The sequence below is a fragment of the Anolis sagrei genome, chromosome 5 (assembly GCF_037176765.1).
Source record: "Anolis sagrei isolate rAnoSag1 chromosome 5, rAnoSag1.mat, whole genome shotgun sequence".
NCBI classification, from domain to species: domain Eukaryota; kingdom Metazoa; phylum Chordata; class Lepidosauria; order Squamata; family Dactyloidae; genus Anolis; species Anolis sagrei.
The window spans coordinates 75,467,080-75,575,782 of NC_090025.1; the positions used below are offsets into that span (position 1 = coordinate 75,467,080).

At 40.6% G+C, this 108,703-nt stretch overlaps 3 protein-coding genes across 8 annotated transcripts; 1 reads left to right on the top strand and 2 right to left on the bottom strand.

Moving 5' to 3' along the window:
* Positions 1-7,351: 7,351 nt before the first annotated feature.
* Positions 7,352-33,412, bottom strand: SPATA18 (spermatogenesis associated 18). Of its 3 annotated transcripts, XM_060778512.2 has the most exons (13): positions 33,100-33,412; positions 25,979-26,084; positions 25,710-25,825; positions 23,585-23,703; positions 21,741-21,836; positions 17,980-18,114; positions 17,537-17,774; positions 16,981-17,139; positions 15,174-15,349; positions 13,164-13,287; positions 11,901-11,987; positions 10,175-10,220; positions 7,352-7,684 (listed from the first exon to the last, which is right to left on the bottom strand). In XM_060778512.2, exons 1-13 carry the CDS (start codon positions 33,184-33,186, stop codon positions 7,677-7,679), a joined length of 1,497 nt encoding a protein of 498 aa, XP_060634495.2. In that variant the 5' UTR covers positions 33,187-33,412; the 3' UTR covers positions 7,352-7,676. The 3 variants fall into 3 exon arrangements, with proteins under 3 accessions (XP_060634495.2, XP_060634494.2, XP_060634497.2); XM_060778511.2 differs by lacking the exon at positions 7,352-7,684 and having other exon boundaries at positions 9,659-10,220; XM_060778514.2 differs by lacking the exons at positions 7,352-7,684; positions 21,741-21,836 and having other exon boundaries at positions 9,659-10,220.
* Positions 33,413-42,728: 9,316 nt separating this feature from the next.
* SGCB (sarcoglycan beta) lies at positions 42,729-58,808 on the top strand. The gene is made up of 6 exons (XM_060778500.2): positions 42,729-42,874; positions 44,956-45,165; positions 48,004-48,189; positions 49,881-50,072; positions 54,097-54,228; positions 56,153-58,808. Exons 1-6 carry the CDS (start codon positions 42,830-42,832, stop codon positions 56,354-56,356), a joined length of 969 nt encoding a protein of 322 aa, XP_060634483.2. The 5' UTR covers positions 42,729-42,829; the 3' UTR covers positions 56,357-58,808.
* A 6,455-nt stretch (positions 58,809-65,263) lies between these two features.
* Positions 65,264-97,465, bottom strand: DCUN1D4 (defective in cullin neddylation 1 domain containing 4). 4 transcript variants are annotated; one of them, XM_060778515.2, is made up of 11 exons: positions 97,348-97,465; positions 81,123-81,193; positions 78,606-78,645; positions 74,987-75,101; positions 73,354-73,445; positions 70,948-71,018; positions 70,550-70,641; positions 70,050-70,158; positions 68,676-68,780; positions 66,667-66,769; positions 65,264-66,559 (listed from the first exon to the last, which is right to left on the bottom strand). In XM_060778515.2, the coding sequence occupies exons 1-11, from the start codon at positions 97,370-97,372 to the stop codon at positions 66,504-66,506; spliced, it is 879 nt and encodes a 292-aa protein (XP_060634498.1). In that variant the 5' UTR covers positions 97,373-97,465; the 3' UTR covers positions 65,264-66,503. The 4 variants fall into 4 exon arrangements, with proteins under 4 accessions (XP_060634498.1, XP_067324871.1, XP_060634499.1 ...); XM_067468770.1 differs by lacking the exon at positions 97,348-97,465 and adding an exon at positions 77,101-77,219 and having other exon boundaries at positions 81,127-81,193; XM_060778516.2 differs by lacking the exon at positions 97,348-97,465 and adding an exon at positions 77,101-77,219 and having other exon boundaries at positions 81,123-81,165.
* Between the last annotated feature and the right edge of the window lie 11,238 nt (positions 97,466-108,703).

Here is a 108,703-nt window from a genome sequence, read left to right on the forward strand (position 1 = left end):
TGGCTTGACCTTGAAGGAGCTGGGGTGGTGATGGCCGACAGGTCACAAAGCGTCAAAAAGTCAGAAAGGTCACAAAGAGTCAGAAACGACTGAATGAATGAACAACAACAAGCTATGGTGTTGTAGATCAGCCAGAGGCTGGTGGTTTAAATGATGATTTAGAGAGGATTGTGGGCTTTCCTGTGACACAAAGTGATGGCCCTCAAATCTGGGAAATTCAAGCCTGAGAAATAATGGTTCTCTCTGCGAAAAAACTGTCTTGAAAAGTGCAAGGCTTCAAGACCAGTCAGAGGAGCCAAAAGAAGCAAAAGCAGATAAGGAATCGAGTGAAGAGAGTGATAAGAAGGGTTCCCAGGAGAAACCACCTGTAGCTATGGAGATCAACAAAAGTCTTTGTTTACAAATCAGAGCTAAATAGAGATTATGTGGGAAAGTTGTGGAGAAAATTCACAGGAGATGTAATGCTTTCATTCAACAAGTTGTTTACCTTAAGAGCAGTTCAGGCAACTATGTGTTAGAGTGAGAAGCTAAGCCTGAGTTCTTTGGTTCCTAGTTCAAGTCAAGCCTTGGTTTTAGATTTAATATATCCTGGAAGTTTTCTATGTTCTTGTTTCATGTACTCCTGTTCAAGTTTTTACTAGTTATACCTGCTTGCTTGTGGACTTATGCAGTACCTATGTTTTCTGGCTGTTCCTGGACATTGTCACTTGTGGAACCTTATGAGACATTTGGATTGTTGTTTGGTTAACACCTGTTGCTAATCTTTTTTGGATTATGTTTCTTATTACTGCTTTTTTATATGTTTTTATGTGTTTTTACAATAAACTGTTTGTTTATATTCCTGAATCCTTATGTGGTACAGTGGTCATGGGTGTTTCCACGTCTGGAATGCAAGGCATGGATTTCAATAGAAGGACTGTACTCCCTGCGTAAGCACCCAGCTATCCCTTTGCATCAAATAACATAGTAAATGTAAATATATGAAAGATAAGAGTATGCTGTTCTAATAATTTGAGGTAAGATACACTATGCAACACAACTTTTGTTTCTGAGTTATAAATGTCATTTTCTAATTGGTTCTATCAAAAACATTGGAAAAATTTAATGAACTGCACACAAAAAAAAATCCGGCAGCTCATTTTGCTATAGTTTTGCAATGAATATCTCATAGAGTCTCAACCAATTCAACATAGTTTGTGGCAGCCACAAAAATGAAGTTTCTGGAGTATAACAAGTGCGACACAATTAAACAGGAATTAACACTTTCAGACCTTCTTATAGTAACACCAGAGGCACTCCAAGTGGCCAGCTACTGGTCAAAGGACATTTAATCAACTACCAAGCTTGCAAACTTTGTGTTTTGTTTGTTTGTTTGTTTGTTTGTTTGTTTGTTAAAAATGCAATACAACTGTTTGGTTTGCTCCTGACACGATAAATAAAAAACACTTTCAGAGCAGAAACAGATTTTTTTTTAATTGTTACATAGTGATATCTGCAAATATCTTTTATCTCGGTGTTCTTTACGAAATCAAAACATTTACGAACAAGCTAAGAAAACAATTTCATGGTCAAAACCACAAACTAAAGCCTATGACTAAAAAAACCCAATGCTAATGAATAGGATTATAGCTGCTATACATTTACAGATATATAATGCTGGTGGATACCTAAATGTATCCAAATCTATTTGATTTGGTGTGAGATTTTTTTCAATTGATGGCAAAAAGAAATCAGAGATCAATTTGGCTTTGAGTCTCTCTATAAAGACCCAACATTTCCAAATCAATACTGTAGCTGTATTGTAATAATCTACTTCCAATTACACTATATAACAAAATTTGAAAAAATTTCTGTTCCTGGTTTTAAAGTGTTATTTCCTGTTTAATTGTGTGGCACTTAGTTAGAAAGTAGTTGTTATATTCCAGAAACTTTGTTTCTGTGACTGCCACAAACTATGTTGAATTGGTTGAGACTCAATGAGATATTCACTGAAAAACTATAGAACCACATTTTCCCACATTTTTATGATAGAACCAATTAAGAGATGATATTTATAAGACAGGAACAAAATTGTGTTACATAGTGTTATTTGTAGTATTGATGGTACTTTAATTGTTCCTGACAATTAAGGAAAACATGTAAAGTGTGACAACCTGAGAACTTTATCCAAAATTTTGCAAAGATCTCAATGGCTGGCTGAGCAAAAATATGAACCGAGACACATGTAATACAGTCTTTTCCTTTGTTGCTCCAAGCTTTTTAGGAAAAAAAATGACCCTGGCAACTCCACCCTGTGATTAAGAAGAAACCCTTACATCTGTTTCAAATCTAGATCTCTGACAAGGCTAATTTGTACTTTTCCACAGAGGCATGTGGGCCACTACCCTAGGGCCCTTTCACACAACACAAATAGAGGGCTTTTATTCCACTCAGTTTCAACTTAAGAAATATTAGTATTTACATTTTAAAGAGGATTGCAAAGGCCCCATTTGCATTGCAATATAATGCAGTTTGAAACTGTGTTATATGGTCAGTGTAGACGCATATAAAGCTGCATTATATGAGTCTACAGTCCTGGTTCCCAAAGTAGAGCATATGCAATTTGATTTTTAAAGAAGGCAGTTAGAGAATGAGTCATTAATAGGGCTGGGCAACCACGGAAAAAAATGTTTCTAAAATCGATTCGTTTTTGGGGGGGTTTTGCGTTTCGATTTTTAAAAGAATTCCGAAATTTTTCTTTTAAAAAGTTCGATATTTACAAAATTTCGTAAATTACAAAACAATTACGAAACAATTACGAAACAATTACGAAACAATTACGAATCGATTCATTAATGGCGGACGCGACCGCGCAATACGCTAAAAAACCTCCAAATGGGACAGGGGGAACTTCTGAAGCTTCCCTCTCCCTCTGTTGTTGACTGTTGGTGTGATATTTATATATTTTTTTCACTGATTAAACAAACAACAACTATAAAACTTGCCCCAGACATGCGGAAATAATAACGAAACGATTTCGAAACGATAACGAAACGAATACAAAACGAATTCGAAACAATTACGAAACGAATTTAAAAATTCGTTTCGTTTTTAGTTGCTCCTGAATGGTTCGTTATCGCTTTGTTATCAAAAAAATAACGAATTTTTAACGAATTACGAAATTACGAAACGAAACCGCCCAGCCCTATTTTTGGCCTTCCTTATGGTTCTAGGGGCCTCATATACAATATATATATTGTGGCACATGTTTAAAATTAAAATCAGAATGTATACAGTGGGAAGGGGGAAAGCCCCCTCATAGAGAAGAGTGGGAAGAGCATGAGCAGCATGGAAAAGTGAGTCACTTTCATTCCAAACTCCTCTTATTCTTCTTTTGACATTACAAGCTATACAAAATAAATAAAAAATGTATTTTTCTGCATATGAATATAGCAAGAAATTTGTGGAAAAAAATCCAAAGCACAATTACTATTTTGATAAGTCTATATTTTTGTATTTTATATACACACACACACACACACAAGCTGTCCCCTGCCATGTGTTGCTGTGGCCCAGTCTGTGTATATGTGCTGTGTATATATATATTTGTGTATATGTGTATATATGTGTGTTTGCGTATATATAAGTGGTTTTGCGCATGCGTTATAATGTAATTTTATTTTTGGCTTTTTAAGTCTCTTCTGCTGTGTTTTTCAGTGTTTTTATGAGTGATGGTCATTCGTTGGCCTGATCTGTGTATTGTGTCCAAATTTGGTGTCAATCCGTCCAGTGGTTTTTGAGTTATGTTAATCCCACAAACAAACATTACATTGGGTTCTTGTGGGTTTTTTCAGGCTATATGGCCATGTTCTAGAGGCATTTTCTCCTGACGTTTCGCCTGCATCTCAGAGGTAGTGAGGTCTGTTGGAATTAGGAAAATGGGTTAATATATCTGTGGAATGACTGGGGTGGGGCAAAGAGCTCTTCTCTGCTAGAGCTGGGTGTGAATGTTTTAACTGACCACCTTCATTAGCATTTGAAGCCTGGCTGAGCCTGGGGGAATCTTTTGTTGAGAGGTGTTAAGATGTGCCTGGTTGTTTCCTCTCTGCTGTTTTGCTGTTGTAATTTGAGAGTTTTTTAATACTGGCAGCCAGATTTTGTTCATTTTCAAGGTCTCCTCCTTTCTGTTTTAATTGTCCATATGCTTGTGGATTTCAATGGCTTCTCTGTGTAGTCCATTTTACAGGGGGAAATTGCACCCCCTAGTGGCCTCTACCTGGATTATAGAACAGTACCCATTCTACTATAATTTGAGCAAGTTATTTGTGTTATTGAAATGTTTGTTAAATGTCTTTTCATCTTGCAGTCTGTTACAAGAAATATATTGTTTTCTGTAGAGCTCAGGTATATACTAATTGGAATTACAAGTGTAATTTTTTTCTATGTAGCTGAGGTCTATTTCCATGGATGGCTAAGCAACTCACACTAGAGGAAAAAGTCCACTTAAAATCTGGTTTCTGTCTTCTGCAGAATTCTGGGGTTTGTAGTTTAGTGAGGCTGTTAAAGGCTCCTCCCTAAACTACAAACCCCAGAATTTTGCAAGAGGCAGAAACTGTATTTAAGTGATTTTTTTTCTCTAGTGTGATGAGGTTATTGGTATAGGCAAATTTGGCAAATGGGGCGAGAACAAATTCTTATCTACTCCAAATTTGGCAAGAGCAGTAAACACATCTGCCATTTTTCACTGTGATTAACAAAAAATATCTCTTTCACTTCAAAACAATATAATGTGGGCTTTGTGCTTTGTTTTAATGGAGAATTGTTCATTCTTCTGTGACGCTTCAGGGATTGCAAATATTTTTTAAAACAATGCTATCCTAGGTTGCTATGAGTTTTCCTGGCTGTATGGTCATGTTCCAGAAGCATTCTCTCCTGACATTTCACCCGCATCTAAGGCAGGCATCCTCAGAGGTTGCGAAGTCTGTTGGAAACTAGGCAAGTGAGGTTTATATAACAGGGAAATGTCCAGAGTGGGAGAAAGGACTCTTGTCTGCTTGAGGCAAGTGTGAATGTCGCAACTGGCCACCTTGATTAGCATTGAATAGTCTTGCAGCTCCAAAGCCTGGCTGCTTCCTGTCTGGGGGAATCCTTTGTTGGGAGGTGTTAGCTGGTCCTGATTTTTCCTGTAGTGTTCTTTATTTACTGTCCTGACTTTAGAGGGTTTTTAAAATACTGGTAGCCAGATTTTGTTCATTTTCATGGTTTTCTCCTTTCTGTTGAAATTGTCCATATGCTTTTGGATTTCAATGGCTTCTTTGTGTATTCTGACAGTGGTTGCTAGAGAGGTCCAGCATTTCTGTGTTCTCAAATAATATGCTGTGTCCAGGTTGGTTTATCAGGTGCTCTGCTGAACCTGATGGGTTTGAACCTGATGGGTTTGAGGCTTTGAAGCTGCAAGGCCATTCAATGCTAATCAATGAAATATTCACACTTGCTCCAAGCAGACAAGAGTTCTTTCTCCCACCCTGGACTTTCCACAGATATATAAACCTCACTTACAAAGTTTCCAACAGAACTCACAACCTCTGAGGATGCCTGCCATAGATGTGGATGAAACGTCAGGAGAGAATGCACTCTGGAAAACTCCCAGTGTCTTCCCCCCTTTGTTGGTTATTATAATGTTACAGCTGATTTTAGCACACAAAAAAATATTAAAAGCTCTGGGCTGCTCATCATCCAAACCATTGCGAATCAATGCTGAAACAACAATTTAATTAATCCCACATTTTAATTGTTTGATTTTGGATCCAAGGTGATCTGATTCACACGACACATGCATAAATCTAATCCAATCATTTATTTCAAGTAGATGCATACATTTTCCAAAATAGATGCAACTTTGTTGTAAACAGCACCTCACCTAGCTATAAAATCTGCAGACATAAACAAAAAATCTCAAAGCACCATCACACTGCTTTAAAAAAAAAGTAAACAGGTTTAGCAAGTTGTACATAAATGAAGCCAGTAAAATAAATCATGGGATTCCCCCTCCCCCACTCAAATAATTATTTGACAAAAATCAATAATTTCCATCTTGGTTTGTATTACTGAATCAAGGCATTTCCACACTCTACTGAAGCACCGGATTCAGGATCAGAACTGAGACTAGTAACTAGACTAAATATTTGACCAATCTTAAATCCCTATGTAATAAATCCACAAAAGGTTGTATCACTTGTACTGATAAAGTATGTATGGAAAATATATGGAAAAAAATTCTCAGAAAAGCATACTGATGTCAGCACCAAGGGTTATAATAAAATAATGGCCAAGAGACAAATTTAAGTCATGCTCAATCTACTGAAATCAATAGAGTGACTAATGTAAGGCCCCTTCTGCACTGTCATATAATCCAGATTATCAATTCAGATAATCCACATTATCTGCTCTGAACCGGATTATATGACTCTACACTGACATATAATCCAGTTCAAAGCAGATAATCTGGATTTTTATGCAGTCTAGAAGAGGTCTAAATCACATGGATTTGCACTGGTCTACTCTATGACTAAATGAGGATCCAACCCAATAGATCAACAGGTATACAGGAAATCTATATGCTATTTTTATTGCAATCCAATCTAAGAACTGTAAAAACTATAATCCGTGCTTTTGTGAGCACTTTTACGGTGAGCTATCCAATGTCAAACATTTTGGAATCCCACTGATTTCATGGGATTTTATTGTATTTAATTTTGCACTGATTGTGCCTATAAGAAGCACCAGAAAATGACCTCTATTTTTTTCCCCCAAAAAGCTAGTCTTATAGCAAAATCCTGAGCATGTCATGGAGACAAGTTCCTGGCTCCCATGTTAGTGAAGTAGCAAATCCATTCTAGGTTTTGGCAAGCTTTCAATGAGCTGTCCAATGTGCTCAACCTATTTTGAAGATCGATTTCAGGCCATTGGATAGGTCTTCAAAGCCTGGATGAAAATCTGTAGTGGATTCCCTGCTCCACTGACATTGGAGCAACCAGTCACCACAAACTCAGAGTTTCAGTACATTGTAATGCTCAAGACATAACTGATCTCGTAAGTGAACGATCATGAAATCCAAACTATTCTCTGTGCCTATATATTTGTGAAAAAAACTTGCTCTTTGCTCAAAAGACTTATGTAAACATTTTTAAAAATCAAATTAACATTGGGTTGTGGTAGGTTTTTTCGGGCTATATGGCCATGTTCTAGAAGCATTCTCTCCTGACGTTTCGCCTGCTTCTATGGCAAGCATCTTCGGAGGTAGTGAGACCTCACTACCTCTGAAGATGCTTGCAATAGATGCAGGCGAAACGTCAGGAGAAAATGCCTCTAGAACATGGCCATATAGCCCAAAAAAACCTACAACAACCCAGTGATTCCGGCCATGAAAGCCTTCGACAATACATCAAATTAACATATTATATTAAAATACATATGTAATTTCTGATTAAATCTCTTACATTCATTTCTTTTTTTAAAAAAATCCTAATATTATTTTTAAAAACTTCATTAAAAATCAATCCCAATTCACTCTACATTTGGAATGGTTCAAAACTGCTGTTCGCAATATTTGAGGTATTCTCGGAACAGGAGAAGGCACCACAGAAGCCGACTGATCCAGAAGTATACGAGAACCAACAAACTCATATCCAGTTAAGCTAAATTCCTATTGGAGAAAAATAAACATTTCAGTTTGGAACTTTAAAAATGTAATGATGACTTTAAAGCTCTGTGTGCTCCCAGGAAGATGAAAGACTATACTTACACGGTTGAGTAGACCTGTATAGAATTGCACTACGAATCATTTCAGGATCCAGTATAAAGTGTAATGATGGTCATAGAACTGACTTTTTCCAGAAAGATAGGACCATTTATGCTCAATGGCTATTATAAAGGTATTTTGGGTGGGGGGGGGGTTGCCATGTTAGGAGCGACTTGAGAAACTGCATGTTGCTTTTGGTGTGAGAGAATTGGTCGTCTGCAAGGACGTTGCCCAGGGGATGCCCAGATGTTTTTGTTTTTTTGAAATTTTATTTATTGTTATTATACATACATCAGAGTAAGGATAAAATAATATAGTATGAGAAATTTTATAGTGACACCTGGATGTTTTGATGTTTTATTATCCTTGTGGGAGGCTTCTCTCATGTCCCCACACGAGGAGCTGGAGCTGATAGAGGGTGCTCATCTGCGCTCTCCCCGGATTCGAACCTGCAACCTGTCGGTCTTCAGTCATGCCAGCACAGGGGTTTAACCCACTGCACCACCAGGGGCTTCTATTATAAAGTGAGTATCCCTTATCCAAAATGCTTGGGACAAGATATGTTTTGGGTTTTGGGACACCTGTATTTACATGTAGATACATAATGAGATATCTTGGAGATGGGACCCAAGTCTAAAAATAAAATTCATTTGTGATTCATAAGCACCTTATTCACATAGCCTGAAGATAAGTTTATACAATATTTTAATAATTCTCTGCCTGAAACAACATTTGTGTACACGGAGCCATCAGAGATGAAAGGTGTCACTATCTCCGCCATCCATGCAGACAATTTTGGAGTATTTCAGAGTCAGAATTCTGGATAAGAGTTGCTCAACCTGTATCAATCGTAGAATCATATTACTTAGCATAACAAGATCTTCTTCTCTTCCCTTAAACCAGTGGTTCTCAACCTGTGGGTCCCCAGATGTTTTGGCTTTCAACTCCCAGAAATCCTAACAGCTGGTTAGTTAGTTGGGATTTCTGTGAGTTGTAGGCCAAAACACCTGGGGATCCACAGGTTGAGAAACACTGCCTTAAACCTATCCCAAACATTGAATATAGCAAGTTTCTCAGCTCTTTGGAGAAGATTCATAGTATGCAGTGGGGGTATCCAAGGAAATAAGAATTACTCGCCTCCCATTCAATTGATGAAAATAGTTTCACATGTCAGAACTGGCCAAAGGTTTCATGGATATAATCAATCTACCCCGGATTTTATTCCAGATTTTAAAATAGTGAATTGCTGAATTGATTCAGAGCAGTGATTCTCAACTTGTGATGTTTTGGCCTTCAACTCTCAGAAATCCTAACAGCTGGTAAACTGGTTGGGATTTCTGGGAGTTGTAGGACAAAACACATGGAGACCCACAGGTTGAGATCCACTGATTTAGAGGACAGGATTCAACCCTTGGGAGGGCTCCTTTAAATAAAACCCAGAGCAGATTCATCCCATTTCAAAGCTACTGGTCACCACAGGCAGTGTCAAAACAAAAGCTGTGGGTTCCATATGTTAATTTCAATATGCTTAGTTCTATGTTGGATGCTGGGGATTAGGCATTATATCCCCAAAAAGAGCTCTCAGTCCCCTTCTATACTGCCATATAATCCAGATTGTCAAAACAGATAATCTACATCAGGGGTCCTCAAACTAAGTCCCCAGGGCCGAATACAACCCTCCAAGATCATTTACCCAGCCCTCACTCAGGGTCAATCTAAGTCTGAAATGACTTGAAAGCACAACAGTCCTATTTCATCAGCCAAAGGCAGGCCCACACTTCCCACTGAAATACTAATAAGTTTATATTTGTTAAAATTGTTCTTCATTTTAATTATTGTATTGTTTTTAAATGTTTTTGGACTACAAATAAGATATGTGCAGTGTGCATTGGAATTCATTCATGCTTTTTTCAAATTATAATCCGGCCTTCCAACAGTTTGAGGGACTGTGACCTGGCCCTCTGTTTAAAAGAAATTGAGGACCCCTGATCTATATTATATCTGCTTTGAACTGGATTATATGAGTCTACACTGCCATAAATCCAGTTCAAAGCAGATAATGTGGACTTTATTTGGCAGTGTAGAAGGGGCCTCAGAGGAACCACTGCTAGATGTCATTGCATAGTTGTCTACCTACAGCAGATATTGGAATAGGAGCCATCTGGATGACCTGAGACCTGGGGACCAAAGAATTGGAGACCAAGCATAGACCCATAGCAGAAGCCTATTGAAGATACTAAAAGAACAATACGTCCTTACGTTCATGGAGAGTCGCTAAGGAACAGTGCTGTTTTGAAGAAAAATAACACTGAATAATCATTAGATTTTCTGTTTACTTGATTATTCGAGCATTTTAAAGCCATGATCGTCTAAGTTCTGAATGTGCCCACTTACTTGGGCTTCCGCTCCTTAGCGGTGAAGGGCTGCGGTGTCGAGGTGGCTAGAAGATAAAGAACAAAAGGGAGATGAGATAACATGACTGACCCATCCCAACACATTTTGATCTAGAACAGTGGTTCTCAACCTGGAGTCCCCAGATGCTTTTGGCCTTCAACTCTCAGGAATCCTAACAGCTGGTAAACTGGCTGGGATTTCTGGGAGTTGTAGGCCAAAAACATATGGGGACCCCAGGTTGAGAACCACTGATCTAGAAAGATCTCCACTTATACATTTGAATTTATACATTCTCTTACATTCATCCACCAACCCAAACACGATAAGAAAAGGAGGAGAAGGGGGAGAACTGGATGTTTTCAGGTGAGATACTCAACTATACAGTTAGTCCTCTACATTCACTGGGCTTTAGGGTGCAGGAGAGCCAAGGAAGATTTTTTATAATCTTTTTTTTACCGGAGAGAACAGCTCTTTAGGAATCTCTAGATCAGTGGTTCTCAACCTGTGGGTCCCCAGATGTTTTGGCCTTCAACTCTCAGAGATCCTAACAACTGGTAAATTGGCTGGGATTTCTGGGAGTTGTAGGCCAAAATACCTGAGGACCCCACAGGTTGAGAACCACTGCTCTAGATCCTCCAGCACAATTCTATAGGCAACTTCAAACACTGATGAACTTATAAATGCTTAGTGTTCTCTCATTGAGTCCCTACATCCTTATTGCACAAGTTGGAAGTCCTAGAGATTCCTAGAGACCATATTACCATTATCTAATGCTCATTGTTTGGCTAAATCAATGGCACATTATACTCAAGTAAATATGGTGATTAAATCAATATATAATCAAATGTGCAAAAGTGAAGCCCGCAAACACAGAAGGTCTTTTCTCAATGTCCTCTCTAACACTTCATTTAACACATCCAAAGAAGCTTTTAGGCCAAATTTTAAGAGAGCCTTAAAACAGCTTCTCCAATGTCTCCTTTAAAGTACAAACTAATGGATGGATCCACTGCTCTACTGACATGGGAACCACCAGTTACCACTGTCCACTTCTTTACTAAGTTGATTCTGTTCAGGGACTGTGGCGCAGCTGGCTAGGAGTCAGCTGCATTAAGAACACTACTGACAAAAGGTCATGAGTTCTAAGCCAGCCCGGGTTGGAGTGAGCTTCCAATCAATTTGTGTAGCTTGCTGTCGACCTTTGCAGCCCGAAAGACAATTGCATCTGTCAAGTACGAAATTTAGGTACCGCTTATGCAGGGAGGCTAATTTACAGCACCATAAAAATCTCCAGCAAGCATGCAAAGAATGAGAAAGTTCTTCATCAATGTCACAAATAAACAGTGAAGTGACAGCTCCCCTGGTGGCCAGAATACCCTCATGAAAAAGCTGGAATGTTAAATAGCCTCTGTGTGTCTGTCTATATATGTTGTGTGTCTATGGCATTGAATGTCTGCCATGTATATATACATTGTAATCCTCCCTGAGTCTCCTGCAGGGTGAGAAGGGCGGAATATAAATACTGTAAATAAATAAATAAATAAATAAGTTGACAGTTTAGATCAAGTTGGAGGGAGACAGGGGGTATGGCTTGAAGATATCATTAAAATCTGGCTCCCCGCTTCCATGCATGCATCTCTTACTCATCTTAAATGTTAAATGCTGCTTTCAATGTATGGGTTTGCATCCAATCTTGGATCATATTGCGAGTCAGGACATTCTACTTTACCAAGTGTCGGGTGTAGCCAGCATTGCGAGACAGAGGGCTCAGGCTGCGACTGCGGCATCTGCTCCGGCTTCTACTTCTGTGAGACCACTAAAAATATACATAGAATATGAGACATGACATTCTTAAACAGAGAGTAATTACTTCAGTAATGTTATCAGAAGACAAGAATGCAATGTGCAAGGGAAGAATACACGAGCCTTAACATGTCCCTATGTTAAGGTCATTGCCCCAAATGCTGAGTGGAAGTTCTTGGAAATGCTAACTCCCATTTGAAATCCCAATGTAAAACCAAGGTTATCAAGATAGTAGAATAGTCCTCAATCCAATTTGGACAAAATGACAAGCCACAAATTTGGAGGAACTCTGGCTCACAGTAGGTTAGCGCACTCAGCCTCACCACTATCACTTGCAGAAGGAGCATAGTGTTGGGGCTCCAGCAGCAAGATGCTGGGGATTCTGCCTTGGAGGATGAGGGGAATAATGGATTTTTCACTGAGTCTGTGTATAATCAGGCTGAAACACAGACAGAAATGCTGGCTGTAGATCAGAGAGAAGGACCAACAGCTGCAGATGAGGATGTTTGGGATTCCATTTCTCTTGAGAATCTGCCTTCTTGGACTTCACAAGATGGGGAGTTACCCCATGATATGAGATTAGGCCTCCGCTTGGAGAGAGCAAAGAAAAGGTTAATTAGAAAGTCAGAGAGACTCTGTGAGAAGCAGCCCTTGAAACCCAGGTGGCGTAGGGTGGGAGGGATGACTTCATGGCTTCTTGGTCAGATTTGAGCTTAAATTAAGTGATGTTTTCCTGGTCTCTTCAGAGCAGACAACTTTGCCATAAAATCAAGTTCATGTTCAGCTCTCAAGTTTGCCTTTGTTCTGAAAGAGTTTTGTCTTGGAAAATTGATAACTATACTCTTCACTTCATGGATTTCATGTTCCTTGCTATCTTGGACTATTGATCTTTGTATATTTGGACTACTGCTATTTCATATCACCTTTTCTACTGCTTTTTTAGAAATGCCCATTTTTCCTTTTGTATATCCTTTTTGTAAATAAACAGCTCTAGTTAGCTACCACTTGACTCTGTATGGTGCAAGGTGAAAAGGTATTCCTGGGCTGAAGTGCAACACATATTCAAGTAATGGGCCTCTACCACCATTAATAAGGTTCTTAGGATGTAATGTGAGTTGTTTGCTCTTGGAAGCGATTTAAAATATGACCCAAAATGCTGACATCCTTTGCATCTGAGTAAAGCACTTACTAGAGCACCTCTTCTTGTGACTACTTCTCCCTTCACGATGATAGAATCTTCTTCCATGAGAGCAGGCCACACATGGTAGGCCACCAGCGGAGCAGAGAATTCAGAGTCGTAGCTGCGGCGGTATCTGGACACACATAAGGAGATTTCATTTGCACCTTAGTTGGCAGTCTATGTGACACTAATTACACCCATTAAACCAGAGCCTTTCAGTACTATTTCATAGGCATGGGCAGTCCATGGTTCTAAATGGTTCTAAAGTACTTACAAAATTAGGGGGCACTGGTGCTTTGCATCTACTGTGTTGCTAAAGTTCTGGTGGTGAAGATTTCAAAACTCTAACAAAACTTTCAAAATTTCATTATTAGTTCATTATTGGCATTTTTTATGACAGAACCCATTAGGAACTGCCATTTATAATGAAATGTTGAAAGTTTTGTTACAGTTCTGAAATTTTCACCACAAGAACTTTAGCAACACTGTAGAAGTAAGGCACCAGCGCCCCCTAGTTTTGTAAATACTTCAGAACCATTTAGAACCATGGATTGCCCATGCCTTCTATTTCAGGGGAAAAGAAGAGTGGGTCTTCTTTTCCCCTTTCTTTCTTTTCTCCCCACCCCTTTCCTCTGATGTGCTATACAACAACAAGACATCCCTACTCTTCTTCCCTTTTAAAACACACTCCTGCATACTGTCAGGAAGACAAGTTTCCAAATGTATGAGAAGAATCACATATTATAAGTCTATGCCCCCATCTACACTACCATATAAAATCCAGATTATCTGCTTTGAAATGGACTATATGGCAGTGTAGACTCAGGGCCCTTCCACACAGCCATATAACCAGAATATCAAGGCAGAAAATCCCACAATATCTGCTTTGAACTGGTTTATCTGCGTCCACACTGCCATATATTCCAGTCCAAATCAGATAATATGGGATTTTATTCAGTTGTGTGGAAGAGGCCCCATATAATTCAGTTTAAAGCAGATAATGTGGATTATCTGCTTTGATAACCTAGATTATATGGCAGTGTAGATCCAGCCTATGATTCTGCAAACACAAGCAACAGGCCCAAAGTCATCCACTGAGCTTCATACGTGATTGAGAATTTTAAAATCTGATTTATCTAGTCACACTAAACTAATATAGTGCTATGATTCCACCTTTAACTACTGCAGCAATAACTTATGGAATCTGGGAGTTGTAGATTTTGTGAGGCATTCTGCCTGGAAATTCTTAATACCCTTCCCTAAACTTTAAATTCCAGGAATCTATGGGATGTTGCCATTGTGACAAAATGGTATCAAAATGCTCTAATTGTGTAGTGTGTATGGTAATCAAAGTGATGGTCCCAAGACAGTGTTCGTCTCTGGGCAACTGCCCGCTTTCCCTTTGGGAATTTCCAGAGGAAAAAAGCAACATTTGTATTCAATGACTACTAACAATAGTAATGATGGAATTAAAAACCACTTTGAGTCCCCCCAGCGGTGAGAAAGGCAGTATATAAATACTGTAAATAAATAAATAATATAGTCCTATTTCCAGGAACATGGGGGGGGGGATCTTATTGGACTCCAAACATCAGATAGTTTAGAAAGCAATGTGTTATATCATATTTAATTCATGTAGCCCCCTTCTGAACTGCCATATAATCCAGATTAATCCACATTATCTGCTTTGAATGGAATTATATGAATGTACACTACTATATAATCCAGTTCTAAACAGGTAATCGGGATTTTATATGGCCGTGTAGAAAGGGCCTTAACCAACTGAAGAATGCTTCAAAATAAACGGATAAAAATAAAGCAGAAAATAATAGTAATAATGGAATTAATAACAAGCATTATTAACAAGTTCACTGTATCTACTGCAGTTGATAATGCCATTTCTCAATATATTTCAATAGAGTTCACAGCCCTGTGTAGTTGCCCACCACCGAATGGAGGGAAGAGAATAACAGCCATGTCATTCACATTTACAAGTCTATATGCTTGAACTTCTCTTACTTGTACTCGCTAAAAAGTTCTCCATCTGTACCAAATGAAACATCGAGTGGAGGGTCCAAAGTCTGCATGGAAAAGGCCACCCTGCACAACTCCCGTATTAAACTACTGATCATGATAAAATCAACTTCTGGAGGGAAGGAAATCTGAGGATTGGTGTTCATTGCACGGATGACATCCTGAAAGCAAATGCAACATAAAGTGTCATTTAGCACACTAAAGTTATAAGTGTGCTTTAAATAAGAGAGGAGATAAAATTCAAAATTCAGGAAAGCACACACACACCTGCATGTGTACATGCAGACACACAAACATAGACACAAACAAGAAAAAGAGCACAAAGGAGAGAGAAGTATTATGTCAACACAAGGTAGTGTCTCTTTTCCTACAAGTTTTGAGTAGCTGGCCTAAAATAATGTTAGCGTTTGTGAGATGAAGTTATATATTATGGCCTTTCCTGGTAATTATTTTATCACCAGATTTGCATAGTTTTCGGTCTATGGAGTATGATATAATTTATCTAGATTATACATCTTGGACAGAAGAGTCATATTTTCCTAACACAATCAAAAACATTTTATAACTGGGAAAATAATGCAATGTAGAATGCAATGTTCACATCACTGTTGTTTCAAGATGCTGCCAGGTTGATTTATCGGCTTGTTTTCTAAAAGCCTAGATAAACTTTTTGACAGTTTTATTCTACTAACTTGTTCATACATATTAATTTCTGATATGACTTGACTTTTATTTTAATTGGGTTTTATGCTGCTATTGTTTAGGTTGCTGCTTTCTGTATTTTCTGCTCATTGTTGCATTAATTTATATGTAGTCAAGCAGTTTCAGCAGAGAGATGTCATAAACATTAGTAGTATACAGTAGATCATCCACAATCAGTTGCAGAGGGTTTCTCAGCTGCTTTTGGGGCACCTGTTGTAGTCTGGCAAGAATCAGAGGATTTTTCTGAATGTTCAGAGGATGAGGGGGATGATGGGTTTCAAAGTGAAGAGTCTGTGAGTGATTGGAGGGAATTGTGGGCAGATGAGACTGATGTTTGGGATTATTCAGCCCAGGCAACAGGAGGAAATGAAAGTACCAGTTCCATTGGAACGAAGGTGTTAAAAGTCGGCACATGAGATTTTCTCAGAGGCTCAGAGTTAAGGCTGAGAGGAGATCCAGGTGCATGAGGAATGATGTCATGGGTGGTTTAGCAGGATTAAGTTAGTGGGTTGTTTTCAGGCCTATTAGAGGAGACAATGTTGCTATAGGAGATTGTTCTCCCGTCTCTGCAGTCAAGTTCTTGGTTCAAGTATTCTCAAGTTTCCTGTTCTTGTTTATGGCTTTGTTTCCTTAGAGGGTTTATCTCGGGAAAGTTCCTGCTTTCCTGTTCATGGATGTATGTTTGGAGTACTGCTGTGGATTTTGGTTTCCTTGGATTTATGTTCCTTGTCATTTTTGGATTACTGCTATTTTGCATTTTCTATTCTACTGACCCTTTTGGAATTCCCCCTTTCCCCTTTTTATCTACTTTCTTTAATAAACATTTTTAGATTGAATTACTGAACTCTGATGTGATGCTGGGTGAAAGGGTGTTCCAGTGCTAGTGTGCAACAACACCCTAGTGTTAAAGAGCAATCCTCTTCTACCAATTCTGTTAGAATAGATAATGCCAATCTAAAGGTTATCCTCCATTTGGATGCTGCATAAATCTACTGCTGTTTAAAGAAATGACAGAGTAGCAAAGCTCCATTAATACACTGAATGTGTGTGCACTGAGTACAGATACTGCTCCATTCACATTAAAACTTACATTGACACTGGACTGAACATCATAGAGATCCTCCTGGCGAATGATATAGTCCATCACCATGTCTTCAAGTGATTCAGAACCAGAGTAACTCAGGGACAGAGTCTTTCTAACACGCATTTTGAACTGTCTGTATGCCCTCTTTGCAGCTTGGAAAGATTCCTACAAACAATAAAAAAGCTTATTAAAGATAGAAATCTGGGACAAAAACAAACAAACACCAGGTCATTTAATTACACTATGTAACATGACTTTTGTTCCTGGGTTATAAAAGTCATTTGGATACTTACTTCAACCTTTATATGTCACCAGAAAATTTACCTGTCTGCTTTTATAATAACAACAACTATCATTATCATCATCACCATTATTATGACTATCGCTATGTCCACCTAAAAGTCAAAGCCAAATTCACATCACTCACACAAAATTATTATTATTATTACTATTATTATTATTACGCATGTGACTGATTCTTATTGAGGTATGAGAGATTTACAAATGGCTATATTACAAGCATGAGTGATATTGGAAAGAAAAGGTTATATTTCACCCTTACCACAGCTGCAATGTAGATTATTCTCTGCACAATCTCCAGATCATCAATGTAACTCCTCAAGAGGCTTTGAGCATCCAAGCGTTCCTGAGTATAAATATCACTGAAGCGTTCCACAAGGTTAGCGTGACGGGAAGCATTTGTGAGTCTTGAACAGCCAGGTGAGAAACTCTTCATTGGAGATGGGCTGGGAGATCTACTTCGGGCAGATATTGGGGAAGGTGACCGACTCCGTGCAAGTCTGGAAGAGAATTGCCAAATGGTAATAATGACAGAACTTTTTCTTTACTAGACAGTACTCTTGAATACCTAGAGCACCTAGACAATACCTAGAGGGGATATATTTTGTCAGATGCAAGTAACCAGTCCCATAGATATGAGGGATGTACTGCATCTGCTTTTATAGAAAAAGGAGCTTCTTAACTTAGATAGGGCAAGAGTCTTACTTGCTTTGCAGAACCGATTTCTGAGCAGCGAGGACAGCAATCTCATCCTTCAGTGTTAGAATCTGCTGCTCATACTCATTCAGTCGCTCCAAGTTGATCAGAGCACACTCTTCTTTTGCTCGAGAAGCCTTTAGACTTAACCACAAAGAATAAATTCAGTGAAATGGGGTGTTTCTACCAAAGTAAGGACATTGCTTAACACTATATTAACAAATTTGTACAAAATTGTTAAAAGCTGATCATTAGAAACCATGTCAAAGTTACCCATGCACACCAAAAAGAAATATGAAATGACATTTATCCTTCATGTACATTTTATCTGCATTACACTTAAATCCTTGCATGTCTGGTGTTGAACTGCCAAAAAATCACATCTCGTGAAAGAGGAGGATTTCTCCGCATAATGTATCTGCTATTTATAAAGTATTACATTCATTTCACTCTGCATTGGATATTTTGTCCTAATTTTTGTTGTTGTTGTCTTTACTTCTCAGCCAGAAAAAAAGTGGTTCACAATATATATTTTCTGTAATTTTGAGTGCTTCACAAATCTAACATGACATCTTCAGGAAGCACTAAAAGTACAGTTTCTGGAGCACTCACGCCTAGAAATATACCACCAGAGCTCCCTAATCCTAATATTAGAATAGATCAAATCATTAATTACAATTCTGAGACACACTACATAAGGCATGGCTAGTTGTTGGCTATGGCTGATCTGAGATGGTTTTAAACAATTGATTTTAGAGATAACTGATTTTAGTGTTTGTGTATATTTATAGCTTATTTTATGTTCCAGCATTGATTGTTTGCCATATATATGTTGTGTTCCACCCTGAGTCCCCCTCTGGGTGAGAAGGGCAGAATATAAATGCTTTAAATAAATAAATAATAGTTGTTGATGCGCTACCCTAATCACACATGCTATTGTGGCACACTTTTGGATTCAAAATGTCTCTAATTTCTTAGACAAAAGCATTCACACTCTAAAAACAGCAAAAAAACCCCACACAAAACAGGTGAGATAAAAAATGGGCAGCCTCCACACGTTTTTGACTACAGCGCAGCTTTCATTCATCACAGTTAATGTAGCTACTAATGTAGAATCATGTGAGCTGAAGTTTGAAGCATCTGCAGAATCCACAAAAAATTGAGAATACTTTCTGGAGTCTGCAGGACAATCAAAAAACACATCACAAGATGTCAAAAGATAACAGAAAAGCCAAACCCTTTGTGACCAATGTGTGCTCTAGAGGACATGCTACACATGATGTACCAATGAGGACATGCTACAGATAATGTACCTCATTTTAGTTGGCCTACAAAAATGAGACTGAAGGGTTTGAATCTCTGTTCGGCTATGGAAAGCCACTGGATGACTTCAGGAAAGTCACACTCTCTCAGAGAAATACAACAGCAAACCCTCTCTGAACAAATTCTGCCAATACAGCCCAGTGACAAATTCATTACTGTTGGAAATCAACCTGAGACCCCTGAGGCTTATCAGTTCATTGATGATTTAGAGAGGATTGTGGGATTTCCTGTGGGATTTCCTGTGGGATTGAAATGATGATGATTCCAGTCAGGGGAATGTTGCTTCTCTCTGTAGAAATCTGACTTGGAAAGTGCAGGACTTCAAGGTCAGTCAGAGAAGCCAGAAACTGCAACATTAGATAAGGAGTCAGGCAAAGAGATAAGTGATACAGAAGGCTCTCAGAAGAAAAACCTAGTGTTACGGAGATCAACAAAGCTCATCATTTATAGATCAGAGCAGAAAATAGGCATCATAGGTCCGAGCGATTACATGGGAAAGTTGGGGAGAAATTTTGTGGGGGAAAAACATGATTTCATGGGTGCCTATTAATTAGCAAGTTGTTTATCTAAGAGTTAGTTCAGGCAATGCAGCATTCAAGTGTGAAGCTAGGCCTGAGTTCTCTGGTTCTTGTCTCAAGTCAAGCCTTGGTTTTGGATTTAAGTTTCCTGGAAGTTTTCTATGTTCTTGCCTTTATATTCCTGCTCAAGTTTTACTAAGTATACCTTTTGCTTGTGCACTTATGCTGTACCTGTAACTTTTTGGCTATTCCTAGACTGTGTTACCTTGGGATCTACATAAGACATTTGGATTATTGTTTGGTTATCACTTAAACCATTTTTTAAATTATACATCTTCTTTCTTTCATCCTGATTTTTCATATATTTTTATATATTTTTACAATAAACTCTTTGCTTATACTCTGGACTCTTGTGTGATGCTGTGGTCATAGGTGTTTCCAGGCCTGGGGTGCAACAGTCAGCAATCAGAAATGACTTGAAGGCAGACAACAGCAACACATTTTTCTCCTTTATGATTTGATGTTTAATAATTAAATTATTAAATTATTTGATAATTAAATTATTTAATTTATGGTAGTCTTTTTATTTGTTCTTTGCACCTTACGGCATTGAATGTTTGCTATTGTATGTTGTTAACTGCCCTGAGTCCCCATTGGGGAGATCGGGCATGATACAAATAAAAATGTATTATTATTATTATTATTATTATTATTATTATTATTATTATTGATATAACCACTGAAGAAGACTCCTAAAGCACACATAAGCCAGGACATGTCAACCTTTTCCACCAATGAACTGTCATCTTTTGAGCATCTTGAGACATATCCCAGATACCAAGTGCAGAACATCAGGTAAGGAAAGGATAATCTATGAGGGTTGAATGAAAAAGAATGCCTCCACCTTCATAACTCCTTAACAGATGGCAGTATGTGGCAGGTACTGGCTTGTTCAGTGGACTCTCCTCTACAGTTCCATTTTGGCGGGAAGCCTTATCATTGAACGATTGTGTTGTTAAAGTGTGAAGTATGAAACCCTGTGCAGATGGTCGGTCAATGCGACTTAAGCAACATGCAGTCATTGAATTTTTGACAGCAGAAGGTGTTGTCAACCCAAAGGAGATTCATCAGAGAATGCAAGCTGTTTATGATGATTGTGTTGATGTGAGTACTGTGTGTCATTGGGCGAGTAAGTTTAAAGATGTTGAGGTGGGCACATCTGACTTGCGTAACAAAGAGTTGGACGTCCTGTGACAGCAACCACCGAGTTTCACAGGCAAAAGGTTGACAGATTGATTCAGGATGATCATTATATCACTCAGAGTGAAACTTCAAGCATAATCAGCATTTCACAAGAATGTGTAGGTCACATTATTCCTTTGCTTGGCTATTGGAAGATCTGTGCACGATGGGTTGCGGAAGCAGAGTGTTGACTTCTGTGATGGCTTCAGGAAACTTGTTCATCGTTGGCAGAAATGTATCCAATTGTCTGATGATTATGTGGAAAAGTGAATAGTGATAGTTAAAGAGCACATTCTAAGGATTATTTCTGTGCTTGATATATTAAAATATTGCCATCCAAGCCCAAGTAACGAAGGTGAAGGCATTATTTTTCATTCAACCCTCGTAAATCCACAGGAAATAATAAATGATCAAGAATATGAACAGGACATAAAAAGAGTATTAAATCTGTGACTGACAAGTTTCACAGTCAGTCGCAGTTGGTGTGTTTATGTCAGTGAAGCAATGAATCCATGCTGAGTTTAAAGAAGCTGAAATGATTCGGGATAGAAATAGAGTTCAGTTCATTGGACAGCTTTTTAAAACTTTGAACTGAAATCCAAGCAGATTCAGAAGCTCAATAAAATGGAAACCAGCACATGCCACCAGTTTATCGTCATCAACAGCCCTGCACAATAGTTCTCTTACTCTGCTTTTAGCTGAACAATTTCATCCTCGGCTGCCAAAATGGTGGTGGCTGACTTGGCCTTTGTGTCCTCAAGAGCCAGTTGGGTGTCTGCAAGACTGCAAGAAAAGTCGACACCCAGATGCACACTTTTAATATAAAAAGCATACGTTCTGTTCAGAAATTTTAAAAAACCAAAAACCAATAAAATGAATCCTATTGTTAGCCCCAATTAGAGGAGAGCCATTGAGTCAAAGGGGTAGGGGCAACCTATGTAAACAAAAGGAAATGACACATCTATAGAAAAAAATGTGTGTGGGAAAACATGTGACTATATCTAAATACAATCAAAATACAATATCTATATAAATAAAAATGTAATGTTCGTTTGTGGGATTAACATAACTCAAAAACCACTGAATGAACTGACCCAAATTTAGACATAATACACCTACTACCCCAAGGAGTGACCATCACAAAAAAAATTGATTTTGTCATTTGGGAGTTGTAGTTGCTGGGATTTAAAGTTCACCTACAATCAAAGAGCATTCTGAAACCCACCAACGATGGAATTGAACCAAACTTGGCACATAGGACTCCCACCACCAACAGAAAATTCTGGAAGGGTTTGGTGGGCACTGACCTTGAGTTTGGGAGTTGTAGTTCACCTACATCCAGAGAGCACTGTGAACTCAAACAATGATGGATCTGGCCCAAACTTGGCACGAATACTCCATATGCCCAAATGTGAACACAGATAAAGTTTTGGGAAAATAGACTTTGACATCTGGGAGTTGTAGTTACTGGGATTTATAGTTCACCAACAACCAAAGAGCATTCTGAACCCCATCAACGATAGAATTGGGCCAAACCACCCACACAGAATCTCCATGACCAACAGAAAATACTGTTTTCTGGTGATTTTTGGCAACCCTTTGGACACCCCCTCTCAAGTCCGTCCAGGGGTCCCAACCCACAGGTTGAGAAATGCTGTCTTAAGGCCATCCAGTCCAACTCCCTTTAACCAGGGTAAGAAAACATAATCAAAGCCCTCCTGACAATGAGCTATCTAGCCATAGAAATATGATTCACACACACATATGCACACACACACACACACACACACACACATATATATGACAGAAATAATATCATAGTTTTGAAAGGGACCCCTAAAGAAGGACAATAATATATTCCATATTCCAGAGTAGGCAAACCAGACAATCTCTACATCAACACTAAAAAAACAAAAACAAAAAAATACAACAACAAGAAGAAGTACTGTTTACCCACAAGCATAAAGAAATTACATATATTAGAAATCAACACTTTCTCATTACTTTATTTTCCAGATCACCAGACTGGGCCACAGCAATGCATGGCACGGGATGGCTAGTTAAAATATAATACTACAGGGAGTCCCCAAGTTCCAATAGGTTCTGTAGGTTTGTTCTTAAACTGAATGTATATGTAAGTCAGAATCCAGCCACATATAAGCTGAACAAGCCTGTGGTATTTGTTTTGCTGTCTACGCCCCTGTTCAGAAGATATCACTTGACTTTCTGTCCCTGTGATAATTGGATTTTGAAAAATGTGGCTTGTTGTGGAAACAAAGGTTGGAGATAAAGCTTCAGTGGAGACCCCTCTTTCCCATGATTTCCAAGGGGTAGATATCTCTCACTTCCTGTTGTCTCATCCCCATTCTTAAGTGTGAGTCATGACTGCCTGTATACTCTCTTACCAGTCAATTTACAAATTTTAATGGTGGCATGTGCTTTTTTAAAACCAAATGAACAGAATTAAATAGTTTCGGAACTCTTACAGGAAAAATAGGGGAGAAAGAAAGTAAAATAGTGAATAATCCTACTCTTGCTGTACGAGATTGAGCTGCAAACGAGTGGCATTCAGTTCTTTCTCCAGCTGTTTTATTTCAAGGCTCTGAGAACTGGACAGTTCCCTCAGTGTCCTGTCTTTCTCCAGTGATTCCTGTTGTAAAGTATAAATACAGAATCAATGCTGGAAAGAAAATCATTGAGAAGGAGGAAAAGCATTAAAAGTTCTGTTACAATTATTTTTAAATGCTGTGGCAAATGTTGCAGGCACTTTACATTGTAACTACATGAAACTATTGCATTTCTTCAGAAAGAAGGAACCTACACACAATTTAATTTCTAATAGTTGTTCTGAACCTTTCTGCTAACTTTAGCTTTCCGTGTTAAGCTTCAGTGAACCTGTGGATAAATTTTATGAGGGTTAAGCACAACATTTTTTTTTCTCTTCAGCCTCCTTCCAGTTACTTTGAAAACTATATTTAAATGATAATAATAATTATTATTATTTATTTGACCAGTCATATGACCATTTCAAAATAGAACACGAGTAAAAAACAAGGCAAAAAGGTGAGGACAGCAGCTGGCCTTCTATTTATAGTCAGAATCTTATTTTCCTGGTTCTTCTTTCAGGAAATCTGCTCTTTTCTTGATAGCTTTCAGAATAAAAAGGCTTACTCTGATTATGTTCGATCTTTCCTGCCCTTCCTGCATCTATGGCAAGCATCCTCAGAGGTAATGAGGTGAACCTCACTACCTCTGAGGATGCTTGCCATAGATGCAGGCAAAATGTCAGGAGAGAATGCCTCTAGAACATGGCCATATAACCCAAAAAAACCTACAACAACCCACTGTCTTCATAACTGTCACTCTTTTCTTGTTAACATTGGATCTTTGGAATGGAAAACATGCTATGATGTAGCATATTCCCTGAACATACTCTGGGATCAATACAAATCTTTTTTATAATTTTTCAACTTGACTTTCACTTAACATAGGGGGGTCGCAGTTGGCGCAATGGGTTAAACCCTTGTGTTGCTGAACTGCTGACATGAAGTTCGGAAGTTTGAAGCCATAGGTCGGGGGAGCACCTGCTGTTAGCCCTAGCTGCTGCCAACCTAGCAGTTCAAAAACATGCAAATGTGAGTAAATCAATAGATACCGCTTCAGTGGGAATGTAATAATGGCACCCATGCAGCCATGCTAGCAACGCAACCAGGAGATGTCTACGGACAACAGGCTCTTCAGCTTGGAAATGGAAAAAAGAGCACCTCCCCATGGCCAGAGTTGAGTTCCACCTCCAGAAAACAAAGATGAAGGGGGAAGCCTTTACCTTTGTTATGTGTATTTGTGGGTCAAAATGGTTCGGGCCCCGCCTATCTCCGCGATCGCATCTCCCTCTATGAACCAGCGTGAACTTTAAGATCTTCTGGGGAGGCCCTCCTTTCACTCCCACCACCGTCACAAGCACGGTTGGTGGGGACGAGAGAGAGGGCCTCGGTGGTGGCCCCCCGCCTCTCGAACACCCTTCCTGGAGAAATAAGACAGGCCCCATCCCTCCCCTCCTTTCGTAAGAGCCTGAAGACCTAGTGGTTTAAACAAACCTTTGAGAACGACTAGTTCTAGCTCTGCCCCAGAGACTGTAGAAATTGGCCATATCTTTTTCTACCAATTACCCAGGTCACTTTCTTCTATTAGGCCCTGGAAATGTACAGCCATAGACTCTACCTAATTTCCTGAGTCCTCTAAAATCGCACTAGCCCGGCCCGGCCTTTTAAACTGCCTTGAACAGGCAGGATTGTTTTAAATATATGTGCTACTGTGGTTTTTAATGCTTATTTTGCCTTGTTAATTTTATGTTCATGCTGTTCTCTTTGTATGTATTGATTATGTCACTTGGAAACCGCTCTGAATCCCCTTGGGGAGATAGAACGGTATATAAATAAAGTTTTGTTGTTGTTGTTGTCGTCGTTATTACATTGTACTAAAGGCATTGAATGTTTACCTATCTATGTATGTTGTAATCCACTCTAAGTCTCCTCAGAGAGATAGAGCGGAATATAAATAAAGCGTTATTATTATATATCCCAATGCCAGTTTAATACTCTGGACAAAAATTCAAGAAAACAAAGGCAATATTTGAAAAGATAAAGTTCATTGTACCTGCAAGCGTGAAGAGCTTCCTTCAGGAGACCTTGCAGGAGGATGGCTAGAAAGACAAGACCCTAGCCATGGCAGGAGCCGAGATTTAATTATTTCCATGCCTGCATACTGTCCACCTAGATCATAAAGAAAAAAAAGCAGGGGGGGGGGGGAGGAGAGTGTTAAAATCTATACAATGATGTGACAATATAGGAGCTAACCATAATCTAGTCTATATTGTAGGGCCTATAAGCCATTGTCCATACATTCAGAACAGGGAACAACCTCACCTTGTTGACATGTTTGATTGAGGATTGTGAAAAGTTGCCCCTGGATCATGGAGTTCAATTCCATAATTTCACAGCATCGGGTCAGATTCTGATCACATGAGTTAATCTGGAAAAACAAGAAATGCTTCAATTACTCTATATCAGGGCTCCACAAACTTTTTAAACAGAGGGCCAGCTCATAGTCCCTCAAACTGTTGGAGGGCCAGATTATAATTTGGAAAAACATTAATGAATTCCTATGCACATGGCACATATCTTATTTGTAGAGAGAAAAACCACTTTAAAACAATACAATAATTAAAATGAAGAACAATTTTAATAAATATAAGCTTATTAGTATTTCAATGGGAAGTGTGGGCCTGCTTTTGGCTGATGAGATAGGATTGTTGTTGTTATTGTGTGGTTTCAAGTTGTTTCAGACTTAGGTTGACCCTGAGCGAGGGCTGGGTAAATGACTTTGGAGGGCCATATCCGGTGCCCGGGCCTTAGTTTGAGGACCCCTGCTCTATATAGTCATGTAGAAATCTAGGGGGGGATCAATCCCCCAAAATTGGATCAACACGCATGTTCATTGCTTCATTTGCTCCCCATCAGGTGATAACTTGCATGTATGAAAGGTGAATCATGGGAATAGCATCATTCAGAACTCAGTCACATTATAATATAATGTATTTCATCAAATTAGTTCCACATTTGGTTATCAGTGGCCCTTTCACAATACACAGTTATAGCACTGTGATTCTATTTGAATTTTGGTCCCTCTCTATGCAGCCCTATAAAATCCAAACTATCTGATTTAAACTGGATTATATGGCAGTGTAGACTCATATAATCCAGTTCAAGGCAGATAATGTGAATTATCTGCTTTGATAATCTGGATTATAAGGCAGTGTAGAAGGGGCCTTGGTTGCATCCTATGAAATATGGGTTTGTAATTTTGTGAAGTACTAGAGATCCCCAACAGAGAATTCTAAGTACCTTTCCATAAACTATAAATCCCAGCAATGTCATATGAAGGAAGCGTAGTAGTTGAAAAAGAATCATAGCACTATAGTGTATTATGAAAGGGTCTCCAACTGTAAGGAAATTCTGCTCACACATGTGTAAACCTATTTTAGAATTGAATGGGAAGAGGTACGTGCCAACAAATGAGATGATGCACCCAAAAGGCGCTCTTGATCTGTGAATTCAAGAAACATATCCAAAAGTTGGAGTTAGTCTCAGCATTACTGGATACTTTAATGGTATTAGAATGAGAGAGTAAATACGTTCTAGCAGAGAGGCACAAGCCAGTGGTTGCCACTGTTGAGAGAGCATGGGAACACACATTGTGATGTCAGGACATTGGTTAAGTTCTAATGGAAGTTACAAGGGTAACTAGAACAATTGCCATTTTTTACAGGAGCTGGATGAATACAATTCAGTTCCAGGATTGAATTGGAGAGACCAGGATTCAAATCTATACCTGGAAACTCACCTGGTCACCTTGAGAAGTAGCAATTCCTCAGTATACTTTACCCCACAAATCTCTTGTTACCATCAAATGTTGAGGGGGGGTGGGGAGTTGTAATTAGTTAGGTCCTAAATTACCATAAAGGCACCAAATCCTGTCTGATCTTAGAAGCTAAACAGGGTGAGCCCTGGTTACTACATGGTAAGAAGCAGGTAAGCAATAAAATGTATTATTATTATTACTTGGATGGGAGACCACCAAAGAATACCAGCTGCTGTAGGCACTATTTCAGAGAAAGTAACTGGCAAAACCTTCTCTGAGCATTCCTTGCCTATGAAAACCCTATGAAATCCATAGGGTTGCCTTAAGTTGACTAAAGACTGATACTAATAATAATAATAATAAATGATAATTAATAATAATTAATAATAATAATAAACCGATGCCATCAAAGCCAGAATTGAAAAGTCGACGATAGATCCCAAATGTAGACTCTGCAAGAAAGCAGATGAAACAATAAATCATATCCTCAGCTGCTGCAAATAGATCGTGCAGACAGACTACAAGCAGAGGCATAACACCGTTGCTCAGATAATTCATTGGAGCTTGTGCCACAAATACCATCTGCCTGCAACAAAGAACTGGTGGGATCACAAGCCGGAAAAAGTTACAGAGAATGAACACGTCAAGCTACTCTGGGACTTCTGGATTCAGACAGACAGAGTTTTGGAGCACAATACTCCGGACGTCACGATTGTGTTAAAAAACAAAGTATGGATTGTCGATGTTGCAATCCCAGGTGACAGCAGGATTGAAAAGAAACATCTGGAAAAGCTGACATCATATGAGGATGTAAAGATCGAACTGCAAAGACTCTGGGACAAGCCAGTCAAGGTGGTCCCAGTGATGATCGGCACATTGGGTGCAGTGCCTAAAGACCTTGGCCTGCACTTAAGCACAATTGGCACTGACAAAATTACCATCTGCCAGCTGCAGAAGGCCACCTTACTGGGATCTGTATGCATTATTCGCCGATACATCACATAGTCCTAGACACTCGGGAAGTGTCCAATATGTGATCCAATACAACAGCCAGCAGTGTCTGCTGCGGACTCATCTTGTTATGTTTCTAATCATCATCATCATCATCATCTTTATTTATATTCCCTTTCTCTCCCCGGAGAAATTACAGTATACAGATATAAGGCAAACATTAATGCCTTTTACACAGTGAACAACGACAACATACAATACACAGACAAAGGTAAAGGCCTTCCCCTTTTATCTCTGGCGTCTGGAGGCGATGCTCAGCTCCAGCCATGAGGAGGAGCTCTTGTTCCATTTTTCCATGCCAAGGAATACCAGGTGTTGTAGTGTAGACTATGACCTCTTCTACACTGCCAGATAAAACCCAGATGATCTGCTTTGAACTGGATTATATGACAGTGTAGACTCATATAATCCAGTTCAGGGCTGATAATGTGAATTATCTGCTTTGATAATTTGAATTATATGACAGTATAGATGGGGCCTATGTTCCAAGGAAAGAAATAGCAAGGCACCTATGACTATTTCTTGTCTAATAAAATTGTACTGAGATTCATGGGGTTACCATAAATTGACAGGTGACTTGAAGGCGCACACACGCATGTATATATTGTCTTCTGCTCCTTGGAGGCGCGAGAGGATCCCAATACAAGAAATGGGAATCCAAATGCAAGAAATGAAGACCAGGCACTGCAGATTTCTTAAACTGTGGTTTGCGATTTCCTTCCTTGGAAACATAGGCCCCTTCTACACTGCCATATAATTCCAATTGACTCCAAAAGCTCAATGTTGGAAACATGAAAAGATTGGCCACAGCAAAAGGTTTCTGAAGCCCACTCATTTCCACAAATCTGGTAGCAACAATGTGAAGGGTTTACTATGGACTCTGAAGAAGATGCTTCGACTGTACTCCACAAAAGTTAAAATCAGCCCGTTTAGCAGGCATTGCAAATGCTGATTGATTATCAGTAAATGTTTGATTTTTATACTCATTTTACATACCAATATATCCAAGTGAAAAACATTTAAGAAGCCCTGCTGCAGACTATATTTCTGAGGAAACAAATGGCAAGCCATCTATGAGTGTTTCCTATGAAAACCATATGAAATTCATGGAGTCGCCATTAAGTAGACTAGTGATTTGAAAGCACCTAGACATTTATTGTCCTGCGCTCATTGGAGATGCAAGAGGATCTAAATACAAGAAATGCAAGAGCAGTCTGTAGCCTATCAGGAGACTGCAAATCAAATGTGAATGGAAAAAGAGAAAAGCCAACAGAGTCCTGCTGTCACTTTGCTCCAACAGATTAACTCTTCAAAATAAGAAATTATGTTTTTTTTCCCAAGAGGTAGGCCTATTCTGATCACTGAGGTTGATCTTAATCTAAACAGTGTTTACAATGACATCCTGTCTGGCAAGAGGAGAGGAATGGAGGCAGGCTTTACAAATCGCTGCGGCCCACAACTCTGTATCCAGGTCACTGTGGCAACCACAACACTGCCTGCTTAGCATTGGGAAACCAGCGTCCTTGGTTACAGCTTTCCCAGGGAAATCGCTAGAGATCTCCAGCATTAGATCTGCCAAGTAAATACAGGCAGTCCTCAAGTTACACACGTCCAACATAGTTAATATGGGGGTGAGACAACAGGAAGTTAAAGAAATCTACCCATTGGAAGGAAATTTACTCTTGGAAGAGTTCTCATGGGGAAACTAGCTGCTTGTATCTCCTTCGGGAGAGATAAAGTGGGGTATTATTATTATTATTATTATTATTAATACTGATAATAATAATAATAGGTGTCTCCACTGAAGCTTTATCACCAATTCTTGTTTCCACAACAAGCCATTTTTTCCAAAATCCAACTCTCACAGGGACATAAAGTGAGGTGAAATCTTCTATACAGGGGCACAGGCAGAAAAACAAACATTATAGGGGTTTTAACCCTTTCCTTATGCTATTCAACCAAAACTTAGATAGGCAGACAGATAGATAGAGGTTCTGTAGGTTTATTATGTTGAATTTGTATATAAGTCGGAACAGGTACATTTTTAAAGTGTAACTCCAGCCAAATGTGGGCAGACCCCAAGTTACGAGCAAGGTAGGTACTGTGGGTTTGTTCTTAAGTTGAATTTGTATATTAAGTCAGAACAGGTACATTTTTAAGTGTAACTCCAACTATATAGAGAGAAATATATAGATATAGATTGTGTGACTTACATACAAGTTCAACTTAAGAAGAAGCCAACAGAACCTATCTTGTAGAACTCGTGTGTGTGTGTATACTCTCTCATACACACTAGATAGGTTCAACAATATAGATTCTGTAAGTTTGTTCTTAAATTGAACTTGTATGTAAGTTGGAATATAAGAGGACAGGTACATTTTTACGTGTAACTCCAGCCATAGATAGATAGATAGTAAGACTTACATAGAAGTTCAACTTAAGAACAGACCTACAGAACCTATCTTGTAGAACTATCTTCTTGTATGCGTATATGTATGTGTGTGTGTGTTTACATACATACATACACACGATAGGTTCTACAAGATAGGTTCTGTAGGGTTTTTTTTGTGTCAGGAGTGACTTAAGAAACTGCAAGTCGCTTCTGGTGTGAGAGAATTGACCGTCTACAGAGACGTTGACCAGGGGACACCCGGTCAGGGGACACCCAGTTTTACCATCCTGTGGGAGGCTTTTCTCATGTTCTGACAGACAGGAGCTCACCCAGCTCCCCAGATTCAAACTTGCCAACTGTTTGGTCAGCAGTCCTGCCGGCACAAGGGTTTAACCCATTGCAGCACCGCTCCTGTTCTTAAGTGGCATTTGTATGTAAGTCAGAACAGGTACATTTTAAGTGTAACCCCAGTTATATGTGTGTGTATGTGTGTGGCAGGAGTTATATTTTAAAATACACCTGTTGCGACTTACATACAAATGAAACTTAAGACCAAACCTACTTACTTAGGCAATCCCTCATAGTCTGAGGATGATGGTCCTCGAAGTGTAGTGTCCTGGTGGTGGGTCCGTAGGTGGCTGTGGAGCGCTATTCTTGATCTGCATCTTCTCCCACAGTGAGGGCATCAGTTTCTAGGTGGAACACGGTCTCGGTCAGGGTTGGCTTGACGCGCCTTCCTCTTGGCACGTTTTTCTCTTTTGCCCTCCATTTGTGCCTCTTCAAATTCTACAGCACTGCTAGTCACAGCTGACCTCCAACTGGAGCGCTCAAGGGCCAGGGCTTCCCAGTTCTCTGTGTCTATGCCAGAGTTTTTAAGGTTGGCTTTGAGCCCATCTTTAAATCTCTTTTCCTGCCCACCAACATTCCGTTTTCCGTTCTTGAGTTCAGAGTAGAGCAACTGCTTTGGGAGACGGTGGTCGGGCATCCGGACAACATGGCCAGTCCATTAGAGTTGATGGTGGATGACCATCGCTTCAATACTGGTGGTCTTTGCTTCTTCCAGCACGCTGACATTTGTCCGCTTGTCTTCCCAAGAGATTTGCAAATTTTTTCAAAGGCAGTGCTGATGGAATCATTCCAGGAGTTACATGTGGCATCTATAGACTGTCCACATCTCGCAGGCATATAGCAGGGTTGGGAGGACAATATCTTTATAAACAAGCACCATGGTATCAAACATACAGAACCTATCTTGTTAGTAACTGCCTGTATAAATGGATCTCCATTGCCCCCCAATGCGTGCATCTGTGGCATTTATGCAGCTGGACACCACCTGAACTGCCATTGCTGTAGACCAGGGTCCTCAAAATAAGTCCCAGGGGCCGGATGCGGCCCTCCAAGGACATTTACCTGGCCCTCGCTAAGGGTCAACCTAAGTCTGAAATGACTTGAAAGCACACAACAGCAATCCTATCTCATCAGGAGCCCCCGGTGGTGCAGTGGGTTAAACCCCTGTGCCAGCAGGACTGAAGACCGAATCCAGGGAGAGTGTGGATGAGCTCCCTCTATCAGCTCCAGCTTCTCATGCGGGGACATGAGAGAAGCCTCCCACAAGGATATAAAACGTCAAAATATCCGGGCATCCCCTGGGCAACATCCTTGCAGACAGCCAAAAAAAGCCAAAAGCAGGCCCACACTTCCCATTGAAATACTAATAAATATATTTTTGCCAAAATTGTTCTTCATTTTAATTATTGTATTGTTTTTAAGTGGTTTTTGCACTACAAATAAGAGATGTGCAGTGTGCATAGTAATTCATTCATGTTTTTTTCCACTTATAATCTGGCCCTCCAACAGTTTGAGGGACTGGGTTCTGGCCCTCTGTTTAAAAAGTTTCAGGACCCCTGCTCTAGTCTATAGAGTCATGGGATGTGTACTTTGACAGGGTTTTTCGCCTTCTCTGTTAGAGAGGCGTGAGACCTCCCCAAACTACAACTCCCAGGATTCCATAGCATTGAGCAGTGGCAGTAATGGTATAGTCCAGATGCACCCTAAGGAGCAACAGCCTCTGATTCTGACAGCTGGGACGTGGAAAGGTCGGCTTTGAGTGGCTGTGGGGGACCCAACGCCAACGTTCGGGGACTGTTTTGCATAAATGCAAATGGGATTCTTTCTCTTCCCCTGAGGGGAGGGGGCTGGAATCCCACCGCGAGCCCCACTCACGTGATAATCCTGGTACCAGCGCTCGAGCTTCTCCTGCAAGACCCTGCACGTCTCGTTGCTGATCAGCCTGCGGAGGCTCTCCGCCATGGCCCCCGGTGGAGCTGCGGGGGGAAAGCGGGCTCGGGAAGGCGACGGGGGCGACCTGGGCTGGGCCGCGAGGGCACGGGCTCCTTCCCCGCGCTGCCAAAGCGGGACGCTCGCTCTCCCTGCGCCGCCTCGCCTGGGCCCCCCTCCTCGCCGTGATTGGCGCGCTTTATACCCGGCGATTGTTGACCAAACTGACGTCGGTGCCAAGGGAGTTGTGGAGTTGTGGCAACGCCGGGGAAAGAAAGGCGCCTCTCTTCCCTCCCTCCCTCCCTCCCTCCCTCCCTCTCTCCGCCCCTCCTGCCAGGCCTATCCCCGGGAAGGAGACCCCTCTTCAGGGGCCAAGCTCCCCCGGAGGCCTTTATTACGCAGGGAAGACGCAGGGGAAGAGAGAGAGACCCCACTAGGCTGGGAATGAATGGTCCAAGCCAATCCTAACCTTCCTGCAGGTGCCTAAGGGCTCTCTCTGGTGTTGTCAGAATCTGCCAAGGGTTGGAATTCAAACTATTAAGGAGGGAGCTGAGATGTTGAACCTATCCTACCTATCCTACATATCCTTCTTTTAGGAACCCTTCCAGGCAGGCCCTATATCCCAGGATCTGACCCCAAGTTCTGGTCACGAAATAGTATCATACGAAAGCTGACTGGCACAACCTGGGGATCACAACCAGACACAATGAAGACACCTGCCCTTGTGCTATGCTACTCTGCTGCTGAGTATGCATGCAGGCCTGTAGAGGGGGGGGGGTTAGGGGTTCAACCCCCCCCCTCGAAATGTTTCAGATTTTTTAAAAAACCTGGTTTACTCGTGAATTTTAACTGGTTAACCAAATCGCCGTGCTGAATCTATGAGATGCAAAAATTTAAAGAGTCCCTCCAGAACTGCAAGCACTATCTCAAGCAAATATTGACAATTTATTCACACTGTCATTACTTGCAGCAATAGCCGATGTAGTGAAGCAACCAAGTTGGGTGTGTGTGTGTGTTGAATGCTCTCATTAAGGAGGCCAGACTTGGTGGAGGTGGTTGACAGGGGCGGAGCTGCAGGCTATGGAAGTCTGCTCTGCCCCCTGCTGTGCTCTTTGCGGGGATTGTGGCACAGCTGGCTTAGTGCCAGCTGCATTAAGATCATTCTGAGCAAAAGGCCATGAGTTCAAAGCCAGCCCGGGTTGGAGTGGGTTTCCAACCAATTGTGTGTAGCCTGTTGTCGACCTTTGCAACCCGAGAGACAGTTGCATCTGTCAAGTAGGAAAATAAGGTACCACCTTAAAGTGTGGGGAGGCTAAATTAACTGATTTATGAGGCCATAAAGAAGACTCCAGCAAAGCATTCCAGCGGGGAAGCGTGCGGGGAATGCGGAGGTGCTTCATCAGCGTCACAGATGGACGATGAAAGCAACAGCTCCCCTGGCGGCCAAAAAAGTTAAATAGCCTCTGTGTATGTCTGTATATGTTTGTATGTCAAAAATTGGCATTGAATGTTTGCCATCTATGTGTACACTGTAATCCACCCTGAGTCCCCTGCGAGGTGAGAAGGGCGGAATATAAAAGCTGTAAATAAATAAATAAATAAATAAATAGGAGGCAGGTTTCAACACCGCCCCCCACCCGCAAAATTTTTACCCCTCTCGAAATTTCTTTCTGGCTATGGCCCTGTCTGGTATAGTCAGAATCTGCCAAGGATTGGAGCTGAGATGTTGAACCTATCCTACAGAGAAAGTATCCCACCTTGGAGGGCTTCTTTTAGGAGCCCTTCCAGGCAGGCCCTATATCCCAGGATCGGATCCCAAGTTTTCTGCTTTATTTTATTTTGTATCAAAAGCATTGCATAAATTAGAATAAAACTGAGAAAAATAGAAGGAGTGCAGGCAGCTAAATATCTTTTGACCAAAAACGGGCAACAGCACCGGCATTGTCTGTAGCCTCCAATAATTCCTCCTCTCAGTTCTTGTGGGTTTTTTCGGGCTATATGGCCATGTTCTAGAGGCATTTCTCCTGACGTTTCGCCTGCATCTATGGCAAGCATCCTCAGAGGTGAGGTCTGCTGGAGCTGGGGAAAAAAGGGTTTATATATCTGTGGAATGACCAGGGTGAGACAAAGGGCTTTTGTAAGTTGGGCTAGGTGTGAATCTTTCAACTGACCACCTTGATTCACACCTAGCCCAACTTACACACCAAGATCCACACCTAGCCCAACTTACAAAAGCCCTTTGTCTCACCCTGGTCATTCCACAGATATATAAACCCCTTTTTTCCCAGCTCCAGCAGACCTCACCTCTGAGGATGCTTGCCATAGATGCAGGCGAAACGTCAGGAGAGAATGCCTCTAGAACATGGCCATATAGCTCGAAAAAACCCACAAGAACGGAGTGATTCCGGCCATGAAAGCCTTCGACAATACAAATTCCTCCTCTGGACATGAGGCAGGGCACAATGGACAAGCATACAGATGCAGAGTTGTCTGTTCTGCTCCACAGTCACACAAGGTATGGGATTCTTTTAAGGTAAAGGTAAAAGTAGTCCCCTGACATTAAGTCCAGTCATGTCTGACTCTGGGGTGTGGTGCTCATCTCCATTGCTAAGCCGAAGAGCCAGCGTTGTCCGTAGACACCTCCAAGGTCATGTGGCCAGCATGACTGCATGGAGCGCCGTTACCTTCCCGCCGGAGCAGTACCTATTCATCTACTCACATTTGCATGTTTTCGAACTGCTAGGTTGGCAGAAGCTAGAGCTGACAGCGGAAGCTCACACCGCTCCTCGGAATCGAACCTGTGACCTTTCGATCAACAAGCTCAGCAGCTCAGTGCTTTAACCCACTGCGCCACCAGGGGCTCCGGGGATTCTTTTAAGTAGTGCCATTTTGCCAGGTTGTCTTTTGATCTGCCCACTCCACTTCTGTTAGGGACTTCCAAGTTGCCCATTCTTGGTTTGCCCCTGGAGGAAGACCCTCGTGGGGGCCATCCAGTTGGGATTTCCTGGTCTAGCTGTCCACAGGGATACCCTTGCTGTTGTTGGAGGGACGCCAAGAGGAGTGGTAGTTCTCATAAAACTTTTCCTTGATTTGAGTCTACTAGAAGGAGGCTGGTAGCCATGTAGTGGACGACTTTCACAGTGTTCAACCTTATTTCTCTCACATTTAGCAGGAACTTCCCATTGTACATCAGGAGGGGCAATGCCAGCTAGCTTGTAGAGTTTATCAACAGGTGGAGGTTTAAGACATCCTATTGATAAACTCTCAAGTTTTCTTCTTTAAACTGGATTATATGAGCCCCCCGGTGGTGCAGTGGGTTACACCGCTGAGGTGCTGAACTTGCTGACCGAAAGGTCACAGGGGGATTCTTTTAGGTAGTACCAGAATAACCACAGGATGTTTCATTCAGTGCTATGTTCACCTGCTTTGCATGGGCAGACCTATGCCAAACAGGGCAGGCATACTCGGCAGTTGAGTAAGACAAGGCTAGGGCCAATGTTCTTACTAATTTTGGGTCTGCACCCCATGTGCTGCCAGTAAGTTTCCGCAGGATGTTATTGCATGCAGCTACTTTGTGCTTGGTGTTCAAGCAGTGTTTCCTATGTGCTAATGTTCGATCTAAGATGGCACCGAGATATTTAGGATGGAAACAATGTTCAAGCTCTTGACCTTCCCAGGTGACTTACAATTTCCTGTTGGCTTCATGGTTGGTTAAAGTTTTCTGCTTTAAACTAGATGGTGCAGTGGGTTAAATCGCTGAGGTGCTGAACTTGCTAACCAAAAAGTCACAGGGTCTAATCTGGGGAGGGGGGTAAGTTCCCACTGTTAGCCCCAGTTTCTGCCAACTTAGCAGTTTGTAAACTCAACTGCCGAGTATGCCTGCCCTGTTTGGCATAGGTCTGCCCATGCAAAGCAGGTGAACATAGCATTGAATGAAACATGCAGAATAATCACAGGATGTCTTAAACCTACACCTATTGATACACTCTCGAGTTTTCTGCTTTAAATTGGATTATATGAGCCCCCGGTGGTACCAGAGGCGGCCCTAGGTAATTTTCAACAGTAAGCAAACAGTATTTTGACGCCCCCCCCCCCCAACCAATCACTGATATTTTCTGTTCATCGTGGGAGTTCTGTGTGCCATATTTGGTTCAATTCCATCATTGGTGGAGTTCAGAATGCTCTTTGATTGTAGGTTAACTATACATCCCAGTAATTACAACTCGCATATGTCAAGGTCTATTTTCCCCCAAGAGCGCCTAAAGAGCACCCCTGGGCAAAATCAATTATACTGCAAATGCTTACTTTGCATAATGGGTTGAGCCGCCCCTGAGTGGTACAATGAGTTAAACCGCTGAAGTGCTGAACTTGCTGACCAAAAATTGAATCCAGGGAATGGGGTAAACTTAATGTGTTTGGATCCTCTTGCACCTCTGAGGAGCACTAGATAATATGTGTGTTGCATATGCACCTTCAAGTCCCTGTCAACTGCATGGCAGCTCCATGTAATTCATAAGGTTTTCTTTGGAAGGTTTCTTAGAAATATAATAGGGTGCATGTACAGTGTAGAATTAAGGCAGTTAGACAACACTCTAACTGCCGTGGCTTGATATTATGGCATAATGGGAGTTGCAGTCTTCCTTGCCTAAGAATTATGGTGGTTTCTCCAACTACAACTCCCAAGATTCCATTGCACTGAGCCATGGTAATTAATAATTCTGCAGTGGAGACATAGAGCTTTGCACAATGGGGGCTAACAAGACCACGGTGGTCCTGGCAAACCCATCTGCCTCCTGATCAGTCAGTTGAAGGGGTAGAAAGAGTGTTCTCAAAGGAGAAAAGGGTAACAAGTTTTCATAATTCCCAACCTTGGTTGTCATGGAAGTTTTGTTGCAATACAAACCCCACAATCCGCAGGAAACATGCCTAGATAAGGAGACCCAATCAGCTCTCCAAGTCTGCTGGTTAGAGGCACAGGACACCTGTGAAAATGGAAAAACCACAAAGAGATTGCTAGGAACTCCCCAGGAATTTCAAGGTCCTCCAGCATCAATGGTCAACTTCCAATGGGCATGACTACAGAATTGCACTGGAGAACCTAAAGATTTCTAGACGTAAAAAAATAACTTTCTTGAGGAAGTTGATCTTAAGAGTTGTACTGGAGAACCTTGAGATTCCCAGCTAGAACAATTTAATCAAAAGAGCCGATGGTTAAAAAAATCTACTGATCCAAGGCTAGGAATTATGTATCCAGGATGGCCTAAACTTTGGACCTACTATATATAAGGACTCGTAGCCCTACAGAAGTTGTACAACAGCTGTTCACGCAACCTGGTCAGCAGTAAGTTATGACCGAAGAAGTAGTTCAGCAATGTCTCTGGGAGGCCAGGGTCTTTCCATTCCCAAGTGTACAAGCTGGGAAAGTGCCTAGAGCTCCTAAGGCCTTTCTTAGCTCAAGCCCATCCTAAGCCAAAGGATTTCAGCCAGCTTTCTAAAAATAATCATTAATCTCCAGTGAACAACTTGAGATCTAAATGTTATTGGAAGCAGAAAAGAAGCCTCCAGACAAACGCCCCCATCTCTAATTTCTTGCTTTAAACTTCTTGAAAGGAGTCCTAGGAGAGTAAGAAAGATGGTATCTAGAAGATGTCTAGCTTGGAGAAAGAGCAACAGATAGTACATTTTGCATCTTAAATGTGTCCTGATGAAATGACCTCTGATCCACCAAACTCATAACATGATACAATTATATGTAAAGTACAGATTCTTTTTCTCTCTATTTATTTACCTTTGTATTATGATATATTAGTTTGACATTTTCGATCCCAAAAGGTTCCCTTCTTGCTCATTACCTCCACGTCTCCTTCCTCCTTTTCTTCCTTCCTTCTTTATGACAGAATTTTCTTGCCAAGATTTCTTCAGAGCAGATTTGCATTCCCTTCCTCTGAAGATGAGAGAGTGTGACTTACCCAAGTGCTTATCCCTAGACTACATTGGTTTTCCAAGAGATTGATGTTGAAATGACAAGGACCATGTTGAGCAAAGTCCATCAACAATAACAGAAAAGACAGAAGTACACAAAATTGGAAATAAATAAAAATGGACATCAAACCCTGAGCAAAGAGAACCTTATTGTTCCTTAACTGAAGATCCAAGTTTGTTGGTTTGTTTGTTTTTAATAGAAGGCAGACAAGGGACTGGAATTCCACCTCCCATCAGCCCCAGCCAGCTTGACTAATGGTGAACTATAATGATGGACTCCATCCATCACAAGAGCACCAATATGAAAAGTGCCATGACTTGGAACATGCCACGTTATTGGATGCTAAGACACTGCCTGCAGACACAACAGGTCTTTTTATTTCTGCTGAGGTTTGATTCTAAGTCGTGAATGCTCAGGATGAAGGAAAATGATGCCTTTTCTGTAAAATGGCAAAATGAAGGATTTGGGGGGGGGGGGGGGAGTTGTAATAATATTTTATTTATCATGTCAGGAGCAGACCTAACATTTGATTGCGGTTCAGCCATTGATTGAGGTTCTGGGTTTGAGCCTGCCACTTTTGGACTCTCGCTTGCTGGGGTGTTCCAGCGAGTGTCTCTGTAGATCTAAGAAAACTATTTCTTGACTTAAGTCGTTGACGTGCTGGCTGATATCCAAAGAGGGGATGAGCTGGAGATGTCTCTGCCTTGGTCCTTTCACTATTGGCTGCTACTTCCCAGCGGATGTCAGGTGGTGCAATACTGGCTAAACAGTGTAATTTCTCCAGTGGTGTAGGGCACAGACACCCCGTAATAATGCAGCATGTCTCATTAAGAGCCACATCTACCGTTTTACCGTGGTGAGATGTGTTCCACAGTGGGCATGCATACTCAGCAGCAGAGTAGCATAGCGCAAGGATAGATGTCTTCACTGTGTCTGGTTGTGATCCCCAGGTTGTGCCAGAGTTTGAGGAAAATAGACCTTGACATTTGGGAGTTGGTAGTTGCTGGGATTTATAGTTCACCTACAATCAAATTGCAATGATAAATAGATAAGAAAGAACATTGACCATGTATCTTCCTTTCCACAAGCATTTTATTTATTTATTTATTTACAATATTTATAGCCTGCCTTTCTCAGCCTTACGGCTACTCAAGGTGGGTTACAGATTGGCACAATTCGATATCAGGTGCCATTAAAAACAATCAACATTACAATATAAAACATAAATAAAAACTGTTAAAGCATATAATCATTGGTGTCATCTTGTTAAAAATGTTATCCAGTAACATCGTCTGGCCATTCCATGTTCATCATTCATAGTTCCATGTTATTAAAACATGGGCACATTGCTGAGATAGGATTGTTGTTGTTGTTGTTGTTGTTGTTGTTGTTGTGTGCTTTCAAGTCATTTCAGACTTAGATTGACCCTCAGCGAGGACCAGGTAAATGACCTTGGAGGGCCGTATCCAGCCCTTGGGCCGTAGTTTGAGGACCCCTCCTCTATGATGTCCCTGCACTGGCCGATGCTAGGCAAATTATTAGCTGTTGCTAGGTGAAGTAGCCTTCTGTGATATCATTGCACTGACTGATTCTAGGTGGACGTGGCTGTTGCTAGGTGAAGTGGCTCTCTGTGATGTCACAGCATTGGATGATATTAGGTGAGTTATTAGCTGCTGCTAGGTGAAAGATTGGCTGTTAGGCAAAGTGGTCCTCTGTGATGTGACTGCATTGCCTAATGATAGGTGAGGGATTAGCTGTTGCTAGGTGAAGTGGCCTTCTGTGGTGTCACTGGATTGCCTGATGCTAAGTGAAAGGCTGGCTGTTGCTAGGGAAAGTGGCCTTCTGTGATGTGACTATATAGGCTGATGCTAGGTGAGGGATTAGCTGTTGTTGGAGAAGTGGCCTTCTGTGGCGCCACTGAATTAGCTGATGCTAGGAAAAAGATTGGCTGTTGCTAGGCAAAGTGGCCTTCTGTGATGTGACTTCATTGGCTGATGACAAGTGAGGGATTAGCTGTTGCTAGGTGAAGTGGCCCTCTGTGATGTAACTGCATTGGCTGATGGCAGGTGAAAGATTAGCTGTTACTAGGTGAAGTGGCCTTCTGTGATGTGACTGCTTTGGCTGATGACAGGTGAGGGATTAGCTGTTGCTAGGTGAAGTGGCCTTCTGTGATGTGACTGCATTGGCTGATGACAGGTGAGGGATTTGCTGTTGCTAGGTGAAGTGGCCTTCTGTGATGTGACTGCACGGACTGAAGCTAAGTGAGGGATTCGCTGTTGCTAGGTGAAGTTGCCTTGTGATGTCACCAGATTGCCTGATGCTAAGTGAAATTTATTTATTTATTTATTTATTTATTATTTAAAACACTTATATTCCGCCCTTCTCACCCCGAAGGGGGCTCAGAGCGGAGCACAACATATACATGGCAAACATTCAATGCCTGGGTACAATACATAAACATTAAAAAACATTTATCTGAATATTAAAATATACCATTTAAAATAACACAATTTAAAACCATCCTAGCCATCCGCATCAAATCCAATTGCCCTGTCCCGAAAGCTTGGTCCCACAGCCAAGTTTTTACCATCCTTCTAAAGGACAGGAGGGAGGGGGCCGACCTGATCTCACCAGGAAGGGAGTTCCATAGCCGGGGAGCAATCACCGAGAAGGCCCTGTCTCTCGTCCCCACCAATCGCGCCTGTGACAATGGCGGGACGGAAAGCAGGGCCTCCCCGGAGGAGATGTGTTTGGACAGGTAATTTGGGCCGGGGCCGTTTAGGGCTTTGTAGGCCAAAGCCAGCACTTTGAATTGTGCCCGGTAGCAAATTGGCAGCCAGTGGAGCTGGCGTAACATAGGAGTTGTGTGCTCCCTATATACCGCCCCAGTTATTAACCTGGCTGCCTCTCATTGGACTATTTGAAGCTTCCGAGCAGTCTTCAAAGGCAACCCCACGTAGAGCGCGTTGCAGTAGTCTATTCTAGATGTAACGAGAGCGTGGACCACCGTGGCCAAGTCTGACTTCCCAAAGACTGTCTGTTGCTAGGGAAAGTGGCCTTCTGTGATGTGACTATATTGGCTGATGACAGATGAGGGATTAGCTGTTGCTAGGTGAAGTGACCTGTGATATGACTGCATTGGCTGATGATAGGTGGGGGATCAGCTGTTGCTAGGTGAAGTGATGTTGTGATGTCACTGGATTGCCTGATGCTAGTTGGCAGATTGGCTGTTGCTAGGTGAAGTGACTCTCTGTGATGTCACCAGGAAAGAAAGGTGGAAGGGAGGGAGGCGAAAAAGAAGGGAGAGAAATGAAAGCGTAAGGAAGAGAAGAGAAAGGAGGGAAGGAAGGAAGGAAGGAAAAGGAAGGAAAGCAAAAGAGGTGAAAGCTGGCACCTAGGACACCCAGGAAACGCTAGTTCAATTATCTGCAATGGCTTGGCCTTGGGGGATGTTTCGTGAATGTTTCCTAGCCTTGGCTGGCTGAATCCGTGGAGAGCGCCCTCTCCCTTCTTCTCCAGCTGCTTCTCTCCTCCTTAAATCCTCCCTCTCTCCTTCTCTCCTTCTCCCGCCCCTAGGAATGGGCACGAGGGGCGAGGCTCCGAGGAGGAGGAGGAGGAGAGGGAGGCGCCTCTCTTCCGTGCCAAAAGCGCTTCTGGGTCCGGAGAGGAGAGGCAAGAGAAGAGGGCCCGAAAATGGCAGTGGCGGCCTCCGGGGCGGCGGCCACAGGCTCCGAACAGGTCAGTGGATGGACATTGCATGGGAAGCTCTGGCTGCTTCTCCCATTACAGCCCTTCCTGGCTCCCCACCGGCTCCTTTTGCGGGGACGCCACCTATTTCTGGGTATTCCTTGCTTCTCGGCGTCATCGATCCCTTGAACGTGCCCTCCTTTTGCGTTTCCCCCGACTCCCCACTGGGATTCCTTCCCAAATAAATAGCCGCCCTAAATAGCCTCCATGCGCTACTATAAGCAGCGGCTCGCTGAAGAATGCATGGGGAGCCTCCCGGGCGCATGCGCGAATAGAATCCCGTTAGGTCTAAAAAAGACAGCCGGGTCTCCGTATCCGCGGGTTTTATGTCTATGGGTTTCGCCATCCGCGGCTTGACTCTCTCTCAATAATAATAATAATAATAATAATAATAATAATAGTAGTAGTAGTAGTAGTAGTAGTAATAATAATAAAGCAGTCAAAGAAGAAAAGCACGCCCTGGCATGTCAAGGAAAGCCAAGAACCTGCTTTAATTGAAGTCATAGAATCATAGAATTGGAAGAGACCTCATGGGCCATCCAGTCCAACCCCCTGCCAAGAAGCAGGAATATTGCATTCAAAGCACCCCTGACAGATGGCCATCCAGCCTCTGTTTAAAAGCTTCCAAAGAAGGAGCCTCCACCACACTCTGGGGCAGAGAGTTCCACTGCTGAACGGCTCTCACAGTCAGGAAGTTCTGACAGATAGCCATCCAGCCTCTGTTTAAAAGCTTCCAAAGAAGGAGCCTCCACAACACTCCAGGGCAGAGAGTTCCACTGCTGAACGGCTCTCACAGTCACGAAGTTCTGACAGATGGCCATCTAGTCTCTGTTTAAAAGCTTCCAAAGAAGGAACCTCCACCACACTCCAAGGCAGAGAGTTCCACTGCTGAACGGCTTTAACAGTCAGGAAGTTCTGACAGATAGCCATCCAGTCAGGAAGTTCTGACAGATAGCCATCCAGTCTCTGTTTAAAAGCTTCCAAAGAAGGAACCTCCACCACACTCCAGGGCAGAGAGTTCCACTGCTGAACAGCTCTCACAGTCAGGAAGTTCTTCCTCATGTTCAGATGGAATCTCCTCTCTTGTAGTTTGAAGCCATTGTTCCGCGGACTAGTCTCCAGGGAAGCAGAAAACAAGCTTGCTCCCTCCTCCCTGTGACTTCCTCTCACATATTTATACATGGCTATCATATCTCCTCTCAGCCTTCTCTTCTTCAGGTTAAACATGCCCAGCTCCTTAAGCCGCTCCTCATAGGGCTTGTTCTCCAGACCCTTGATCATTTTAGTCGCCCTCCTCTGGACACATTCCGAGTCAATAATCGGAAACTTCTCAAAACACAGCAGACAAAGAGTCAGTACAAGAAAACTGCACTCCAAACCAGAGCTGAAAGCATTGCATGGGCAGCTCCTTGACAAAATTGAAGGAAAAGTTGACAGGGAGAATACCTGGTTATGGCTCACAAATGGAACCCTGAAAAAGAGACAGAAGGCCTGATTCTTGCAGCCCAGGAGCAAGCCTTGACCTTGAAGGATTGACCTTGAAGGAGCTAGGGGTGGTGTCAGCCGACAGGGAGCTCTGGCGAGGGTTGGTCCATGAGGTCACGAAGAGTCAGCAACGACTGAACAAATGAACAACAACAACAAGGAGCAAGCCGTCAGAACCAATGCAATTAAGGCCAGAATCGAAAAATCAGCGGACGACCCAAAATGCAGACTGTGCAAGGAACTGATGAAATCATTGATCATATCCTCAGCTGCTGCAAGAATATCATACAGAAGGACTACAAATAGAGGCACAACTGTGTTTGATTTATTAAAATATTCCCATCCAAACCCAAGTAACAAAGGTGGAGGTATTACTTTTCATTCAACCCTCGTAATAACTGATGTCACTTTGGGGGCGGTGGGAAGGTACTGCCCATTGTTGCTTTTTAAAAATAATATTCCAAACTCCGCTGGAGATTTACTATGTGAATTTTCAATTAAACATTGAAAAACAGATAAAGAAACATCTTAATTTGTTTTGAAATGCAGGTTGCTGAACTTAATACATGATTTTTGTGAAATTTTAGCAAAGCTCAAATGGTCCTGTGAAGAAGTCAATGCGTGAGAAGGCTGTGGAGCGGAGGAATATTAACAAAGAACACAACAGTAACTTCAAGGCTGGATATATTCCAATTGATGAGGATCGTCTACACAAAACTGGTTTGCGAGGCAGGAAGGGGAACTTGGCTATTTGTGTGATTGTCCTCCTTTTTATTTTGGCAGTCATCAATTTGATTGTAAGTATAATAGACTACAAGTGTGATTTTGGGGGTCATTTTTATTTTCCTAAAATCTGATGAATGATTTCTGTTGAGAAAATGACACCAGTTTTCCCCTATCAGCTCTAGCTTTTGAGATGCAGAACATATGCCATCATCTTGTCTTCATCTTCTCGCCCATTGAAAATCATGATAACCATATGGAAGAACAACAATAACAAAACTTTATTTATATACCGCTTTATCTCCCCGAGGGACTCAGTGCGGTTTCCAAGTAACATCATCAACATATACAGAGTAAACAACATAAACATAAAATTAACAAAGCAATATAAACATAAAAAATTACAATAGCACATATATATTTAAAATAATCCTGCCTATTCAAGGCAATTTAAAAAGGCCGGGCCGAGGTGAGTGCAATTTCTAGAGGGCCCGGGAAATTAGGTGCAATGCTATAGCAGGCAACAACAATAGTAGGTATAGTCTATGGCTGTTCATTTCCGGGGCCTAATAGGAGGAAGTGACCTGGATGAGTGGTAGAAAAATATATGACCATATTCAACAATATCTGGGTCTGAGCTAGAACTAGTCATTCTCAAAGGCTTGTTTAAACCACCATGTTTTCAAGATCTTACAAAAGGAGGGGAGAGATGGGGCCTGTCTTATTTCTCTAGGAAGGGCATTCCAGAGGCGGGGAGCCACCACTGAGAAGGCCCTCTCTCTCATCTCCACCAACCATGCTTGTGACGGTGGTGGGAGCGAGAGGAAGGCCTCCCTGGAAGATATTAAAGTTCACGCTGGTTCATAGAGGAAGATGTGATTGCGAAGATAGGCGGGGCCCAAACTGAAACTAGAGTTGAAGTAGTCTACCCAATGCCATCTTCTGAATCAGCACCCCAAATAACCCCAGGAACGGGCCTAAAAACCAAGACACCAAGACTATGATTTGAAATTATTTAATTCTCTTCTCATCGGATAAAGTTGTGCCATGGGGGAAAAAAATATATAAGGTCGCTGTGAGTTTTCCAGGCTGTATGGCCATGTTCCAGAAGCATTCTCTCCTGATGTTTCACCCACATCTACAGCATGCATTCTCAGAGGTTGAAGGGTCTGTTGGAAACTAGGCAAGTGAGGTTTATAAACAGTATCTGTGGAATAATGTCCAGGGTGGGAGAAAGAACCCGTGTCTGCTTGAGGCAAGTGTGAATGTTGCAATTGGCCAGCTTGATTAGCACTGAATAGCCTTGCAGTTTCAAAGCCTGTCTGCTTCCTGCCTGGGATAATCCTTTGTTGGCAGGTGTTAGCTGGTCTTGATTGCTTCCCGACTGGAATTCCCCTGTCTTCTGAGTGTTGTTCTTTATTTACTGTCCTAATTTTATAGTTTTTTTTAATACTGGTAGCCAGATTTTGTTCATTTTCATTGTTTTCCCACTTTCTATTGATATTGTCCACATGCTTGTGGATTTCAGTGGCTTCTCTGTGTAGCCTGACATGGTGGTTGTTGGAGTGGTCCAGCATTTCTGTGTTCTCAGATAGTATGCTGTGTCCAGGTCGTTTCATCAGGTGTCCTTCTATGGCTGACTTTTCTGTTAGAGTTAGTCTGCAGTGCCTTTCATATTCCTTGATTCGTGTTTGGGCAATGCTGCATTTGGTGGTCCCTATTTAGATTTGTCCAGAACTGCAAGGTATATGGTAGACTCTTGCAGAGGTGAGACAATGCATCCCTCTCGTCTTTTGCTGAACGTAGCATTTGTTGGATTTTCTTAGTGGGTCTGTAGATAGTTTGTAGGTTGTGTTTCTTCATCAGCTTCTCTATGTGGTCAGTGGTTCCCTTGATATATCGCAGGAACACTTTTCCTCTGGGTGGATCTTTGTCTTTATTCTCATGGCTTGTTCTTGGTCTTGCAGCTCTTTTGATGTCTGTGGTGGAATATCCATTGGCATATAGAGCCCAGTTTAGGTGGTTCCATTCACCTTGGAGGTGGGCTTCGCATATTCTTTTTGCACGGTCTGCAAGGGCTTTAATTGTGCTTCTTTTTCGACTTGGGTGATGGTTGGAGTTTTTATGTAGGTATCTATCCATGTGTGTAGGTTTTCTGTAAACTGTGTGGCCCAATTGTTGATAGGGTTTGCGGATGTCTAGGACATCTAGAAATGGCAGTTTTCCTTTCTTTTCTTTTTCCATGGTATACCTATCATAGATGTGGGTGAAACGTCAATAGAGAATGCTTCTGGAAGATGACCATACAGCCCAGAAAACTCACAGCAACCCAGTGATACCGGCCATGAAAGCCTTTGACAACACAAAAAATATATTGTTTGCAACTTTATAATTGACTTGTTTGTCCATGAATACATTTCAATTAGTTCAGTTAGGACTTCAGCCTTAATTTTGGCTACTGAATGTTTTGTAACCAACATGGGGATGCTCTCTGATGCCTGTTTCATGTCAATATGTTGCTACATATAGTACAACCCCTGTTTCCATGGGACCAAGACCCACAGTTTAACCCACGTGTGCTTGACAAAATACTGGATGTCCTTTCCAGGAATTTTCTACCCTCCAGGGCAGCCCTATTGTAACTTTCCGTGAAAGTTGTTCATTTCAGTAGGGTTCACTATTCACCGTAGTTTCCTGTTTTCACAGTAAGTGTAGAAACTATGGCTATGGGGAAGGGTCATAATGAATTAATCCACCTTAATTTAAAAATCGCATTATTGAGTCCGTAGAGGCTTGGACTAACACAGTTAGTGAGCTGCATTTAGTTTTTTGTATCAGCAAAATACAAGTACAGCCTCTCTTTCTGACAGATGTTTTGCTTCAATGTGTTAATGAACTTTAACCTTTTTTAGATCACGCTCATCATTTGGGCCGTGATTCGTATTGGACCCAATGGCTGTGACAGCATGGAGTTTCACGATAGTGGCTTACTGCGATTTAAGCAAGATTCTGACATGGGAATTATCCATCCGTTGTATAAAAGCACAGTTGGAGGTCGACGTAATGAAGATTTAGTGATTGTGGGAGAAAACCAGCCAGTAAGTATGTAACCCTGTAGATCTGCTGCTGGGAAATTGCTGGGAGACGTCTATAATTAATTTTTCACAAGGTTCTAAGCTGCTGTCAAAAACTCTGTTCAGCCTCTGCTCTGCTCCTTGTGCCCTATGTTCAATGAAGTTTGACAGGACCTTCTCACTGGTGGCACAGGTGGTATGGAATAGACTTTTGTGAGAGACCCACTCATCTAATCCAGCGCTTCTTAAACCTTTTCCACTCATGACTCTTTTCAACCCAATACTTTTTTGCATAACCTTGTTGACCGAAAGGTCGCAGGTTCGAATCCGGGGAGCAGCATGAGCTTCCGCTGTTAGCCCCAGCTTCTGCCAACCTAGGAGTTGAAAAACATGCAAATGTGAGTAGATCAATAGGTACCGCTCCGGTGGGAAGGTAACGGCACTCCATGCAGTCATGTCTATGGACAACGCTAGCTTTTTGGCTTAAAAATTGAGGTGAGCACCACCCCCTAGAGTTGGACATGACTTGACTTAATGCCAGGGGAAAACCTTTACCTTTACCTTTTACCCAAATATATGGGCATATAAAATAAATCTAAGCGTGTACTGATAATAAATTAGCATTTGCAAGGCTTGCTAAACAGGCTGATTTTCCTTTTTATGAAGTAGAGCTGAAGCATTTTCTGCAATGTAACACTTCAAATTGTTTATTTATTTATTTATGTGCAGTATTTATATTCCGCCCTTCTCACCCCACGGGGGACTCAGGGTGGATTAAAATGTACATATACATGGCAAATATTCAATGCCATGGACACACAACATATATAGACAGACACACAGAGGCCATTTAACATTCCAGCTTTTTCATGAGGGTATTCTGGCCACCAGGGGAGCTGTCGCTTCACTGTCCATTTGTGACACTGATGGGGTATTTCCTCATTCTTTGCATGCTTGCTGGATATTTTTATGGCGACGTAAATTAGTTAAATTAGCCTCCCTGCATAAGCAGTACCTAAATTTCTTACTTGACAGATGCAACTGCTTTTCAGGCTGCAAAGGTCGACAGCGAGCTATACAATGGTTGAAAGCTCACTCCGATCCGGGCTGGCTTCAAATCCATGACCTTTCAGTCAGTAGTGATCTAATGCAGCTGACTCCCAGCCAGCTGTTGCTAACAGATTCTTGTCAATGTCAAGGTGCCATTCAGAAACTGCTTACTGTTTTGTTTCATTTTGTTTTGTTTTGTGACCCCAGCATTCAGCTCAGGAGCCCCATTTAGGGTTGGGACACAGTTTAAGAAGCAGTGATCTCACCCACATACTATGTAAGAGAGCAGCGTTTCTCAACCTGGGGGTCACGACTCCATGACCATTTCATAGGGGTTTCCTAAGTCCATTGGAAAACATATATTTCCAATGATCTTAGGAACCCCCTTTGTCAGAGAAGGCTAAAGATCATTCCGCCTGTCCTTCTCTTCCTTTTAGAAGCAGATGGTGAATCCTCTCACCGAAAGCCCTACTCCGTTGTGATTGGCCAGCCTCTCAGTCAATGGGAGGGCTGGCGTGGTGCAATTTTGAGTTTATAACGGTTACAAATTACAAATTATAATTTTCATGTTGACTGCAGTATGGTATTGAAACATGCACACTGTCCAAACATATTAAAAAGTTTTCTGATGCATCTAGCACTCTTTTTCTAATTTATCTTTGAAGGTTGTGTTTCAGCAAGGGGACACAAAACTCAGCATTGAGAAGAATACAACTAAAATTACCAGTGATATTGGTATGGAATTTTTCGATCCACGGAGTCAGGATCTTTTGTTCAGCACCGACTATAACACACACGAGTTTCGCTTGCCGACTGGAGTGAAAACCCTAAATGTCCAAAAGGCATCTACTGAGAGGGTAAGAACTATTTTTGTCTGTTTACATGCTTTAATTGCTATGGAAATTTCTTATGGAATCTAGTGGTTTGTAGTTTCGGAAGGCACTGGAGCTCTCTGATTGAGAATGCTAAATATCCAAATGCTGAAATTATGTTGTGCTAAAGGAATTCCAAGGGGAGAGGAAATTAGGTAACAAAATAACTGAGAAGATCGGAGAAAACATTTTAAACTACAGTTCTGGCAAAGTCACTCCTTTTAATTTTTAATAGGTTTTCAATCCTAACTGTATTTACCGTATTTTCCGGCATATAAGACAACTGGGCGTATAAGGCGACCCCAACTTTTCCAGTTAAACTATAGAGTTTGGGATATACTTGCCTTATAAGACTATCCCTCTTCCAATGCACACCAAATAAAAATTTAAAAAGCATCAGATTTGATTTAAATATGGTAATTACTGTACCTCCTTCTCTGCCTCTCAGATCTCGCACATGCGCACCTACACTGCAGGTGCAGTCTTCTGGAGCGAGATTATTATTATTATTATTAACTTTATTTGTACCCCGCTAGCATCTCCCGCAGGACTTGATGCGGCTTACACAGGCCGAAGCCTCGAAACACAATACAATAGAAACATAACACAATAATAAACAAAGCAAATCAAAACAATTAAGCAAAATAACAACAATGACTACATCAAGACACTATTAAAAACTGGTTCGGCCGGCGCAATGGGGTACAGGGGTTAAAAGTGCTGAAATGGCAGGAGGAACGTAGGATTAAAGGTGCGGTGTGCAGTAACATCGGTTGTGCTAAAGTGCTTCTAGGACTTGGGATGGGGGATTCCTAATCTGAGAAGGCACATCGGAACAGCCAGGTTTTTAGGTTCCTTCTGAAAACTGCTAAAGTAGGGGCCTGTCGAAGATCTTTTGGAAGGGCATTCCAAAGTCGGGGGGCCGCCACAGAGAAGGCCCTGTCCCGTGTCCCCACCAAGCGTGCTTGCGACGTGGGTGGGATCACGAGCAGGGCCTCCCCAGATGACCGGAGTGAGCGTGTGGGTTCGTAGATGGAGATGCGGTCACGCAGGTAGGGTGGTCCCAAACTGTTCAAGGCTTTGTAGGTGAGCACCTGCACCTTGAATTGGGCTCGGAAAATAAATGGCAGCCAGTGGAGCTCCTTAAACAGAGGGGTAGACCTCTCTTGATAATGAGCCTGAGAGGCAGAGGAGGAGGTACGATAATAGGATACAAGGGCAGGCCAGACAGGTAAAAGAGGTGTGTTTTTCTGGGCCCAGACCCACTCTATCTCTTTTTTCCATACTCCGGGCACCCCAGACACCTGCAGCTTGCTCTGCCTTTCACTTACACCTTCCCGGTGAAGCACCCCTTCACCTCACCATCGGGATCATATTAAGTCCACGAATCCTGATGAATGGATTTTCTTCTACCGTACTTGTACAGCATCGCCCTTAATGCTTTCATACAGTCACTGCATACAACAGGGACACAGCCACTGCCATTTTTGAGCTCCCCCCACCATATGTGGCAACCACAGATTCTCCAATCTGGATTGGACATTTCAGCACCCGCTCTATAAGACGACTCCCGGCGTATAAGACCACTACCGGCGTATAAGACTACTCCCAGCATATAAGACGATCCCTAAATTTTGATAAGATTTTCTTGGTTAAAAAGTAGTTTTATATGCCAAAAAATATGGTATTTACATTCTGCAGAATTCAATTAACATATTTCTTGGTAAACAAATACAGGCAAGTTCCCAAGTTACGAGCAAGATAGATTCTGTAGGTTTGTTCTTAAGTTGAATTTGTTTACTTACTTATTAGGCGATCCCTTGTTGTCCAAGTAGGATTGTCTTCCAAGATCAGTGTACTGGTGGTGGGTACACAAGTGACTGTGGAGCCCTATTCTTGATCTGCATGTTCTCCCACAGTGAGGGCATTTTCAGGTGGAAGGCGGTCCAGGTTAGAGTTTGGCTTGACATGCCTTTCTCTTGGCACATTTCTCTACTTCGCCCTCAATTTGTGCCTCTTCAAATTCTACAGCACTGCTGGTCACAGCTGACCTCCAGCTGGAACACTCAAGGGCCAGGGCTTCCCAGTTCTCAGTGTCTATGCCAGAGTTTTTAAGATTGGCTTTGAGCCCATCTTTAAATCTCTTTTCCTGTCCTCCAACATTCCGTTTTCCATTCTTGAGTTCGGAGTAGAGCCACTGCTTTGGGAGACAGTGGTCGGGCATCCGGTCCAGCGGAGTTGATGGCAGAGGACCATTGCTTCAATGCTGGTGGTCTTTGCTTCTTCCAGCACGCTGACATTTTTCCGCTTGTCTTCCCAAGGGATTTGCAGGATTTTTCAGAGGTAATGCTGATGGAATCATTCTAGAAGTTGCATGTGACGTCTGTAGATAGTCCACGTCTCACAGGCGTATAGCAGGGTTGGGAGGACAGTAGCTTTATAAACAAGCACCTTGGTATCCCTATGGATGTTCCGGTCCTCAAACACTCTGTGCTTCATTCGGAAAAATGCTGCACTCGCAGAGCTCAGGTGGTGTTGTATTTCAGTGTCAAGGCTGACTTTTGTGGAGAGGTGGCTGCCAAGGTAGCGGAAATGGTCAACATTTTCTAATGTTACACCATTAAGCTGTATTTCTGCCGTTGGAGAGGGATTGGCTGGTGACTGCTGGAAGAGGACTTTGGTTTTCTCGATGTTCGGTGACATGTTGAGCTTCTCGTATGCTTCTGCGAAGGTGTTTAGCATGGCTTGTAGGTCTTCTGAATGCTCACATTATTGTCATCAGCATATTGTTTGTTAAGTCAGAACAGGTACATTTTACTTACTTGAGAACCACTGTTCTATAGCATTGAGCCATGACAGTTAAAGTGGTGTCAGACTGCATTAATTCTACATGCACATGCAGTCCCACTGAGTTCAGTGTTCTCAGTCAATATGTATATAATTTCAGCTGTAGTGAGGCTGAAAACACAACTCAAGGTTAATAGAGAATGTAGTCATACAATCAAATCCTGGTATTATTATTATTTTATTTTAAGATTTTATACCAACATTCATTTGTGGGGGGTTTTTTTGGTTTTGTTTACATCTCAAAGTGTTTTGTTGTGTACTGTCAAGTCATTTCCAACTCATTTTATTTATTTATTTATTTGCTGCATTTATTAACCGCCGTTCTCAGCCCTAGGGCGACTCATGGCAATCCTAATCATGAGATTTTCTTGGAAAGATTTATTCAGAAGGTGGGATTGCCATTCCTGTCTTCTGAAAGATTGTAACTTACCAAGGTCACCCAGTGAGTTTCCATAGCTGTATAGGGATGGAGCCCCCAGTGGTGCAATGGGTTAAACTGCTGAGCTGCTGAACCTGCTTACCGAAAAGTTGCAGGTTCGAATCCAGGGAGCGGCATGAGCTCCCGCTGTTAGCCCCAGCTTCTGCCACTGTAGCAGTTTGAAAACATGTAAATGTGAGTAGATCAATAGGTACCATTCCAGCAGGAAGGTAATGGCACTCCATGCTGTCAAGCGGCCACATGACCTCAGAGGTGTTTACGAACAATGCCGGCTCTTCAGCTCAGAAATGGAAATGAGCAGCAACCCCCAGAGTCGGACACAAGTCAACTTAAAGTCAGGGGAAAACCTTTAACTTTACTATGGGGATTTATGTCCTTTCTCCAGATTTGTAGACCTGTGCCCAAACAACTCAACCATTCTGGTTTAAAAATAAATCCAGTAGTTCCTCATAGTATGCATCTTTTTCGTCTAAATACTTCCATTTGTCCTAACTGGAGTAGATCCATTGAATCAATTGTTCATTGTTGAATCAACTCATATGTAAGTAAATCTAGTTTGGATTCCCACTAGGATTCAGGCCAAGGACTACAACCTCAGTCACATTAACATTTTTAACAACTGTTGCCTGTTTTAATTGATAAGTTGAGCAGGGTTGTTTAAGAACAAGGCAGATTTGGCAGCAGGCTGTTTTGATTGTATACGGTTGTGCTCTTTATTTTCAGATTACTAGCAATGCCACCAGCGATCTAAAGATACATGTGGACGGACGTGCTATTGTCCGTGGAAACGAGGGTGTTTTCATCATGGGCAAAACCATTGAGTTTCTTACGGGGGGTGATATGGAACTAAAAGCAGTAAGTAATACTTGTTATATATAGGAGTGCAATTTGATTAAAGAAATGGGCATGAATCAGCCACATTTTAGTCAATTCATCTATACACCTGTGAATCTGAAAGGCTAAGGATTGATCTACACCATTGTTTCTCAACCTTCCTAATGCCTTGACCCCTTAATACAGTTCCCCATGTTGTGGTGACCCCCAAACATAAAATTATTTTACATTGCTACTTCATAACTGTCATTTTGCTACTGTTATGAATTGTCATGTAAATATCTCATATGTAGGATGTGTTTTCATTCATTGGACCAAATTTGGCACAAAAACCTGATACGCCCAAATTTGAATAATGATGGAGTTGGGGGTTGATTTTGTCATTTGGGAGTAGTACTCGGTGGGATTTATAGTTCACCTACAAACAAAGAGCATTCTGAACTCCACCAACAATGGAATTGAACCAAGCTTGGCCCACAGAACTCCCATGACCAACAGAAAATCCTGGAAGGGTGGCATTGACCTTGAGTTTGGGAGTTATAGTTCACCTACATCCAGAGAGCACTGTGAACTCAAGCAATGATGGATCTGGACCACACTTGGCACAAATCCTCAATATGCCGAATTGTGAACACTCGGGGAGTTTGGGGAAACTAGACCTTGACATTTGGGATACCTACAATCAAAGAGCACTTTGCACCCAGCCCACAATGGATCTGCACCAAACTTGGCACACTACCTACATGGCTAACATTGAATACTGGTGGGGTTAGGGCTGGCTGTTTTTTATTCTGGGAGTTGTAGTTCACCAACACCAAAAAGGAAGAGAAGGACAGGCGGAGAGATCTTCAGCCTTCTCTGCCAAAGGGGTTCCTAAGACCATCAGAAATAGGTGTTTTCTGGTTCCCGCTTCCAAGATATCTCATGATGTATATGAAAATATTCCCAAATCCGAAATACTTCTGGTCCCATGCATTTCAGAAAAGCACAATTTGTCAAAGAAAAATGTCAATTAGAATATTTATATGTCAAAACTAAAAAAGCAGTTTATTAGTTCTGAAAAACAGAAGAAAATTGTGTAGCTTTTAAGATTTTCACCCTGCTCTCAACCGGGAGTTATCGATGAAATGTAATTTGTGAACTTGAGCTGCTGACAGAGTAGATAACACTATGTAACAAAATTCGAGCCCCCAGTGGCGCAGTGGGTTAAAACACTGAGCTGCTGAGCTTGTTGATCGAAAGGTTGCAGGTTCGATTCCGGGGAGCGGCGTGAGCTTCCGCTGTCAGCCCTAGCTTCTGCCAACCTAGCAGTTTGAAAACATGCAAATGTGAGTAGATCAATAGGTACCGCTCCGTCGGGAAGGTAACGGTGCTCCATGCAGTCATGCCGGCCACATGACCTTGGACAACGCTGGCTCTTCGGCTTAGAAATGGAGATGAGCACCACACCCCAGAGTCAGACATGACTGGACTTAATGTCAGGGGACTACCTTTACCTTTACCTTAACAAAATTCGAGGGGGGAAAACTGTTCCTAATTTGATAGTGTTCTTCCTGTTTAATTTTGTGGTACTTTCTTTGAAAGTAGTTTTACTCCAGAAACTTCGCTTTTGTGGTTGCCACAAACTATGTTGAATTTGTTGAGACTTGATGAGATAATCATTGAAAAACTATAGCAAAATGTGCTGCAGGATATCCCACAGCAACAAAGTTTTTTGTTGTTTAATAAACTTTTTCTATGTTTTTATGATAGAACCAATTAGAAAATGACATTTATAACCCAGGAACAAAAATCGAGTTACACAGAGTGACTAAGTGAACTATTTGCCTAATGCTGAAAAAGAAAGCTTTGTATGGGCCATTTTTCTCAAAGGTGGGGAAGTAAGTACGTGCTTCTTCACATAGAAAAAAAAATGTGTTAATGTCTATAAATGTTTCTTTTATAGGACAAGACCATAGTCCTCAATGGGAGCGTGATGGTCAGTCCTTCTCGTCTGCCAACTTTTTCACCCAAAGACCAATTTAGCAACGGTGACTGGGAGCGTTACAAGCTTTGCATGTGTGCTGATGGGACTCTATTCCGTGTTCAAGTTAAGACCCGCAACATGGGTTGTCAAACCTCTGTTAACCCCTGCGGCAATATATATTAATAGCAAAGCTATGTACAGTGGGAAGAGGAGTCATTTCTATTTAAAACAGTTTCCTGTTTTGAAGGTTATTGGGTTTGTTTGTTTTTTAACAGCAGCTAACATGAAGCACTTTTTATACAGGGTATTATGTCTAACAGTATTAAATTGATATAATCAATCATGTTTAAAATAAGCCATGAGTTCCACATGTAAGTTAGGCAAAAATTTCACTCCAGAAGTGCTTTAGGATATTCTTGATTTGAGGTTTCCAAAGCAAGTTGTCAAGCCGGATGTAACACCGCAGAATGCATATTTATCTTTATGATATCCTTACTTTGCAAAGTTATGCTTTTCACAAACGTTTTGCCAGAACCTTTGTAGATTTATTTGTTGTGTCAGGAGCGACTTGAGAAACTGCAAGTCGCTTCTGGTGTGAGAGAATTGGCCGTCTGCAAGGACGTTGCCCAGGGGACGCCCGGATGTTTGGATTTTTTTATCATCCTTGTGGGAGGCTTCTCTCATGTCCCCTTTGTAGATAAAATGGAGCCTTATTTGCCCTGAAGTTCAGTCCTGAATAGATTTAGTTGACTTTCAGCTTTGCACTGAAGTATACATGTAACATGCACAAAAGAAGAGAATGGTAACTTGTGCTACACTTCATGATTACAAAAAATAAAGGATTCAGCCAAAAATATCTAAATAAATAGACTTTCAAATCACTAGAGTGGTGTTTCTTAACCTGTGGGTCACGACTCCTTTGGGGGTCGAACGATGGTTCACAGGGGATCAACGCTTCATAGTTCCCAACCTTTTGCCTCCACATGTTTGGGACTCCAACTTCCAGAATTGCTCAGCATTGGCTAACTTAACTAGGATTTTTTTTTGAGATGAAATTCAAATCTTCTGGAAGACCAAACGTTGAGAACCATTGCTTTATAGTAATGTTTTTTTTTCCAGTTCTTTTCATAGGTTCTGGCTTGTATTTGAATACGTTGCTGTTTATGTAATACACATTTTTTTCTGTCAAGAAATGTATTTTGAGATGCCACATGCTAACAGAGAACTATAATTAATATTCAGGGTTTTCCTATCACCAAAACCCCAAATTCTTCTTGTGTACATTGAAAGTTTGGCACCACTGATGCTAAAGAAAATAATAATAATAATAATAATAATAATAATAATAATAATAATAATAATCTTTATTTATAATCCACCACCATCTCCCCAAAGGGGACTCGGGGTGGCTAACATGAGGCCAAGCCCAAAAATAATACAGCATAATTAGACACAAAACAACAGAAAATTACATCACAACAAAATACATAAAATAACAAAATAAAATAAACAGTGCAAGATAACATAATAAAAGTCAAACACAAAGGTCGGAAATGCACGAAATAAAATGTTAAAACCCTGGGTGAGATAGGAACAGTAAAAGTGTATTTGTGAGGGAGGAAAACTTGCCAAAACAACCTGTGGATGCTAAAAATGTCTTCAAGCAAGAGCTTTATTGCCTGTTAATTTAGATAAATCCTGCAGAAGTATTTTGCAGGATAAGTGGAAAGTTAAATTCTAAGAATCCTAATTTTTCAAGCCTCCTATTACATTTTATGTGAAAGAAAAAGACAATCTGTAAGATGCTATAAATGATAGCAAAAGCCAGATTCTGTGGTAAGCTTAGGATATTTTATACCTCTACTGTCATTAGCTAGTAAAAGTTAATTCTTTGTCCCATAACCACTCATTTCACAATGCATGCAAAACTATACACTATATGAGCAATTTAGGACTTCATTTTAGTATTGGGTGCATTTGCTTATAATAATCATGCTGAAATACAGTATTCAACTGCAAGCTAATTATGGGAGCTTCTATCCATATTTAACTATTTTGGCATGAACAAATTAAAATTAAAGGCTTAATATCAGGTTGTTTTGTTATCTTTGAACATTAAATTATTATTAATAATTTGTGGGTTTATGCAGAAACATCATTCTGTTATTGTAAGAGTTTAAGAAATTGTCTTCCTTCTTGTAGGAGTATAAAACACAATGTTTTGATTTAGCTAACACAATGTTTAACATAACATGTAAGTCCGTCTTATCAGGTGCTATTAAGTACTTGTTCTACTAGTGGTCATCAGGTACTAACTGAGGCAACATTTTTCTGCTAGCTTTCTGTTGGACATAAACCCTATCTGTAATGTGCCATTTATGTATTAATCCTGTGTGTGAGGATAATATTGCTGACTTACTTTAGAGGACTGTTGTAAGGACTAAGGTAATGTTGTGTGGTTTGGAATACTTGAAATGTGTGATATATTTGTATTAAATACATTAATATAATTTAATCGAGAAACCCTTACCCACCCCAGCACCATAGTCGAGGTAAAAAAACAAAGCTCCCATCAAAATGTATAGGCTAATTTGTATGCTAAATTGCTACATTGCATTTGACCCAAGTCCTCCATGATTATTTTTTTGTCGTGTCAGAAGAGACTTGAGAAACTGCAAGTCGCTTCTGGTGTGAGAGAATTGGCCGTCTGCAAGGACGTTGCCCAGGGGACGCCCGGATGTTTTGTTGTTTTATCATCCTTGTGGAAGGCTTCTCTCATGTCCCCACATGGGGAGCTGGAGCAGATAGAGGGAGCTCATCCACGCTCTCCCCGGATTTGAACCTGCAACCTGTTGATCTTCAGTCCTGCCAGCATAGGGGTTTAACCCATTGCGCCACCAGGGGCTTCTGTCCTCCATGATGACTGTACTTCCTTCCTTTACTTAGAGGTTGCAGCATCACATTCAGATGTTATAGAGGGCAGGGCACATGATTGCACAGGGGGGTGGGAATCTAGAATAAAATCATGTGTAAATGGCCAAAACTGCAAGTCGCTTCCGATGTGAGAGAATTGGCCATCTGCAGAAACGTTGCCCAGGGGACGCCCGGATGTTTTACCATCCTGTGGGAGGCTTCTCTCATGTTCCCACATGGGAAGCTGGAGCTGACAGATGGGAGCTCACCCCATCTCACGGATTCGAACCGCCGACCTTCAGGTCAGCAGTTCAGCCAGCACAAAGATTTAACCCATTGCACCACCGCTGTTCCTTCACGTACTAAGTAAAAAATTATAAATTTTGCAAACCTTACTAGAAAGTTTCTAAAGGCAAATAAAAAAACCTAACAATTAAAATATAGATGGATTTTACTTGCCGATAGTTTACTTGCTTAGTTTACTTGCCGATAAACTCGTATTTTCCACTATGGTGCTGTGGCTGTTTGTTATTGTTATTATTTTGCACATTTGTTACTAATGAGTTCCTTTATACAAAATGAAACATGACTTTAACCATCTGTGCTGCTTTGTATGTGTGGAGTGAAGGCTAGATGAGACTTTTACAATGCATTTATGCCTTTTAAGTCTGATGTGCCGTATATGAACTATGTACCTCTGTTTTATGAAGCAGTTTTATTAACAGGTACCAAAGGGAAGTGATCAGATATGCATTTCCTTAAAAATAAATGATATGAACCAATTTGTGTGGGATTTTTTTTGAAGCTTGAATCTTACATACAAGTTAAACGGTGCAGTGATTGTATGTGAAATATTTCAGATGTAATCTAAGCCATGTTCTCTCCTGCCCCACAACCCTCTTGCTGAGAGAGGGATTATTGAGCCTATGCAAGCATCATTATGAGTTCGTTTCTGACCTAGATGCTTGAGTACACAATGCACTGTCATTTGCTTGGTCTGGGCCTTTGGCAGAGCATTCACAAGGCTGATTCTATCTAGTCGAAAGTGAATGGGTGACTTCTGTATTGACTTGAATGCTTTGGAATGCCCTGCCAAAAATAAGTAAAGGAGAAACCCTAGCCTTGAAGAGTCTGAGATAGGTTTCCACCCATTTGGGGGTAAGGTAGCTATTTCCTCCTACTTAAGTGAACTGAGTAATTTACTTTTCTGCCAGTATGGATGGGGTAAACTTGGCTGAGAAGGGTGTATGCCTCCTTACCTCTAAGACAGCAGGTGGTAGTTCCCTCCTCTCCTTTTTGGGGTAATTTCTTCATTGGGTTGTTGTAGGTTTTTTCGGGCTGTATGACCATGGTCTAGTGGCATTCTCTCCTGACATTTCGCCTGCATCTATGGCAAGCATCCTCAGAGGTAGTGAGGTTTCTTTGTTCTTTGAATGAGGTAGGGCTCCTATCCAAGTGTAAAATGGATGGAGAATCAATCCATATCAAGGACGTTTCATGGAAGAGCATCATATTGGTGGAGTGGTTTATTGCTCCAGCTGGTTGAAGGAGAGTGTACGAGGGTTGAATGAAAAGTAATGACTCCACCTTCATAACTCAACAGATGGCAGTACTGGTATGTGGCAGGTACTGGCTTGTTCAGTAGACTCTCCTCTACAGTTCCATTTTGCTGGGAAGCCTTAGCATTGGTTGTGTTGTTAAAGTGCGAAGTATGGAATCCTGCGCAGATGGTCGGTCTATGCGACTTAAGCAACGTGCAGTCATTGAATTCTTGACAGCAGAAGATGTCACCACAAAGGAGATTCATCAGAGAATGCAAGTTGTTTATGGTGATTGTGATGTGAGTACTGTGCGTTGTTGGGCGAGTAAGTTTAAAAATGTTGAGGTGGGAACATCCGACTTGCATGACAAACAAAGAGTTGGATGTCCTGTGACAGCAACCACCGAATTTCACAAGCAAAAGGTTGACAGATTGATTCAGGACGATCATTGTATCACTCAGAGAGAAATTTCAAACATAATCAGCATTTCACAAGAACGTGCGGGTCACTTTTGCTTCGCTATCGGAAGAACTGTGCACAATGGGTTGCGAAAACAGAGTGTTGACTTCTTCCGTTACGGCTTCAGAAAACGTGTTCATCGTTGGCAGAAATGTATCCAATTGTCTGGTGATTATGTGGAAAAGTGAATAGTGATAGTTAAAGAGCACATTCTAAGGATTATTTCTGCGTTTGATTTATTAAAATATTCCCATCCAAACCCAAGTATCGAAGGTGGAGGCATTACTTTTCATTCCACCCTCGTATTTTCCGTTTTCCTGTTCTACCTCCCCATTTTTCTTTTGCATTCTTACACACTCTTTTGCCTGTATTCCTTCCACAGCTCTTTTTCTACTTCTACATCCGTCATCATATTTTCTATTTCCCCCTAATTTTATCGTTCTTGTGTGCCTTCAAGTCTTATCCAGCTTATTATAACTGTCATGAGAGTTTTTCAGACTGAGTGTGCATGACTCAGCCAAAGTCACTTATTTGTTTTCCACAGAATCAAACCCTGCTCTCAAAAGTATTATTTATCGTGTCAGGAGTGAACCAAACCAGTTGTATTGCATTAAAAAACAGACAAACAAACAAACAAAACACAAAATTTGTATTCTATTAAATGTCCTTTGACCAGTAGCTGGCCACCTGGAGTGCCTCTGGTGTTGCTGCAAGAAGGTTCTCCATTGTGCATGGAGCAGGGCTCAGGTTGCATTGCAGTAGGTGGTCTGTGGCTTGCTCTTTTCCACACTCGCATATCATGGATTGTAGCCCCATTTCTTAAGGTTGGCTCTGCATCTCATGGTGCCAGATCACAGTCTGTTCAGCGCCTTCCAAGTCATCCAGTTTTCTGTGTGCCCAGGAGAGACTCTCTCATTTGGTATCAGCCATTGATTGAGGTTCTGGGTTTGAGCTTGCCACTTTTGGACTCTCGCTTGCTGAGGTGTTCCAGCGAGTGTCTCTGTAGTCTTAAACCACTACATCATGCTGGTTGTTTCTACCCTTTCTTTTTCTGTCTGATAACCTTTATGCTGCCTCCCTATGTGCAAATCATAGTGAAGGAGGAGGCAATCACAATTCTAAATCTTGGACAGGACATCTCTCAAAGCCATGAAGGATTAATTTTCTCATAAATCTCAATGCAAATGCTCAACTAAAAGATCTAGACTATAATACTCGCTGAGTTGCAAGCTGTTCTACCATTGATCCTAACTGACACATGCCTGCACAAAGTTATACTGTGTTTATGCACACGGACAGAAGAGACCCATACACAGAATTTCTGAAACAAAAAAAACACAAATATTTTATTTATGGAATACCGGTTTTACACAAAACTGCAGTGCACCAACGCAAATAAGGTGGAATTAACAGTACTTCAGTCATTTGAGCCACAGGACTTTAAAAGGTTTGCAATATGGGAACCCCTAAGACAAAAGCAGTAGATGTCAATGAACTGCTCTTTCTGCTAGAAGAGTGTGTCACATAATAAATTCTGAAAAACATACTTTTGTCTCAAATTATTGAATGCCAGTGTTGTTTGGTGATTCTTTGCATTTACACAACCGTATGGAAGAACAGAGTCTAAGGCTTCCAAGAAGTATTTAGCAGTTTTAATTAGTCCAGGCACAAAACAAATCTTTACAACATGGCTACTGAGGATTTAAGCACCGCTATATTCTTGACTGGGAACAGGTTCTATTATATTCCACTACTTCTAAAGGGGGACCATGGAAACATGACAAATGGTCCAAAAGTAGGGAGAAAATTAACTGCAGATACAGTTACTTAAAATTATAAATTGGCTATGCAGCAAAAGGAATCTTGCAAGGGCTCTCCTTGAGAAACTGGTGTGCATGAATCAAAAAGATTTATTCACATTTTAGGGTGCATTCCTCCTATTGTCTGTTTATATATATATTGGATAATTTTGGTGCCCTTACTGACAAAAAGAACTGACTGACATTACAGAAATCAACACCAAATTAAGATGACCAGGTCTTCTGCATTACATTTCAATGTATTTGGCAAGAAAGTAAGTCCTACTGATAGGTGGTACTGTATTGCCCAAGAATCCAGTTTTTGATTCTGAAAGTCAAGCATGCCAGTAAAATACATCCAACTATCTTTGGTATTATAAAAGAAGTTATCTGACAGTGTCTAGAATCCGATTTCCCCAAAGACCAGCTTACCACTCAGAAATTAGTTTGTACACTAGATCGTCAGGAAGAAAAATAATTACATTAGCCATTCTGTTACATTGAAATAATGTACACAAACCTTGCTGCAATGTTTGGAGAAAATGCAGAGACTTTTTCTGCATTAAACAATTTCTTGTACAAACACCTGGAAAAGCACTATTTAAAGAATATCCAAAGGTACGTTTCTAATGAGACATGAATAGGTGTGTCAGAAATTTGCCATTTACACAGAAAATACTGAATGTAAAAAGGAGGAGCATATCTGCTCCGATGAAACACATTTTCCTTCAACCAAAAACTGAGCAGAGATGCCAATACCTTTAGGATGCATGACATTTTGAGCAAACAAAAAAAGTAAAAATCTGGTAAATATTCTAGTCATAATATAGGGGCCAAATTCTAGAGCACGGGAATCTTACTATTCTAAAACTTGTGTGTAATAACAAATTTTGTATCCTGATACATTTCTGAATCCCAAAATGCACTTGTGTTAGAAAGCCTGCATTTCACAGCAAAATATACACATTTCTTGTTGAACTGCCAAAGGATCCAGCTATAAAATCCCGCATATTTCAGAACACTATAAAGCATTTCATGAAAAGGCAAAGATTTGTTCTGAGACATTGGAAGAGACAGAACTTTGTAGACACGCCTTGAATTCTAGGTGACGACTTTTACCACAACTTACAACCTCTTAACAATTTTAAGTGATGCCCATACATGATTTACCTGTAATATCTAAGACCAGAATTCAACTAGTTCTCAATTTTTGCTTCAATTTTAAAAGACAGAAGAATTTTACTGTCTATTTATTTCACATTTTATGAGATATTTGATTACTGTAGTGTTCAAATATCTGTAGTATTCACACCCAAATAGTATTCACACCCAAATAGATTGAAAATTAGCCCCCAAAACTAGCTAGCAAGTCACAATTTTGTTGATCTTATTTGTTTTCACTTTTAGATTAGATCTCACAAAGTCCTGACTGCTTTGGAAACTTTTTAACCTCTCAGCAAGATAACTTGTAGCAAATCCTGTATTTTCCACCTTTTGGACTTTCCCAACTTTTCATTTATGGCTACGCATATTGAAATTAATGTAGCAGACCTTAAAAGAAATAAATGATTTGATACGGCAAACTGCCTTGTGGAAATATCACATACCTGTAGGTAATGTTACATTTTATAGACTGAGCAACTACCACCTATTATTTTTATTTGTTTGCACATTAGCTGAATAGGCAGGGTAGAATTGTATGAAGAAGACACAATTCTTTATCCATAAAATATCCAGAGATTATTTTCTGCAGATTGTTAATGAAATTTGAGCTTAGCTATAACTATCACAGCTTGAATGGAGCAAGCTATGAGCATTTGAGCAGAATCCAGCTAGAAAACTATATTAGTGGGTTCATTCTCCCTACCACCCCCCCCCCCCAAAAAGAGAACATGGTAAGGGCAAGAGAAGGAAGACAAAATCTATTGACTCCTAGCACCTAATTTCTCCACTGCCTTCACAATCACCATTCTTGTGGCTTTTCATTCTTCCCATCAGCACTTTCTATGAGAACATAGTACATTAATAGGGCTCTAGTCACAATCTTTCATTCTCACTACTCTGGCACAAGCCTGAATAAATATCCTGCCAAAGACTTCTGAAGGTGAGAGGACGTATATTCAGGCGTCCACAGCCGTCTTCTCTTTTCAATGTAGAATTACATTGCACATGGCCATCCTGAGCGCCCAGTCCCCTCTTTTATGAACCTTTGATTGTTTTGAAGTTTTCAATACTAAAGAGACAGACACATGTTCTGCCAGTCACTTCAGTAACTCAAAAATGTAGAAAGGGTGTGTGTTGATTACTTATTTCTGTTGAGTGGTGGGATATTAGAACTAAGGTTTAACCAATTTTTAGTCTTCTGCAAGAACAAAAAGGCCTGTCAATGTTTTTATTGCAAACACTACAGCTAAGACATTGTCCACTAAACATACACCTCTGCATTTTGGAGGTATTTCCATGACATTTGCTATTGAATTAGCAAACTTTAGTCTAAATCATTATTGAAATTTATATAGAGAAGGCCGAGGCAAAGACAATACAATGAGACATATGTCTTGTACCAACTATCACCAAGGTAGCAATGGCTTAAACTTTCCTGTGCAAACCGATAAGAAAAGTGGTCCCACTTGAGTGACAATGCTGGTGATTACTTCGCCTATTGCCTGCAACAGGCATCTACAAGGAAATCCAATCCCGGGTGTATAAGAACCCAGTAGCATTATTTGGATTCACATGTTGTAAAGCCCCAGGGTATAATTTAGAAAGAGATTCAATACCAGAAAATCTGTTCATAAGCCTTTTTTAATTTTACAAGGGGTTGCCTTCATCAACCAAAACAAAAACAAAATAAAGGAATATGCCAAATTACATGTCTAAAACCCTGTTTAATGGGTTTTAATTTGATTACCTGTACCTATTTGGAAACTACAGAGTATTAGGAAGTCAGCATTATCATCAAATGGAAGTCACCGTAGCATGTACAATTCTGTTCAAGAAGCTGTAACAATTTTAATGAGTTTTCAGTTTTAAAAAAACAGCCAAGACTCGCCTACTAAACAAAACTGACATTGGGCATCTGCATATGAAGAAATCAAAATGAGAGATCTCTTCTCAAAAACTGGCATCTTAAATGCTATTGCTAACTGGCAATAGCACTACATGGTCACCATCCCAACAATTACTTCCTGAAATGCTATGTCTGAGACCGTTGTGAAAATCAAAAATTAAGTTATTACATGGTTACTGACTGCAACTAGAAATATGCCACAAAATTATTTTTACAATACATTTCTGCTGAAATAATTCCTAGGTGAAGCTTTTTTTATACACATATACAAAGTTTAGACAGCAATATACACATTAATCACAGTGAGGATGCTGGTAAGTTCACCATCTGTAGTGTAGATACAAAATGCAAAGCAGCCTTCAAAGAGAACAATGCTACACAGCAAGCAGAGCTGGCCTGTTAAACAGCAAAACACCAAAAGGTCCCTGAAAATGGGATACAGTGCAGGAAAAGCAGCATGCGCTTTTATACAAATAGCAGTTTATGGCTAATGGTCAACATAACTGTAGTAACAAAGACTCTTGAGCGGCTGTGCATAGTTAAAATTCCTATGTCATTTGTTTTTCTTTGTACCACTCCACAAATTCATCCAACAACACTGGCCCTGAAAGAGAGAAAAGTGTTATCTTTTAAAAAAATACATTTAAATAAAAGTTTGGAACATAGTATGGTACTGAATTATTGTGGGGTTTTTTTCCTGCAGCTACATACATGCGCCATCTTCATCATAATTGCTGAGGTCAAGATTAATGGTTCTGCTGAACTCCAGAACATTACACCATTGGTCCTTGTTGATCACCTTGTACTTAGATTGCTGCTTAAAAAAACAGGGAGAGTTACTGAAAGCAGGACTGTCCAATGATTAAGATTATATTCTTTGGATATATGAATAAAGATTGAAAACTGCTTTTTAAAAAACAGCTTGCTGCTCAAGGCACCCATAGAAGCCAATATTAGAACTATGATAAGCAGATAGAAGTTACTAAAAACTAAATACTTCAATTGCAACATTTGGGGGGGGGGGAGAGAAACAGGATCTACTATCTTAAAAAGTATGTGCAATATAGTGTGATCAGTTCTGATTAAAAGGATAATTGGGGGGGGGGGTCATTGAGATAAAATTACAATTCTTGAATTACATTTAAAATGTTCAACTTGTTAGTATTAAGATTATCAGTGGATACGAAGGATAATCTGTTGAATATGAAAAATACTGAAAGAAACATGGATAAATAATAGAATTTTTGGAGGAAATTTAATATGAATTAAGAATATTTAATATGAAAGGGAAATATAACAAGATATTATAAAAAATAAAGGTATAGATTTACCCTTGACATTAAGTCTAGTCATGTCTGACTCTGGGGAGTGGTGCTCATCTCCATTTCTAAGCTGTATTGCCGACATTGTCTGTAGACACCTCCAAGGTCATGTGGCCAGCATATCTGTATGGAGCACTGTTACCTTCCTGCTGAAGCAGTACCTATTGATCTACTCACATTTGCATGTTTTTGAACTGCTAGGTTGGCAGAAGCTGGAGTTAACAACAGGAGCTCACCCCGCTCCCCAGATTCAAACTGCCGACCTTTTGGTCAGCAGGTTCAGCAGCTCAGCGGTTTAACCCGCTGCACCACCGGGGGCTCCTTACAAGATATTATACTGGGGTAAAATTGTTGAGATACAGTAAGTTCAAATCAATCTAGATAAAAAGGAAAAATTGGGAAAAACTAAAATAGAAAATAAAAACTGAAATTATAAGAATTGAATTGTAGTAAAACGTTTAAATTTGGTTGTATTAATATCACTTGTGAGTAGGTCTGTTTGTATTTAGCAGACGTTAATCAAATAGAATAGAAGTACATTATAACATCTTGATAGATGCTTTGGCCTGAAAGGGGAGAAGTCAACCGTGTTCTTTAAGTCTTTTACATCTTTTATTTTTTTTATCTGCATTTTCAAAGGTTGGGGCTATAAGGGTGGGGAGGGGAATTTTGAATGTTGTGTCTTTTTAAAAACCCTTTTTAAAAAGGAATTCTTATACTAGAGCAAGAGAGAGCAAAGGGTGGTCCTCCAGTTGATCTCAGATTGCGGTTTTCAACAATCCAAGTCACCATAACCTATCTTCACAACCAGTAATTGCAATCCAACATCCTTTTGTCCAACTCTATACTTGGAAGTAGGCAGAGTCAACAACAAATAATTTACAAAAACTTGTGGCTATGAGAATTTGGAAGTATATTTTTTTAAAAATTCACTTATCATATCAGTATTTACACTTATTTACTTTTTGTTTTCAAAGAGAATTCAAAGCAGGCAGCAACTGTAATGGCCATGTTACAAAGAGTGCACCTTTTGCTTTTGGTCAGCAATTTTTATTTTTATTTTCTTTTTGGTTTTGGGTTTAAAAATGGAGGTGAGCATTAGATTCAATGATGCGTTAGACTTGAGTAAATATGGGTAATTTACATGCCTAAAATAACTTAAATTTCATTGACAGCAGCTTCTGTTCTTTCTGATGTTATTAATGCTATTATCAACAGCACATCCAATCAAGTAAAATGTGGCATATAACATGTTTGTGTAAGTTTATTTACAAATATTTAATGAAAATATTCAAACTGGGCAATAACCTTTTCACTCACTACTAAATTCTCAAGTTCAGTTTCTGGTGTTCTTCCCCCAAGAATTTAAAAATATATAAAAAGTTTATTTACGGTTACCTCTAGAAACTGGTGAAAAACTGGAAAAAGAGGCCACGTTTTTCCTAAAAGAAGTCCTAACATACACTTGGCAGTATTTATATCTAGGCTTCGTTGGTCCTTTTCCTGTTACAATGAAAAAAAAGGGGATTATTTGGAATATTCCTCATTTGGACCAATATCCAAGACATCTTATTCTTCACAAGACAAAATGTATGACCTATAGCTGGGCATCCTGTTGGAAACTTACAACTTATGATCATGCAGTTTAGAACCACATGGTTGTGCAATGAGTCCAGTATTGTCATACTCGCACCATCAGGATCACTGCACCAGTAGATGAAGCAGCACAGCTATTATGCAAATGGTTGTGATTTGTATCAGTACTGGACTTCATTTACTAAGGCTGCATTTCTGCATTAACACCAAAAGGAGGGAGCAATAGCTTCCAACAGAGCCAAAAGGCATTGGTAACCCAGAAATAACAAAATCCATACAGAAGTCAAACAAGAACCTCATAAAATGAGCACAAAAACAACATTAGTGTGTAAATGACTCACCTGAGTTACTAGACAGATTAGCAACTAGTGTTCCCTCGCTACTTGCAGGTAGCTTTTCTGTGAGTTTTTGTGGTACTCGTTCTGCACATGCGTAGTACACCTGCCATTGGTCCACAGCCCTGCCAGCGGTTGTCAATCCCAGCTTGTTTACCCTCCCGGGCAGCCAATGAGGCTCAGAGGTGAGGCCGCCTCCCAGTTTATGAGGCCGCCTCCCAGTTTATGAATGGTTGCCATTGCCCAGAGCAGCGTTCTAATCCCGCCTCCTGGCAACAATGGAGTGTGGAAAGGGGTTTCACTACCTCACTACCTCTGAGGATGCTTGCCATAGATACAGGTGAAACGTCATGAGAATGCCTCTAGAACATGGCCACATAACCCAAAAAAACCCACAACAACCCAGTGATTCCGGCCATGAAAGCCTTCGACAATACAATTTACATACTGTTTTGAAGAACATTTTCATTCATAAAAAAGGGAGAGAGGAGATACAAAGCAGTATGAAAATTACAGCCTGATAGTCCCTTCCTTATAGCTAGCAAAAAAAAAAGTGTGTATATACACACACACACACATACATACAGCATCCCTATTTTGCAGATTTTCACTTTTCGCGGATGGTCCTGGAACTTAACACCCATGATAAGTGAGGAAATACTGTATATCTAATTGGAGGAAAATACAAAAACACAAGGGGAATTCTTCCACCTTGGAGAACATTTGATGTTAATTTGGAATAATTAACATCAATACGTAATTTTTTTTCCTCCCTATGAAAGCAATTGAAAGAGAAGTGAGGAAAAGAGGCTGAAAAGAATCTGAATCTCAGGCTACTCACCCGTGCGAAGTCAAAAGCATATCTGTAAATAAGTTTAAAATTTGTAGGTTCATTTAATAAGGATCTCAAATAATCCAAAGAATTTCTTAGCTTCTCTGTGGTATCACATCTGCCAAATTAAAAACAATACATCCATTTAAAATTCAGAATTTTATTGATTTTATAACCATCATACATTTTTTTGGGATTTTATATGCTGGCTTTCCAGAAAGCTTAAAGATTTAGAGCAAAAACATTGTATGAATTAACCATGCTGTACATACTAATCAAAAAATTAGAAGACCTACAAAAAATTGTACAATTCACAGAGATTCAGGCAAAGGAGCTATAGGCATGGGGGGCAGGCGGGCAGAGAATCAGGCATACAAAGTATACTGGAAATTATTAAATCAAAATATGCAGAAATTTCAGTTCTTGCAGAGAGTGGAATTAAAATTTGTAAGATAATAATGCATCATTGCCGAATCTACTTCACTTCTGATGATTACGATAATACTTACTGCAGAGATGTCATTCCTTTTAGCCATTCTTGTAATGTAAAGTAACCCATATTCTGAGCATCCAGCTTCCAAGCTAACACAAGCATAACTACCTAATTTAAAAGAAAAAAAATATTACAATAGTTGAAGACTTTACTCTCTAGAACATAAACCTCGGTTTATATTCAGAAGCATTAATCACCACTCCTCATGACTCTAAGTACCTTGACAGCGGTCTTTTTCACTCCTACTTTCATGGACAAAGAAATGTAGGAGGAAACAGCTGAGATGCATAGACAAGAGATTTCTGTCAAAACATCTCAAAACCTTCAATGAAGAGAGAGGGGAGTTACAGAATGCATTCCTTGCCTTGTTGGCCTAGGCCTTTGTTTTTGATGAAGAGTAAAAGTTAAACGTACGTTTTCTGGTTCAACTCCAATATCCTCACAGAATTTCTCCATTCCTTCAGGACCCACAATATCATCTGTTCCTAGAAGCAAATGAGATTGTGTTACTTTACTTTCACTTCAGAAGTCACTGTTAATATTTACAAAAAGTCCAAAATATCTGAGTTGTTCATACACTGCATTCTCACAAATACATAATTGTCTAAACAGTGTGGTATGTGTAAAAAGGACCTCCGCCAATGGTAAAGAAGCTGCCACCAAATGGTAAAGAGACGCTACCAATTAGTGAGGAAGCGCCTAGGTTTAGGAGAGAGGAGCCACTGATTTGTAAAAGGCTCTGGTATTAAAGGCTCTGTTTGTGTTGTGAGGTAATTTTGGTAGAGTGGGTACACCGAACGTAGAATTAATGGAGATGAGGCAGTTTTTAAAAACCAAAGAGAACAAGTTTATTTTTAAACAAAGCGTATGGTTGCAGTATGAAGATGTTAAGCTTGGCAAATACTTGATGGTTACATGTAACTTGGTTGCGATACAATTCAGACTTTCGATGTTACAACTTATGAACTCTTGCTGTGGTGAAGCACTTTATTAACCAGTGTTCCCTGCAGTGAATAGTCTCTCTGTTTGATCTATCCTAGATCAAACTACAGATCCCTAGTCTTTTTCCGACTAACGATCTTAGCCAGCCTCTGTTAGTTCTTTCTAACTAAAGCAACTAACCAGGTTTTCCCCTTCAGCTTCCTAGCTGAAGAAATCTCTACTATTCACGAACACTAAACCCTGACTCTTCACTTCTTCACTCCTCAGAGTCTAAAACCTGACTCTGCTTCTCTCTCAGAATCTCCAGCCTGACTCTGCTGCTCTCTCAGAGTCTTCCCCCCTAACTCTGCTGCTCTCTCAGAGTCTCCCGCCTGACTGACTCTAACTGTCACTTTTCAAAACCTTCACTCTCTAAGCTCCTCCCACCTCCTCTTCTGCCTCGTTTCCATGGTAACACATTTCTCACAGCTAGGCCGCTCCAGCCTTAGGGCAACCGATGCAAACATAAATACAGTTATAAGCATATTATTATAAACACTTCTGTACATATGCATAGGGCAGCAGACTCCAGGGTCAAATGCTTCTGTTCAGCCTGTCCCTCTATGGAATTTCACCTTAATGGCACACATCCATGCATCTTGTAAAATGCAGAAGCTCAGAGGTTTCAACTGCTTGTTAAATTAAAATGTTGAAAGCCTATCTCTCCCACAACTGTGCTTAAATTATAATAAAGCTCAGTTTCTTTTATCTTTGTAGATTTAAAGCTATTCTTCAATCAATTAACAGAATCTGCTATTCAAATATTAAATATGAAGCAATTAAAACATGATTTAGGGCATAATTTAGAGCAATTAGAACATGATTTCAACAGAAAGGAGGAAACCATGAAAATGAACAAAATCTGGCTACCAGTATTAAAAAAAACCTCTAAAATCAAAACAGTAAATAAAGAACAACACTCAAAAACAGCAGAATTCCAAACAAGAAACAACCAAGGCCAGCTAATCACTTCCCAACAAAGGATTCCCCCAGGCAGTATGCAGCCAGACCTTGAAGCTGCAAGGTCATTACATGTAAATCAAGGTGGCCAATTGCAATATTCACACCTGCCTCAAACAGACAAGAGTTCTTTCTCCCATCCTGGACTTTCCACAGATATATAAACCCCGCTTGCCTAGTTTCCAACAGACACCACAACTTCTGAGGATGCCTGCCATAGGTGAAATGTCAAGGGAGAATGCTTCTGGAACATGGCCATACAGCTAAGAAAACTCACAGCAACCCAGTGATTTAGGTCTATAAGCTACTGTGCCATTTGGCGAATCACAATTTTCATAAATGCAAATTTTAAAAAACAACATTTAAGAATTTTCAGTACAAAAAATAAATTTACATTTTGGGGAATACTAAGGCAATGACAAACCCCTTCTGAGCAAATTTTGCCAAGAAAACCTCAATAAGGTTGCCATATGTAGGAAATAACTTGATGTCACTCAGCAACAAAAGGCAATGGATGATGGCTTGAGCGATGGACTAGAGTCCTGCAAGAGTAGGAATCAAATCTCTCCTCAGTCAAGAAATCCCATTGGGATATCTTGGGCATGTTATACTCTTTCATTCTCTGAGGAAGGCAATGATAAACCTGCTCTGAAGAGATTTTGTCAAGAAAACCTCATGATAGGGTCAGCGTAAGAATGGCCTTGGGATACATGATAACAACAACAAAAAATTCAGAATTTGTCAATTTATTATTTCAGTGATTTGCACGCTTCATTATGCAAATTGATGTGTGCATGCATTGATATGTGTGATTATTTTCTCTTAAAATGTGAGAATTATCTGTTTGATCATGAGTAAACAAAGCACATATCTGCTTACCCGCATATTCATAGAACCATTCTAAGCATCTCTTGCTTAGAAACATGTCATCTTCTGTCTTTATTCTAGCAGAATCATATTTTCTGTACATACTAGTGATGAAGAGACAGAAAACAACAATCCTGTATTAGACACATAACCATTATGAGGTTGTTATTATATGTCACTGAAACTGATCCACCAAAATCCACCTTAAAATCCAGCCAACTGCAGACCTATAGCACTGGCAAGAAGAGCTCTGAAGAATGCATCCAGCCCCATCCTGCTATCAACTTTTTTTTATCGGGTCAAAAGTGAATTGAAAATATACTGCAAATCGCTTCTGGTGTGAGAGAAGTGGCAACTGCAAGGACTTTGCACAGGGAATGCCCGGATGTGTTACCATCCTGTGGAAGTCTTCTCTCATGTCTGGGGTTGACAGATGAAAGCTCACCCCATTCCAGAGATTCAAACTACCAACCTTCAGGTCTTCAGGTCAGCAGTTCAGCCGGCACAAAGGTTTAACCCATTGCACCACTACAATGGAACTGCTGCAAGGTCTTATTGCAACTCCTTAGTACATCACAGATTGATGTTGGGAGGGGACTGGACCTGTCATCCTCTAATTCCCCATTGTTAGCACCTCAAAACTCAATTCCTCAATACAGATGGCTGGATTTTAAGATGGGTTTGGGGGTCATGTACAATCATGGCAATGGTCAGTATGATGTAACTGACTAACAAAATGAGAACTGTCATGTTTCCATTCTATAAAATATACCAAAATATTTAAATACATATTGAAATAGATCCTCACTCTTAGCTAATCCACATCTCTTCAGAGATTTGAAACACGTAAAACCTACCAGAAGCAAAACAATTCACAACTGTGTAACTGAGCATCCCCAGTCATGAATTTTTATACTGAAATCTAAACCATATAAATGGCACTCTTGAAGCAGGAGAAAGTCTATAATTTAACTTTCTGGGATAATCAGATGATAGATACATAAACTGAAGCAATGAAAAGGGCAACATTAGGCAGCCCTTCTCCCAGCATATTCTAGAATTTTTCTTTGAATTTTTAGCAATCAAATCTCTTTCTCTTCCCCACCCCTCATACATACATATATACATACAGAGAGAGAGGAAAAAATATGCAGTACTGATCCTTGTTCCTTTACCTAACTAACCAGTTTCCTGAATTTGGAAGAAATCAGAAACTGCAGTTCTTGCAATCTGTAACAAGAATGTAAATACTCTGCCCCCTCTACACAGTTAGGAAAGAAATAACTAAATGAACACGTTCATTACATATTGTGCACACACAAGCTAAATTTTGTTTAATCTGAGATGAACCAGTGTTTTTGTCCTCATCTACTTAAGTTTAATGACTACACCTTTTGGAGGTGTCTATGGACAACGCTGGCTCTTTGGCTTAGAAATGGAGATGAGCCCCAACCCCCAGAGTAGGACACAACTGGAATTAATGTCAAGGGAAAATCTTTACCTATATACCGGTAATTGCTCAAAGAAACAAGCTATTTGCTAGATACTAAGGTAAACCAAGTAAATATGCCACCTCCACTTAGTAGGCCCCTTCTACCCAGATTCCTAGGATAAAAGTGGTTTCATAACTAAGAGAATTACATACCCATCATGTCTACTCTTTTTAGCTGATAAGTCATCTCCAGCTGCAGGTCGCCTCTTTTTCCTTGGAGGCATCACTTTGCTAAAGCAGTCTGAAGAACTGCAAGACCTGAGACTTCCTGTGGAATTAGGGAAGTGGGGGAAGAGAGAAAGAACATAGATTAAACAGGTGCAAAAAAATGTAGTTCTGCTCAGCCTCAAAAGTATTTAAAATAAACTAAAACTAAAAACACAAACTTTTTATAAGTTGAACAATAAACAATTATAACACAGCAGAAAGGCCAAAAAAGTACATCAGCAGGGAAGAATCCAAAGCACTATTCAGCCATCTCTAAAAACAGTAAATGATAAAAATAGACTGAAATTTAAAAGATCTGGGGAAATATAAGCATTGGTACCTGGTGCCTGAAACTGCAATCAATAGGGCTAGGTGTACAAACTTAGAGGGTATCGATTCTACAAAACGAAAATTCAAATTTCCTATCAATAAAATATTACAGAAGTTAGAAAATATGTTAAGTGTAGACGGCTCAGGTCCAGGCTATTTGGCTGATGGTATCCCCTTGTACGAACCTGCCCAAGCTCTGAGATCTTCAGGAAAGGTCCTTCTCTCGGTCCCAAATCCATCTCAAGTTCGGAAGGAACGAGAAGGCTTTCTCAGTGGCTTCCCCTCGACTCTGAAACTCCCTGCCCTGGGAAGCCAGAATGGCCCCCTCCCTGCTGGCTTTCCGGTGGGCTAAACCCTTTTTTATTCAGACAGGATTTTAATGGTTTTTAAGATCAATTCAGGGGGTGCTGTGATTTTTTAACTTGAATACGTTTTAATGGTTTTTAACTCTGAATTTTTAAATACTGTTTATATTTCATTCTGTTTTGATGTTTGCATATTTGTATATTTTAAATTGTACGTTTGTTTATTTACGGCATTTCTACCCTGCCTTTCTCCACCCTGGAGGGGACTCAAGTAGCTTACGCATAGGCAACTATTCGATGCCATAAAACAATGTACAATTAAAATAAACATTTAAACAGAATTATAATATACATTAAAGCAATTAAAACATTTAAAACAATCTGCTTTTATGGTAAGTTGCTTTTAGTTTCCTTCAGGAGAGATAAAGCAGGGTATAAATAAGTATAATAAATGAATAATAGAAGGAGAACAAATGCCAAGGGATATGTAAGTATGCTTTAAAAGGCACGTGGAGAGTGCAAGGGGGAAAGAGCACAATAATGTGTGCTCTGGATAAGCAAAGGCTGTTTGAAATGGGGTAGCTGAGTCGTAACGCCTCTAGAACCACTATCTGCATTTAAACTCCCTGATATAAGGAAACAGACAGTATCAGTATCAGTACAGCATGTAACTAACATCTTAATATGCTGAGCTTCACTTCCAGCTACCATTGTTGTGTACCTGTTTCAACCATTGCACTACCATTTTGTGGATTATGGGTCTAACATTCATAGCTTTCTGAAATGAATTCTAGGGACTGAACCCCATCTAGAATAGTTTGAACCTTATCTTCTTGGTCATTAACAGTAGCTCTGTCTTATCTAGATGTAATCCGCCACTCCTTGTTGATTCCGTGTACTTTTTCTACATTTAGAATTTCTAAAAGAGAAGTTATCCTGAATATCAACAACAACAGTAAATACTTTATTTACAAGAGCGCGATTCCCTGCCCTACCTGGGCAACACCATTAATGGAGAATCAGTGGGAGTTATCCATTTGCTCACTCAGAAACTGATGGGTCTACTCTAGCTGAGACTAACCAATAGAATTCAAATCAATATGCAATATCAGTCATGCCATAAATAACATACCATAAAAACAGTCAAATCTAGTGGTAAGACATCAACAATGTAGCATAATAACCTTATGTTTTCAATTGATTACTATTATTCAATTGATCAATTATTATTACCGTACTTACGGCATTATACACAAACCTGTCTGATTCTTATCTAGGACCAATTCAACTTGCTGTTATAACACATGTAATCTAGTCTTCTCTAACACTGTCCTCCTTAGCAGTTAGGGCAAACAACAAGAGCTGGAGACCCCTCCTCAAATATCAATGCTCCATCACTTTGTCCCATGCTCCCAAAAATGGTACCTGGTTTGGGTAGCTGGGTCTCTTAAATTCCTTGTAGCTAGTATCAGATGCTCTTTTCTGAACAGCCAGGGGAAGGGAGTCTGCTCAGGGAAGAACATCTATCTGCAACAGAACCTGGTCTAGAAACAAGTATTTAAAATCAGTCTTCTAGCAGCAGAATTGGGCATATACAAGCTTCAGTTGAGGCACCTTTTCCCCATGATAACTCTTCTAGGAGTGAATTTCCCTTCCTAGGGGTAGATTTCTCTCACTTCATGTTATCTCACCTCAGTTCTTAACTATGAGTCATTTGCAAGACGAATGTTTGTAACTTGGGGACTGCTTGTATTTGCAATTCATTTCTAGCAATAGGCCTCTTCCAACTGCTATTTTAGATATATGTCTTTTAGACTGCTTGATGAATGTCAGTTGTAACACTTCTTTCACAAAAAGCCTAGAAAAGCATGTTTAATTATGCATCAACAATATGTACTATAGAGTATAGGCAAATAACTTTATAGTATTCTACTATTATAAATCTGTACTTTTTGCTCAGCTACAGCTTTATAATCAGAAACAGAGTCCGCTCTTGAGAATATGACACAAAGATAGAAGAAATTAAGCAACTCTTCATGCATCATCATTCTTCATACATGATCTATGTTTGTTGCAAACATGAAACAGCTGATCAGTTTGATTTAAAAGAACCTCTTAAAAAACTCAAGGGATGTTTAGTCAGCTTAGCTTCCGTTCTCTTGTTGACTTGTGTTGCCTCATGAAGCCAAAGAAACTTACCCAATGCCCATGTGTCGCAAACATTGCATCTCTCTCTCCTGCATTTTCAATAAGCAATACATATGTAGGACCACAACAAGTAAACACTTGCTTGGCATGCAAAAGTAGCAAGCCTAGCTACCTGCCTATCAGGGATTATCACTATTAGACCAAATAAACCAATGTTCTAATTTGTGTTTAAAATATCCTCCATGGAACTTTGCATCAATTTAGGCAAGAAACCATACAACTAACATTAGCAACATCACAGAAACATGACTGTAAGTACTGCTGTTAAATATATATGGAATGTCTTGGCAATATAATTTACATGAACTTGATAAGCAAAGGTGAATGCTGTGAATAATGTTAACACTGCAGGCTGTGTGATAATACTGCATATTGAGGTTATAGTTTTGAAAAATCGATCACAAGATATGGACCAAATTTTGAACCTGAATCCTCAAGATTATCTTTAAGAGCCATCACCTTATAAGCCTTTAGTCAATTATTCTATACAAATTGTAAATCATACAGTGGTTTTAAATGCTAGATTATCTGTGTTCATTCTGTCCCCTAACAGGGAACCATGCAAGCAAACCATCCAGCAACATTATTATAATTTCTAGAGCACATAACACCTTTTCTTTTGTTAGTACACAATTTCTAGAACACAAAAAACAGGAAAGAAGTTTTCCCTAGACTTAACATTGCCAAAACTGCCACAAAACACGTGCACTTAAAAGTGTTACCTGTTTGGCGATCGTCTTGACCAGCGTCTTCTGTCAAATTCTAAAAAAAAATTAAACCAGTGCGATTAACAGAATTCAACTATTCTTATGTAGCTTTCATATAGTATCAGCTAGCCCATTTCGTCTTACTATTTTCCTCCCTCTTTTCACTTCTTCTCTGTCTTCAAAGCTTCTTGGGAGATGCCCCTCTTTTTTTCTCCCTGGTGTACTAATCAATAAAATGCTTCTAAAGATTTACTATGCTTTCTAAACCTGATGAAGTTTTAAAATTATGACCAGAAATCTAAGATGACATGTCAGAAAAAAACATGTTTTGAAAAGAATTCTGCCCCATCTTTTAGAAGAGGCTTTCAAGATGGGTTAATGATTAAAACTCTGAAGGAAAAACATTACCATATAACTCCATATTTGAGTAGAAATCTTAGATTCCCACTGTACATGGAAACATAAGGCAAATTCTTAGCAATTTCCTCCAACAATCCTTAACAGTCAAAATATATGGAGATAGTGGCTAACCGGCCAACATTGTGTAAGTACAGGGTGAGGCAGCATAACTTCCTTTTTTAAAATGCACACCCTTCAGTTGGTTGAAGACGTAGCAGAGCGCTAGTGATCTCGTTCGAGAGGCAGGAGTATAAAGTTTTGTCCTGTCACAGTTCAGTTGCCATCATGCGTTCAAACAGTGAGGAGCGTGCTTTTGCCGTTGAGGCCTACTTTTCGAGCGGATTTGGGAGTGGCCGGCCCGCTCTCCAGATTTGGCCCCTTGTGATTTTTTTCTATGGGGTTTTTGAAATCCCATGTTTATATGAACCGTCCAAGGACCCTACAAGATTTGAAGACCAACATCCAGGAAGAAATTGACAACGTAACAACTGCTATGCTGGCAAGAGTCATGACAAACGACAGAAATGGGTTTACTCAGTGAATGGAGAATGGAGAATGGAGGACGTCACCTACCTAAAGTTTTGTTTTACGTCACCTACGTAAAACAAAACTTTAGGTATGCGCCTACATTATAAAATAAATAGAAAAATTTCTGATTCATACAATGGGTTTTATTAAATTTTGAAAAAAGGAAGTTATGCTGCCTCACCCTGTATTTGAATTTAGATATTCATAAATATCCCCAGAAGGAATGAACTCTGAAATGGCTGCAACAGTGATATGGAAAACAACAATGTAAGGAAACTATAACATGAAGGAGTTGTAACATATCATTGGGACTGCAAAGTGAAAGAAATCAAAGCCCTCAAAATCTTCAGTATCAGAAAAAGAGAGAATTTCTGGGAAAGTAATCAAGAAAGCAACAGGCAGAGGACTCCAAACACATCTCAACATATTCTAGGAAAGGAGCATTATTCCAAATAGCCTATTGCCTGTTAAACCTCCAGGCACCGACATTTTACAAGTTCAAGTAGATGTTGCAATATCAAGGAAAGAAGATCTGGGTGTAAAAATGGGAGCCGAAGTATCAACTACTCTGTTAAACAATGGGAGAAGTATGTGAGTTGGGTGCAAGTACATGAAGGCAAAGTTGAAATGTTGCTTATTCTCAACATTCTCAAACTACATTTCTTTGGGAAGACAAAACATTCTTTTCATTCAGTCATGCCTCAGCTCATCCATTGGGAAGGAATGTTATGTGTCCCTGGACATCGCTGCTATCGTGGCTGACAAAAAATATATCCTTTCTGATTGACAGTAAGAATGTGGGCAGGGGAGCTTCATTTCCAGCCACCTCCATCTGTGAAGATGGGCTAAGAATAAAGTCCCCATCACCACCACTGCCATCTCTTGCCTTTGAAAAAATGCCAACAACCTGTCTTTCCAGTATAATACCCAAGCTCTGTTGTGTTTCCAGAAGAGTAACAGATTTGTTATGCTTCCAGAAGTTTTATCCCCAAGTGCTATGTACAAGCAAGCAAGGTAACAGTTGTAGGGAAAAAAACTTTTTTAATGAATTCTCACATGTTTAATTCTTATAAACTACTGAAAAGTCATAGTTAGCTCAAGAGAACATGTTGGGGCACTTGGAGTGAAATAAATAAATGATGTATCAAGTTACAAGTATGCATATTGAAATAAAGTAATTTAGCCAATATACCTCTGAAAACAAAAACAAAAATACAATAGAATACAATCTGAATTAAGCATATGCTGTGATTTGTGATCCACCTCTCAAACCTGTACAAAACTGAGTATAATTTTATTCGCATGAGCTCCCTTCTATTTATTAGCTGCACTACTAATAGCAAAACAGTGACACTCACTGCAACAGCTAAGAAATTACTACTATCCAAGTAACTGGTATACTATTACTACTACAGCATGGTGATATTGCAGCTATAGTATAAACAACATACTTCAGATGTATTAACAATGAACATTCATGCAAAGGTGAACAGGCATGTGGAGAGTTAATGGAACCAAAAAATTTACCCATGATCAAGATTACAAGATTTTAAAATATGCATTGAAGACTACAAAATTAGCAGAAAGGAAATGGCATGTGATTACCAGCCTATTAAGAGTGTGGTAAATCTTGTGAATATTTGCCAATGTTGATAGATGAGAGTTCAGCTGAAAATCTAGAAAGAAAGAAAAAACATTTTCTTAATTTGGTTATGAAACAGCTTTAAAACTTCTGCACCAAAATGGTAAATACAAGACTGGTACATTTAGTAAAGTAAACACTTTTTATATTGTCCTTTTATACAGAGCTTATTTTTTCTCCCATTCATTAGATTTCAGATATTTTCCAAACTATAAAACATAACAAATACAGATCACCAGCAAGAACTTCAACAAGCAGACTGACAAATTAAGGCTGAATTGAAGTCCCAATATTCCATTTAACCTCAATTTTGAGACAGACGAACATAGAATTAACATGTACCACAGGTTTGGTGAATTACGATGGAACTGAAATCCAACCAGTACTTCCTCTCTCAGTGTACAAACTGGGAGAAATGGAATTGGCCTTAACCAAGCATTTCTAAAGTATTACATATATGATTAATGTAAACACAGAACCATACAATAGATGTCATACAAACGTATTTAGAAGTACAATCCAACAACTGATAGAAACATGACTTTTCAGAAATATGAACTCTGGATTTCAAGAAGGCTGTTTTTACATATTGATGATTTAATCCACCGGCGTCAAATTCATTTTTTACCAAGGGCCACATAAGCCTTATGGTTACCTTCAAAGGGGCATTTGTAATTTTAAGACTATATAAATTATGTTGCCTTGACAGTGAAAGCTTCACAGGCCACATAAAATGACGTGGTGGGCCATGTGATTTAACCAATCTGATGCTATGATTTAACCAATTAGATACTACATCCCATGACTAGAAATGCTCAAGTGCTCATAAACTGCTGCAATCCTACCTGAAACTTCAAGTCATAGATAGCCAGAGCTAAACCTTCACAGGGCCACAAGCAACAGAAAAGTATAACACAGACCTAGATACTCCAGCTATGAAGCAAAGGTATCTAGCTGGGCCAGCATACTGGAGATCCATCCTGCGCAAAGCAAGCAGAACTATGGTGAATGTCAGTCTATAACAGACAGAGGTTTTTGCCAACACAATTGACTCCATAGTTTGAAAAGAATTCTACCCAATCTTTTAAAAGAGGCTTTCAAGATAGGTTAATGATGAAAACTCTGAAGGAAAAACTTTGCCATATAACTCCATATTTGAGTAGAATAAACCTTAGGTTCTTACTGTACATGGAAACATAACTGACAAACATTTCTAGACCTGTGTAGAGATAAAGGTACATTAAAAGTTTTCCAGGACTCCATTTAATACAACTGAAAGTGGTATCTCACCATGGCAAAGCAACACTGTAGCATCTTCCTGGATTAGCAGAAAATTCTGGTTTGCCTAACAGCAGTCATGGTGTCTTAACAAATTACATTATTTACTGGCAGGGTTGTTCAAAGGATTGCGCGCCAATTTTATTTTAAGATACGCTTTTGGTAGGATCAATGGTTTTATTTTTACTTTAGGCCTAGAGGTCACTTCCCCCCTATAAATGCCATCACATTATTTTGTAAGAGGATATTTTCCTTGGTTCTCTTGAGCTCTCAAAACATACAAAACATAGAAGTAATGTAAGACATTTTCCATCTTCAGTAACATAAAGTTAATTTTAGCATTACAAAAAATGACATGGCATGAACAAGCCTCACTGCATGCTGATACAATTCTGGCACCTGTCTAATCCTTATAAGTATACAGACAAGATAGTACTCAGTTAGAATGATCACTCAAATTATGGCTGATGTCACAGAGGAGAAAAATGCCATGAAGTTCTGAGTTAAACTGTTCTATAGAATTAATAGGTTCTCTTTCTGTATGGCTACAATCAGCCTACTGTGGTTTTAAGAAACTACTGATTTAAGTTACATTCATTACTGGGAATGCTGTATTACTGAGAACCAGACAATTTCTGAACTAAAGAAACACCACAGAAAGAAGGATATGTGTGTCAAACCTTTTTTGGAACATTTCCACAAAAAGAACTAAACTTTTCATGTTCATTTTAAAACGATTTTGCTCCTACTAAAGACAGCTTTCCTCAAACTCATTCTAATAAAACTAAAATATAACAGAACTCAGACTACTCAAAAAGATAGTCATATTATTCTAGTTTCAATATGTAAGGGAAACATGAAGGAGGGATCTATGAGAACTTTCAACTGATTCACTTTGGTAAGTTCAAGTCATGCCTTCAATGCATCTAATGTGATGGACTGAAATCCACAAAAACTCATGTTAGAATGAGTTCATCTCAAAAGTTAAACTTTGCGCTACGTTTTTTCACACAAAGCAGCTAGTACTTGACATGTGATGTTACATACATTCAAGCTAGACTCCTTATGTGACCAGTAATATTTTACACAGAGCAATCTAAAAGCATCCAGCTTCAATTAATAAGAGATTACATATTCCATAGCTAAATACAAAGATCAAACAAAATGTTGATACGTCAGATGGGCTGCAGCTAAGACTAAGATGGGCAATCTCCCATGATACGTAAAGCAGAGGGTCAGGGGTCATTTTTTTTTAGTCCTGTGGACTGCCAACAGGTTATACTGGAGATCTAGAAGTGACATCATGAAACTTTCAGCTCCAGTTTGGGGCCAATTTCCAGTTGTTTCATGATGGGTAAGCAGAAAGATATCAACCACCACATTTCAGGGAGGTTTTGAGATTTTCAAGAAAAAAATAACACACAAACCCCAAGGTCTGTCTGGAAGTTTAGGGGTATTTGGAGTGGCTTGGGTAAATCTCAAAAATGTGACCGAAGACCTTCTCCATCCCTGGTGTAGAACCATTTCATTTCATATCAGAACCCCTCCAATGACATCAAAGTTTGGTTTCAGAATGCTCTCCAACCGGACCAGTGGTTCTCAACTGGTGGGTTCCCAGATATTTTGGCCTTCAATTCCCAGAAATCCTAACAGTTGGTAAACTAGCTGAGATTTCTGGGAGTTGTAAGCCAAAAAACCTGGGGACCCACAGGTTAAGAATCATTGAACTAGACCCGTGATTACTTGACTTCTAAACAATGGTAAGCAGAATTTTATTTCAACAATATTTTGACTTTTATTTAAATGAAATGTATCATCAGTTTATTTTGCTGTTTTAATTATTTAAACTGCTGCAAATAATTGTAGATGGGAAAACAGGATGAAATATGCTGTAATAGATATGTGTTCACGTGTGTCTTCTATCTGTTATAGCTTCAAGTAAAAGAACACAAACATCTGAAATCAGGCAGGCATATGAAGTTAACCCAGAAGATGTGTATCTTAGCTTTATTTTCGGAAGATTGCTCAATACTATACCTAGCAATATCACAATGAGCGACACTGAAATTGAGACATGTGTATTGCACATACTGTACATCTTACATCCAGACTTTGCAGAAGTCAATGTATTAGGCAAAATCTATATTCACTGAAATGGAGAACACTTCTGTGGCCTTCTAAAATACTTTCCATTTTCCACAATCTCGCCAAAACTTACAGTGCTCTTCCTGTGTTTCACAATTAGGAATGCCATATACGTGATTCATTTTAAATTTATATCTTGCCTTTCTATTAAAAAAGAGATCAAGACTACAAACAATAAAATACAAGATAAAATATGCAATTATAATTTTAAAAATCACTTATAATGTCAATGGTTTTTTAAAAATACTGTAAAAAATATCAATTAGCGATTATTTCAACAAAACTACAGTAATTTTATAGGCCAAAAGCTCATCCAACTAAGGACAACCCTGCCTTTTAGCAGGACATGAGAGCTTGATCTCTCTTAGCAAGGATATTATTCAGTGCTTGGAAGCAGGCACAAGAAACCCTCTCTTGTATTCCTATCAAACATCATGATACAGATAGAAAGGCCTCTACCAAGAATTGTATACCTAGGTAGGTTCTCATGGTAGAATGAAGTCTTTCAAAACCCTGCTGCCCAGTAAAGTAAGACTTTAAAGCCCACAACACACTCGTGAAGTATCAAACATTTTAATTAAGTGTAAATCATAAAACGAAGTTCCTTTATCAGTAGTCTAATGCGAGGTTAGTTTTGCCATTTCTGATCAGGCTTATCATACCCATTCTGCTTCTCATCTGTGCTAAATCTTAAGGTGACCAGCCAGGGACATTTTTCTAAACAAGGTAAACTGGTTCCTTTTTTCTGAATACATTTAAAACAAAAACCTTTCTTTGGATTCATAGTAAAGCTTTGCTTTCATGCTGGAAATATTTTGCTGCCAATTAATAGACTCTCACTTGTCATCTGAACAACACTAGCTAAAATACCAAGTGTATAGCCCAAAGACCATCTAGAGGGGAAAGAGACTTCCAGAAAAGACCAATGATTTGACCCAGGGGGAGGAAAGAGTGTTAAATACATTTGGCTGGCGTGATTTTTAAGAATTCTACTCTTCCGTTGCAGTTGTTAGAGAGGCAGCATGGTGTCATGGTTTGAGCAGTGGACTAGAACTCTGGAGACCAAGGTTTAGATCCCACTCAACCATGAAAACCCACTGGGTGACTTTGGGCCAGTCATATACTCTTAGCCTCAGAAGAAGGTGAAGGGGGACCACTCTCTGAACAAAACTTGGTGCTCTGTCTGCCTTAAAGTCATCGTAAATGGGAAACAACATGAAGACACACAACAAATTGCAGTTGCTGCTGGATCCCATATAAAATGGGCAGTGGTCTTGACCCTAATTTTCTAAGTATCATTGTCATAATGACATTTATTCCACCTGTTGTCAAGTTTTGCAACCCTCTACGCTATATTCCACCCCTTTCATGAGTTCCCCACAAGAAACCTTTGTGAAGAAAGGTTCAAGAAAGTCCCACTGTATGAGTGGCCTTCTGCTAACCTATGTTTTGTGTAGAACTCATATACGTTAAATCAAATGCAAAGGAATACAAGATTACAAGAAATAAGGATGCTTATTAAGACTTTCTGTAAAGAAAGATAAATGTAACAGATGTTTTATTTAATTAAAGAAGTTTTGTTTTATACTGATCTTCCACGGGATTTGTTCCAAGGAAAGCTCTGTAAGATGACAGTCAAAGTCCTTCAATATTAAACAGGTCTTATTCTATACCAAGACTGAATAGCACTACAACATCAAATCAAGGTGGCAATAGCAAATCTAGAAAACTTTATTTGGACACAAGAACTATTACCTGTAATTGCTGTATAGTGTTAATTACATACAAAGTATTTAAGTCCTAACCATGAAGCCCAATGTTAAGTGTTCCTTTGCTGTCTGTAGAGTTTGTTTGTTTTGTTTTACTCACCAGCACTCTTACTCTCTTTGTATTTCAAGAGCAGGTTGTTAAGAAAAAGAATTACAGAAGCAGCATTGATTTAAAAGCATGTGTTTTAAAAATACAAACTTAGCTGATCATGACATATAAAGCATAACGTCAATGATATTAATCTATTTCTATGAAAAATACTGGGGGATGAACTAAATAACGTTAACTTTACAAAGAACTGTCTGTTGTAATGCCAACCAAAATCATTCCATCTTTTTTAATCATTTGTGCCTTAGAACAATACTCAAAAAAGAATTTGGCCAGGGTGACACGTTTCAACACATGTTCAATTTTTTCTTTTCCTGAGGGAACAGGGAGTCATTTTCTAAATGAACTCCATCTTCGTTGTTTAAGAATTTGGTACAAGTAAATATTTAGTACAACTTTAAAAAAAATGAGATGCTTCACACCCCCAGAACAGATTAAAAATACTGAAGAGTCTCTTTTTGAAAGAACCGCTGAGTCATAGGTTTGAAGGTATGGCATAGTCACTATTTCACAGTGATTTACCTTAAATCAATTATGGAAGAAGAAGGAAGCTAATGGACTCCAATATATTTTACAAGAAAGCTGATTTTAAAAGAAAATGATTCCAAACTGGCTTGCATATTCACAGCCATGTTTTGAAGTTCTATCTTCTACATATCCATTCAGTAACAAGTTCTACTGAATTCATTGAATTATCTAGTATACACAATTGAAACCTTTGAAGATTCTAGATTTCCTCAGATAGACATAAGCTGCACTAAATTCAGTGAAAGTTGCTTCTGACTAGGTATGTATATAATGACTACATTACAAGATTGAGATTTTGAAATAACTGAGACCACACCTTGCACATGAGCACCACTACAACCTCAGTGACCTTCCCTGACAACCAATGCTATTGTTAATGGTTGCTTAGAATACAGGATCCTTGCATGTGCATGAAAAGGTAAGTAAATACATCTGCATTCAAGCACACAGAGAAGCGGAGATCCAGGGCAAGATTCTCCATGAGAACATGAGTGTTGATTTAGGGTGAGAAAGAGTACTTGGGCTGCTACTTGGGGCGGAAAAGAAGAAGAGATGGGAGAATCAAACTGCTGGCAGAGAATGGAGGCAACGATTACTATACCTGTTTTGAAATAGGTTTTTGTTGGTGTAAAAAATACAGCTTCAAAATAAGTGCTTTGGCAACTGGGACTCAAAATAGGCCTCTGCTTTGTATTCTGTGTTCTAGGCAGGCTATTTTTTTCTTTCTAACTAGCCACAAATTCTGTGGCAACCATTTGGTGGCGGCACCACTTTCTCAATCTACTATTCTATCCACAGGTCTAAAGAAGCTGCACCCCGTTGTATACTTATTCAGAGAAGCTGCACCCCTTTGTATACTTACTCAGAGGCTGCTAACACAAAGCTCAATTGGAATTATCTTAGTGTTGCAGAAGAATTTAAAAATTGTACTAATGACCCTAACAAAAAAACTTCCATTAATTTTGATTTGCTTACTCAGTCTAAAAAAATCCCTTTTCTGTTAAATATGTAATTTCAGATACTGCTTGTGGGTTTTCTTAACTTTATGGTGGCTTCCTTCACATTTAACATTAGGAAACCAACATTACTTAGAAACCATTTTAACCTAACTGCTGTACTTTTTACAGACAGCAAATGGACATGTTGGAAAATATAAGATTTCATACTACAAGCTCAAGGAATTTTTGGAAACATCACAAAGACTTTCTATGCGGCTGGCCTTCAGTAGCTTGAGAAGAGCCCCTTGTTTTCAATCTTGGCTTCTAAACATAAAAAATCCTAAAGCTTTTATCACAGAAGAAACTGAAGGGAGTTTAGTTATAATGTCACTGGGTTGGTGTAGTTTGTACTTGCATCATAACTGAAAGACAGTAACAAGGAGAAAACAAACTTACTGGGAACCAGATTGTTCTGTTCCACATAGAAACAAAGAGCTTTGCCCTTACAGCATGAAAGCCCATGTATGCATATTTACATTTGCAGAAAAATTAAACTGTGCCTGTAAATTAACTAATCTTCACCAGAAGAAGAAGGCAAGACACAGACTGAAGGTCAAAGATGCTATCAATCTGAAGATTCATTAAAGTCATGAGATAAATTTTCCAAAGCAATGTTCAAGGTTGAGGAACTACTCTTAGATCTTAAAAGAACAATAGTGATGTAGATAATGCAGCCATGTATATAAAACTTTTAAAGTTCCATCTGGGTGAACAAACAGGCTAATAAAAGGAGTAAAAGATAATATGGTCCCTCTCATGATGGTACACTTGGTAGACGGTATCTTTTAATATTAGCCTTTTAACAGATTAGTGATTTGAATTCTGATGATCATTGTGGAGAAGCAGGACAGCTATCTTACTCTTTAAGTACAGACCCACAAGAACGATTTTAAAAAGGTTTGGCCTTTCTGAACACATATGAACAGAGTCATTACATGGTGTTCCTCTCCAAATGTTAGCCCAGGTAGATGCAATGGTCAGGAGTTCTTACTTCAGCTGATCTGCCAGCTGAGCCCCTTCCTAGATTTGGAGGACCTGAATATTGTAGTGAATGCACTGGTAACCTCAAGGTTGGACTTCTGCTATGCGTTTTACATTGGGCAACCTTTGTACCAAATTCAGAAACTCCAACTGTGTTCAAAATACTGCAGCCAGATTGGTTATGGGAACATCCAGGAGTGAACATATTACATTTTTCCTAAAGTCATTCCACTGGCTGCCAATTAGTTTCCTGGCAATGTACAAGGTGTTGATTTTGACCTTTAAAGCCCTACATGGTTTGGGTCCAGGTTACCTACAGGATCACCTTCTCCCACCTTGAGCCACGAGAAGATATGGGTAAGAAATAAAACTATTATTATGAGGAGTAGCTTAAAGAGCTGGGTCTGTTTAGCCTACAGAAGTGAACGTTGAGAAGAAACATGATGGCGTCCTTGGGCAAGGATTTCTAGAGTTGAGGGGCAGCCACCGAGAAGGTCCTCTCTTGGTCCCACCAATTGAGCTTGGGATAGGAGTGGGACCAAGAGAAGGGCCTCTTCTGAAGGTTTCAGGGACCAAGCAGGTTCATACAAGGGGATGCGGTCGGCCAAATATCCTGGACCTGAACCGTCTAAAGCAGTAGTTCTCAACCCAGGTGTTTTGGCCTACAATTTCCAGAAATCCCAGCCAGTTTACCAGCTATTAGGATTTCTGAGAGTTGAAGGCCAAAACATCTGGGGATTCACAGGTTGAGAACTACTGGTCTAGGTTTTAAAGCACTTTGAATTGTGCCCAGAAACAGACTGGCAGCCAGTGGAACTGCTGCAACCGGGAGATTGTCTGTTCCTTGTAGCCAGCCGCAGTGAGCAACTTGACTGCATATCTTTGGATCAGCTGAAGTTTCAGAGCACTCTTCAGAGGCATCCCCACATAGTGTGTGTTACAGTAATCCAGATGGGATGTAACTAAAGTGTGTACCACAGTGACCAGATCTAGCTTCTCAAGGAACGAACATAATTGGAGCACAAGCTTTAATTGTGCAAAGGCCCTCTTGGCCACCTCAGACACCTAGGCCAGGTTCAGCACCAAGTCCAGGGGGACCCCCAAACTGCGAAACTGTATCTTCAGAGGGAGTGAGACCCCATCCAGCACAAGCTGGATCCCTACTTCCTGGTCTGCCTTCCAACTGACCAGGAGAACCTCTATCTTGTCCGTATTAAGTTTCCATTTGTTTGCCCTCATCCAGTCCATTACTGATGACAGACACTGGTTTGGGATCAGGACAGCTTCCATGGCTTTAGATGGAAAGGAGTAGCAGAGTTGGGTGTCATCCTCATACAGGTGGCACCGTACTCCAAAACTCCGGATGACCTCTCCCAGCGGTTTCATGAATATGTTAAACATTCAGAAGGAATGTGAAAACTTGGCTTTGGATCAAGCTTTCAAAGAACAGTGCAGTGCAATAACAGATATGGAATATTTACAATAATTATTGAACAGCCTTGGACTACAATTATGGATGGCATGGTTTTATATTGAATGTAATGTTTTTAAATGTTTAATATGTTTTAATTTCAATGTTTATTGGAATTGCACGTGTTCTAAGGCATTGAATAATTGCCTATATGTAAGTAGCCTTGAGTCCCCTTTGAAGTAGAGGCGGGGTGTAAAGAGGATAAAAATTAAATAAATAAATAGCATGGGGGACAAAACAGAACCCTGATGAACCCCACAGGTCAACAGCCGGGGCTTCAAACAGGAGTCCCCCAGCACCACCTTCTGTTTACGGCCTTCCAGGTAGGAACAGAGTCACTGCAAGATTGTGCCTCCCAGTCCCATACCAGCGAGATGACCCAGAAGGATACCATGGTCGATGGTATCAAAAGCCGCTGAGAGATCCAGGACAACCAACAGGGACACACTCCCCCTGCTTGGCTCTCTGCGGAGGTTATTTCTACCCCGCCTGTCTTGAACTCGAAGGTGACTCTAGGAGGATTTATAACATAGGCAGCTATTCAATGCCATTAAAACAATGTAAAATTACAATAAACATTTAAAGCCCAGTTATAAAATGCATACATTAAAACCTTTAAAACATATAAAACCACTACCTTCCCAATTAGCTTTATCGTCCAAAAACATTGTCTAAGACGTTCCAGTATTTGATTTCACAAAGTTCTGTATTTATCTATTGCACTAGGTTTCCAAAAGCTTGTTCAAAAAGCCATGTTTTCACTTTTCTGTGGAAGGTCAGGTGGGAAGGGGCTAATCTAATATCCTTAGGTTAACAACCAAAGCTGTCTCTGTTCCAAAACCAGGCCTGAAACCAGATTGAATTGGGTTGCTGTGAGTTTTCCAGGCTGTATGGCCATGTTTCAGAAGCATTCCCTCCTGATGTTTCACCAGCATCTATGGCAGGCATCCTCAGAGATTGTGAGGTCTCTTGGCCACCTTGATTAGCACTGAAAGGCCTTAGAGCTTCAAATCCTGGTTGCTTCCTGTTTGGGGAAATCTTTTGTTAGGAGGTGGTTAGCTGGCCCTGATTGTTTCTTGTCTGGAATTCGTTGTTCTTTATTTAGTTGTATAGAGTTTTTTTTAATGCTGGTAGCCAGATTTTGTGCATTGTCACAGTTCTGCCCAGATTACCTGTCCGAACGTATCTCCGGTTACGAATCATCACGAAACTTAAGATCATCAGGAGAGGCCCTGCTCTCGATCCCACCACTTTCACAAACACGGCTGGTGGGGACGAGAGACAGGGCCTTCTCGGCAGTGCCCCCCCCCCCCCCCCGTCTATGGAACTCTCTCCCTAAGGACATCAGGTTGGCCACCTCCCTCCTGTCCTTTAGAAGACAATTGAAGACTTTGCTCTGGGACCAGGCGTTCGATTAGTAGACAGTGGCAACTGGAAAGAAAACCTAAGGTATTTGCAACTTTGGATTTACCCGACTTGGATTTGGTTTTAATTGGCATGTTTAATTTATAGTTTAATGAATTGTAAAATGTGATTCTAATGATTTTTAATGTTTTAAATGTAATTTTCTATTGTTAATATGCTAATAGCATCATATGATGCTTATCTGAGGCTGCCCTGAGTCCCCCTTGGGGTGTGAAGGGCAAGGTAGAAATGCATGGAATAAATAAATAAATAAATAAATAAATTCCCTCCTTTCTATTGAAATTATCCAGATTGAAATGGATCTGGTTTTCGTAGGAGCCTGAAAACATGGCTTTTCGAGTTGGCCTTCAACTGAGTGCTATATCACTGGAAATGATGACTGGAATGGACTACGAATATGAAACTGACTATGACCCCATGATATGACGAAGCGGATTTTTAGTATAAGTTTTTGTTCGTAGTAGTAGATTGTTGTGTACTGTCCTGATTTATTGTAAACTGTCTTTTCTATGTTGTTGTTCACCGCTACGAGTCGCCCTAGGGCTGAGAGCGGCGGTTAATAAATGCAGGAAATAAATAAATAATAAATAAATAGATAATCAGTTTCAACCAGAAATCCCTCGAGTTGGAGGCCACCACATGCTCCACTTTACGCAGAAAGGGGAGGTTGGACACTGGCTGACAGTTGTTCATTACAGAGCGGTGGCTTTTAAAAATATTGGTCTCCCAACTGCCTCGTCCTTCTTTTGGAGGTGAATAAACAGAGGCCGGGTGGCCATCTGTCAGCGGTGGTTTGATTTTGCAGTACATGTGAAAAAGATCTTGGGATCCTCGTGGACAACAAGTTAAACATGAGCCAACAATGTGAAGTGGTGGGGGGGAAAGCCAATGGGATTTTAGCCTGCATCAATAGGAGTTTAGTGTCTAGATCAGGGGTCCACAAACTTTTTAAACAGAGGGCCAGGTCACAGTCCCTCAAACTGTTGAAGGTCCGGATTATAATTTGAAAAAACATGAATGAATCCTTATGCACAGTGCACATATCTTACTGGTAGTGCAAAAACACTTTAAAAGAATACAATAATTAAAATAAAGAACAATTTTAACAAATATTAACTTACTAGTATTTCAATGGAAAGTGTGGGTCTGCTTTTGGCTGATGAGATAGGATTGTTGTTGTTGTGTGCTTTCAAGTCCTTTCAGACTTAGGTTGACCCTGAGCGAGGGCCGGGTAAATGACCTTGGAGGGCCGTATCTGGCCCCCGGGCCATAGTTTGAGGACCCCTGGTCTAGATCCAGGGAAGTCATGCTCCCCCTCTATTCTGCCTTGGTTAGACCACACTAGGAATATTGTGTCCAATTCTGGGCACAATTGAAGAGAGATATTGACAAGCTGAAATGTATCTAGAGGAGGGCGACTAAAATGATCCACGGTCTGGAGAACAAGCCCGATGAGGAGCAGCTTAAAGAGCTGGGCATGTTTAGCCTTAAGAAGAGAAGGCTGAGAGGAGACATGATAGTCATGTATATGTGAGAGGAAGACGTAGGGGGGAGGGAGCAAGCTTGTTTTCTTCTGCCCTGGAGACTAGGACATGGAGCAATGGCTTCAAACTACAAGAAAGAAGATTCCATCTGAATATTAGGAAGAACTTCCTGACTGTGAGAGCCATTCACCAGTGGAACTCTCTGACCCGGAGTTTGGTGGAGGCTCCTTCTTTGGAAGCTTTTAAACAGAGGCTGGATGGCCATCTGTCAGAACTTCCTGACTGTGAGAGCCGTTCAGCAGTGGAACTCTCTGCCCCGGAGTGTGGTGGAGGCTTCTTCTTTGGAAGCTTTTAAACAGAGGCTTGATGGCAATCTGTCGAGGGTCCTTTGAATGCAATTTTGTTTATTTCTCTGTCTCTCTATGAGTTCTCCCTTAGAAACAGTTCTGCCCCTTTATCTTACCCTGAGTTTTTAAATCATTTTATGTACATGCGGCCCACTCTCTGTCATTATGTTTGGTTTTTATGTTTTGTGTATATTGTTCATATGTTCTGATGTTTTTACTTTATTGTTATGTTGTTTATTTTATTGCAATGTGTATTTTTGTATTGTAATTTGTTTTTCGGGCTTGGCCCCATGTAAGCCACTCCAAGTCCCCGTTGGGGGAGATGGCAGTGGGGTATAAATAAAGATTATTATTATTATTATTATTATTATTATTATTACTACTACTACTACTACTAGCCGTCCCCTGCCATGCGTTGCTGTGGCCCAGTCTGGTGATCTGGAAAATAAAGTAATGAGAAAGTGTTGGTTTCTAATATATGTAATGTCTTGATGCTTGTGTGTAAACAATATTTCTTTCTGTTTCTTTGCCAGTGTTCATGTGGAGTTGTCTGGTTTGCCCACTCTGGAACACACAACATATCATCGTCCTTCTTTAGGGATCCCTTTCAAATCTTTGATACTGCATCAGTCATATACATATATGTGTGTGTGTGAATGGCTAAATGGCTCTTTGTCAAGAGGGCTTTATGTTTTCTTGCCCTGGTGAAGGGAATTGGACTGGATGGCCTTAAGGCAGCCTTTCTCAACCTGGGGTTTGGGACCCTTGGAGGGGGTTGCAAGGGAGCATCAGAAGGGTCGCCAAAGACCACCAGAAAACACAGCATTTTCTGTTGGTCATGAGGGTTCTGTGTGGGATGTTTGGCCCAATTGTTGTAGGTGTGGTTCAGAATGCTCCTTGATTGTAAGTGAACTATAAATCCCAGTAACTACAATTCCCAAATGTCAAGGCCTATTTCCCCCAAACTCCATCTGTGTTTATATTTGGGCATGTTAAGTATTCGTGCTAAGTTTGGTCCAGATTCATCATTGTTTTGAGTCCACAGTGCTCTCTGGATGTAGGTGAACTACAACTCCAAAACTCAAGGTGAATACCCACCAAACCCTTCCAGTATTTTCTGTTGGTCATGGGAGGACTGTGTGCCAAGTTTTGTTCAATTCCATCATTGGTGGAGTTCAGAATGCTCTTTGATTGTAGGTGAACTATTAATCCCAGCAACTACAACTCCTAAATGTCAAAATCTATTTCCCCCAAACTCCACCCATGTTCACATTGAACATATTGATTACTGGTGCCATGTATAAATATGTGAGAGGAAGCTACAGGGAGGAGGGAGCAAGCTTGTTTTCTGCTTCCTTGGAGACTAGGATGCGGAACAATGGCTTCAAACTACAAGAGAGGAGATTCCATCTGAACACGAGGAAGAACTTCCTGACTGTGAGAGCCGTTCAGCAGTGAAACTCTCTGCCCCGGAATGTGGTGGAGGCTCCTTCTTTGGAAGCTTTTAAACAGGGGCTGAATGGCCATCTGTCAGGGGTGATTTGAATGCAACATTCCTGCTTCTTGGCAGGGGTTGGACTGGATGGCCCATGAAGTCTCTTCCAACTCTTTGATTCTATAATTCTATGTTGACATTGAGCATATTGAGTATTGGTGCCCACCAAACCTTTCTAGTGTTGTCTGTTGGTCAGGGGAGTCCTGTGTGCCAAGTTTGGTTCAATTCCATCGTTGGTGGAGTTCAGAATGCTCTTTGATTATAGGTGAACTATAAATCCCAGAAACTACAACTCCCAAATGACAAAATCATAATGTTTTGAGTGATGGTCACTCCTTGTGTTGTGAGATGTTTTGTTGCCAAATTTGGTGTGATTTCGTTCATTGGTTCTTTTGTTTTTAAGGTACTCATTACGCACAGAGCATTTATAGATAGATAGATAGATAGATAGATAGATAGACAGATAGATAGATAGATAATTATTATGCCTCCATTTACTGTATACTTCGTTTGAAAAATAATTCATGGATCTTATCTGGATGAGCCAACAATGTGATGTGGCGGCAAAAAAAGGCAATGGGATTTTGGCCTGCATCAATAGGAGCATAGTGTCTAGATCTAGGGAAGTAATGCTACCCCTCTATTCTGCTTTGGTTAGACCACATCTGGAATATTGTGTCCAATTCTGGGCACCACAATTCAAGAGAGATATTGACAAGCTGGAATGTGTCCAGAGGAGGGCAACTAAAACGATCACGGGTCTGGAGAACAAGCCCTATGAGGAGCGGCCTAAGGAGCTGGGCATGTTTAGCCTGAAGAAGAGAAGGCTGAGAGGAGATATGATAGCCATGTATAAATATGTGAGAGGAAGCCACAGGGAGGAGGGAGCAAGCTTGTTTTCTGCTTTCTTGGAGACTAGGACCAGAACAATGGCTTCAAACTACAAGAAAGGAGATTCCATCTGAACATGAGGATGAACTTCCTGACTGTGAGAGCCGTTCAGCAGTGGAACTCTCTGCCCCGGAATGTGGTGGAGGCTCCTTCTTTGGAAGCTTTTAAACAGAGGCTGAATGGCCATCTGTCAGGGGTGATTTGAATGTAATATTCCTGCTTCTTGGCAGGGGTTGGACTGGATGGCACATGAGGTCTCTTCCAACTCTTTGATTCTATGATTCTATGTTCACATTGAGCATATTGAGTATTGCTGCCCACCAAACCCTTCTAGTGTTGTCTGTTGGTCAGGGGAGTCCTGTGTGCAAAGTTTGGTTCAATTCCATCGTTGGTGGGGTTCAAAATGCTCTTTGATTATAGGTGAACTATACATCCAAGAAAGTACAACTCTTAAATGACAAAATCATCTATTTTGAGTGATGGTCTCTCCTTGTGTTGTGAGATGTTTTGTTTCCAAATTTGGTGTGATTTCGTTCATTGGTTCTTTTGTTTTTAAGGTACTCATTACGCACAGAGCATTGATAGATAGATAGATAGATAGATAGATAGATAGATAGGTTATTATTATGCTTCTTGGCAGGGGGTTGGACTGGATGGCCCATGAGGTCTCTTCCAACTCTAGGATTCTATGATTGTGCTTTTCCTGCGTGGCAGAAGGGGGTTGGGCTGGATGGCCCAAGTATGGCCTCTTGGATTTCGACAGGATCATTGGAGTGGGGTTCGCTGTCATGGGGGCGGAGGGGAGAGGAAAAAGGACAGGGAAAGAGGAGGAGGGGGTGGGATGACAGTTGGGTGTGCAATGCATTCTGGGAGTTGTAGTGCGCAGCCCAGTAAGACTACGCGCAAGAGCAGGGAGCCGAGGACTCAAACTCCCACAATGCAGCGGAGAGAGAGAGAGAGAGAGAAGCAGAGCGAAGGGGAAGCAGAGGGGTGTTCCTTTCTCCCTCCCCCCCCCCCCGCCAGAGTGGGCAGAAAAGGCGACGGAAGGGGAGGCTTGAGGGAGGCCCACACACACACACACACACACACGCCCCCTTCCTGCGCCGCCGAACAAAGCGGGGCCAACTGCGTCACAGTTCCCTCAGAGTCCCACCGAGGGCTCTTTCCCTCACAAACCGATGGCTTCCTCCTTTCCCCACCCCTTCCACATCCCCTCTTCCCCTCCTCCCGCCTCCACTCCGCTTCCTTCGCCGAGCTCCCCACTTACTGACAGCGGCGGCATCCGAGTGCATTTTCGTGCCGCCCTCGAGCGAGCCCCCGCGCCCACAGCGCTCCGGCCGGCTCCCTCAAGCGTTCCGCTCGCTGCTCTCCCGAACGCCGTCCCGCCCCGCCCACTCCCGGCTTCCATTGGACGACGCTGCTTTTCCCCGCCGCCGCGATACGACGCCTCGCCCGCCACTCCTCAGGCCACGCCCTTCACGCTTCGCCCATTGGTTGAGCGCTCTACAAAGGGAAGCCACCTGCTCCGCGCTCGCCATTGGGCCGCGGCGGCCGCCAATCACCGTACCTTCAGCGCGTGCGGAGGAGCGATCCTAACAGCGGTGTGGTCGCTGAGGTTGAGGGGGGGCGTGGCGAGTTCGAGGCCACGCCCTCCTTGGGAGGCGATTGGCTTAAAAGGTCGGTGATGGTATTAAAAGGGGGCGGGGCGTTTGGGTAAACAGCTGCCGCTTGTCATTAAGGGAAATGAGTGATGCGAAGGGTGGACAAGGCATTGGATGATAGGGTTGTTGTAGGTTTTTTCGGGCTATATGGCCATGTTCTAGAGGCATTTTCTCCTGACTCTTCACCTACATCTATGGCAAGCATCCTCAGAGATAGTGAGGTCTGTTGGAACTAGGGAAAAGGGTTTATATATCTGTGGAGTGACCAGGGTGGGACACAGAACTCTTGTCTGTTGGAGCTAAGTGTGAATGTTTCAACTGACCACTCAACACACACACACAAAATAGTTCTGCAAGATAGGTTCTGTAGGTCTGTTCTTAAGTTGAACTTGTATATAAGTCATTATATATATATATATGAAATTGCATGTAAAAATGCACCTGTTCCAACTTGCATACAAATTCAACTTAAGAACAAACCTACAGATCCTATCTTGTTTATTTTTTCGGGCTACATGGCCATGTTCTAGAGGCATTCACTCCTGACGTTTCGCCTGCATCTATGGCAAGCATCCTCAGAGGTAGTGAAGTCTGTTGGAACTAGGAAAATCTATATAAATAAAAATGTAATGTTAGTTCGTGCTACCATCAGAACTCAAAAACCACTGGGGGAATTGGCACCAAATTTGGACACAAGACACCTAACCGTCCAATTTATGTCCTCCACTCAAAAAAATTGATTTTGTCATTTGGGAATTGTTGCTGGGATTTATAGTTTACCTACAATCAAAGAGCATTCTGAACTCCACCAATGATGGAATTGGGCCACACTTAGCACACAGGGCTCCCATGACCAACAGAAAAAACTGGAATGGTTTGGTGGACATTGGCCTTGAGTTTGGGAATTATAGTTCACCCACATCCAGAGAGCACTGTGGACTCAAACAGTGATGAATCTGGAGCAAACTTGGCATGAATCCTCAATATGCTCAAATGTGAATACTGGTGGAGATTGGGGAAAATAGAACTTGACATTTGGGAGTTGTAGTTGCTGGGATTTATCATTCACCTACAATCAAAGAGCATTCTGAACTCCACCAATGATGGAATTAAACCAATTTTGGCACACAGAACCTCCACGACCAACAGAAAATACTATACAAGGGTTTGGTGGGCACTGACCTTGAGTTTTGGAGTTGTAGTTCACCTACATCCAGAGAGCACTGTGGACTCAAACAATGATGGAACTGGACCAAACTTGGCACAAATACTCAATATGCCCAAATGTGAACACTGTTGGAGTTTGGGGAATAGAGACCTTGACATTTGGGATTTATAGTTCACCTACAATCAAAAAGCACTCTGAACCCAGCCCACAATGGATCTGCACCAAACTTAGCACACTACCTACATGGCCAACATTGAATACTGGTGGGGTGGGATGGGGAGTATTTTTGAATTCTGGGAGTTGTAGTTCACCAACACCAAAAAGGAAGAGAAGGACAGATGGAGAGATCTTTAGCCTTCTCTGCCAAAAGGGTTCCTATGACCATCAGAAATATATGTTTTCTGATGGACTTTGGTGACCCCTCTGAAACCCACTCGTGACCCCCTCAGGTGGTCTCCAGGTTAGGAAGCACTGTTCTAGAGGCATTCTTTTTTTTAAGATATTTTATTATGTTATACACACAGATCGATAAGCCAAATTCCAAGTGTTACACATATAAATCCTGAGTAATTCAACAAATATTGAAGACATTATGCTAATTTACACTGGTGTATATTACATTATTTCCACCTTCCCTCCCTCTCCCTCCCTCTTCAACCACAGTATATTTCTACTAATCTTGCAGATCCAGCCACTGGCATTCTCTCCTGACGTTTCGCCTGCATCTATGGCAAGCATCCTCAGAGGTAGTGAGGTCTGTTGTGAAAAGAAGCAAGGGAGCTGAGGGATAATTTATTGTTGCCTCCAATTTGAAAGGATCCAGTATTCAGGAGATTTGCAACTGGCCGATTTGCAATGGAGGTTTCCGATTAGGGAACAAATCTACCATCAAGTTGGAAGGGAGGCTGTTCAATTGCACCTCCTCCTTTATTAAGAAAGTAATAACTTAGTAGTAATTACACTGTATATACTGTAGCGTGACTGGAGAGAAGAATGTAGATTTATTTCGTTACTTTTCCCTGCGTTTCTGCCACCACGTGAGGTAAGTTGTAATATTGTGAGAAATGGCACTTTGTACCCAGAATAGACAGAGCTGAGGCAGTCTTCAAATAAAAGTTAACAATTTTATTAAGTACACAGCGTGTGGTTGCAAGACGTAACTTTTGTTATAGAACTTAGAACAGTGCTTGGTTAGTTGAATGTTACACTCTTTCAGGTTACACAGTATCTTCCTGAGGTGAATCACTTATTACAAAACAAAGTTTCAATACAGGGATGTCTCCCTTATCTGATCCTCCCTTGATCAGATACTTAATAAGATTATTCTTTAGCCTTTCCTTAGACTAAAGGAATACTGGCTTCGTTTCCCTTATCAGCCTCTCTAGGCTAAGAAACTTCCAGTAGCTTAATCTGGTTTTCCAAACCCTCAAAACTTTGCTTCACAATTTACTCTCTTTCAGCTACAACCTCCTAATCCTTTCCTCTACCAACTGCTCTAAACCTAAACCCTAACTCCTCACTCCTCGGAACCTAAACCCTAACTGATTTTTAACTGTCCTTCTTTCAAACTGTCCCCTCTAAGCTCCTCCCACTTCTCTCTCACCTGCATCGGTCTCCATGGCAACACACATGGAGGACTCCTCTGACTTAGGCCGCTCCAGCATTACTGCAGCCAATCTAAACACAAATACAGTTAAAATCATACAATTTATAATCAACTCCTGTACAGTTGAAACTAGGAAAAGGGGGTTTATATATCTGTGGAATGACCAGGGTGGGACAAAGGACTCTTGTCTGTTGGAGGTTGATGTGAATGTTTCAACTGACCACCTTGATTAGCATTTGATGGCCTGGCAGTGCCTGGGGCAATATTTTGTTGAGAGGTGATTAGATGTACCTGATAGGCATAGGATTACAGCCTGTGTTGGACGGGGTTACACTCCCCCAGGATCGCAGCTTGGGTGTGATCTTGGACTCGTCTCTGAGCCTGGTTTCAAGGGTGACCAGGGGAGCATTCGCACAGTTAAAACTTGTGCGCCAGCTGCGCCCGTACCTTGGGAAGTCTGACTTGGCCGCGGTAGTCCACGCTCTGGTTACATACCGTATAGACTACTGCAACAGGAGCAGCACTCAGGGAGCATACTACTCCTCTGTTGCGCCAGCTCCACGGGCTGCCAGTTTGCTACCGGGCACAATTCAAAGTGCTGGTGTTAGCCTATAAAGCCCTAAACGGTTCTGGCCCTACTTACCTCTCCGAACGCATCTCCTCCTATGAACCAGCTAGGACACTAAGATCATCTGGGGAGGTCCTGCTCTCTGTCCCGCCTGCATCACAGGCACGCTTGGTGGAGACGAGAGACAGGGCCTTCTCAGTGGTGCCCCCTCAGCTGTGGAACGCCCTGCCTGCAGATATCAGATTGGCCCCCTCCCTGCTGGCGTTCCAGAGGAAAGTGAAGACCTGGCTGTTCGAACAAGCATTTGATTAAACAGTGTAATTGAACATAGGAATACGGAATAATGGATGATGAGACTGGATTCTGATTTTACTGTTGAGGCGCTAATGATTGTTATACTGATGTTTAATTATTTATGTTACAATTGTTTTTAATTGCCCTATACTTGTCTCGTGATGTTTTGTATCAATGTTGTTCACCACTTTGAGTTGCCTGAGGGCTAAGAAAAGCAGTATATAAATAAAGTAAATAATAAATAAATTGTTTCCTCTCTGTTGTTTTGCTGTTGTAATTTTAGAGTTTTTTAATACTGGTAGCCAGATTTTGTTCATTTTCATGGTTTCCTCCTTTCTGTTGAAATTGTCCACATGCTTGTGTATTTCTCTGTGTAGTCTGACATGGTGGCTGTCCGAGTGGTCCAGCATTTCTGTGTTCTCAAATAAAATGCTGTGTCCAGGTTGGTTCATCAGGTGCTCTGCTATGGCTGACTTCTCTGGTTGAAGTAGTCTGCAGTGCCTTTTATGTTCCTTGACTCGTGTTTGGGCAATGCTGCGTTTTGTGGTCCCTATGTAGACTTGTCCACAGCTGCATGGTATACGGTAGACTCCTGCAGAGGTGAGAGGATCCCTCTTGTCCTTTGCTGAACGTAGCATTTGTTGGATTTTCTTGGTGGGTCTGCAAGTGGTTTGTATGTTATGTTTCTTCATCAGCTTCCCTATGCGGTCAGTGGTTCCCTTGATGTATGTTCTCAGTTGTGCAGCTCTTCTGATGTCTGAGGTGGGAGTATCCATTGGCCTGTAGAGCCCAGTTTAGCTGGTTCAGTTCATCTTGGGTTATAGACGGCAACCTTTGAGCGCATAGAGAAGCTGATGAAAAAACACAAACTATCTACAGACCAAGAAAATCCAACAAATGCTACATTCAGCAAAGGACAAGAGGGATCCCCTCACTTCTGCAGGAGTCTACCGTATACCATGCAGCTGTGGACAAGTCTACATAGGGACCACCAAATGCAGCATTGCTCAAACACTAATCAAGGAACATGAAAGGCACTGCAGACTAACTCAGCCAGAGGAGTAAGCCATAGCAGAGCACCTGATGAACCAACTTGGGCACAGCTTCTTATTTATTTATTTATTTTACTATATTTATACCCCGCTCTTCTCACCCCAAAGAGGACTCAGAGCGGCTTACAGATTATGGCAAAATTCAATGCCTCATTATACATGTTTGTTGTTGTTTATTTGTTCAGTCGCTTCCAACTCTTTGTGACCTCATGCACCAGCCCACACCAGAGCTCCCTGTCAGCTTTCACCACCCCCAGCTCCTTCAGAGTCAAGCCAGTCACTTCAAGTATACCATCTATCCATCTTGCCCTTGGTTGGCCCCTCTTCCCTTTTCCTTCCATTTTCCCCAGCATCATTGTCTTCTCCAAGCTTTCCTTTCTTCTCATTTTGTGGCCAAAGTGCTTCATCTTGGCTTCTACTATCTTTCCCTCCAATGAGCAGTCGGGCTTTATTTCCTGACGTATGGACTGGTTGGATCTCCTCACTGTCCAAGGCACTCTCAGCACTTTCCTCCAACACCACAGCTCAAAAGCATCTCTCTTCCTTCGCTCAGCCTTCCCTATGGTCCAGCTCTCACATCCGTAGGTTGTACCATTGCTTTAACTATGTGGATCTTTGTTGCCAATGTGATGTCTCTCCTCTTCACTATATTATCAAGATTGGACATTGCTCTCCTCCCAAGAAGTAAACGTCTTCTGATTTCCTGGCTGCAGTCTGAATCTGAAATAATCTTTGCACCTAGAAATACAAAGTCTGTCACTGCCTCCATGTTTTCTCCCTCTATTTCCCAGCTATCAATCATTCTTATTGCCATAATATTGGGGATTTTTATGTTTAACTGCAACCCAGCTTTTGCACTTTCTTCTTTCACCTTGATTAGAAGGCTCCTCAACTCCTCCTCGCTTTCAGCCATCAAAGTGGTATCATCTGCATATCTAAGGTTGTTAATATTTCATCTAGCAATTTTTACCCCATCCTTACATTCGTCAAGCCCTACACATCGCATGATGTGTTCTGTGTACAAGTTGAATAGGTTGGGGGAGAGTATACAACCCTGCCGTACACCTTTCCCAATCTTGGAGCAGTCTGTTGTTCCATGGTCAGTTCTTACTGTTGCTACTTGGTCCTTATACAGATTCCTCGGGAGAGAGACAAGGTGATTTGGTATGCCCATACCACCAAGAACATGCCACAATTTATTATGATCCACACAGTCAAAGGCTTTAGAATAGTCAATAAAACAGGAAAAAAGATGTTTTTCTAAAACTCCTTGCCTTTCTCCATTATCTAGCGGATATGGGCAATTTGGTCTCTTGTTCATTTCACACTTAGGTTGACCCTGGAATCCTGGGAGCAGAGGCGGCCCTAGGTAATTTTCAACAATAAGCAAGCAGTATTTTGGCACACCACCACCCCTCCCCAACCAATCACTGATATATATTTTCTGTTCATCGTGGGAGTTCTGTGTGCCATATTTGGTTCAATTCCATCATTGGTGGAGTTCAGAATGCTTTTGATTGTAGGTGAACTATACATCCCAGTAACTACAACTCACATATGTCAAGGTCTATTTTCCCTCAAGAGCGCCTCAAGAGCACCCTTGGGCAAAATCAACTATACTGCAAATGCTTACTTTGTTTAATGGCTTGAGCCGCCCCTGCCTGGGAGATATAGTTTAATGAGGCACCAGCACTCAGAGGAGGATAAAGGCTTTGTGAAACTACAACTCCCAGGATCCCATAGCATCGAGCCAAGGCAGTTCAAGTGTTATCAAACTGCATTCATTCCATGGCATAGATGCACCCTTTGTTCAATGCTCAAGCTGCATCCAAGGTATACTTTGCCAGTAAATTAGCATTGTTGCATTTGCAGGAGATGAGGCGATATCGGACAAGCAACGTGATCAGTTTTATTTGACCGCATGTGTGAAAAAAATTAAAAATAATAAAATGCAGGTCATTTATTTAGTACCGAAAGTAGGTAAGACTAATATCCATACAAACCAAAGATCACTTCTTAAACTATTGAGTCTATGCTGCCATATAAAATCCAGATTATGTCCTTTAAACTGGGTTATATGCCAGTGTAGGCTCATGTAATCCCATTCAAAACAGGTAATCTGGATTATCTGCTTTGATAATCTGAATTATATGGAGGTGCAGAAGGGGACTTATTCTCTTTGATCAAAGTGGGGCTCTAAGCCTGTAATTTTGAGTGTTTAAAACACTGGGATTATTGTGCGTGTTTTCAGTGTGAAAGGTTATGTAATTAGGCTATTAGCTCTTTGACGCAGCTAAAAATATTTGCGGTAACTGTGCCGCCTTTATCCTGAGGGGTTGTTAAGAGAGTCTGGCAAAAAAACAATGGAGAGATTTGTGGCCGCTTATAAAACATATACTGATTTCTTGTGGCATTAATTTGGGGGAGGGGAGGGAGTTATTACACCTCCAGGACCTCATCCGTTATTCATCTATTTAATAAACTCATAATTTCATTATAGTCTTGACATTTAATTTAGACCAATGCTAAAAACATTTATAAAGACATAAACAAGTCCAATACACTTCCTGATATCCCACCTAGTATTGTTATTTTATACTTTTTTATTCTATCGTTGTCATAACAATGGGTCAAATTGCAAAGTATTTAAACCAGTACAGGTTGCAAACATACAAAAGCATTATATATACATACATACATACATACATACATACACACACACACACACACACACACACATTATCTGTATATGAAAGAGAGTACAGAGTACAGAGTTTTATATTCCATATAACAGCATGTAAGTGAAATGCTGGTAACACTGGAGAAAGGTTCCAAATATTATAGCGTGGATTGACAAATTAATGGATTTGGCTGAAACAGATAAATTGACAAACCTATTAAAATAACAGTCAATAAAAGTTATATAAAATCTGGAAAACTTTTACAGACTGTGTAAAGAAAAAAGACATTGTAACTATAGGCATTAGTATAGAACGAAGACAAATATTTTCTTATTACAAGTAAAGATAGTAAATATAATAGAAGTAGTTTAGAGAGGAGACAAATTATATTATCATACTGCCACCAGAGAAGCCCAGGAAGGCAAATTTAATGACGGAATAGGAAGAAAGTGCCATATATTGTCTTTGTATTTTGTCTTGTTTCGGTGTGTTTTAAATGCGCATATATATATATATATATATATATATATATATATATATATATATAATGTCAGGAACAACCTGAGAAGCTGCAAGTCGCAAGGACGTTGCCCAGGGGACACCCGGATGATTTGATGTTTTATCATCCTTGTGAGAGGCTTCTCTCATGTCCTCACATGAGGAGCTGGAGCTGATAGAGGGAGCTCATCTGCCTCTCCCCGGATTTGAACCTGTGAGCTGTCGGTATTCAGTCCTGCCGGCACAGGGGTTTAACCCACTGCGCCACCGGGGGCTCCCAATGCATATATATTGTCTGTCTATTGTTTCTTGTAATTTATGTAGGTAAAGGTTTTTCCCCTGACATTAAGTCCAGTCGTGTCTGACTCTGGGGGGTGGTGCTCATCTCCATTTCTAAGCCAAAGAGCCAGTGTTGTCCATAGACACCTCCAAGGTCATGAGGCTGGCGTGATTGCATGGAGCGCCATTACCTTCCCGCCAGAGCAGTACCTATTGATCTACTCATATTTACATGTTTTTGAACTGCTAGGTTGGCAGAAGCTGGGGCTGACAGTGGGAGCTCACACCACTCCCCGGATTTGCAACCTTTTGGTCAACAAGTTGAGCAGCTCAGTGCTTTACCCCACTGCTCCACCTGGGACAAATTTAAGTATTAAATTTGTATCAATAAAAGAATACATAGAACCATCATTTTTCATTTTATATGTTTTCAATAGTCAATATGCAATGACCTCTCCAGTAATATTAAGGGATCTCTTATGCTCTGTTCTTGCTAAAATATTCTTTTTAGTCTATGTAGGTTTCTAAACAACACTGAGAGCCCTTCCGCACAGCCCTATAACCTAGGGTATCAAGGCAGAAAATCCCACAATATCTGTTTTGAATTGGGTTATCTGAGTCCACACTGCCATATATTCAAAGCAAATAATGTGGGATTTTATTCAGCTATGTGAAACGGGCCTTAGGTTCTTCATCGATCCTGCCTCAAACAGAGGATTTTGAAACAGTACGGATATCTCTTCTATTGCCATGTTTTCTTTCTGCTGCTTAGTTTTTCTTCTTTGCCAGAAAATATATATATAGGTTTTCAGTGCTTGAAATGCCTTCTGGCATGTATGTATATCTCATAACTTCAGACACAAGTTCAACAATTTGGACAAAGGAGATTCTAACTCAAAAAACTACATCATATGGTCAACATAGGGCCCTTCCACACATTTAACCCATAATATGTTGGCAGATAATCAATAATATCTGCTTTGAACTGGCTTATCTGAGTCCACACTACCATATAATCCAGTTCAAAGCAGATAATGTGGGATTTTATACAGCGGTGTGGAAGGGGCCGTAGACTTATATAATACAATTTAACTGCATTAAACAGCAATATATGAATCTACACTGACTATATACTGCAGTTTCAGGCTGCATGATATGGCAGTGTAGATGGGGCCTAAGTCTCATAATACATTTATTATAGTACAGTCTCATAATACATTTATTATACTTAGAATTGTAAAAGCATAGGATCATCGTTGGAAGACACTACAAGGGCCATTCCGTCCAACTCCCTGCCATGCAGGAGAATACAGTCAAAGCACCCCCGACAAATGGTCATCCAGCCTTTGCTTAAAAGCCTCCAGAGAAGGAAACTCCATCACGCTCTGAGGCAGCATATTCCACTGTCAAACAGCTCTTACCATCAGGAAGTTTTTCCTAATGTTTTTAGGTGGAATGTTTTTTTCCTGCAATTTTGAAGTAACTGTCCAAGGTTCTGAATACTGTCCCCCAAATCGGTTGAGCACTTCAAATAGCTCTCATAAATGGAAGATAAACTATAACCCAGAAAAGATGCACACTGGCATGGAAACTGCCAGCTGCCACTTGCATAATAAAAAGCTTACTTTCAAATAAGTGGCTATTGGAGGTTAAGTATAGTTTTCAAATAACTTTTGAGACCTTTTATGCAGCAAATGTAAATAATTTGCTCTAGAGACAATGCATTTTAATTGGACAGTTCCTCCTCTCAGCCCAGATCATGGGTCCATCTAAGCCAACAGCAGCCAGTTCCACCTAAACAACCCAGAACTGGAGGCCATTAAATACAATTATAGTGATATGATTCCATTTTAACTGCAGTGGTTGAATCCTAGGGAATTCTGGCGCCTATAGCCTTGTGAGACACTGAGCTCTCATACATAAATTCTCTCTTGAAAGCATAATAACTAAGCTGGGACTGCCATGCATTGGACATATCATATTTATTTTTATTTATCCTGTCAGAAGTGAATTGAGAATACAGTAATAATGTATAGAAAAACCACAAACAAAGTAAAAAAAATGGCATTATACTAAATTTCCTTTGACCAGAAGCTGGCCACTTGGAGTGCCTTTGGTGTTTGCTGTGAGAAGGTCCACCATTGTGCATGTGGCAGGGCTCTGGCTGCATTGTAGTAAGTGGTCTGTAGTTTGCTCTTCTCCACACTCGCATGTTGTGGACTTACACTGACATGTCATGAGAAGACATGATTCACTAGAAAATACAGTAATGCTTGATAAGGTGGAAGATGATAGACAAAGAGGAAAACCACATTACAGATGGATGATTATAATGATAATCTATATAAATAAAAATGTAATGTTCGTTTGTGGGATTAACATAACTCAAAAAACCGCTGGATGAATTGCCACCAAATTTGACCACAAGATACCTACTAACCCAAGGAGTGATCATCACTAAAAAAAATTGATTTTTGTCATTTGAGAGTTGTTGCTGGGATTTATAGTTCACCAACAATCAAAGAGCATTCTGAACTCCACCAACGATGGAATTGAACCAAATGTGGCACACAGGACTCCCATGACCAACAGAAACTCTAGAAGGGTTTGGTGGACAAGCAGAGCACAAGATCACAACATTTCGTTATAAAGTAAATGTAAAAATGTATAAAGTATAAGACATTGCTGTAGGATGGAGCATAGAGTTCCAGCATTTTCTGTTTCACTTCGCTTATGTTTATAAAAGCAAAGAGCAATTACTATAGCTGGGCACATAAGGCAATCTCCAAATATCTTCCGAGGGTGTTCCAGTTGGC

Coding starts and splice junctions, on each gene's coding strand:
- SGCB (XM_060778500.2), top strand. CDS start 42,830: ATGGCAGTGGCGGCCTCCGGGGCGGCGGCCACAGGCTCCGAACAG. Junction 48,190..49,880: donor TTGTGGGAGAAAACCAGCCA/GTAAGTATGTAA, acceptor TTATCTTTGAAG/GTTGTGTTTCAGCAAGGGGA. Junction 50,073..54,096: donor AAAAGGCATCTACTGAGAGG/GTAAGAACTATT, acceptor CTTTATTTTCAG/ATTACTAGCAATGCCACCAG.
- SPATA18 (XM_060778511.2), bottom strand. CDS start 33,186: ATGGCGGAGAGCCTCCGCAGGCTGATCAGCAACGAGACGTGCAGGGTC. Junction 17,775..17,979: donor AAATCGGTTCTGCAAAGCAA/GTAAGACTCTTG, acceptor ATTCTCTTCCAG/ACTTGCACGGAGTCGGTCAC. Junction 15,350..16,980: donor ATGTTCAGTCCAGTGTCAAT/GTAAGTTTTAAT, acceptor ATTTGCTTTCAG/GATGTCATCCGTGCAATGAA.
- DCUN1D4 (XM_060778515.2), bottom strand. CDS start 97,372: ATGCACTCGGATGCCGCCGCTGTCA. Junction 81,194..97,347: donor CTCGGATGCCGCCGCTGTCA/GTAAGTGGGGAG, acceptor CTTTCTTTCTAG/ATTTTCAGCTGAACTCTCAT. Junction 70,642..70,947: donor TTGGAGTTGAACCAGAAAAC/GTACGTTTAACT, acceptor CTTTTAAATTAG/GTAGTTATGCTTGTGTTAGC.